This window comes from Leucopleurus acutus, assembly GCF_964270905.1.
Source record: "Leucopleurus acutus genome assembly, chromosome: 4".
In the NCBI taxonomy this organism is placed as follows: Eukaryota; Metazoa; Chordata; class Mammalia; order Artiodactyla; family Delphinidae; genus Leucopleurus; species Leucopleurus acutus.
The window spans coordinates 52,140,363-52,284,541 of record NC_139146.1 but is presented as its reverse complement, the minus strand read 5'-3'; the positions used below and the strand labels follow the sequence as shown (position 1 = coordinate 52,284,541).

Below are 144,179 nucleotides of genomic sequence, written 5' to 3'. Positions count from 1 at the left end.
GAGCATTTACACGGAGCTTTCGCCTTCAAATCGCCAAGCTTTCAGCCTTCGCTAATATTGTCAAGGGGCACAGTTGGCCCTCTTCCATCTCCAAGACGGTTCAGGTTTCCTGGAGAACAAAATGAGCCTCTAATGCCTAATATTTTCTCTCTGACAGATGGTTTCAGACGTATCAAAGTGCTAATCCTTGCTGAGGTGTAGGTCTCAAGGAAGGAGAGCTTGGCTTTTAGAATGATAGGACTTGAATGATTAAGGGAGAAAATTACTCTCAGGATATTGACCATTGTCATGTGAGCTTAAAATGAAGACAGCAGAATCTGAAAAAATATTTGAGGAGAAAGGAGAGGAAAAACTCAAAAACCCAGGTTAACAGTTTAGCTTTGAAACATTTCCACTGAAAGACATCTTTGGGAGTGGAAATAAAGTGCAATAAAAACACCTTCAAGCTCAGGATAATTAGGGTCCATCTCCCTACCCTCAACATCATCATTCCCAGTTTCAGTGTCTGGAAGGTCTGGAAACAGAGGCGGGAGTAGGAATACTTGTCTTGCCACTTACTAGCTGTGTGTCCTGGGGCATGTTGAACAACCTCGCTGAGCCTCAGTTTCCCCATCTGTAAAACAGATAATAATACCTACCTCAAAGTGAGGTTGTGTAAATTAAATGGTCCAATGTGTGCCTAATGAGATACATTAAAAGACTTCGGTGAATATGAGTATGAACTACTTTTTAGTGTCGACCTACTATGTGCAGATTGCTTTCATTACCACCTTTGAGTCTCACCAGAGGCTAGATGATTTTATTATATAAACAGATAACTACTAAAGGGGTTGCTGAGATTCTGAGAGATTGAGTCACTTGTCCACTGTCACAAAGCTGCACACAGCGACATTCGAACCCGGGTCTCCCTGACCGGCGAACAAAGCTCTGACCATGGCCCCACGTGGGGAAGGGAGGGGAGTTACTGAGGCCAGGCCACCGCGTGGGGTCAGAGGTCACTCTCAGTTACTGGGCCCAGGCCACCGCGTGGGGTCAGAGGTCACTCACGGTATTCGTCCAGCCGCATTAGGGGCCGGAAGTAGATGGGGTAGAAGGCGGCGCCGATCAGGGAGATGAAGCCGCCGAAAATGAGCGCGGTGCGCAGGTTCGCGGTCATGGCTCCAGCCGGTGACCGCCCTGACCCGCCGAGCAGCCCTCACTCTCGGAATCCCGGATCCCGCCGGCGGTATCGTGACCCCGCTCGGAAGAGGAGGAGTTGCTTTCGCTTCCGGGCCTTGGGGGCGGGGCTAGGAGGCGGGCCGGGGCCGGGGGTGGGGTGGGGTTGGGGCAGGGGTGGGGCCAAAGGCGGGGCCTAGGACTGGGTGGAGCTAGGGAGGGGCGGGGTCAGGGACCCGGCGCAGCGCCTCCCGGGCTCTCCCTGGCAGCTCGTAGCGCTGGGCGAGCGCGATCCGCGGCCAGAGACTGGAGCTTTAATTGATTCCCTGTTCTGCCCCCGACCCCCCAGCCTGGCTTTTCTTTCAGCCGCTCCACCCACCTATCTTCTGACCTCGTTTACCACTCCCTCCTTTACAAACCACGTTTTTTCGTTCTTCCCCCATTGATTTGATTTTTGTGACTATACCAGGAGGTGGATGCTCTCTATGGCTCGTTGATTTAATCCTTGTATTTTTTACAGGTGAGGGAATCCTGGCTTGGCTGCGCGGATTTGGACAAGTCACTTGGCCTAAAGGGCGGTTTGAGGGGATTAGAGACAAAGGTGCAAATCGCCTGGCCCAGGATGGCCTGCAGGGGATTCAGAAATCGGAGCCACAGGGGCTTATGAACCACCTGGGAGGACGGTTTCAACATCCGAGCTACATCTGACTCTGATTTTCCATGCCCTCCTCTCTCGTTCTTCCCTTTGCTGGATGTCAGGGTTACGAATGAGGATGGGGAGTAGAGATCAGCACAGGGCGGGGAGCCAGCAGCCAGTCCCACTGATGGGACCTTGGGGCTCTGCCTTGTGGCCTGAGGTGGGAGCCACTGAGGACAGACATCTGCTTCCTCTTCCTGAGATTGCCATCCTCCATGCTTCCAGGTGGGCTGTGCCGGCATACGACCCACCCAAGGGTACTGGGCAGCTGAGACTAAGATTCCTTGGGCCTTCATTCAGTCCTTTATTAAAAAGAATGATACCAGTGGCTGGGGGCTGCAGAGGTAAAAAGACCCCAGCACATCTTGACCCCAGCATCATTAGTTAGTCCAGAAAAGGTCACGATCTTTCAGAAATGGCGTAGAGGACACAGGTTTCCTCCTTCTTTGTAGTTTTGTAGTTGAGTCAAGCCATTTACTTCCGTAGTTCCAGAAGCATATAAACCAGGTGTTTGATCTGTCAGCAGATTTAGGGACTGTCTGCTATGCCCCCAAACATCAGGCAAAGTGCTTTGGGGGCCACAAAGATGAATAAGACGTGACCCTTGTTCTCCAGGATCCTGCTATATGGATGAAGAGACAGGACATGTACATAAAAAGATAACTAGTGACCAGATGCCACCTGTTGCTGGTGAGTGATACGGTCCTGTGGGCTACCAAGTTCAGAGGAGGAAGACAGATGACTGTAGAGTGAGACAGCTGCTCCTCAGGCGCTTGCAGGAGCTTGTTAGGGGGAAGACAAAAGACTTCATAGCAAAGAGGGAAGCTGCAGCGCATGCTTTATATCACGTGATATAAAAATCCCAGGTGTAGGGCACATTTGTTGTTTTAGCCACCCAGCATCCACTTCTCTTTCTGTTAATAGTACCCCAAATATCTTTTGGCAAACCACTCCTCTCCCGATTTGTGAGGTAAACTGGGGCTTCTCCCCCAACCCCAATCCTTACTCTTTCCCAGCTCTGAAGGTTAAGCATATAACCAAGCCTGATCAAGCTCCCTCACTCATCATGGGGATGATGGGCACTGGACCCAGGCCTGATTGTCCAGTGTGGCTGCATCCAGCTTGTCCAGCCTGGCCACATTACCCATGTTGAGCCAAACATAGTCTATCCCAGCTGCTGGGAGGCTGGATTTGAACTTGAAGGGATGAGACTCTGGAACTGCTGGGGACCATGGTTTAGAGACTGAGAATGAGGACATTATAGCAGAAGGAGAGCTGAGAGATGGAGAGAAATCAGATGCTGACACTACGTTTGAGCCCCTGAAGCCAACTGTGCCCCAAACTGGATTTCTCAGTAACATGAACCAGTAAAGTCTCCTCTTCACTGAAGCCAGTTTGAGTTGGGTTCCTTTTTTCTTTTTAATAGATCTTTATTGGAGTATAACTGCTTCACAATACCGTGTTAGTTTCTGTTGCACAACAAGGCAAATAAGCCATATGCATACACATGTCCCCATATCCCCTCCCTCTTGAGCCTCCCTCCCACCCTCCCTAACCCACCCCTCTAGGTCATCGCAAAGCACCGAGCTGATCTCCCTGTGCTATGCTTCTGCTCCCCACCAGCGAACTATTTTACATTCAGTAGTGTATATATGGCAATGCTACTCTCACTTCGCCCCAGCTTCGCCCTCCCACCCCATGTCAGCATGTCCATTCTCTATGTCTACCTCTTTATTCCTGCCCTGCAACTAAGTTCATCAGTACCATTTTTTTTTTTAGATTCCATATATATGCATTAGCATATGGTATTTGTTTTTCTCTTTCTGACTTACTTCACTCTGTATGACAGACTCTAGGTCCATCCACTTCACTACAAATAACTCAGTTTTGTTTCTTTTTATGGCTGAGTAATATTCCATTGTATATATGTGCCACATCTTCTTTATCCATTCATCTGTCGATGGACATTTAGGTTGGTTCCATGTCCTGGCTATTGTAAATAGTGCTGCAATGAACATTGTGGTGCATGACTCTTTTAAAACAGAAGGAGTTCCAGATGAAATCACCACAGGTGGGATTTCATTTGCTCAACATCTCCATGAGCTCCAAGTCAAGGATTACTCTGTGATTTAGATCAGGTCACCGAGAGCAAGAGACCTCACACCATTGGCTGAGCCAGGACCAGGACTGAGCGCTCATGATTCCTAATAGAATATGCTCCTCCACGACATCCTACTGTCTTTGCGAGCAAGCTTGGCAGATGGCTGGCTGAGCCCTATCCTCAGAGCCCCTGAAAGCCAGTGTGGAGTGTGCCAGGGTGTCCTCACGAGGTACCAGCAGTGCTTCCAAGGCAGGGACAGGACCAATGTGGGACAGATGAGCCATCCCCTCTCCAAGGTGATGAGGGAAGTAACTGGTGGTTTCTCTGTCCCCTCATGCTGATCTAGAGGTTTTAGACTGGCCAGCAGCCAGCCTATAATCTATACAAATACACTAATCTACACAAACAATATAGTCCATCTATAGCTTATTAGCATCATTATACCATCACTCGCCTGACACTGAGTCCTATTAAAACAAGTTCATCTCTTTGATCCCAATGTTCTTCCCCTTTCTAAGAATCCCACTGACCTATAGATTCAATCAGCAAATACTTATTGTGTGCAGGCAAAGCACTGTGCTTGTTGATCAGGAGCACAAGAAAGAAGCAATCAACATTTGCATATTTGACAAAGGTTCACTGAGCCAGGCGCTTCTCAGGTGCTGGTGGACGCAGCGGTGAATTAAGAAGAGAGTCTGCTGTCCTCATGGTGGCTACCGTCTGGCGGAGGGATAAGATATTGGCTGTGGATAGTAATTGCTTTGTGGACACTCAGCCTCCCCTAATAAGAGCTCCTGCTTCCTTTCAGAGAATGACCGCTCATCTTGTCATTCCTGCTTGGACTGTAAATCCAGGGACCCTGAGCGTTCCTAGCAGTATTAATATCAAAGCTGTAGAACACTTCCTTTGTGCCAGGTTTACCCAGTTAGTACTCACCAATCCCCAAGGATAGGCATCCCCGTTTACAGAGAGAGAAGCTGGATCATTGCAAAAAGGACTACCTCAAGGTCACATGGCTAGGAAGTGGCAGAGCCTGGATTCACATCCATGAGGCACCAGAGACCTGCTCTCACCATCAGTCTAAACTGCCTTGCAAAGTTAGTGTGTTCATGTCGTCTGAGTGTGGGTTCAATTCCAACTGGGTCCCATTGTTCTCTTTCTCCCAGAAATAAGAATCATGAGGATGGTGACACAAGGACAGACAGCACTGTTGCAGTGGATCTCTTCCACTGCTAACTTTCTGGTTAGATTAATGCATATCTCCCACTTGCCTGGGGTCCTGGAACTTCCCTTGTTTTCCGGCCTTGCAGTCTGATTCTCGATTGTTTGTTGTATTCTTTCTGCAGGTCACCCCGTATGCTTCTAGTAGACTCCCTTTGGATTTCAGTGAGTCAGAGTCAGTTTCAGTTGCATGCCATTAGGAGCCCTAATAGATAAAGAAATTCCCACATTTATTTCCAACACATGACATAGATGAAGGGCTTGGGGCATCATAGCTGTGCTAATGTTTGTGAATGCCAAAGGAGGTTCGGGTCTGGGGAAGGTATTCATGCAAAGGGAGAGAGAGCTCAAGGGACGTAGGGAGACAGGACGCAAACCAAATATGTCAGGAGTCCTAGGGTGCACATTTTCATCTCAGTCACTGAGAGAAAAGTTGCTTTGGGCTCCTATCGGGCACTTCCTCCTTCTTGCCTTGGATGTGAAGATTGAATGCTTGCGGGAAGCAGACCACCAGCGGTGTCTTGCAGAGTTCAGACAGACCTCAAAGTTAATCCGCTCTCTGATCTAAGCAAAATGTGATGAGGGTTTCCTGGGACAGCAGCTCCACTAATTGTGGCACTGCAGCCCAGCTGCTGTATTTTTAGACTATTGTAGATTCCCAAGAAGTATCAGTACCTTCTGCGGGAAAACAGATTAGAAACTTGGGGTTTGGAGTGGGGCGAGATCTAATACAGGACCCTCTGGACCTGTGCTTTTGAGAATATGAGAGTAAGCTGGGGAAATGCTTCCCTATTTTTCTTGGGCTCTGTGACTCTCTGAGTCCCTACCCATCTGTATAAATATTTCCAATTTAGATTACTTGTCAAGTTTTTCTTCTTTGATCTGTTTTTTACAGCTAAGAGATCTCCCCAAATGTCCATGTTGGCTTATCTCTTGCCACACCATCCAGCCTACAGTTTTAAGTGGTATCTTTATGATTTCCAGGTGTCCAGACGCAGCCTTTCTGCTAAACTCCAGCCTCATGGGCCTGACGGCCATCTTCAGGTCCAAGACCCACATGCTTCTGCTCCCTCCTTCTCATTTTCAAGGTCACTGGCTTGGTTTGAGGCTTCACCTGCTCACTTGGCCATGGCGGCCCAACCTGCATGCGTCATCTTCTTCAGTCACTAACTGTCGCCGAAGTTATTTTCTGAAACCATAGATCTGGCCAATCACTGCTCTTCTCAGAAGCCTTCAGTATCTCTCTAAAGGATGAATTATTCATCCTGGACCCCAGGCTCTGGTCAACAGGCCATTAAAGGCCACTGCTGCATCCATGGGCTTCTGCTGCATGAAAGTAGTGCTCTATGTCTTGGTTGCCATGCTCTGTGCCCATGGCCATGGCTGATTGAATCAGCAGGTATGTAAGACCCAGAACATAGTCAAAGGCCCCAAATCTCTGCCTAAATGGGGAATGGGCTGACCCAGTCAGACTCTCTGCCTCTGGAATTTCAGATGGAAGGTCAGGGAGAGTTGGGAGGTCGGCAGAGAGAGCAGAGGTTGGACAGATGCACAGGGGGAGGCGGTAGCAACACGAGAGGAACTGTGAGTAAGCCATGGTGATGAGTTAGCAGAAGCTGTGAGAGAAAAGCTGGGCTGAGTAGATGGGGAAGGAATTGCCTGGGAATAACAAGAAGTGGAGCACAGTGGAGGAGAGTGAAAACCAAGATTCACAAATCCCTGCTGCTGAGAAGTAACGAGGTACCTTAAGCCCGCGGACTGCCTGGGATTCATTTATTCATTCATTGATTTCTACCAGTTTTACGGAGCACCTGTTATATGCCAGACACTATTCTAAGCTTTAGACAAAGTCCTTGCCTTCATGGTGCTTGTATTCTAGCTGGGGAGGTAAGTAATAAATAGATTAAAAAAAATAAATGGGGACAGTTTGACAATTTCTTACAAAACTAAACATACTCTTCCCATAAAATCCCAAAGGAGTGTCCTCTCAAAAACCTGCACATGGATGTTTCTAGCAGCTTTGTTCAAAATTGCTAAAACTTGGAAGCAACCGATATGCCCTTCGGTAGGTGAATGGATAAATAAACTGTGGAACGTCCAGACAATGGAATGTTATTCAGCACCAAAAAGAAGGAGCTATCAGGACATGAAAAGACATGGAGGAGCCTAAGTGAAAGAGGCCAATCTGAAGTCTACATGCTATATGATTCCCACTACATGACTTTCTGGAAAAGGCAAAACTATGGAGACAGTGAAAAGATCAGTGTTTGCCAGGGGCTAGGGCACAGAGAGGGATGAACAGGCAGAACCCAGAGGATTTTAAGGGCAGGGAAAATACTTTGTATGATACCATAATAATGGACTCCTGTCATTATACATTTGTCCCATCCCACAGAGTATGCAACACAAAGAGTGAATCATAACTCTGGACTTATGGACTTTGGATGATAACAATGTGTCAATGTACGTTTATGGTTTGTAACACATGTTCCACTCTGGGGGAGGGTGTTGATAGTGGGGGAGGGTATGTGTATATGGGGGCAGAGGGTATATGGGAACTCCCTGTACTCTCGGCTCAGTTCTGCTGGGAACCTAAAACTGCTCTACCAAATAAAGTCTATGCAAAAACAAAGTCCTCTTCCCCCACCCCCCAAAAGTAGAAGAGGTTTTAATAAGCTCTGGCATCATGGAGCCACAGGAGGAAGGAATGGATTCTGAGGAGGGAAAAAAATCTATTTCGTAACAAAACACTGTGGGAAGGGGCTACTCCAGATTAAAAGAAACTAAAGGGACGAGCATAACTAACTACCTAGAAAGATAGATAAATAAATAAATAAATAGAGTAGTAAGTGCTGGAAAGAAAAGCAGAGCCAGCAGGAGGACTGGGGGCCAGGTGGGGGACAACTGTTTTTATTTAGGTGTCAAGGAAGGGCTCTCCAAGAAGGCAGCAGACCCCTGAATGAACGGAAGGAGGGGCCCATGTGAATATCTGGGGGATGAGCCGTCCATGCGGAGGGACCTACCAGTGCAAAAGTGCTGAGCCCACGATGTGCTTGTTCTTCCAAGAGCAGCAAGGAGGTGGTGTGGCTGGAGCTGAGGCAGCAGAGGGGACATGGATGCGGCCGGGGCAAGAGCACCGTGCCCGGGACCTCGGAGGCTGTGCAGCGCTCGGGATGTCACTGTGCGTGCGATTGGGGTCGGGGGTGGGGCGGTGGAGAGCCACTGGGGGATCCGGAGCAACCTTCCAGTGCCAGGGTGTCTGGGGGAAGTCCACCTGCTCTGCAGTTTGCATTCTTCCCGCAGATACCTGTCTCCCTGACCCATGGGGCCCCGTTGTTTCCCACAAAGCCCCTTTACTCAGAAGAGCAGGGACAAGTTTTCCTTCCTGGAGAAGAGCGACAAAGTGAGCGCGTCCCCATGATTTGACCCTGAACGACGCTCTGGGTTTCTCTTTCTCCGTCTCACCCGTCTGTCCCAGGGCCTCACTCCAGTGGCGGATCTGTTTGCCAGGTGCTAAATGCAGCCCGCCTTTGCCTGCCTCCAAGCTTTGCTTTAACTCTTCCCTGTCTCTGGATGACTTTCTCTCCAGAGCCTCTTGTCGCAGTCCTTCTCTCCTAGGACGTTCTCTAATCTCATGTCTTCTAGGAAACCTTCTAGACCACTTGACTGGAAATGGACTCTTCTCTCCTAAACTCCCATGGGTATTATTTTTGGCTGCATAACTAATGACCCAAAACTTAGTGCTGAAGAATTAAAAGAACAATTTACTATCTCTTGAGATGCTGTGACTCTACTAGGTGTTCTTGCGCATCACAGGTGTGGCTGGGCGCTGGTACAGCTGAAGTCGCCTGGGAGCCTAGCTAGACTGGACCATCTAAGGTGACTCACTCCCATGGCTGACAGCTGATGCTTAGCCGGGGCCGATGGGAGCACCCATAGGTGACATTTCTCAGATGGAGGCTCCGTTGCAAGAGGGAGCATCCCAAGGAAATCAGGAGGGAGCCACAAGACTTCTGATGGTTTAGACTTGGAAGGCATCTGGAGCCATTTCAGCTACATTTTATTGGTCAAAGGTCATGGCTGGACTAGTTTTAAGAGGTTGGGGGGTGGGGCATGGGATGGGGGCTAGCCCCTAGCTCTGCAGTTATTTTTAATCCACCATAGCTCGCATGGTGATTTTCCCACATACTGATGAGAATGTTCATCTCCTTTTGCCTATATTTAAATTATTTAAGTGTCTTTTACCTCACATACTAGATTTTAAGTCCCTGCTGAGAGATTACATCTTATTTAACCCAATTCTTTCAATGTAATAACCACAATAGCAACAACAGATGTTAAGTGCCTGCTACGTACTTGATCTCATCTAAATAAAGATATAATCTCATCTAATCTCTACTCAGATATGGTAGATGTTATCTCCATTTTACAGATGGGGAAACTGAGGCACAGAGAAATTCAGCCTTGCTCAAAGCCACCTAGTTGGTAAGTGGCAGAGCCACGATTTGAACCCACTGAAGAATCTGTGTTCTCGTTCTCTGTTCTATTGTCATCTTACAGTTTTGGCACCAAGGAAACGTGCTCGAGTCAATCTGTGTTGGCATTACAGAAGTGTCGCTGGGCAGAAGAACAAAAGGAACGAAGAAAGGAAGCAATACAGAAAGTGAATGGTGGCATGGAGTTGTCATCAAGTGCTCCAGGTGGCTCCAGTCAATACACGGTCCAGGAGTCCAGTGCTGAGAGTCCTTTGCAGCCTGGTAGACGGAGTGCAGAGCGTTTGGGATCTCAGCAAGAAGTGGGAGTATTTATTTGGTCTGAGCACCTGATGCAAAACTTTCTTCCCAAATCCCAATTTTCTATCTGCCAAGATAAGTGATGGAGGTTTCCCATTCTAGCACATCCACCCAGTCCAGGGACCTACAATTCTGAATTTCTGGTCTGCTTCCTTCTAGCTAGAAGTGAATCTAGATTTACTTTCCATCAGGAACAAGACAACCTCCGTGTTCCATGAGATCCTAGTTTTCTGTGGGTTTTTTGTGGGGGGGTACACGGGCCTCTCACTGTTGTGGCCTCTCCCGTTGCGGAGCACAGGCTCCGGACGCGCAGGCTCAGCGGCCATGGCTCACGGGCCCAGCTGCTCTGCGGCATGTGGGATCTCCCCGGACCGGGGCACGAACCCGTGTCCCCTGCATCGGCAGGCAGGTGCCACCAGGGAAGCCCAGATCCTAGTTTTAGAAGACTCCACTTTTATCCTGGGGACATCAATCTATGTGTAGAAGGCCCCTCTCTGTGGAAGAAGAGACACTGAAACAAAAAATAAGTGGAAACTTCATATCCAGGGAGATGACAAATAAAATTTCAATATTTCTTACATTAAACCACCTCTTACACCTCTGTTCTTTATGAACATAAGGGCATCAATGGACCAAAAGTCCAGAAAACAGCCTTAGTTCCTGTCTTGGTGCATTCAGGCTACTGTAACAAAATACCATAGACTGGGTAGTTTATAAACAACAAGCATTTATTTCTCACAGGTCTGGAGACTGAAAGTCCAAGATCATGGTGCCAGCATGGTTGGTATGGGCCCTAATTCTGTATAAGTTGGGTCCTTCTTGCTGTGTCCTCATGTGGTGGAAGCGGGGAGGGATCTCTCTGAACCCTCTTTTTTTTAAGGCACTAATCTCATTCATGAAGGCTCCACTCTCATGACTTAAACACCTCCCAAAGGCCCCACCTCCTAATACCATCACCTTTGAGGGTTAGGATTTCAAAAAATGAATGTTAATGTTAACCTTCAGACCATAGCAGTTCCTCAATGAGAACGTGAACAGTCAGTGCAGAGAACAGAGACAGATTTTTTTAGCCTCTCTCTCCTGTCAATCCCACATTCATAGGGGCTGATGGTCCCCTGCCCACAGGCTCACCATGCCTGAAGAACATTGCCTTGGAAAGTTCTTGGACATCACAATGCAGGTGTGTCCGTACTACTTCAAGGACACAGTCATGCAGCCTCTATGTACCTTGGAAATGAAAAAAGAATTTCACTGGTTGGCCTGGTCAGCCGACATTCTTAATCCTTTACAGTCAATTCTCCTTGTTCCAGGTCCACCCCGGAGCCCCGAGAAGGATAAAAGGGTAGGTCAGCTTATAAAAATAATGCCTTAAGACCCTAGAAAGTCTGAAATGATGGAACTCTGCCAAACAACAGAGGAAATTCGTCCTGAAAATACCAACTAGTTGTGTAGGAAAGTCAATAGAAAATTGGGCTCTATCAGAGGCAATATGATCTAACATGGACTGTTGGTCCCATTGAATATTTTTGTCCCCTTTATCCCTGCCAGTCACCCACATAACCATTCTTCACCTATAAGCCAGAGCTAACTTTGACAAAGTGAAATCAGATTGTATGACCTCTTGCGAAAATACCCACAAGTCTTCCCAATCACTTAGAATAGTATCCAAACATCTTACCATGTCCTTAGAATGTTCTAGATCATTTGCCCCTGCCTACCTTTTCCAATCTCATCTCCCTCCATTCACCCTCCATTCATCTCCTTGCTCTGTTTTCTACAGCACCCTCAACCTACCTGTTTACACATTCACCATCGACCCTTACTCTAGAATGTAAGCATCATGAGTGCAGAAACGTTATCTACTTCCCCACTGCGTCTCTAGCACCTTCCAGAATACTTGGCACATAGTAGATGCTCAATAAATATTTGTCGAATGACTGAAGATATCTGTTTTCTTTGTTCTCCAGGCATTTTAGAAAAACTCTTGTACAGGGAAGATAGTTGGAAATTTAACCTCTCTTGGGAAGGCAGGGAAAGCTTTGCTTCTCATTAATTATTTAATTACCTTCAAAGCTTGGGATTTCAGGAAGATTAAAAATCCTCCCTATTCCACTTATCACAGCTACATGCTCTCAGGCCTAATCATAGCACCTGTGACTCTTATACTGCTTGGTGGTGTCTGGCCTCCTGAAAGGATTAGTACAGCAAGAAAGCGTCTGCAGACTGTTACCATTGGCACCTTTTGAGATTTTAATTAATGGAGTATTTTTTTTTCTTTCTCATTCATGGTCAGGATTTTGATTATACTGTGACTCTATACTGCTTGGTGGTGTCCGGTTTCCTGAAAGGATTAGTACAGCAAGAAAGCGTCTGCAGACTGTTACCATTGGCATCTTTTGAGATTTTAATTAATGGAGTATTTTTTTTTCTTTCTCATTCATGGTCAGGATTTTGATTACCTTGTAAGTGGGAGCTTTTCATTTAGAGGTGTCTGGAGGTGGGTGCTTAGGGCTGATGAGAGATGTCAGGGCTGCCCTTAGCTGCTGGTGAAGGAATTGGCGTGTTCTAGCTGCTTCCACCCCGTATCCACGTGGTCCACACCCCATGTGGGAGGATGGACACGCACACGATTGTTGGCTGCAGTGGGTGGTTGGACTTGCTGGGACCTCTCTGCTGATCAGACATTTCTTTCTGTCTACAGCATCTTTGTGGATGTGGGGGTCCCCAAGTTTTCAGCCGGTGAGACCAGCAGGAAGCAGCTCACTCTGACGCTTTGTCATTTGGGCACCTTCGTCTCAGTGTTTGGACCTCCATCTAGGCTGCCTCAGCACTTCTGAATGAGCGATGTCTGGAAATAGTTCATCCACAGACCCGGCTCGGCAGGTGAAGGCTTCTCAGTGGAGCATGGGGTAAATCTGACCACTCCCCACTCTGGCCTGTTCTGTATCTGGATGCAGCTTTGCAGTGAGATAGATCTGGGTTTGCATCTTACCGATTTTATTTAAACTTCTAAGCCTCAATTTCTTCATCTGTCAAATGAGGATGATAACTATAACGTACCACACGATTTTTTAAAGAGGGTTAAATGAGACACTGCATGCAATTGTTTAGAATAGTAAAGGTCAGCTGATATTATTTGGGTTCAAGTCTGTGTATGGCACCTTAACAAGCTAATTCACGTCTCTGGACCTCAGTTTCCTCATCTATAAAACGGGGATAATGTGATTGTGTGACGATGAAATAAGAACGCAAGATAAGTAGTCAAAAGCACTGTACAAATCCTAGCTAATTTCATCAATGAGTCATCTGCATCTACCCTTGGCCATTAAGTTAAGTTGACTTTCTCATGAAACCCTAAACATGGACATGCTGTCTCTCTTACTCAGTTTTTTAAAATGTAGAAATATAAAATGGGGAGGGCTGTATGCAAACACTGCTGAAAAATTAAATAAAAAAAAAAGAAAAAGAAAAAAGAAAATAGCATTTAAATGATTATTGCATGAGTGACCAGACTATCGTCCCTCAGGGGGAAATACTTCCCAGTTTGCTTAGAGCAGCAAAAAGAGGAGAAAAAAAACGATTTGATTGTTATTTCAAAATCTGTCTCCCCCAGGGAAATTAAACCTGAGTTATGGGGTATTTTGCATAAAGCAAAGTCTAGTATAAAACTAACAAGTTAAAAAAACACTGTGAGGTAAACCTAAGTGGATTCAGGCAGGGCTTTCCCAAGCACACCGGCACTCCTGCCACAGAACCTCCTCTTATTCTCACCCCACCCCACGTCCTCAGCCTGGGGAGACGTCGGTGTATCCATAAGGAGTTGCCTCACCTGGCTGTGGTCCAGTCTCCCTAGCAGGGACATCCTAGTGTTAACAGCTGATACGTTGATAGGCCCTCTCACCCTATGTCACTCCCAGCAGCCCTCCTTACCCCGGCAGTAACTGATGTGCTATGAGGACCACAAAGGCAGTAGTTTTATATTGAAGCAGCAAGTTGTTATATCTAAGCTATGGTTTCTGTTTTTATTTTTTTCAAAAACTACTTTTCCAGAAGCCTGATGGTTTTTAGCCTCATTTAAAATTTTCTGTTCTATGGGCAATTTTAAGGATCAGGAGCATTTCATATTTAAATCTTTTCAGCCTCTCTTTCTGTAACAGAACCATTGTTTCTGTAGGGACTCCATTTCAAAGGAGTCTGGAACTGCCCAGTTCACATATCCTATGCTCTTGGCTAACTAACCAGTCATTAGACTGGTTCCGACAGGCACATGATCTAAATCAAGCAAATTGGGATCTTTTCTGGATCTTTTCTGATGCTGCAATCAGGAAAGGCCATGTCTTTCCCCTGGGGTTGTTAGGCTGGGAGGATTTCAGTCTGAGGTTCCGCTAGCCACAGAACGAGGGCCTCTTGGAGAAACAGGAGATCCCTGATTGCATTGTTCGCTCTCTGGATCAAGCCTTGCCTGAAGCCAAACAGTAGGGCATTATGTGAGCTAATAAATACCTTCCGTGCTGCTTTTTGAATGGAGTTTGAATGAGTTTCTGCCAGTTCCCACTGAAAGCATCCTGAAAAATACAGTTAGATTAGCCTGTATAGTAGGCTTTTTGAAAATCTTGAAGAATTGATACAATGGAATGAATGCAGTGGAAAGAAATGTGAACTAGAGGGTAGACTGTAGGGTTAAGTTTGGAATTTCCTTTAAAAATAGTGTCTCCCATTTACTGAACACTTACTACGTGCCAGCTGTTTTATATACTCTCTCTTTTGGCTTCTCACCACCATCCTGCATGTTATACTCATTCTAGAAAGGAGAAAATCAAGGCTCAGGGGAGCTAAGAGACTTGCCAAAGACCATTCAGGTAGAAGGTAATGGAGCCAGGATTTTACACTCAGAATCGGGGCCAGATACGCCATATCACACAGATCCGTCTAAGATTATCACTAATTCATTCATTTAGCACTAATCAGATATTAGGCATTTGCTGGGTGGTCCTAGGCACTGGGGATATGAAATAAATAAAATAGTGCACATCCTTCAGCTGCTTACAGTCCGTTGGGGGACCTTCATTAGGGTCTTCATTGGTTTGAACTGTCTCCCTACAAAAGATAATCTTGAAGCCCTAACCCCCAGTGTCTGTGAATGTGACCTTCTTTGGGAATAGGGTCTGTGCAGATGTAATCAAGTTAAAATGAGCTCACTAGTAGGGCAGGCCCTCATCCGGTATGGCTGGTGTCCTTGAGAGAGGGAAATTTAGACTCAGAGCCACACAGGGAGAAGGCCCCTTCTTCAAGGCCTCCATCTTGGAGTGATGCATCTCCAAGCAGAGGAACAATAAAGATTGCCTGCTGTCACCAGAAGCTGTGAGAGAGGCGTGGAACAGATTCTCCCTATGAGCTCTCAGAGGGAACCGACCTTGCCAACACCTTGATTTAGGACTTCTAGCCTCCAGAACTGTGAGACAAGAATTTTCCATCGTTTCGAGCCACTCAGTTTTTAAGCTTTTGGTACTTTGTTACAGCGGCCCCAGGAAACACATACAGTCACCCAGGGTCCTGTCCCTAGCAACCTACGTTTATTTGAATCTCACCTAAGATTGCTCTGCCTGTGGCCCCCCCCAGATCCCACCACCACCAGGGACAGGTCTCTGCAGCCAGGGAGTCCCACCTTGTCCTTCCATCACACCTTGCAGGTGGGCTCCTCTTAGCCACATCTCCCTGCCCTCTCTGCCACAGGTGTGTGAAGCCACCAGGTCGTGGAGTGCCCATCTCCAGGACCCAACCTGTGTGGCAGCTCTTCCCTCCCCTGTCCTCTGAACACACTCTGTCCCCAGTGGCTGCCTGGGGCCCCACTGTTTGCTCTGGATGGGCAAGTGCCTGGAGGCAGCGGACAGCTAATACCAGGGTGTTGCCCTTCCTTTATATTCCAAGACTGTTCCGTTTCCAGGATACGGTCTCGTGATTCCTCCTTTGTGATGAATGTTGAAGCCATGTCTTGATGTACTGTCTTAATAACTTGGTGAAGGCACACAGCCTTTGGTTGGCAAACGTGGCAGCGCTTTTATCTGACCAGCCCTCACCCCCGCCCATTCCTGCAAGTCAGGTAAGCTGCACAGATGTGGAAGAAGATGCAAGATGAGGGGAAATGAAGTCTGAATTAATCAACGATTTGCCTAGGGTAGTGATGAGCAACAATTTGGACCTTCTGCCTAGCATTTTAAGCAATGGCCCAACTTCCTCGAGTTGCCAAATGTCTTGCAGTGCCCACAGAACTCTTCTAATAAAAAGCATTCAACTGCTGATGTGTTTGGAGGGCAAAATGCCAACTCATTAAAAATAGTGACGCTACTAGTAACTAAAGCTTTCCCTGTGGGTGAACTTAAACTTTCCATACTCCAGAAGAAGAGGGCGACGGCAGTCATAATTACTCCCAAATGGGTGTTCTGTCACTAGATCATCAACACCTCAAGGCCAAGGCCCCATCTTGCTTTTTTTCTGGTATCTTTAAGAACATCTAACAGAGTGGGTGCTTCTGGCCTGCTGGTAGGCCTGATTAAGTACAGAGATTTAATTTGGGCCATGGTATCCCCAGTATGTTTTTTTCGGGTATGGTGGTTAAGAATTTGGGATTTGGGGCTTGGCAGTCAGACTGCCTGTATTAGAATGCTAGCTGGCTGTGCAACTTTGGGAAAGTTTGTTAACCTCTCTGAGCTTCAGCCTCTCATCTGTTAAATAAACTGTTAGAATGAGTCAATGAGATATGTACCTGAAGTGCTTAGCATTCAAGAAAATGACAGCCATTATTACTATTATTAACTAGTGACTGACAGAGCCGGGACTTACCCAGGCTTGTCTGGCTCCAGAGTTCCTGCCGTTGCCCATTTTGGGGACTCAGCGTGACTTCTACTGGATTGCTCTCCACCACAGGTTGGCAGTCATAACGATGGAGGACCAGCAGCCTCTTGCTGTAAGAGCCACGCTGGTCGCTGGTCGTTGCTAGATCCCTTCCACAGATGGCTGGGCACTTATGTCCCCCACCAACTCATGACCGAGAACCCCCATCCTCCCACCCCATTTGGTGATCCAGAAATCTAGGGAATGTCCTTGCCTCTTTGGGGGGAAATAGTAGCTTTCCAGGCTCCTTTAGGTCTCTCTCTCTCTCCCAGGGCTTGTCAAAGGCCCATGGTGTAAGGACAGGAGCTCAAGGAGAGAAGACCACTTTAAGGTTCTGCTTAGCTCCCTGCCTCCCCAGATGGGCAGGTGCCCATGGCCTCTCAGATGCGGAAACAAGGTTGCCAGTTATCCATCAGTATTAATCCCCTAGGACTGCTGTAACGTGGTACCCAAAGCTAGATGGCTTAAAGGAGAAATTTACAGTCTCACAGTTCTGGAGGCTAGAGTCCAGCACTCAGGTGCTGGCAGAGCCATGGTGATGACTCCAGGGGAGAACCCTTTCCTGCCTCTTCGAGCTCCTGCCGTTTGCCAACACTCCCTGGCCTCCTTTGTCTTGTAAATGCACCACTTCAGTCACATGATGTCTCCTCCCTGGGTGTCCTCATGTGGTCTTTCCTCTGTGCATATCTGGCCATGTGTCCAAATTTCCCATTTTTACAAGGACATCAGTGCTATTGGATCAGGGCCCACCCCAAAGACCCATTTTAACTGAATTACCTCTGTAAAGCCCCTGTTTCCAAATAAGGTCACATCCTGTGATACTGGAGGTTAGGACTTCAGCATATCTTTTTTTTTGGGCGATTCAATTCAACTCATAACACCATCTGTGATGGTTAATTGTGTGTGTCAACTTGGTTAGGCCACGGTACCCAGATATCTGATCCAACATTATTCTAGATGTTTCTGTGAAGTTATTTTTCCAGATGAGATGAACACTTAAATCAGGAGATTTTGAGTAAAGCAGATTACCGTCCATCTGATCAGCTGAAGCCTTAATAGAAACAGACTGATCTCCCTGGAAGAAGAGGGTATTCTGCCAGCAGACCACCTCTGGACTCCAGCTGAAATCCTTCCCTGGATCTCCAGCCTTCCAGCCTACCCTGCAGATTTTGGACTAGCTGAGCCTCCACAACCACGTGAGTGAATTTCTTAAAACAAATTCTCTCTCTCTCTCTCTCTCTCTCTCTCTCGCACACCCAGTCCATATAGATATAGACATAGATAGAAACATATTTATACATGGTCTCTTTCTTCAAAGAGCCCTGACTAATGCACCGTCCAAGGGTCCCCGTCCCCAGACCCCTTCCTCCTTAGGCCTCAGGATCTTGGCAGGGCTGGCAATGCCTCACCTAGACCGAGCTGAACACCTGAGGCTGCCTTTCAACCCACTTCACTGTAAACAAACTATCGGTCACCCACTGAACAAGCATTTCTGAGCCTTTAATTTTTATTATTCCCTTGACAAAGGAAGGTTGAACAGTTCAGTCTCAGTGTGAATTGCTGTAAGAGATGATGGGGAAGAAGCAAGAAGAAATTCCTTCGCTTCACAAGTTGATACAGTTCTAGAAGCTGCTGTTCTGTACAAGGAGTTAGAGCAGAATCACTCTTTTAAAACAATGCATGGAATTTTGAAGTCTGTTACATGGTTCATGGTCTGGTGACCTATTGCTGTATAACAAACCATTGAGAGGCTTAAAATTGTACCTCTTTTATTTTTTCAGGACTCTGAGGGTCAGCAGTTTGTGCTGGGCTCAATGAGGAGGTCTTCTGGAGTCCCTGAGGCAGCTTCCGTCACCTGGCAGCATGACTGCGTTCAGGCTGCTGTAACAAAAATGTCATAGACTTTGTGGCTTAAACAACAGAAATCTGTTCCTCACCATTCTGAAGTCTAGGAAGTCCAATATTAAGGTACCAGATGATTCAGTTGCTGGTGAGGACTCTCTAACTGGTTTGCAGGGGATGTCATCTCCCTGTGTCCTCTTATGATAGAGACAGAGACCATCCCTCTCATGTCTCTTCTTATACGGTTATTAATCCCATTCATGAGGGCTCCACCCTCATGACCTAAATACCTTCCAAAGGTCACACCTTCAAATACCATCGCACTGGGGATTATGGCTTCAACATGTGAATTTGGAGGGACACAACTCCATAGCACTGGGAATAGATGGTCCAAGATGACCTCATTCACACATCTGACGATTGGTATTGGCTGTTGGCTATACAATCGAAGTTCTCATCTTCAAGATGGCTAGCTGGGTCTTCCTTACATGGTGGTCCTGGGTTCTAAGAAGGTGAGAGCAGAAGCTGCAAAGCCCTTTAAGGCCTAGGCTCAGGAGTCACCAAAACATCATTTCCATTGTATTCCTTTGGTCAAAGCAAGTTACAAAGCCTTCCTATGTTCAGGGCAAGGAGGAATAGACCCCACCATTCAACAGGAGATGGTTCAAAGTGACATTGCAAAGGGATGTGCATGCACTGATGTGAGGATTTATTGCAACCAATTTTGCAAACAATCTACAATGTTCACTGAGCAAATTAAGCTAGTGAATGTAAAGGGCAAGTTCTTTCTGGAGGTAACAGCATGATACCGATCAGAGCCAGGGATCAGAGGGCCATCTCAGACATGCGAGGGCACGGCTGTTTATTATGCCATTTGATTGAGAATGCAGCAGGGAAGGTTTCTGGACTCTGCCTGATTCAAAGTCTAGTCTATAAATTTTTTTCCTGTGAAATTAGATATTTGCCTCATCTCTGTTACAGCACAGCCAGAGGCATCTGGTTGGGTCAGCTAACGTATGTTCTTAGATTTTCCTTTGCAGAAATTAATTTTTTTTCTTAAGAATTTTTTTTTCTTTCTCTAAGGCTGAGTCTTCGGGTTAATACCAGGGATCCACAATTCATAAATTTGTTCCTCGTGGTTCATTGTTTCAAAATGAGACTTTTAATAGATTCCAAAGACTTAATAAGACTGCTGCCTAGTCACATAATGAAGTTACGGTGCACATGGCTGACAGGTAGTAATTTATTATTATCCTTGTCCCTGATAAGAGTTGTGCCATGCACAGTGAGTACCTAATAAATATTAGCTATAACAGCGTAAGTAATGGAAAAAGTTTGTCCCTTTGTGTTTCAACCAACCATTCACAATGCATTCTTCCATTACCATGGTGTCTATTTTCTGTTAATTTTATCAGTTCTATGTAGAGGGGAACCAGAGCTGTGTGTCTTTATTACTGTTAGCTTAAATGTCCTAATTTATCCTGTCGCCGTGTTTTCACTTAGCATAGCAAGTCACAATATTTTTCTGTCCCTGCAGTGAAAGACTGCAGTAAGTTGATCTTGCTAACAAGAGATAATTATTAGCTTCCTCAGGAATGTTAGTGTATATGCATTGCTAAGCATTCCAGGAGGATTAATATTTCTGTGAATTTTGGACAAGACGAGGTAGCAGCACAGAGCAATAGGGCTGTTTGAATATTCTTCCTTTCTCCATTTGCCTCTCCATCACTGGTAATTTGTTAATGCTGCTTGTGTTTCGTCTGAGGTCATGCTGAGAATTAATGCACCTCTACTGACTAATACACCCAGTGCCAAAGAGAGAATGAGGTAAGTCAGAACCTTGGACGATCCCAGCAGTCACAAGGTTTGCATTCAAGAGCAACTTCTTCGCAGGGTGATGCTTTTCTGAAAAGTCGGCCGTGAAATGGCAGTTTAAAATCATGGTTCATTGATGTTCAAGGGTTTCTTCCTCAGATGAGCAGAGCTATTCTGGCGCTTGGAATTGTGCACTTTTTTGGGTTTTTTTTCTTATTTGTTTGTTTTTGTTGTTGTTGGGAGCAGACAGGCAAGGCAAGGGGATTTAAAATTCAGCAGAGGACCACGGAGAGTTAGAGACTGGTGGGACTGGGAAATCTTTGATTGTCAAGCTCAGGGTCCAAAAGAAATGGAAACCTTCTGAAATATCTGGGCCTAGTCATCCCTTGATTATATTAGATACCCTAACCAGACTGCATATGTGTGTGTGTGTATTGAAGACATTGCATCCTTTTAATACATTTCCAGTGAATTCTTCTATCTAGGAAAACTTTAGATAAACCACAAGTAGGCAATGTTGACATATCAACTTGAAATGGGAGTTTGGCTCTCACTAGTAAACTTTTATGAACTATCTAGTTCAATCATGCATTGGTTCACTTAGTCAATCAACAAACAGTTATTGAAAGTCTCATGTGGGCCAGATGCATGGTGGGCTTTGGGAATACTGGAGGGGTTTGCGTTCTAGAGGAGGAGAAAGACAGCAGGCAGGCAGTTCCAATATGAGGGCATTTATGGGAGGCGTCAGCCCAGAGGGCTGTGTAGACACACACAGATGTCTCAGGCCCGATAGAGGCGGGTCTGGGTGGGCCCATCTGGAGGAAGTGACCTCTCCGGTGAGGCAGGAGGGATAAACAGCACCAGGTCTGTGGGATTTAGACCCATGCGACGGAGTTTGGCCAATGGGAGGCATGGACAGTTTTAAGAAAAGAAGTGACAAGATCAAGCTGAGATTCTGAATACTATTCTGCTTGCAGTGGGGAGGGTGGCATAGAGAGGCGTCCTAGGTTGGGATGCCAAAGAGCTGAGCCTGAGACTGGCTTTCTGGGCCAGCAGTTTCTTGGGGGGATTGCTTTCAGGTGAAACCCGACAAGATGTGCGGGAAGCACGAATAGGGCAGGCGGAGACGTGGTCTAGCCCCAGCCTGATCCCACGGGGAGCTCTGGGACGTGAGGGCCTTGTGCCCCGTTATCAGGCCATCCTGGCCGTGGGCTGTCCCCAGAGGGGAGACAAAACCTCCCAGGCATTTCCAGGGGAAAATGCCTGGTGCTTTTCTCCCAGGGCAAGTCTCAGGAGAAGGGAGCAGCTGTGAGCTATTAGCAGCTCCCGGTCAGGGGGACATGGGTCGGGTACCAAGAGCATCTACTCCCAGAGGGAAGGGAGAGCCAGAGAGGGGGTCTTGACTTCTTCCAAGGGGGTAGACTTCGGCTTGTTGTTGCTGGAAAGGAAAGGGCAAATTGGTTCCTCTAATGGAAAATGCATTAGGCTTTCTAGAAGGAGCTGCTAAGCGAGGGGTGAGAACAGTGAGAGATTACCAGTGGTTTGTCTAAGAGCAAGACCAAAGAAGTGTACCATCAACCAGGAAGAAAAGAGACCCACAGTCCAGAATTAATCAGAGGTAAGGGGAGTGGGATTTGAGTAGCATTGTGGTACGTGTCAGGCAAGGCAGTGACGGGGCTATGCCAACATTCTAAAAACAAATAATTCTCTCCTGTTTCTATCCGAGGTGCTCAAGGTAATTTGCAAACATTTACAGGCAAGTTTTCACCAGGCTGAACTGAAGGCAAAGCTCCCGTTGACTTCACAGGGAGCTCCCAGGGGGACAGGCAGCAAGGTGAGGCTTCAGTTCTGGGTAATTAAGACTTACAGCACCCTTGTTAGTGATGAAATCCCTGTGCGCGTCATTGAAATGCAGTAGGCTCTGAAGCCCTATGACCCCTCGCCAGCTGTGGCCATCAGAAGCCCACTGGAACCATCATTAATTTTGCTCTCCTTCACTTTCTGAAATCAAAGGAGGACATCACTTTGATTAAGAGGAACAGTCACGTTACAGACAATCAGTGGAGTCAGCCTGCATTGGTCAGTGTCCTTAGAGCCACTTACTGATGGTGGGGTTGGTGCTCCCAAGGGGAATATGAGTTCTGCGAGATAAGCTGAGAGCCCACCGTCACCTTCCGAGCAGGCAAGATTCTCCCCAGACCCCATCTGCACTCCTTCCTCAGTTTATTATTTTCTGTTTCCCTTCCTATCGCCATCTCTGAGACACAAAGGTCCTCATTGGTGGTCAAGCCTGGATAAGAGGAAATGTCTCTAGAACACTCCTCTGGATCAGGGTGGAGGAGGGATGGGTAAATGAATGAGCAAGTGTCTATGGAACTTCACTTCATGCAGGGTGCTGTGCTGGTAGCTAGGAAAGATACAAAGAATTCTGGAACACAATCCTGACCCTCGAAGAGCCTACAGTCTTGCAGAAGGGGTACATCTCTACCAGCCAGGGTTAGCAGCACAGCTTGAGAGGCAGACAACTTGGTTTTGAATCCTGGCTCTGCCACATGGGCTGTGTGACCTTAGGCAAGTTATACAACCTCTAAAGCCTCAGTTTTCTCATCTGTAAGATGGGGATAACAATAGTACCTACCTTGTAGGGTCATTGTGAGGAATAAACATATTAACAAAAGGACTTAAACCATGAACATTACTTAATAAATGTGAACAAAGCAACAGACATTTGTAGAGTATTCAGTGTGCTGAGCTTTATATGCTCTATCTATCTCATCTAATCTGCAAACAGCATGTGAGATGAGTACCACTGTCATCCCCATTTTACCAACAAGGAAGTGGAGGCTCAGAGAAGTTAAGTGACTTGTACAAAGCTACAAAGCGAGGAAGTGATGGAGGTGGGATTTGTACCCAGAGCCAAGGGTCCCTATAAGAAAATCCATGAGGGCTTTAGGTATGCAGAGAACGAAGAGCTCCCTGGGAACTGGGGCAGTCAAGGAAGGTTTCTGCTGAGTCTCGCATTTGCATGGAGGAGGTTCATTTATTTATTCAGCCAATATTTGTTGAACACATAATATGACTGGGCCCAGAGCTGGTGATCTCTTGAGTAATGCATGGTTTCTATTCACAGTTTAAAGGGGAGGAAGTACACCATTAAATGCTACAACGGCAAGGAGGGGGATCTGTAAAGGGTGCCTCTGAGCAGGACCTTGACGGGGGAGAGGGATGGAAAGACATGGAAGAAGGGAGAGGAACAGGAAAGGATTCCTAAGGAGGTGAAGGCTTATGGCACAGTATGAGCAAAGGCTCAGAGGGATGAAACAGCTCAAGGAACCCCAAGTATTTACATGACTAAAGCCAAGGGTGAATGTGAATAGGAAGATAAGAAATAATTACAATAACCGACATCCTTTGAATACTTGTAGTGTGTTAAGTACTTTGCACTATCTCTTATTCTTTCCCTGAAGTATTTAGAAGAACTACGGGCCAAATCTTGTCCACCACTTGTTTTTTGTTTAGCCCACGAGCTAAGCATGAGTTTTCACAGATGAATATTTGCAAAAGATTTTGATGATAGGGAACCCTAACTCTGAACCTAATTAAGCAAAATACTATCTTTCCCCCCCAATAGAATTCCATTGTTCTCCGTATTATTAAAATAGCAGATCTATATTATTTTTAAAAAGTCCTCAATTATTATTATATTTTGAATTTTGCCAGTAGAATATGTTGTGGAAATTTATTCTCTCTCTAGTTATATAAGTACCTATATGGTAGCCTTAATTTTGCATCTTCACCAACAAAACCGGAAATACTACCTGAGCCCTTTATGGGAAGAGCCTGCCAACCCCTGTCTTTCCAAATGCCCACGGGGCATCATTCTAATTTAAGGAGGCCGGGGGAAGAAGCAAAGGACCTGAGCCAGAGCCAGGGGAGAAGGAATGGAGAGGCTAAAACTGCCTGGATGCGGAGACAAGCAGGAAGGAGGAGACTCCCCTGGCTATCCTGATGCGTGTGGACCTGGGCTCAGGGCTGGGACACAGTAGGAATAAGGCTTGTTTACCAGAAAAGAATTCCTGGCCAGAGGCATGGCATTTCCTGCTTGGATGACTGGGCATACTCCCAGCGCTGCAGGAAATGCCAGAGGAAGTGCATGTCTGGTGGGCTGATGGTGGGACACACAGGTGGAGCTGGAGATGGCTGGGGATAAATATGTGGGGATGTCCAGGAGGAGGGTGGGTCTCAGGAGCCAAAGGTAGAGTTGGGAGTCACTAGCAATGGAGGCTGAAGCCTCAGAGAGTCAGAATCCATGCATTAAGGGAAGAAATTATTTCTTCTGTCAAAAGGAGTTAAAAGGTTCTCAGAATGGGAGCGGGGACAGAGCACTTATGCATCTTTGAAGCTCTGGGCTGGAGGGGAGTGTGGCCAAGTTCCTGGGTTCAGTGGATCTGGGAAAAGGAATCAAGGCTATTTTTGAAATGGGTTATCCATGTCGGTATATGATATCTCTTCTCTCTCTCTCTCTCTCTCTCTCTCTCTCTCTCTCTCTCTCTCTCACACACACACACACACACACACACACACACACACACACACTCCAAAGGATCATAAAGGATATATATTTAAAACTCCAGTGTGTGCATTAATTTACCCCGAATTATCTGATTAGCTTCAGAGGCTGTTGACTTGAAGATGTCCAAGTAAAAGCAGAGGAGAAATGCTCAGTGTGATCGAGAACGCAAGGGGAATTTCCTTCCAGTGAAGTTTCAGGAAAACAAAAGGAGTAGCAGCCTCTGATTACATAATTCCAACTTGGGAAAGTAAAAATCTTTGATCATCTATTTATGCTCTGCCAAACTCAGAGCCCAGAGGAAATCAGGCAAGCCGAAAAGAAACTGATTTCCACCACTTTTCCTTTTCCTCTCTCTCGTTTCGTGGCCTCTGTAACCTTGCAGAGCTGGGCTGCGCGGGCTTCAGGCTGCCGTGGAGCTCCGGGCAGGGTGGATTCTTCACTGCAGCCAGAGCGGCTGGTGAGGGAGAGACTGGGATGAAGGGAGAGAGGTGAGGATGCCACCGCCTAACCGGGGGCAGGACCAAGTCAACCTTGTCAGCTGCGGGGATTCTCATAGACCTACTGTTTCCCTAAGAATTCTTGGGGCAGATAAGGGGAAAAATGTGAGACTGTCTGAAGTTTTATGGGAAGTGAGGGTTTATTGAAGTTTGGGGTGTGCTCAGTCTTTGGAATTTTTGCCTTGGTTTTCCTTGGGGCCAGTCCTGGTCCATAAGGTGCCTGTGTGTAAGTTATGAAAAGATGACCCCCTGCCCCTGGCCCCCCACCCTGGGCAGCCCAAAGCTAGGACTAATGTCAGGGCAGCGTGAATAGCCACCCACTTGCCCTCTTGGATGAGCCTGGGGGCAGAACACACCTGTACAACTGCCCTACCTCCACCCCCAGTCCTGTGTGCCCTATTCATTAATTTGCAGAAAAAGCAGCATCTGGAAAGTGGGTGCTGCAGAAAACCTGATGACGTGGCAGGGTTCAACTAAGTACTTAATGCGTGTCCATCTCAAATATCGATTTGTCTTTCCCTTGGACAAATAATGTAACAGTAGGCCTGGGGACACCTGGCATTTTATGGGCTCTCTTCTCCCCTGGATTTAACCCTATGAGGGATCATCCAGGAGGCACTTTGAGAAATTGCAGCCACACTTTGAGCTGCTAGGATTCCCCTGAATAAATGATCATTTTAGTGTTCTAAATGGAACTGGAGAGCAAATCAACAAGATCTAGGAAATCCATTAAAAGAAGAAAAAATGCAACATGGTCCCATATCTAATACGAGAATGAGATTTTCATGAGATGTCTTGCAAAGAGAAAAATGCATGTGCAGAAACACACAACAGCTGTATAAACTCAAACAATCATCTTTCCCGATTTGAAGGGAGCGTATAATGTAGGTGGAGGAGAGATTCGTATATTTACCTCCGAACCTGACTTGATTTTCATGTCATTCTGTCATTTATGAAGAGTTCCCAAGTGCCTTGTCAAAAGGAGTTGCTTCTTAAGCCACTGAAAGTATAAAAATACAGACAGTCTAAACTGTGAATCATTTCACAAACAGCTGGTGGCCCAGACTGGATTCCGCACTGAGTTAAACAGTTGTGCAAACACGAACTCACCTTCCTTTGCATGGCAGATCCACTCCTAACTCCAGGTGAAGGAAGTTTCACAAGGCAACACCGTGTCTGAAAGTGTTCACAACTTAGTGGGGAAGAAGCAAACAGATTTTAAAAATACTATACAAGACAAGGTTAGGCCATTAGAAATCAATTAGAAGGGGTCACTCTGAAGTTGCACTGAAGAATAGATTATGTATAGAGTGTGCCGGGAACATAGAAGAGGTGGAAATTAACCCAACCTAGTGGGGCTGGGGAAATGTCAAGACAGAGACATTTGAACTGTGTCTTGAAGGATGAATAAGAGTTTGCAAATGGCACGGGAAGTCTTCTCCACAGAGTAACAGCATGGGCAAAGGTTGGGGGATGTGACTCTGCCCAGCTAATGAGGGATCAGGAAAGAGGTCTCCATGGCTGGACGGCGTGGTGTATGTGAAAATGATGAAGGATGAAGCTGGAAAAGAAGGCAGGGCAGCTGGGCCAGGCTCTGTGTGAATATGAGCCCTGAAGATTTTCAGGCTGAGAAAGGCACAAACAGATTGGTGTTTTTTTGTTTTGTTTTGATTTTTTGCGGTACGCGTGCCTCTCACCGCTGCGGCCTCTCCCGTCGCGGAGCACAGCCTCCGGACGCGCAGGCTCAGCGGCCATGGCTCACGGGCCCAGCCGCTCCGCGGCATGTGGGATCTTCCAGGACCCGGGCACGAACCCGTGTCCCCTGCATCGGCAGGCGGACTCTCAACCACTGCGCCACCAGGGAAGCCCCAGATTGGTGTTTTAGATGGTTTCTTCTGATGGCCTTTGATCTGCAGAGCAGAGCCTCTCAATGAGATCTGCCTTAAGGTGATACACAGTGTTGTTTTTTTCACTGATTCAGAAAATTAATCCACTTCCTAAAGTCCTTTTTTATTTCCAGGGGGGTGTTTATACCCTAGAACAGGGGTCTACAAACTATGACCCACTGGCCTTATCTGGCCCGCCACCTGTTTTTGTAAATAAAGTTTTATTAGAACACAGCCTCGTCATTTCATTCAGTGCTCTCTATGGCTGTTTTCCCACTATGGTTGATTTCAAAGCAGAGTTGAGTAGTTGCAACAGAGACTGTATGATTTGCAAGGTCTGAAATATTCATGATTTGGTGCTTTACAGAAAAAGTGTGCTGACCCCTGCCCTTTGGTTCTCCAAAGACTTCGCCAAATTTCCCATCAGACCAGGAACTTCAGAGATCACCATGAAGGTTTGCCTCATTACCTTGTATACTGCTTACCTCCGCCTTTATCAAGTGGCCAAGTTTGACTGTGCTCTTCAAGTCAGTAGCAGGAAACAGAGTGGAGAGTCACATACAAAAGAGGCAGCCAAACACTGAGCACCAGGAAGCAGGCAAGTCTGGTCAAACCACTCCATGTCTTCTCATCAGGAGTCCCCGAGTATGAGATCAGCAGCTTGCTAAGTATATTGATTGAATCAGAGTTCAAAAACCTCCCACCATGTCCTTATAGATAGGGCAGAACCATGTCTTCCCACCATGTCCTTATAGATAGGGCAGAACTGATTAGGTGGTTATGTTGATGGTCAAACAATGGCCCCCAAAACACACAGATGAAAAGGCTGACGTCAGTCGTGGAGATCTCTAACAAGTACACGCGAGACTTCGGACCCAACTCCTGTCCTGCTCAGCATTTTTACTGGCACGAATAAATCAGAAGCCGTGTTATCAATGTGAAGCTTGCCCACAGCTGGGGGATGGGGAACAGCTAATAACTGGCATTGATATGTTGGCATCACTGTTCCAAAAAATTCTTGATAAGCTAGAGCAGTGACCAAAATGTGCTTTCCTAAGGGAGAAATGTGAGGCTCCTAAGGGTCACCCCTAGCATTCCAGGGCCCTGGGGTGAGAGTACAAATGAAGACCAGCTTACCATATATCCAAATATTTAGAAGTTATAAATCAGTCTAACAAGCTTCTAGACAAAATATGTTCTATCTTCCTACCTTAACACCACCTAGAAGCCTAGATTCAAATTCAGATTCTCTGAGTCCTCAGAGTCTTAATGCTGGAACATGGCAGCATGGGAGAGCCAGCCCTAGTCCCCCAGGTCCCAGCTGTTAACCCACCTTTCTATTTTCTGATCTCACCTAAACTCCTCAGCAACTTCTCTCCAGTTGTTTCCTCTTTACTGTCTCATTTGTTATATCTGTCATTTGGTGCCATTTATCTGGCTCTACCCTCTGACTTCTATACTTAAACCCAATTCTTCTTGCATTGTGGATTAATCTGTTTCCACTCTCTTCAGGTAACCCTGGTCTAATGCTTACATTTGGCAGTCCCCAGGTGACAGTGTCCCTGATGGACTTCCCCCTAAGGCTAGGAAACAGAATCTGGCCAACTCCCACCTACCTTCCAGCTCCCAGGTCTTCTATGATAACCCCTCTCCCTTGCCAATACCTCTTGAACTTAATCACAAAGGATGAACACATACTTCAGCAAATTGGAGACCCTGGGGGTGGGAGGTAGTCCCACCCACAAGCAATATATTTCTCTGAAAGCTAGTGTTTTTATTTTCAAAGGGTCACATGCTTTAAGAAAAAAGTTTTAATCGGTGGAATATGATTAAATTAAATATGTATAACATGCATTCCAGAAAGTACACAAAACATAAATAGACAGCTTAATGAGGTATCACAAGGTGTATGACCACCAGGTAAACAAATGCCCCCAGAAGCCCCCCTATCCCTTTGTGCCTCACTATCTTCACCCCAAAGGAAACCAACTACTATTGTTGGTTTTGCCTATTTGGGGATTTTATGTAAATGGAATCGAACGCTCTTTATTCCTGTGTATGTGGCTTTTTCACTCAACGTGAGATTCATCTACGATGCTCTGTGTGGTTCTAGTTCACGCACTTTCATTGCCACATGTGCGTTATGTGAATATTCCACAATGTATCTATATATGTCATCGCTGATAGGCTGGTTATTATGACTAATACTTCCGTGAACATTCTTGTAAATATCTGTTGGTGCACCTGAGCACGAATTTGGGATTGTATATATCTAGAAATGGACTTCTGGTTGGTGAGTTTTGCATATTTCAACTTAGTCAATACTCCCAAACAGTTTTCCAGAGTGACTGAACCCATCTGTACGCCCACCTTCAGTCTGTGAGAGTTCTTGTGACTCCACATTTTCATAGGTTTTTTAAAAAAAAATTATTCCTCATGATATAGCCATGTTTGTTTCCATGTTGAAAAATGTGATACCTTTTTTGCCAAAAAGGGAAAATGACCCTTCCGGAAGATGTACCAAGTTAATTCTGTGGGTTCACCTGTCCCAACGTGGAGGAGCTCAACCAAGCTGACCTCCTGGAGATTCTTTATCCAGAGTCATGACCTTCTAGCCTTTCACCAAACTGTTTCATATTCAGGGACCAGCTTCCCTCCTCTGTAAGTGAAGAGGATCCACTGCTGACCTTTACTTTATTTTTCCAAGACAGTACTTATCTGAATAATCTTATTTCAATCACATGTTCATCTGTTTGTCACTTCGATTCGCCTCTAAGTCCTTTCAAGGAAACGGACCATATACTTCCTTAATATATACCTCTGTTACCTGCAAGAATTCTTGGGACCCCATGGGGAGCAGTCAGGATCTGCTAATGGACTGCCTGGCTCAGTGTAGCTTAAATTCCATCTTTATTTTTATATGATAGTTTAAGTAATTTAATGAGTGGCTGTCACTGACAAGGCATTTGGGGACTGTGCATAAAATGACACAATAATTTAAAAATAAAGCTTTGCTCAAAGACTAATACACAGAATTGCCTTCCACGTACACCTCACTCTTTATCCTAGAGGAAACAATTCTTTCTTTGGTCAAGTGCCATTTCTTTTCATTGATAAAAATAAGTAAATCCACATTCCCTTCTCCTGCCTTGTTTGAATGCTTACAAAATCAGGAATCATATATAATATTCATTTCAGCAATGAATATGCAGAAAGTTCTGCATCTCTTTATTTAGGGATTTTAAACATTGCAGTCATATTCATCATGGTGACTGTAGGCTTTTATATCTAAGACAGACTCATTTCTCAAAGTTGTATTTAAATATCTCACATGGTACTGTTGGCCTCTTGGGTATTGCACAACATACAGCTGAAGAAGGAAGGTTAACAAAGCAAAAAAAAAAAAGAAAAAAGTAAAGTAATGGTGCAGCGATGGATATTTCACTTTTAGGAAGCAGCAGGATCAGGGAAGAGAAGAGGAGAATTCGAGGGGAGCCAACTTTGCAATGAGAATCTGGATGTTGGCTTCATTCTAAAGCACAGTGTGGGAGTTGTTCTCTAACTCAGTGACGCTCTAAGTGAGGTATACAATTTTTTCTCAGTTGTTTTGTAGGCAAGTTTTCTCTTCTGCTTCTTGCAATAACCTAAATACCAAATACTGACAATCCAGATGGTTACCTGGACCTAAGCACACACACAGTTTCACACCTGTGGCTTTGCTGCTGATTGTACATTTTAGGATAGTCTCATTCATTCATTCATTTGTTGTTTCATTCATTTGTCCATTTGTTTAATTAAATAGTCAGGCAACAAATATTTCCCCAGCATCTATGATATGCCAGGTGTTGTGCTTGGTGCTCAGAGTACAATGATGTGTCCTAGCCAGACATTATTCAAATAATTACACAAAGAGTTGTAAAACTGCAACAGTGAGTACTCTGAAGGAAGAGCAAGGTACGGTGGAAATGTGTGTTAGAGGGGTTTGACTTATGGAGGTCTGGGAAGAGTTCTTACAGAGTGATAGGCTGAGCTGATGTCGGTTAAAGGAGCAGGTACATTAACTAAGTAAAGGGGGGGGAGTGGAGGGGAGCTTGAGGAAATGAGAACACCTTGTGCAAAGGCCCTGTGGTGGGACAGTACGCCTTATATGAGGATTAGAATGAAGGCCAGTGTGGCAGGAGTGGAGAGAGCAAAGGGTGTGGGTAGGACCTTGTGGGCTCTAAAGGAGTTTTGTTCTTATCTTTTTAAAAAAATTAGTTAATTAATTAATTAATTTTTGTCTGCGTTGGGTCTTCGTTGCTGCGTGCGGGCTTTCTCTAGTTGCGGCAAGCAGGGGCTACACTTTGTTGCGGTGCACAGACTTCTCATGGTGGTGGTTTCTCTTGTTGCAGAGCAGCGGCTCTGGGTGCGCAGGCTTCAGTAGTTGTGGCACGCAGACTTCAGTAGTTGCGGCTTGTGGGCTCTAGAGCGCAGGCTCAGTAGTTGTGGCTCACGGGCTTTGTTGCTCCGCAGCATGTGGGATCTTCCCAGACCAGGGCTCGAACCCATGTCCCCTGCATTGGCAGGCGGATTCTTAACCACTGCGCCACCAGGGAAGCCCCCTTTGTCCTTATCTTAAGAGCAAAGTTGACACATGGAGAAGAATAGGCGAAGGACAGGGAGAGATTCGATTTCACAGTGTGAGTGGTGGGACTCAGAGGCGTGCGAGGAAGAGGGTTTTTGAACTTCTTGTTCTTGCCTTACACAGTCCCTGGGCATCAACTTGACTCAATTGCAGGTGTCCCCTGACAGCTGTTAGCTGTCGGGCAGGCTGGTCTCCCAGGTCTGAGCGGATAATAGGGAGGATGCTCAGGGGTGGTGGAGGGCCATGCTCCAGTGGTCCGGATCTGCTCCCTCTACGCACAAGGAGCCATTTGGGCAGGAAGCCTGTGCTTACTGCTGGAAGATCGGAACCTGTTGAGCTGTAACAGTCTGACGGGGAAGCCCAGTTTCAACTTGAATAGAACACGAGGCACCCAACCAACTGATATAATCTCTCCCCTGAAAGGTAATGTGTGGCCTTTGTGTGCTGAAGCTTCCATTTACAACTGAGATTAAATGCAGACAAATTCAAAATATAACCATTCTTGACCCCATTTATAATGCTAATCATAATTTACACCATAAATGGCATTTTCAGACTCCAGTATTCGACATTTGGAGAAGCAAAAGATCTGGAAAAGTATTCTAAAGCAGAGCACGCTAAGACACATTAATAACAATAAGAATTCAGGCAGAATTCTGGGCGGGGCAAGAAAGGGGAGGGGCACCTACTTCCTGAATGTTAAATGTAATTGTCAAAAAGTAGAGTTTCTCAACCTCGGCGCCGTTGACATTTGGGGCTGGATCACACTTTGCTGTGGGACTGTCCTGTGCACTGTCACATGTTTGCTAGCATCCCTGGCCTCCACCCACTAGATGTCAACAGCAAAACATCCCCCCATCCCGGGTTGTGATAAGCTAAGCTGTCTCCAGACACTACCATATGTCCCCTGGGAGGTAAAGTCCACCCACCGTCCCCACTTTTGAACCACTCTACTAGAGGACCCATAATTAATACACTGGTATAGAGGCTTTTGTGAGATAAGAATATTCATTGCCAATAATCTGAAGATTTTTTCATATAACAATGTTTACACTTTTCTATAGACTGTGGCCAGAAGATTTTCAACGTGAAATCCCTTTTACTTCTCAAACAATTTAGACACATAGCACATATATGAAAATGACTGTACTTGAAACTCCCAGCTAAGGGGCAAACACCTTTCCATTCATTGAGGGAAGTCGAGCTTTTGATTCTGCAAGTCCACTTTTTAATTTTAAGTCGGGAGTACAAAAACACCTGTGCCATTTCTTCCTTTGTAGAGGAACAACAACAACAAAAAAGAACCAGTTGTTCACTTTCTGTGCTCTTGAAACTTTAAATATTTCTCCCCATCTCAGTTTTGGTGGGAGATGGGAGAATATTAAAAGCTGTGATACCATCATTTGGATGTTTACCCATAGTCTGGAGGAACTGGAAAAGCTTTGTAAAATTTCCCAAGAGAGTGAAGTGCCCTGACAGGGGTGCAGCGCTCCCCGTCCTTTGTTGGAACAGACATCACGGTCCAGCTGGGACTGCTGCAACCAGGAAGACTGAAGATGTTTGGCTTTCAGCCTCTTTACCGCGCTGTACGTGAGTGACCTTGAAAATTGGCTAAATCTCCTTGGATCTCCACTGTCCTTTTTCCGAGAATAAAAATAAAAGCAGTGACTGAATTCCTCATCCCAGTGTTGTGAGCTGTAATGAGATCACAGTTGGGGGATCTGGCATTATCATTTAAGGAATGTTACTTCCCACCTTGATGCTGCCTGGGCTTTCCCCTTGTTTTGCCTATTTTTGTTAAATCGGTTATGTAGGCAGATGTTTCTTTTATATAACTGGAGATGCAGGATTTAGAAATGTCATGGAAGTACCTGTCAACCACCCGAAATTTAAATCTGGTGAGTTGAGATTAGATATAGACAAATATAAACTTATTTCATGTATTTATAAAATACATAGATATATAAACATATATACGAACGATGTTTAAATTTGTCTCTAATATAGTTGTTTGTTTTCTATATGTAATATACAAAATAGATTCAAACTGTATTATGTATATAGCAAATATCCTTGAATAGATTCCTAGTGTAAATGATAATAAAATATTACCTAAAATATTAATAATGCCTTAATAATACATCTTAATTATACCTTAATGGCTTACATGATTTGAAAAGGCTTTTGGTACTTTAGATTAGAAGTTATAAGGTATATCTACTGAAAATGTGACTAGAGTTAGTAAAACTTAGTTGGTCTGAATATCAGAAAGCCCTAGACAAAAGTCACCCCAGGCGGGCTTCGCGTTTATCTTGGGGAAGAAGAATTTATCTACAGCCCCTGAAAGAATACGGAGACAGGGCTTGTTTGGTTTGGTTCTGTGGTCTGTGCTGCTGGAAGGAGGAGGGTTAGGCAGGAAGATGTTGGTCCATTTATGTAAAGGCTGAAGACTGCTCCCTGAGGTTGAAATTCACCACATAAACTAGGGTGAGTCCAGGGGGAAAGCAAGTCATAAAAATGAGACCAACATTGGGACTTCTCTGGTGGCACAGTGGTTATGAATCCGCCTGCCAATGCAGGGCACACGGGTTCGAGCCCTGGTCGGGGAAGATCCCACATGCTGCGGAGCAACTAAGCCCGTGCTCCACAGCTACTGAGCCTGTGCTCTAAAGCCCGCCAGCCACAACTATTGAGCCCGTGTGCCACAACTACTGAAGCCCGTGTGCCTAGAGCTGGTGCTCCGCAACAAGAGAAGCCACCGCAGTGAGAAGGCCGCGCACCGCAGCAATGAGTAGCCCCTGCTCGCCGCAACTAGAGAAAGCCCGTGCGCAGCGACGAAGACCCAACGCAGCCGTAAATAAATAATAAAATAAAATTCTTAAAAACGAAAAAAGTGAGACCAACATCTTTGAAACCGGACCATGATGTTGGAACATGCCAGGGGCAGCAGCATGGGATGTTGGTCTAAGGAAGAGGGTGGGAGGGAGAGACCTGGGAGGTTTTTATTCCTGACGCTCAGAAGTGTGTGCCCTGAACAGTAGACTTCATCTCTGTCCAAAATGATACAAATAACCCCATATTTGTGTAGTTTGCAAAGCACTTCTCAGCCACCATTTCATTTACCCCTCAGAACAATCCTGAGAGTGCCTGGCATCATTTTCAATGAATAAAGCCTGTTCAGAAGGGTGAAGGGACTTGCTCAAAGGTCCTTGACCGGGAATTGGGGGAGAACAAATTCTATCCCACACACCAAGGAAGATAAATCCCCTTTTTAAAAAAGGTAAAATAAAATAAAAATTGAAAGCAGTCAGGATTCCAGGTGGAGTTGGGGATCAAGAAGATGGTTGTCTTTGTTTTTTAAAATGTTTCTTCCCTTCCAACTCACCACGCTACTCTTTTTTATTTTAAATTCCTGCTAGTGGGCTTGGGGTAAGGTCATCTTTCATTTTAAGAAGGTATGAAGGGACTTCCCTGGTGGCACAGGGGTTAAGAATCCGCCTGCCAATGCAGGGGACACAGGTTCGAGCCCTGGTCCAGGAAGATCCCACATGCATCGGAGAAACTAAGCCCATGTGCCACAACTACTGAGCCCGCGCACCTAGAGCCCGTGCTCTGCAACAAGAGAAGCCACCACAATGAGAAACCTGTGCACCGCAACAAAGAGTAGCCCCCGCTCGCCGCAACTAGAGAAAGCCCACATGCAGCAACGAAGACCCAACGCAGCCAAAAATAAATAAATAAATTAAAAAAAAAAAAAGAAGGTATGAAAACCTGTCTTGTTCATCACCATCTATCTCCTCCACACTGAAACTTCCTGTAGGTTAGCCGGCCAAATCTCAACATTAGCTGTTAGGCACTGTGTTGCCCAGCGGTAGTTAAGTGAATGATTACATGTTGTGATTTTAATCACCATGATCTCTCCAAAGACCATGCCTGTCCTCCTATGTGTGTGGATTCCAATTTACCAGTTTTAAGATGCCATGAACAGAATCTGTTCCTGTAATTGACCAAGAGGTGTTAGCCCACGAAGGCATGTGTCTGCCCTATTCACTCTGCAGTCATGCTCATTGCATCCACCCAGCTGCCACTTTCACTTCTCAGTTTTGTTTTTTTTTTTTAATTTCCTAAGTTTTTTGTTTGTTTTTGCCTTCCACTGATTTGGCGAATACATTTTTACTTCTCTGGACACGCAGGCTCAGCGGCCATGGCTCACAGGCCCAGCCACTCCGCGGCATGTGGGATCTTCCCGGCCCAGGGCACGAACCCGTGTCCCCTGCATCGGCAGGCGGACTCTAAACCACTGCGCCACCAGGGAAGCCCTAGAGGTATATTTTTTAATGTGTGTCCTGTCAACAGTACAGTGAGGATGCAATTTTAGGAACTCAAAATATGTTTAAACACAACCTAGTAAATGTTATGGCTCATCATTTGGTGTTTGGCCTTTGCAGTTTCATTTTATTTAATGCCATATTCGATGTTCTTGATTTGAAATACTTCCTTTTATTTTCGTTTTGAAAGCAGTATTTTTTTTAATGTTCTCCATTTGACTTTCTTCTAATAACAGCCTCTCCCCAAATATACTGGATTTCTATAGTAATTTATGTCTATTTATGTGTCTGCCTGTCTGTCTGTCCTTCTAGCATCATTTATCTACATAAACAAAAGCTGCTTAATCTGGAAGGTGCTAGGACAGACCACCAGAGTAACAGCCCCCAGAAGAAGTCGTGTGTTCTGTGGCCTCTGCTGAGTACCACGTGGATTTGCCTTTTCAAAGCGAGACATCTGGCCATCACTCACCAACCCGCTTGGCCTTTCCTGGAGTAATTTTGCTGTCTCTCCACTTCACTCAGATTTGAGAGAGTTAATTATTTAATGTGTTTGCAAAGCACATTGGGTTCCCTAGAGAAAGTGTGCCACATAAATATATATAAATGAATAATTAAAGTTTAAGCAGATTACTTGGTGAGTTCTTCCTTAACTGCCCCATTTTTCTAATGAGGTGTTTTGAATTTCCAGTCTGGGTTTGGTTTCTTGACCCTCCTCCTTCCCGGCACCTTCTCTTTCTCCTCTTCTTAATTTCCTTCTGTTTAATTCTTTTTCCCTTCTGCCAGTTCTATCAGTGCCTACCAGATTTTGCGGGCACTCAAGTCAATCACAATGATTTAGCGCCTGATCTATAGGTAAAAGCCTTCGTTAACTTCAGCGGGAGTCATAAGCTCCTCAGAACTCTAGGGTGAGATTAATAATTAGGTAATGATTCTAAGGCACTGTGAAAATCAGAAACCAGCCTCCTGAGGTGCTGTGCACGGCGCAGCGATCAGTACTCGAGAAAACCTTGTTTACTGACCCCCTTTCCCTGATCCGTTTCAAGTAAAACAAGAGATCCCTGATACTCTAAAAATTAATATAAATCAAATCAAATCCCTCCTACAGCCTCTGCTCCTCTCAGGGACTAGAACAAAACGAGGAGATTGCAATTTAAGAGCACAGTTTGGCGGTTCGTTGGATTCTCTTTGAGGGAACAATGGACTAATTTAGATGGGGTCTGAAGGGGCGACATAACTGCTTATTGAATGTTGATGTCCAAATCCTAGTTATTCTTTTGCCAGAGATTAAAAGGAATTAGGGAACAGTTCACATCCATCCTGCTAAACCTGACCCAGTTTATTTACAGTGTAATCTTACTTCAGAGCACGAGAGGTAAAATGAGCTCTCTTATCAATTAATAGATGAAGAAAAATTTAGATTTCAAGTTCAATGTAAGAGCTATTTATTCCAAAGCACTACAGAAATGAAGAGGTGCTCTCTGTTATGCTGCGGGGTGGTGGGAGAGGAAGTGCTGAAGAGAGTTTTTTTCTATCCCTCTCGACAGTTTGAATTACTGTGCAATCTTGGATTTTCTAGTGACCTGTGTTAAAGCCCTGGGGCTAAAACAGACCTATAATGGATCTATTTCTGAATTGTTCAGCAGTATTGGAGTTTAAAACAGCAGTCGTGGTACATGCGTGTAATGAGGCCGGTGCTTCCTTCTGCATCCAGGAGGGCACTGGTCACAGCACTGCACGGCCTCTCAAAGTACGGAGGAGACCCAGCTGTTCCTCAGCCCACTTCCAGAACTCTTCAAGGCAGCCAGCCTTATCCTGAGCAGACACAGAAGTTGCTTTAGGGATCTAAGATAAAGGATCGGCAAAAGGCTCTGTCCTTGGACTCTGCCCTTGCCCTCAAATCTCCCCGCCCTGCTTGGCCTACACCGCCCCCATCCCACATCTCACGCTCAGAAATTCCCTTCTCTGGGTGAAGGCATTGTTCCACATTCAAATACCTCTGGGAAGTATAACGCACTCTCTTTACCAGTCATTAATAATTTAGTGTTCATTCGACAAACATTAGTTGTTTGTTGAAGTTATTCACAACATGAATTAATCAGAGTCGGGGAATGCAAAGATGTGGTGGAGTCCAAGGCTGCCTTTCTGCCGGTGGCAAGACCCCTCTGAACCTTAGCGGGCACACCTGGAAAACCAGGAAGATGGATCAGGAGATCTCCCAAGTCACTTCCAGTGCCAGCACTGTCTACCTCTCAGCCAGCTGTGGGAACAGGCACACACCATGTGGGTGGGGGGTGGCTGAGAGAGCCTGAGACACACGGGAACGCGCGTGGGGATTCATCAGATGTCTCGAGGGCTCTGATTTGCTCTGTATTAACCTATAGCCTTGTGTCTGGGTTCCAGAGCTCAGCACAGAGCCTGGTTCACAGTAGGGACCCAATGACATTGGATTAAAAACATAAGAAAAATGATAACACCTGTATGTTAGTTTTCTAGGGCTGCCGGAACATGTCACAAGCTGGGTGGCTTGAAACAACAGACATTTATTGTCTTACTGTTCCAGAAGGTAGAAGTCCAAAATCGGGGCACTGGCAAAGCCCTGCTCCCTCTGAAGCCTCTAGACAAGGGTCTTTCCTTGCCTCTTCCGGTTTCTGGTAGTCCCAGCCCTTCCTCTGCTCATGGCAGAAAAACTCCAATCTCTGCCTCTGTCTTCACATGGCCATCTTCCCTCTGTGTCTTCATGATGTCATCCCTCTGTGCATGGCTATGTCCAAATTTCCATCTTCTTGTAAAGACAGCTGTCATGTTGGATTAGGGCCCATCCTATGATCTCACCTTAACTTGATTATATCTGCAAAGACCTTATTTTCAAATAAACTCGTATCGGCAAGTACCAGGGATTAGGATTCCAGCCTGTCTTTTCAGAGGACACAGTTCAACCCATAACCACTTACTCCACAGGATTGTTGACGCAAGGAACTGAAACACATGTATGAAATGTCTTAATGATTAGAAAGTGCATATGCAAATGTAGGATAAGGACCTCAGCTGTGATTTGAGTCTGGCCCCTTCTCCCAACCATTAGGCTATCCACAAAGAGTTTCAACGTAAGGACGCTGAAATCCAACTGTGAAGACAAATGAAGGGGAAGAGTATAGAAAACGAGGTCAAGGGCCCAAAAGACAAGATTCACTACCTTACAGGGCTGCCTGGGCCTAGTTCAGGTCCCAAGTGAGTGAGGTCACTTCAAATACCCCACCTGCTAACCCAGACTTCCCAGAATGTTCCGGGCATTGATTGCCTGCTGGTCCCAGTTGTCAAGTCCACACTGGAGAGAATGGAAATCACTGATTCACACTCATCTCAGGTCTTTTATTATCATAGACTTGGAAGGTCACTCAATGAAGAAAAGCTTTCATAAGCACCAGTAAGGCATTAAACACTGCACTATTCAGAGCACAGGTTCTAAAGGACACAAGGCACAAGCACATGTATATATTTTACTTTTTTTTTTTTTTTTTCCTTCCCGTTTTGGAGGGTTAGCACCAGGGAAGCACTGCATTCTAGCTGATTAGGAACCACAAATCTAAATTTCAATTCTGGGCTGAATAGTAATTTTTCCTGAAGGTTTGAATAAATCATAGAATCTTCTTCGGTTTCAACTATTTTCAGCATTTCTATGTTTATCATTAATTGTGGCCGCTTAGGACCCCGGAGTCACCGATCCCGTTTGTGACTTAAGTTGGGATGGGAATGATGCAGGAGGCAGAAGATGCGCTGAGAATCAACCAAGAGCAAATGGGCTTGAGTTCCATCCGGAAAGATTGGGGCCAGATGCAAGGGACATTTTTTCGTTAATGACAATTGCAATTCTTCTGTCTGCTCTAGCAAGGCAGATCATAGAATTTGCACAACTGTAATTTTGGTACAGGTAGGAGAGATTCTCATGTAAGGAAGATAGTTTAATTTTCATTACGATTTGACTGCAAGGAGATGGGTCAGATGAACTATCCATTCAAGTAAATCATAGTACCTCAAGACAATTAGAAGTGCGTATAATCCACCCTGCTCCCTTTTTGCTTTGAATGCCAGGAAGCTCAAAGCCAACTCTACTGTTCAGTTAAAACATTAGAATTAGCCTAGGGCACTGCTTTAGTTATCTATTGCTGTGACCAAACAACCCCCAAACTTAGTGACTCAAAACTATTTTTATCTTTCCTGGTTCCGTGAGTTGACAGGACTCAGCTGGGCAGCTCTTGCTTGGAGATGCTTATGCAGTTTCAGCCTGATGGTGGCTGGAGTTGGAGTAATCTAAAAGCTCAACTGGGGTAAGCATGCAAGATGGTTTGCTCATTCACAGGTGTGTCACTTGGGCTGAGAGGGCCGGAATGGCTGGAGGCTGGCTGTCTCCCTCCAGATGGCTAGCTTGGGCTTTCTCACATCATGCCAGTGGTCGTAGTTCACACGTGGCCACTGGCTTCCTCCAGAGGTCATACTGGGGGGATTTATTCCTCCCCTGCAAGGTTATAGTGGGAGATGTGGTCCCTGGGTAGGGTCATCTTTGGAGACATGTTACCACAGCTATTTATTAACCTTTTATTATTTTTCATGGTCTTCTCAGGGATGTATCTTTCTTTGCGAGCCTTTTTTCTTTTTTTGAAGTAGGCGAGCATGAATAATATCTATATGATGCTTTACTCTGGTCTAGGGCTTGATAATTGACAATGCACCCACCTGTGCTATACTACCTGGCCTTCACGACACCATGTAAATGGGCAGATCCAGTGACTTGATCCTTATTTTTACAGATGTGGAGATGGTTTCAAAAAGGATTCGTGATTTGCCCAACATCACACAGCTGGAAGTGGTGGGACAGCACCGCTGGACAGTGGTGTCTGAGATGTCAATCTATGTCCTCAAGCACTGGGTGAAGCCCAGACAGAGCCCTAAGCCTAAAACTCAGGTGTGACTCCCCAACACGCTGCACAACACCTGCTTGCGTCTCCGTCACCCATTCCCAGCAGGAATTTAGTGCAGTGGTGCGAGCATGAGTCCTTGAGCAAAACTGAATCCAAACTGGCTCTGCTGCTTCCTAGCTGTGGAGCTGGGATCTTCCAGACGCCTCAGCTTCTTCATCTGTAAAATGAGGTTGTTGATGACACTGGTGCTTATTCCCTCTCAGGATTGTCATGAGGATTAAATGAATTAATGCATCAAAGTCATACTTGATAAGAACTTTAAAAAGAAATCTCTCAGTGAAAAGCTGTAGAGATAAGTAGCTGTTAAGAGGACTCTGGTCTCGTTTTCTCTTCTTTATGCTTTTCTTGATTTTATATGGACCATACTAAGCGCCCCAGCTGATACTGACATTTTGCTTTGCTGGATATTGCATATTATTGGATAGACTAAAAGCCCTAAGTCAATGTTATTGCCTGACTATCACGATTTCAGCTGCAAGATGTAGTTATAAAATATTGTCAGGACTTGTCGACACAAGCTGTTTTCCCCAAGCTTTAGTGTGCACTCACTCTCCCTCTGCAGTTATTTACACTGACATTCTCTCCTTTGGTGCCCAGTGGCTCTCTCCTTTCACTCTCCATCCCAAGCAGATCTGCACATGCACGTCCAGCTTCTCTCCACTCTGCTGCTTTCCACACACACGTTCTTCTCAACACACGCAGCCGAAGACATCCTTGTACCTATGGACCTTCTGCATCCCAGGGCGCCTTCCTTCCTCAGACCCCCAGTGTACAAATATTTCTGTGCTCACTGAGCCTGAAATGTCCCCTCCGTCCCAGGTTCCCCCAGGGACATGCTGGAGAAGATTTGCAGCCATACCACACAGGGCGGGATGCAGACCTATGTATGAGTGGGGAGGCTCTGGACACCTGGCTGCACCTGCCCAGGGATGTTTGGCTCACACAGCTCTTCATCAGTGGCCAGAGAGTGGATTTCCCTACTACCCACCTGGACACTGCACAGACATCCTGGGCGCAGTCCAGAGAGTAGACGACAGCTGCTGCTTAAGGGGACAAGTGTTCCCGACCCAGGAGGGAGGAGGCTTGGCTAAGGGAAGCTGCCTGTTTTTCCTAGCTCAGGGTTGGGGGAATATTGAGCTGAATATGCACCTATTCAGAAGGGCAAAGAGCCAAAAATAACTAGGAGCAACAGCATTTCATCTGACAGGCCCAGAAATAGAGCTCATTTCAGAGCTACAGACCAAGTGATTCCAAGACCTTCACCATCCCCATAGAAATACACCTTCAAATTCCCACAGAAAAATTCTGAGGTGACACACGAACTACCATCCCCTCTTCACTACAGCTTCTCAGAGTGCGGGCTCTGGGGCCCATAGGAAGAAAGTCTGCAGAGTCAAAGACCTGAGGTTCGAAAGACAAGGTCTGGGGACCAGGACATGAGGATGCTATCTGGTGGAATGTTCTAAGGAAGGAAGAAGTAGGAAGTAATTGATCAATATGGAGATTGCAGAACAGGAAGAACATGGGCTTCCCTGGTGGCGCAGTGGTTGAAAGTCTGCCTGCCGATGCAGGGGACACGGGTTCGTGCCCCGGTCCGGGAATATCCCACATGCTGCAGAGTGACTGGGCCCGTGAGCCATGGCTGCTGAGCCTGCGCGTCCGGAGCCTGTGCTCCGCAACGGGAGAGGCCACAGCAGTAAGAGCCCGCATACCACACACACACACACAAAAACAACAACAGGAAAAACAGAGATAGAAAAGGGATGTAGGGAAGGTAAAGAATAGGTGTTATGAGAAAAACAGAAGTACTGAACATTAAGAACAGTGTGCAGTGGACTTCCCCGGCAGTCCAGTGGTTAAGACTCCACCTTCCAATGCAGGGGGCGCGGGTTCAACCCCTGGTCGAGGAATTAAGATCCCACGTGTCTCGCGGTGTGGCCATAAATTTAAAAAACAGCAACAACAACAGCAACAACAAAATAAAAAAAAAACCAAAACGGTGTGCAGGATTTAGCTGAATCTTGAAGGTCACCCTTGGCAGAAAAAAAAGCCATGGTCTTCCAATCAGAATGGGAGTATGTTGCCTTCTATTTTTGTTTTCTTCTCTTCTATTTTGATGTAAAAGGCAAATGTTGCAGTTCAGTCTATATTCTGAATATCAGAAATTGCAGGAAGGAAGTTGGGGATGGAAGAGAGGAGAGGCTGCAGGGTTCCAGAGACCCCTGATTGTGGGGAAAAACTGTTCTTTTGGAAAAAGATCGGGGGAAGAGTAATGAATAAGAAAGGAAAAGGAGGAAGGAAGATAAAAAGGGACAGGAAAGGGAGGATGGAAGAAAAATTGAAAGAGGAAGATGAGGGGTTCAATTTTATTTAGTGAATTTGTCTAGGAACTTTCTATACAAGGCATGAAGGCATTACACAGAGCTGATTAAGAAACCACCCGTTTGCAAGGAGCTTATAGTCTATCTGAGGAGGAGAACTGGCCAGCAAACCAGCTACAAAATAAATAAAGCAGGATTAAATGGCTACAGGCAATGCTTGGTGGGACAGAGAGAAACGACCAATTGAGTTTTTCTTTTTCATATGTATATAGTTCTATTTAGTGGCTTTTTAAAATTGAAGTATAGTTGATTGACAGTATTGTGTTCGTTATTTTTTTTTTCAGATTATTTTCCGTTAAAGATTATCACAAGATATTGAAGTTTGTAATTGAGGTCATGAGGGGAGCTCCCTGGAGCTGGGGGCCCTAGGTTTGTGCAGGGCCTCCTGCAGGGCCTCCCCGCCACCTCTGTAACCCCTAGGTCAGCTCTCTCTGTAAGAGCAGATCTCTTGACCCTACACATCCTTAATATTTAGAAATGTGGTCTCCAAGCGCCCAGCAAAGGGCCGCACTGATCTGAAGGTAAGTTGCTACTCGTCCACAGCAAAATAAGACCAAGACAAGTTAGGAGTTTTTCACAAGCAAATGATATTCAATTTAAAGGACTGTCTTTTATTATGATATTAGGTCTTTCCCAACTTTTTGCTGGTAAAAATGCCCTGTCTTTTTAATGAAATAATGTTGATAGAAGATCGTGTATTGGGGGGTTGTTTTTCGTTGGTTGGTTTGGCTTCAATATTTTTACTTGGCAAGTTAATAGTTGGCCAACTGCATTGGTCCCTGAGATTTTTCTGATCTCTAACCATTGCAGAGTCTGAGAACTACTGGATGTTATTCAGCGCCCAGCCAGGCAGGCAGACTCTCCCCAGCCCCTTTCCCTCCAGGTCCTGGATGCTCATCCACGGAGCTTGGATAAGCGAGGCTGCCATCCTCCTTCCAGACTCCGTTGCCTTTGTCCTTCCCCGTGTTCAGGTGTGGCTGTCATTTACCTTCCACTGTCTCTGTAGAGGGCACGTGATGAACTGACATACTTCAGCAGTAATGAGCAATACCAGATTAATACACTCTCCCCAGGGGCCTTCACATTTCAGTGGACTATTAAAACTTAATTCAAACCGATGAATTGTCATAGTGGAATTTTAAGCCCTTCCACAGGACAATGGAAAAGGGGGCTGTTTTGAAATAAAAAAGGTCCTCTGAAATCAGACCACAACCTTCAAATTACCGACACAAACATCTAGAGAGAAGGCAAGGGCAATAACGGATTCTGTCTTCTGGATAAAAATTTCACACTCCACTGTGAGTAGAAATTCTGACCTTCTCTTCCTCTACCCCTCTGCAATACAGAATTAGTCAATCCCATCACCCCCTGCCCTGGGCCACAGAGCAAGGTGAAAGTCACTTTTAAAGGATGGAATTGTGTTTTGGTGAGTTTTCTGCATGACCGATGCTCCTTAGGATTCCCAGGGCCTGGGGTGGTGTCAGACACACGGTAGGAACACAGTAGAAGATGAATAAGTGAGACGTTGGCTATACCAGGTTAAAAACAGCCCAGGCCCCTAGTGGTACCTCCACATTGACTATAGTTAGGTAAATTCAAACCCTTAAAGTTCACAGGCTTGAAAACTCCAATTCCATAAATCCTGAATATCAACAACCTGAGGGACTCAGTTCTCTGAAGACCAGGCCAAACCGGGTGCAGTGAAGGAGGAGAGAAAATCCAGAGGAAGGCCCAGGAAGACAGGTGGAAACCCCAGAAACACTGTGAAGTCCTGTTCTCCTGAACTGGAACAGTTTTCCTTTCACACACGTTAAAAAGTCTAGTCTACCATACTGATAGAAAAAATATGGACACGATCTAGGACAAAGCCACCCGATCTTTTATCCCCTTGGACACTCAGTAGAATAAATGGAATGGTTTTCTATATCACACAGGAGAATTTTAAGAGCGTCGGGTCTGTGGAAGTGGGACAAGGCATTGTCAAAGAAACCCTCAAATTCTTTAATGTGGTGGCCTGTGGATGAGAGAGGAGCAGAGTGACCCTTTCTTATCAGCCAGTGGCTCTGGAAATGGGGTCTCTGGGTTGGCGGCAGCATCACCTCCCAGCTTGTTAGCAAGGCAGCTTCTCAAGCCCCCCCAGGACCAACTGAAGCTGCAGTTCTAGCCCAGCAACGTGTGTTTTAACACGCCCTCCTGGTGACGGGGATGCACGCTGAAGTTGGAGAACAGTTGACATAAGTCATGACTTTGCAGTAAGTGACTTGGAGCCAGGAGCCTGACCCAGGGCCACGGTCCTTAGGTGACCTAGAAAAAGTAAGAGATGACTCAGCTGAGGTGCTGAGTGTGGCCAGGGCTGTACTGAGATGGCTGAGGGCATATCCAGGCACGGGCGATTCCAAAGCTGTTCTAACCCCACCCTGGGCATCCTATCTTCACCACCAGCCTCTCCTGACGCCTGTCGGGACTTGACCTGCTATGGTGACACCTCCACTGGGAAAGGGCTGTATCCTCTCAGACTCCCAATCTTTTATTAGTCCCAATCCGCACAAATCCACCATTGCCAAAGGGAAGCTTCTGAGAACTTTCGAAGGTGGGTTAACTGGTTCAGAGCAGCCGCGGACCCAAGCAATTACCGGAGTCGCTAGACACAGCCGCTGTCTCTCTAGAGCGCCAGGGCTGGCGCGGGCTGGGGATCCCTCTGTCCAGCCGGGCCCCTCGGCCTGGCAGCAGAATTTGGGTCGCCGAGCAGACAGTTCCAACCTGTGTCCCCAAGGCCGAGGATGTGCCTGAGTTTTTTTTTTTTTTTTTTAAAGCTGTTTGTACACTTCAAGAGCCTCACGCCTTTCACTTGGGGCTTGAGCACAACTGAATTGGCCTAATTAATTCATTTTCTTTTCGGTCCAAAGTGGAAGCCGGGGCACAGGGATGCAAATCAAATACAAACGCGATTTGGGCGCCGATACTCTGGACAATTAAAACAAAGAGCTCGGCGGCAGTGGCGCCGGCCCGGCACAAAACCCTCGGGAAGCATCCAGAACGTGCAGCGAACCAGCCGGCAGGGTGCGGCGCACCTCGGGCTAAAACGGTGCCCGCAGGGAGGAGGCCCCGCGCCTGCAGGTGGACAGGTGGAGGTTGGTAGGGGTCAAAATCCACCCTTAAAGACTGGAAGCTGGGCCACTGCGTGGCGCGACTCCACGGGGGCACACTCGCACTGTGCCCGACGGGAATGGCGCCCTTGCCAAAAAAGCAACCAAACAAAAACCCATTGCACGGGCGGGAACTAGGCTGCAGGACCCGCCAAAGGAGTGGGTGGGAGAGAGAGGATGCGCAAGAGAGGAATAGAATGAGAAGAGGAGGGAGTGGAGAGAGGAAACGGATTGAGAGTGAAGGAAGCAAGTGAAAAAAGAAAAAAGAGGGTTAGGAAGAGAGGTGAGAGAGAATTGTAGAGAAGGAAAAAAGGGAAGCGGAGGGCGGGGAGAGGGATCGCGGAGAGAAAGAGCGCGGAAGGGGGGTGGGGAAGGAGAAGGAAAGGAAAGAAAGGGAAAGGGGGTCTGGCCGGGAGCGCGGGGGGGGGCGGTGGCCAGGGGGCGGGGCCCGGGTCAGTCCCCACCTGCGTGGGCGCCTGCTGCCGGCCGGGGTGGAAGCCTGGGGGCCGGAGGGAGCGGCCGGGAGGCGGGCTGGGCCGGGAGCGGAGGGGAGGGAGGGGACGGGGACTGGGAGGCTGGGAGGAGCTGGCGCTCGGCTGGGGCTGCGGGGGCGGCGACGGCGGGAGCGGTAGTGGAGGCGGCGGCGGCGGCGGCGGCGGCGGCGGCAGGTGGCCCCGCGCGCAGCGGCCGGCCCGGCCGGGGGCGGGCGGGAAGGTGGCGCCTCGGGCGGGGGCCGGTCCCTGCACCAGGTGACCTGTTCCGGCCCGGATCCGGGCGGCCTCGCCATGAAGCGGCGCGGCGCGGGGCTCGAGTGGCCACGGCGGCAGCAGCAGCAACAACCCCTGCCGCTCGCGGCCGGCCCCCGGGCCGCAGCCATGGCCCCCCCGAGTGGCGGCGTCCCCCCGGGCCTCGGCGGGCGCCCTGCCTGCGCGCTGCTTCTGCTCTGCTACCTGGTGAGCGCCGGACCCTGCCCGGGTCCTCCCCTCTGCGCGGGGCCCCGGGGACGCGGGTGGGGGCGGCTGGGGACCTCTACCTCGCGGGCGGGTGCGGCACGGCTAGTTTTGTCTCTTCCTCGCCGCCGCACCCTTGGCGCTCCCGGCACCTGGGACGGGTACCCGGGGCGCGGAGAGCGGTGCGTGGACCCGGGGCGCGGAGAGCGGTGCGTGGACCGGGTCTCCCTCCGAGACCCGTTCCAGACCCGGGTCAGGTTCCCTTCGACACCCAGTCCTGTTCCCCACTCCACCTGGGAGCCTCGCCACCCCGCGTTTCCTCCCTCCCCGCTGCGCACGGCTCTCCAGCTCCCTCCCTGCCGGTCCTGGGCGTCCCTCACAATCTTCTCGAGGTTCCTTTCCTTCCCTTGCCCAACTTCGCCTCTTTCTCTCTGCGAATGCCACCCGCCTCGCCCCTCCTCTTAGTTTCCACCCGGTCCTCATGGCCCGGACCGTTTTGTGCGGACGCACCCGGCGATGAACCTCGTATTTCCAGCACTCTTCAACTCCTCCATGGTCACTCCAGCCAAGTTGCGGCTGCCAGCAAGAAATCTAGTTCTTTGTAACACGCTTACCGCCAGAGTGGGGACTTTAGCTGCGTCTTGAACATTGTCATTTCAGAGAACACGTTTGGCTCATGCGTGTCCGTTTACAATTTGCACACTTCCTGGCTTTTGTTTTAGTCATCAACTAAATGGCAGTAATCTGTTTTTCAAAACCAACTCATTTAAAATACCAGAGTAATTTAGACCCTCGGAACAAGGTGGGGGAATATTCCCCAATTCCTTTGCCGGCTTGCTCTCTTCTGCTTTGAATTCTCCTAAACAACAGTAAATTTACAGGAGGTGACACCATTTCTGTCCAGCCTACCTTATGTTCCAGGATCCTGCAGAAACCTTGGGTTATCTCGCCATATATTACTGTAAATAAATGAAATGGAAAATGCTGAATCATGAAACTGATGTAATAGGAAATTCACAGAATGCTGAAAAAGAAAAGAAAAGAAAAAAAATTGAGTAGTGTCATTGTCCAGAATTCTTTTCATTTATGTGGCATTGCCATTATTTGGAGACTTTCTTCTTGGCGGCAAAAAACTGCTTAGGAGACATTGGCAGGATTTAGAATTTGATTCCAAAGGAAGTTGCCGCTCAGCCCAAGTTTCTTTTGATACCCTTTACTTGTTGAATGTTTCATTTCTTGAAGCAAGAGGATGTAAAAATGCAAATTGTAATTCTGCCTCTTCATCTACCTGTTGAGCAATCCATGCTTTTCCTCATATTGTAAAATAAGCCAGTACCATATTTTGTGGTTGGCTTTAGTTCATATTTTTATAAGGAGTTGTCAGTTAACATGAATGGTTTTTTTCACCCAGGAGATATTATTATTTAACATTTATGCCACAGGGTTACAGCACACAGGCTCATAAATAAAACTGCCATAACAGATGACAGGGTTGCAGTTTAAACAGATGAGTCGCATCCACAATGCACTGGTTACCCACAGAGGCAGAAATGAGGTAGTAGAGCAGTGTGTGAAACAATGTACAAGTGGTCAGGAAAGTTCCATGTGGAAATACCAAGACCTGGCAAGCAGAGCCCGCTTCTTGACTGTTACAAGAAATCAGAGAAACAAGAGCAATAAAGGCCGAAGTCGTCCACAGGAGCAAAGACAGATGATGGAGCAAGTATAAAAGTGCTGTATGGGGCTTCCCTGGTGGCGCAGTGGTTAAAAATCCGCCTGCCCATGCAGGGAACGCAGATTTGAGCCCTAGTCCGGGAGGATCCCACATGCCGCGGAGCAACTGGGCCGGTGAGCCACAGCTGCTGAGCCTGCGCTCTAGAGCCCACGTGCCACAACTACTGAAGCCCGCGCGCCTAGAGCCCATGCTCCGCAACAAGAGAAGCCACCGCAATGAGAAGCCCGCGCACCGCAGCGAAAAGTAGCTCCCGCTCACCGCAACTGGAGAAAGCCTGCGCGCAGCAATGAGGACCCAACGCAGTCAAAAGTAAACTAAATAAAATTAAAAAAAATAAATTTATAACATTTCTGTATGGACCAAGGGGGATTTGAGACAACAGATCACAGAGAGGAGAAAAATGATGCTATGGACAGACTATGGTGAGTTAGTGAAGTGGTGAGGTAGGGCTCCAAAAAGAGAGATTATAGAAAATACTGTAATGTGGAAAATAACTAGAGCATGGATGAATGTCTTGGCAGACAAGGAAGGGATGGATTTTAGAACTACCATGGAGAGGGAAATGTCAGTGCTTCCTGAGTATGTGTGTTTCCTTCAGTTGGGCTTCGGATATGCTACTGTTAAAAAAAAAAACTTGAATAAACAAGAAAACCATTTTTCAACTGAATGAGAAAGTTTTGCAAAACCCAGGGAAGCAAAAGTGTGACTTGGAAGGTGGGCTTCACCCTTTGTTCTAAAGGTCTAGCCATTGGTAGGGATTTTGCTCGAGAGGTATGTGCTACCAGAGAAACTGCTGAAAGGTAAGCCTTCTTGACCTTGGAGAAATTCAGCTGCAAATTGGGGAAAATGTAAAACAGCTGCATGAACACATGAAAAACATAAACTACTGAGAAAAATGCATGAGTGTGTGTCTTGTACATCAAGGAATACTTCCTAGAGAAAGTGCTTGGTCAGGGCAGGGGGGTGGACAGGTGGAGGGTGGAAGTTGAGCAGAATAGCTAAGCAGGACCTCAGGAATAGGTAGACACTAGAGGAAGAAAGCTATCCCATAATTTGGAAACCTAAATAATAATAGTAGTAGTAGTAATAATAGTTTGCATTGTGCTAGGTTATTTATATGCATTATCCAATATTAATCTTAACAATAACCTTGTGAGGTAGGAGCTAGTATGATCCCCATTCAGATGAGTTAACTGAGGCTCAGAGAGGTTAAGTTAGTTGTACTAGGCCACACAGGTAGTCCAGGTTTGAAACCCAAGTCTATCTCCTTCCAGAGCCCCAGTTCTAGCCATTCATTGCCTTCTGGATTTTGCTGCTTGTAATCCGTTCCCCTTATGCATAGATGTAGGGGCCATTAGCAAAGTTCTCAAAATTAGCAGCTTCTGTGAAAGTGACCAGGATGTGAGGTCATGTCTAAAGTAGCCTAAAATATACAAAGCAGGAAGCCCAGGCCACAGAGTAGAAGCAGGATGTTAAAGAGGGGAAAAAAAAAAGTAAAGCCAGAAGATATTTGCCATCACAATGGAGAGGCAAAGGATGGGGTCCTTGTATAATCCAGAGGCAGCTGGCAGAGTTTAGCACTTGAGTTTGTATGAACATGTGTCCAAGAGTATAGCCAAGTGTGCCTTGGAATGTATTACAAAGACAAATTGTCTGTGATTTGGGGACTGACTCCTGTTTTGTGTTATCCCTACCTATTTGCTGGTTCGCAAGGGCTGGAGGTTGAGAGAGGCCTTCTAGACAGATGCCTTCAAGCCCCTGCCACCCTGATGGAGAACAAGGTCCTGAGGTGATGAGCACATTCCTTCTCCATTGGCTGGGACAGAATAACCTTCAGTAGCAGCCCAAGAACAGTACTGTGACTGTAGCTAGGATACTGCCAAATCATGAATAATTGTGATGAGGTCTGAAAGATAAGTCACAGAACGATGCCAAGCAGATTTCTGAAAAGATGATCCCTGGTTCCAGCAGCTGCCCCCCAAATTCTGAGGTCACCAAAGGTCAAGATGCAGAGAGCCTCCTCAGAGAGGATGGCGCCTTGAAAGCAAAAGGTCACGGAAACTGCTTCCACTGAGGTTACGGGTGCTGACTGGTGGGGTCCATGATGGTCTTTCTTTGCCTCAGAGACCCCCTAGCCATTCTCGTCCATCATTAACTCTTACCTTCCACCAGACTTGGCTAGAACAGCCTGAGCCTGCCCAGCCCCATTTGTGACAATGGCACTTGGAGAAGGCAATTCTGTCTCTTTGGAACTCTGGTCTCGAAGTATAATTTTTTCCTAAAATGAGAAAACAAATCTCACAATGGCTGGTATTGGTGTCAGCTGTAGAGCTGAAATATTCCGAGTGGACGTTTGCACTTGTGAGACAACCAGAAGACAAAGAAACAAGAGGGCGTTAGCGGCACAGATGTATGTGGGGCTCATTGGCAGGCGGTGGCTGTGACAGAGTCTTGTACAGAATTCTCTGTAAGCGACCACAGACCATCAGTTATCCCTCCAGCAGTGTTCATTAACTCCTTGCTTTGTGTAACACAGGACCTAGGAACTTCAAAACGAGGTATAGAGACCTTCAATTATCCAGTTTGTGCAAGAATGATTATGGATATTTGAAATACAGAGACCCATCCTCTAACTTCACATCAGCCCATAGCTCCCACATTCATTCCAACCAGAGTCCCTAAAATCTCCCAACTGGCGGTGTTTGCCTCTTGCCTTCTCTTCTTTCCAGCTGCCTGTTGGCAAAAGTGTGGGAGCCACCAACTGGCTGAACGGAGCAGCTGGAGGGCAGGTAGAAGAGAAGGCATAAAGAGGCCAGGCAATTCACGGAGAAGTTGGGTAGCCGAGTAGACCATAAATAGCCTGAAGGGAACTCAGTGACCCTGTTTATTGGCTCATCCCATTCCCCGGAGGAAGGAACGGAGGGGGCACGAGGGCGTGCGGCATGTGAGGAATTGCCGAGGAGCTTCTGCTTTGGTGCTTGTCGTTTGCCTCCCAGCCTCACCCGAAGAAGGGCTGAACCAAGCTGGGGAGTCGGTTCAGTGCAGCGTGTGTGTTTGTAAGATCACATCTACCCTCCCCAGACGTAATGCATGGTGATCTGATGTGATTTTAGCCCCTCACCCCACACTGTCAAGACGGGAGTGAGCAAAGTCCCAAGATTCCCCCACCGGTAACCAGAAGGTGGTGACGGGTGTAGAAGTGGATGAGTTGAGGGCATCATTTTGGGTGTTTCTGGAAGGCAGCAGGCACACCATCGCCAGCTTTGGAGTCAGCAGCTATGGGTTTGAATTTTGGTTCTGCTTTTTAGTAGCTGGGTGATCTTGCGCAAGTTACTCACCCTCTCTGAATCCATTTCATTTCCTCAGCCGTTAACTGGAATGCTGTGTCCCTCAGAGAGCTGTTGTGAGGTTAGAGGGGAGAAGTTCTATGAAATTCATTGTGAGAGGATGAGGTTAGAAGTGAATGAGAAGACTTACTGCGTTTGTCCCCGTGCCTAGCACATAGTAGGTACTCAATGAAATTAAACGGCACCAAACTTGGTTACCCTCTTATAATTTGTGTTAGCAAGAAATAGCATATCAAACAGTATTAAAAGGGGGAGAGGATCCAACACAGCAAGGAGTGTTGATCACTATTGCAATGGTGTTTCTCTAGCCAGCTCTCAGGTTTGGGAAGGCACACGGGTTGGCTGGGAAATGTTTCCCAAGGCTCATCTTGACCTCGAAGTCCATATTGATGTCATCGCTCATTCTGCTTAATTGCATGCTTTGTTGACATAAACAGAATTTTTGCTTATTTCTAGTTGGCAGAAATCGGAAACGTAGGCCTCTTAAGCCAAGACCTTTTGACCTGTGGAAAGTTTGATCCGGTTCGGAGAGAGGGTGCTCAAAAGGCAAGGTTTTCTTAGGTGACTGTGGGGCAGAATGGACAAGGATGAGAAAAATAGCCAATTATTGTTTGCAATCAGACATACCCACACGCACATGTAAGTGTAAATGGACCTCCCGTAGAGAGACAAGTGACGTGAGTTAAGATTTTCTAATGTCTCTGTTTCCTTAAATAATAAGTGGATCATATAGAGAAAAGAGCCAAGTTTTCTCACGTCTTTGGAACAAGGGAAGGTTATTTGAAGAGCGTTTCCTCTTACTGATTTTTAAAGGAATGAGATGGACTCATCCTAAAAAAAAGTTCAGGTGGTTTTGATAGATTATTTTTTCCATCCAGAAGATACATTAAGTTCATCTGTTTCTTGATTCCCAGGCTGAACGGAATGCATTTAGAGTTCCAATTTGGGGTCTTGTATCAGGAACACACATGAAATGACCCATCTCTGTCTTTTTTTTTAAAAAATGACAAAATATACACAATTACACAAAGACAAAGGACTCTGTTTTGTGACTGTGTGGGATGTTGTCAAATTTGACTTTGATTAGGGCTTCATTCTGGTATAAACAGATGTTTGAGGGCTCAGGCATCTTTCAGAGCCCAGCTCCATTGTGTGCGGAGCAGATCAGCAGCTTCCGAGGTGAAACATCTATGTGGTTGCCTAAATGGCATAATTGGAGGGGCACAGAGGTGCCCTTTACACCGCAACTATCTCGCTTACAGCTGCAGTACATCTGGCCTTTGTTTTTAAGGCATTATCTCCACCAGGCTGGCCTGGAAACGCACATATGTGACATTACCACCGTGTTTTTCATTATCACATTAACACGGGTGAACTCGCCAGATGAGCATGAGTCCAACGGGGTGGAGGGGCAGGAAATTTAAAAGTTTTAATTTATATTTTTTAGTGTGGGGAAATGGAAGAGTTCTAGAATGTAGGGCAGTTGTCTGAAAGGGAGAAGTCCACCCTAAAGGGACAAGGTGGGTGCGAGTGCCACCTTCTCTGACCTCACAGTCCCCCGGGTCAACTCTGACCCCCAGGGGCCCAGTGAAATGTTCTTTGGAAGGAGATTAATGAGGCTGGGAAAAACAGAGGAGTGCCAACCCCCATCCCCCCACCCGCCCCAAAGAACTTGTGAATGTCAGGAGAGTTTGGTGGCGACTCAAGATTGGATCGAGTGCTTTGGTCTATATGCAGGTGTCCCCAGCGCTATGGGGCAGTTGATCTGAGTTGGGCCACCGAGGCACCTGGCAGAAATGCCCACGCCTGGTACTTATTTCAGCAAAAAACCCTTAGCCAAACTCTACAATGTGCCGAGCTCTATTTTACAAGCCAGGGACGTAACAATGAACAAGACATGGACTCTGACTTTATAATTTCTAAACAAAGGAACGTTTGGGTAATTTTTAGCTTATGTTAATGCAACCTGGCATGTGAAAATACCTATGAAGGTTGGACACGTGTCATGCCCGTAGCTGAAACTCTTCAAGTTAATTGCTTTATTTTCCTGACAGGAAATAGCTCATAACACACACATAACTTGAGCCAGGAAATCAGCTTCAGCTTAATCAATATTTAGAATGTGATGTGTCTCTAATCGGTGTTGGTTTTGTACATAACAGAGGTAGCCACGACTCATGGCGTAGCAGCTGCCCGCTGGGTCTGCTCCAACCCACGAGATGCCAGCTTCCTATGTTTCATAGGTGCCCACGAGAAGGAAGATTGCAAAACCTTCCTGAGGGATTTAGACCATGCTCCTCAAATCACATACAGTAACTCTGAGGTCCTCTTTGGGGCTGGCATACCCCCATCATATTAAGAACATCACCCTGTCCCTGAAGTTGCTCTTCTCTTGTTCCCCAGCTGTCACTAATGTTTCTCTCACTTCTTTAAACATCTATTTCAGTCCATGAAATTCTCGTTGTTGTTGTTGTTGTTGTTTTTGGCTGCGCCAAGTGGCTTGCAGAATCTCAGTTCCCCCACCAGGGATGGAATCTGTGCTCGCTGCAGTGGAAGCGCGGAGTCTTAACCACTGGACTGCCAGGGAAGACCCGTCAGACCATGAAATTCGACCTCTTTTCCTAGCCTAGCTCCAACTTCTCATCCTACTTAGATCTTTATTGAAAGAAACATTAGCAAGGTGTCAACATACCCATGAGGGACCCTTGGCAAAATAGCAAATCAAGCCCCATCAACCACATGTATAGGAAATGATGCCTGATTGGGTTATTCATCTTATTTCTCCTATGTGATCATTCCTTTAAAAAGTATATCTTTTGTCACTCCGTGTTCTTTAAAACTGTAGCACTTTAAGTGGTCTTCTAATTCAGCTGATTATTATATGATCTCGTCATCTTTCCAAATGGCTATAATTCAAAATAATGACGAGAACACATTTTCATAAAAATGACAAAATAACTAATATCTAATAATACAAAAACTCTATCTAGAATAAAAGCTCGATAGTCTGTAACAGTGATCTGCAAACTACGGCCCCCGGGCCAATCCGGCCAGCTACATTTTTCTGTAAACAAGGTTGCACTGGACCACAGCCATGCTCACTGGCTTGTGTGTTGTCAATGTCTGCTTTCTTGATACCACACTAGATGGACATCAGCAGCTGAAAAACCCCAAATAATTACCATCTGGCCCTCTTTTACAGGAAAAGTCTCTGACCTCAGATCTAGAATAGCGCCATTGGCTAGAAATATGTGAGCCACGAATTTGGGCCACATATGCAATTTCACATTTTCTAGTAGCCTCCCTAAACAAGTAAACAGAAACAGGTAAAATTAATTTTAGTAATGCATTTTATTGAACTCACTATCTTAATCTTACCATTTCAACACGTAATCAGTATAAAAATTATTAATGAGATTTTTTAATCCTTTTTTGTGTTCAGTCTTTGAAATCCATTGTATCTTTTACCCTCACAGCACATCTCGGGTTAAGTGCTTAGCATGACTTGTGGCCACCATATCGGATAGCATACATCTAGGACCCGCCAACCTGGAATTTACTGTTACTTGAGACTCTGAAGCCAGTGAAAACAAAATGAGCTTCATATGAGTATATGGAGATTTCCTTAAAAACAGAATTTCAGGAGAAGGTGCTGGGGAGACTACACTGTCAGGTGTCCCATACCTTCTTCATTCTCATCTGTCACCACCCGTCTCCACAATGATGAGCCTGGGGTCTGGAAATCTGTGGGTCACCAAGCAAAAGTGAAACTATATTTAGCATGATGCTGTGCTTATTAACGTGGAAAAGTGGGCCGGGGCATTTTTAGCAATAAGATGTAAATGAATTAACTGCACTTTCCAATGAAATTTAAGGAAACCAGACAGCTCTGTTTAAAAGAGGTTTTCACTGGAGTTCCTAGCATCAGCAATAAAAATGTGATGAAAAAAAATTGAAGTGGGAGAACGGGGCCTGGGTGGGGTATTAAGGTATACATGAAAAGAACAAGGAAGAGTTTTTAAGTCATTCTTTGAGAAGGGACACAATGTGATATTTAATATACCACAGCATATCCTGGACTCTGTTCCCTATTGTCTCACTAAATAAGCAAATGTCTCCTTCCGGGGAGCTGAGAAAGGGAAGCCTTGGGGGCTTTTGGACTGAGGCGCGCAGGTCACCCATGGGCACCACTCTGGTCCAGCTCCCATCAGCACCGGCAGTCTCTGGCTTCGGCTAAACGCTGCTATGGGCTTAATAGCTCGATTTGAATCTTGAGGAGGCGGCCACGTCGCGGCACATCCGGCCAAATGAGTAAACCATCGCTTGTGGACAAATGCTGGCTGTATCTCTCTTCATATGAAAGCAGAATCAGCCTGGACTTCCCAGGCAGCCATGGAACGGCAAATCTTTGGTTTCATGGTGTGTGCTGTGGGGTGGAGAATGTCGGAGTGGGCATGAGGAAAAAGGAGCCAGGCTTCCGGGTCGGCCTCTGCTAAGCCCGCAGCTGCGGGATGTCGGAGAACATCCCCTCGGGGTTGCCATGTCCTTGTCTGAAAACCGGGGTGGACTGGCTTATCACCAAGGGCTTGTGACCCTCATATTCCCATGTCCTTTTGTGTCTTTATTTACAAACCTTCTGTCCTCTGGCCAAACCCGGCTGCTTGCTAGACCCCCAGGACAGCCGCCTGTCCCTCCTTTCATGTCTCTACTTAAGCTGTTCACACCACTTGCAGTGTCCTCCCTTTGCCTCTCTACCTAAAGAACTTCTCTTCATCCATCGAAGCCCAAATGAAATGCCATTTCCTCCATAAAGCCTTTCCCAGAGCCCCCGTCAGAATTACTGTCATTTGGTGCTGTGTTCCCTTAGGGTTTGCATTTAGTTTGACTGGAGTGCAGGCCATGTTCTGCCAAGTGTCTGCTCTTTGTAAACATGATTCTCTGATTCCAGACTTCGCATGTTACTCACCTTTGTCCCTCCTACAACCCTAAGCCAGAATTGAAGAAAGAGGTCCCTATTTCTTCCTTCTTTGGAGAAGACCACAGTGACCTTTTTCTTTAAACTTGTGGTTAAAATATTCATAGCATAACATTTACCACTTTAGCCATTTTTTTTTTTTTTTGCGGTACGCGGGCCTCTCACCGTTGTGGCCTCTCCCGTTGCGGAGCACAGGCTCCGGATGCGCAGGCTCAGCGGCCATGGCTCACGGGCCCAGCCGCTCTGCGGCATGTGGGATCTTCCTGGACCGGGGCACGAACCCGTGTCCCCTGCATTGGCAGGCGGACTCTAGACCACTGCGCCACCAGGGAAGCTCTCCACCTTTTAACTATTATGAATAATGCTGCTGTGAACCTGGTGTAAGTCTATGAACATATCTCTTGCAAGCCCTGCTTTCAACTTAGATATAGACCCAGAAGTGGAATTGCTGGGTCATATGACAATTCTGTGCTTAATTTTTTAGGAACTGCAGTACTGCCTTCCACAGTGGCTGCACCATTTTACATTCCCAGCAGCGATACACAAGGGTTCCAAATTTCTCTGCATCCTCTCTAACACTTGTGGTTTTCTTTTTTTAAAAAAATAGTAGCCATTCTAATTGGTGTAAATTGGTCCAAAGTAACCTTTTTGCTATTGTGTTTTGGATGTCTAAATCTCAAAGTCACATTTAGAACAGCTCTTAGCATCCATCCATCCGTGCCTCATGATCAAAACATTGCCTTAATTTCAGGACCAAACTTTCCAGATTTCTTCTGGAAGGAAAGTCCACACTGAGAGGCCTTCATCATCTAAAGAGCTAGATAACTAACACAACATTGTAAATCAACTATACTTCAATATAAAATAAAAATTAAAAAATGAAGAACTAGATAAATAAACCTGCAGCTGAAATCTCTCTTGGCACCTGTGGCACCATCCATGGTGAAAGAACCAGACAACACAGTTTGTGGTCCAAGCCTGCCTGTGTGTGATTTGGAGCAATAGAAACCTCTTGCTGGCCCATTCATCATGCATGCTTGTCCTAGCTCAGAACTTATGGAGAAAAAGCGCCCCAGCTGGCATCCCTGATATGTGTTCTCTCCGGTGCACTTTGAACTCTTCTCCCCTCCTTTGATTTGGGTGCATTTGACCACCATTTGAAGTCAGGACAATAGTTTGGAAATGTCTGGAGCTGGATTGCCTCTTTTTCACTTTAAGGCACGTTCACTGCTCCTGGATTTGTTGTGAACTAGCTCCATCATTTGGAAACCAACTCTGGAATGTTTGCCACGTAGATTTGAAAGTCCCATCTTGATGAGCAGATGCTACTGAGTCTGGAGAGAGAGTTTAATGTGGCCTAATCTTCATTTGTGTGTGTGTTGGTTTTTCTCCAATTATTCGGTAGTGCTTTCGACATCTTTTATCTTCCACTTTCATTGCATTATGTAAATGGATATTTTTTTCTTCCAGGAAAACAATGATTCACGTATCTGTTAATATGATCATTTTTAAGCTTTCTCTATCTTTTTTTTTCTTTTCAGAATTTTGTACCATCTTTGGGTAGGCAGACTTCCCTGACGACGTCGGTGATACCCAGAGCTGAGCAGAGCGTGGCTTACGAAGACTTTATTTATTTCACTGTCTTTGAAGGAAATGTTCGCAATGTTTCTGAAGTCTCGGTGGAGTACTTATGCTCTCAGCCTTGTGTTGTCAATTTGGAAGCAGTGGTTTCATCTGAGTTCAGAAGTAGCATTCCCGTGTACAAAAAAAGGTGGAAGAATGAGAAACATCTTCACACCAGCAGGACACAAATAGTACATGTGAAATTTCCAAGCATCATGGTTTATAGAGATGATTATTTCATCAGACACTCCATTTCGGTATCTGTGGTGATACTACGCGCCTGGATTACTCACCGATATAGCGGTGGAGACTTGAATGTTAAATGGGAGGAAAACTTGCTACATGCTGTAGCGAAGAATTATACCCTGCTGAAGACCATCCCACCTTTTGAACGCCCTTTCAAAGATCATCAGGTGTGCCTTGAGTGGAACATGGGTTATATTTGGAACCTTCGAGCAAACAAGATTCCCCAGTGTCCTCTCGAGAATGGTAGGTCGTTTGCCTTGCTAGGAACCTAATTCTCATTTTTTTTTCAGACAGCTTGGCTCATAAGAGGAGGGCAGGGGAAAATTCTTGTATTAGTGGTGGGGGACAAAGCAAATGGAATCTGTAATTTTGGACTTTGGGGACAAAAGAGGAAAAGTGAAAAGGTGTTGAGAAGAGACAGAGGAACAGAGAATAGGATTGAACAGGGAGTTGAGAGAGGGACAAAGAGCCATGGAAGGGGTGCCTTGAGAGGCTTGGACCTGCTTTACGTTGGAGAGGAGCTTTAGTGCCACTGAAACGAGGATGAGGAGAATCTTCCTCCCCGTCTCCCTCAAAAATCCCACATGTGTCAGTTTTTGTGCAGCATTGGCTTTTCAGCCAAGCCTACCCGGGTTCAACTCCTGGCTCTGCCGCTTTCTGCCAGTGTAACTTGCAGAGTCTCAGTTTTCTCATCTGTAAAATGGGGGTAATAAATAACAATTCCCTCAGGGCAGTATTGTGAGAATTCAATGAAATGTGCTCAGCACAGTAATCAGCACTCAGTAAAAATTAGTAGCCATAGTGATGCTAGAATGCAAACTCTGTATTTTATCCTAAACGTCACAGGGTCACAGCCACTGACGGATCAATAGAGGAGGCTCCCGTGCCCTTTCTCGGCCTCTTTGAAGCACTGGGGTTGGAGTTCTCAGGCTGCGTGCTTTTAGAAGAAGGGGCTGAAGTTCTCTCCATTGTTGCACGGGTACCTTGCTGTATGGAAGCTGAGCGCCTGCCAGCTCCTCTCCATATCCTGCAACGGGAAGCTTATGCAGCCATGCTCCCAGGCACCCGCCTGGAGTCGGGCAGTGTTTCCTAAAGTGGGAGCCTAAGACCACCTGCAACAGAATCACCAGGGCTCTTGTTGCAAATGCAGATTTCTGGTCCTCATCTATTTCCTGCTAAGCCAGGATCTGTGGGCGAAGGGCCCTAGAATCCACATTTTAAATACATTCCCATGACTCTGATGCACCTTAAAGCTTGAGAACCTCTAGAGCAGGGATAGAGCTGGTGGGACTTTGAGTTGCAGAGGCTGGACCCCCAGGCAGGCTTGGTGGGTGGAGGAAATCCACAGGCCTGTGACAGCAGACCCAGGGACATGCCTGACACCTCTTAGTCTCCAAGAGGAATGGTTTGGAGCAAGGTGACTTCAGGACACAGTGAGAACACTGGCAGTGAGCATTTCCTGGGGCTACCCCCAAACACCCCTGCATATAATGAAAACCGAAAGGGCCAGAGCCCACTTGCTGTAGAACCAACACATTTGGCATTAAAAAAAACAAAACAAAACAAAACAAAACCTCTTTATTTTGAAATAATTAGAGATTTGTAAGAAGTTGTAAAAATGGGAGAGAGTCCCCTGTATCCTTCCCCCAGCTGCCCCTAATTGTGACATCTTCCATAACTACAGTACAATGTCAAAACCAGGAAACTGACGTTGATCTAATACTCTTAACTAGACTGCAGACCTTACTCAGCTTACCCTGGTTTTTACGTGCATTTTTGTGTGTGCGTAGTTCTAGACAATTTCATCCTACATTTTATGTTAATAGCCCTCTTCTGTGTCTGGCTTATGTTTGTGCAGTGCTTTAAATACAGAAATATCTAGAAGAAGAAGACAAATTCCCTTTCTGTGTGTGTGTCTGCACATTGGGGGTAGGGTGGGGTGGGCAGTTAAGCCTCTGAAATCGTCGAGCTGCATGCGTTTTGATGATCCGTGTGCCTCCCTCTTGCAGGCAGAACCCTATGCTAGTATCCGTCTGGAATGCCTTCCGCAGGGGTATCTAATTTGTTAAGGGTTAAACTGTGAAACGGCTTTTCTTTTCTTTTGTTGTTCCTTCCCCTAGTCACAGGGCTCAGGAACAGCACAGACGGATTTTTTCCTCCCAGCCTCCTTCAGACCATTATTTTTGGGGTGAGAACCAGTCTAATAACGCAGAGGAAAACCTTTTCTTAGAGTCAAAGTCACTGGAAATAGGTGTGGGGAGCTTCCTCCACCCTCAAAACCAACTGTTTGTATGGCTAAGAAAAGGCGAGCACTTCCTCTCCCTCTCTTAAAAAGACAAATCAAAAGAGCGTCTGCAGCAGCCCTGTCAAAGTGTCCACGACCTTTGTTCTTGTTATTGTCTGCGCGATGGAAGGGGGCCAGGCCTCTGGCTTGTTCCCAGCAGGGGCTTCTTTTTTCGGCTCTTGAAGAACAAGAGTCTAGTGGGAACAACAAGGTGGCATCAGGGCGCCACAGGGGAGCTTTCAGGCCTGGCCTTGTCACAGTCTGCAGCCAGCCCTGGTGTGGGGTGGAGGGAGACGTTTTCTGTGTCAGGTGCCTGATGTCATACAGGAGGTCTGCGTCTGAACTAAGTACCCCCCGACTCGCTTGCCTTTTCTTTTTTTCTTTATAAAGAGAGAGCCCAGTCCCCACGCACCGATGTTCTGTGAGTGTGGTCGCAGTGCCCCTCCATCAAAGCCTTAGCTTCGGCTCCCAGGGCCTGAGCTGTGTGCGCCCAGACACTCTGCAGCTTACCTCCTGGGCTGGGACTGTTCCAGGCCGGGCCGGTGGGCTGATCGTCGGTGGAGGTGCAGCCGGCTTCTGTCCCACCCCGCTGAGTAAACCTACCCCAGATCAGAAGCCGGCAGCCTTTCAGGACACGTGTGTGCCAAGGCTCGGCCACGTGCCCTTCTGATGCACCTGTTCCTGCTGCATCCTGGGCGTGTGGGCCATTGGCGGCTAGGTCCACCCTGCCTGAGGCCACTTATTGTCCATTCCCTTGGGGGAGGGCACCGGCCATCAGCTGCTGCCCCTCACCAGCCACACGTGTGCCTGACTCACCCAGAGAAAGAAATCAACCACACAGGCCGGTAGCTCTAGGGGCGCACCTGGACTTGACGTCCTATTTTGACAGGTCAGCTAGCCCTGCTGCCTCTATCTTCGGCCCGTCACTGCATATTCAGTTGCTTCTCACCAGCGTTTGCTGTCATCCTAGTCTAAGCCACCACTGTCCCTGTCTGGACTCCGTCCGTAGGCTGCAAATGGCCTCCCCACTTGCCCTGGTTCCTCGCACGGCAGCCGGTGCAAGCAGCTCACCGCACCCCCTGCAGGCGGCTCCTCCCATCACACCAGGAAAAGTCAGCCATGTCCCTTAGCGTGGCCTGTGGAATCTGGCCCTGTCCCCTTGCTGGCCTCATCTCCCGCCACGCTCACCCTTGCCCACCTGTCCCAGCCACGCAGACCTGCTTGCTTCTCCCTTGATGTACCAAGTTCGCTCCCATTTTCCGACATCTGCATTACTGTCCCCTCCGCCTAAGATGCTGCTCCCCCGGATCACTACATGGCTTGCTTTCTTATCTCATTCCTACCTCTACACAAATGTTATCTCATCCGGGACAGCTTCCTTGACCACCTTATCTAAGGCGGCAGCCCCACCCCTTCTACTCCCGTCCCATCGATATCCACCTTTTATTTCCTTCACAGCCTTGGCACCGCTGGACCTTGTAATTAAATATATGTAACGGCTTATTTGCCTGTTGAGTGTCTCCATACTAGAACACAGACTCCATAAGTCCCGCTTTGTCTGGTTCCAGTGCGACGCCCTGCACACAGCAGGCTCGCGGTGACTGTTTGTTGATTGAGTGATGAATGCTGTCCGCCAAGGGGCAAGGACCCTTTCTCTCTTAGCTGATGCGTGACCATCACACTGTGACAGCACCCTCGCACGGCTACGTAGGGAGCATGTGGGGCTGGGCAGCAGCCCCGAGCCTCCCCTAGGGCCAGCACACTCTGAGGCTTCCCCGGTGGAGCCCATTTGGGCTGACCTGGTTAAAGCTGCAGTGATTCTCCTTTGCGACCACGCATGAGCTCACCTGCACCCTGCACATGCCCTCTAGTTTGAGTCTGTCATCTCCCACCCCTATACCTCGGCTAAAGAAGCTTCTTTTACAGGCAGCTGCCTTCCCTGGCTGCCCCCCAACACTCCCCCACCCCCAGTGCTGTCTTTCATGTCTTCCTGGCAAAATCATACTCATGTTTCAGTAGCCAGCTCAAATTTTCCCTCCTTCCCCCAAAGCACTTTTCTTTTCTATTGATTCCCACATCAGAAATTAACTGTCTACCCTCCAGCCTCCCCTTGTTCTCTGTTGGTACCCATCACCCCCTTATGATGTGTATCATGTTCAATTCAGTAAAGATTGATTGAACACCTATCACGTACCAATTTCTTTACTAAGTCTGGAGGCTCAAAGATGCAGACATGGTCCCTCTCTTTAAGGTGGTTTTTCAGGAAGTAAACACAGCTACCAATCGTAACAGCTATTTTCCCTTACTGAGCACTCGCTATGTGCCAGGAACTGGGCTAAGTGCTTTGTGCGAGTATCTAATTTAATCCGCCCAGTGCTCTACTGTCGTTATTTACAGAGGAGGAAACTGACTCAGAGAGGTAGAGTAATTTGTCTAAGGTCACACAGCTAATAATGGAGCTAGGACTTGAACCCAGGTCTTTTGGTTCCCAAACACCATGCTTAACCATTAAGCTATACTGCCAGATGACATCATGAAGCTATTCACTTATTTAAGTCACTTATTCATTGAAAAAAGTTACCGAGCAGTCTACGTGTTAGGCCCTTTGCTAGGGTTCTTCACAGAGGAAGTGCCGTTGGAACAGAAACTTGAAGGATGAGTAGAGTTTTCACTGTAAGAAAAGGAATAAAAGAAAGGCATCCAGGCAGAAGGGGAAAAAAGAGGAGGCAACGCAGACTGATGGGGGAGTGGGGACGAGCCTACATCCCTTGGTGTGAGGGATGGCAAATGAGTTTCATCTTGCACGCCAGCTCAGAGCGATGGGAGTGGCTACCTAGAGCACAGTGCTGAGAGGGATTCTGAGGCCGAGCCTGTGCTTAGTGAGAAAGGGTGTCATGTGGATTGATTACCAATGTCTGCCACAGGTGAAGCGTGGAGTAGCAGCCCTGGAGCTATTATTTGTTCAGGTAGAGTCTCAAGTGTGAGATAGGCAATTCAGGAAATAAGACTGGGAAGGCAGGCTGGGGCCGCACTTTGGAGGTTCTTAAATGCCGGGGTCAGGTGCAGTAAGCATTCTGTCCTAATTCTACCTATATGAACATTTTTCTGACCTTCCCTCTTAAGTCAGAAACTGGGGAACCTGGAAGTTTCCTTCTTCTCCACTCTCTTTTCACTAACAATTCATTCTCATTTTCAGGTCCAATAGATTGGAAGTGGAATTTCTTATAACAAAATTCCTTTACAACAAAATCATAGACTGAGTCACATTTTGGAGACAGACTTTACGTGTCTCTGTGAAAATATCAGCTTATTCGGTGAGACAATTCAAGTTAATGACATGATAATACTTTCTGTAACTATAAGAACTACACATTTGATGCTTCTGGAAAAAAAAGACACAGTTCTTTCTTTCCCCCAGTTAATCACTGTAGACTGGATTTTTCAGTAATAGTGCTAATGAGTACCTAGCATCTGCATTGCCCTTTATGATTTCTGAACCACTTATCCGATGCAGAGTGTCTCATTTAACCCTTAGTAGCCCCAGGGAAGGACAGTATTCTCATTCTCTCCTTACGGAGGGGAACACTGAGGCTCAGGGAATTTGTTACTGGAGTCCCAGTTCTTTATTCTTTCAACTTTGCTAAGCCACCTCTCTGAAATATGCTAATACAGTCCTAACCCAGGTTCTAAATTAGAAGGAATACACTTTTTTATAAGTTGAATTTTCACTGACATGGGTCACCCTGTTTTCCTCACCCACCGGACTTTGCCTCTTTGAAGTGGATTGAACCACCACAGCGCCCAGCGCGGGGAGACCTCTGCATGAGGCTGGCTCCTCCCCGCTTGCATGGAAATGCTCAGAGATGTTGTTCTCTTCCCTTGTAGCCAAAAAAGTAATACAGGTACCTGGTGGAAAGTTCAGAGAGTAAAAAGTTTGGGGGAAGAGTAAATTCCCACCCACCCCATTCTTTTGGTCCTATTTCTAGAAGCAAACTCAGTAACACTAGTTTCTGTGTCTGCTTCCAGAAATGTTCTCTGCCCATATAAGCATTAGATTGATAACCCCTTCTCTTCATACACACGTTGGAGGATACTATAGACTCAGCCCTGCGCTCATTAACAATACGGCAGAGATTTTTCTATGTCAGTACTTGCTACACGACCCCATTCTTTTCAATAGCTCCTTAGCATTGCGTTGCCTGACACTCCATAATTGATTTACCCTGTCCCCTGCTGATGGTCATGCAGGTCATTTCTAGTCTTTTAACATTAACAACAAGGTTTCTCCAAGCATCCTTGTACATGTATCTTTGTACACACAAATAGATATTTTTGGAGGATAAATTACTGGGAGTGGAATTTATTTACTCTTAAGACTCCTAGTATTGAGTATGTTACAGACTTCCTTAGGCACTCACTTCACTGCCTAGTATCCTTTGGGGTGGTAGCTCTGACCTAAATCATACTTGCTAGAAGGTAGAGTTTTTGCTCTCAGGCTTTGGCTTTGAGGATAATAAAACTCCTGATCGCTGCTGCCTGTTTAGTGTCCTGCATTTGGAAAGCAGATTGAGTTATCGACATTCTAACTTTACTTCTCTGGGTGGGAAAATCTTAGCTTCTTTTCCTCCAGGTTCCCCTTACAAACTTTTAGCCACAGTTATTCCTTGCCTCAAGACTATCTCTAACTTCCCCACAAAGGGACTGAGGGTCTCAGCTGCATCATTGTGATGTATTTGAAGCTCATCCTGAATAGGGCTTTGTTATGTAGAAACGGGCCCTTCCCCAGAGCAGGTGTTCTGTCAGGGCTCTGATCACTATGCTGAACTGGAGAATGGGCTGTGTAAGCCCCCCAGCCACTCCACTCAGGATGATACTCAAAATACTTAACAAACAGTGTGAGCTGGGGGCCCCAGTCAAGCTCCCCCCCGGGCGCTGGCCCTGGTGCTGAAACAGGGTGGTGCTGGAGATCCTTGCTGAGCCAGGTTCTATGCTGAAGGAGAAGCCAGGGTGGGTGGGTAGTGGGTGGGGGTTTTGGAGGTTCAAGGCAACACCAGTCATCTAACCAATACACTGACATGTTTCAGTACTTTAACAACTAGTACAGCCGCTCAGGGGCATGCCAGCTGAACACCAGTCCTAGCTCTCTCTGTGAGGACTTGTGAGACGTGATGTGGTTTAATAAAAAGCTCATTGTTTTGCAGTGGCAGACCAGGTTTGAGTCATACAACCTTATTAGTTATACAACCTTCAACAAGACACTCACCCTTTTCTTGTCGCCAAATGAAGGAGTTTGCACCGCGTTATATCTAATGCCTCTTTTTGCTCTAGAATCTGAGGAAATAAAACAAGCAAAATGACCAAGGGGGTAGGTTCCAAACCTGAACTGTTTTCCTGGCATTTTGTGTTTACGTCATAATGATGCCTTTTCCCTACCTAACTTCCTCGTTCAAGATTAGCCAAAGAAATGGATCTGGGGGAAGGACCTGAAAAAAGAGAGACTTAATCTTTGGCTTGGGCAGCATGGGGCACATTATAAAATTATGGAACGTGTTGGGTGAAAGACAGGTTCAAATTCTGACTTGGCCACAACTATGTTCATTTGATCATTCATCCATTCATTCATTCACTCCCTAAATATTTATGGAGTCTCTATCAAGTGTTGGCCACTATTCTGGCTCTGAGGATGGAATAATGAATGAGTAAAGTGCATGCTCTCTTGGAGCTTACATTCTATGTAAGTGAGCCATTTAACCTGTTTGGGCCCAAGTTCTGGACTTAAGTGTTCCTACCTGTAAATTCTTTAATGGGGCATGGCACTGGTACTGTTACTCCCCATTCTTGTGCCTATGACAGCCATCACTAATCAGTTATAGCACTCCACGCAGCCAATCAGTTACTAGAAAATGTTATCCTGGGCTAGATGAATTCTAAAGTCCTTCCCTGCACCAAAATTTCATTCATATTACTTATTTCTAATGAAATGGAAAGACAATATTATACTGAGGGAAAATTGTAATAGAACTCCAAATCAAAGAACTATTAAAGCTACTGATTTTACAAGAGAACCACCATCACTTTGGTTTAGTTGAATACAAAAGATATGTGTTTGTAAAAATTATTTTAGATCTTTGCGTCTTAGATTTTCCCTCCATAGTCTTTTGCTGCAAGTTCTCCTATTCAGCCAGCTTTTCTTTGATCACTGGATAAAGGAATGGCTCATCAACATTCACTTTTAACTCCCTTCACTTTAGAAACCTCCATTATGAAGCCTCCTTTTACTGGAGTCAGGTTGGGCAGAATCAAATCCTGTTCATTTTGATAAATGTTTCTACTATACACTAGATAACTCAACAGCAATCACTAGCAGAAGGCTTCCCAGGGGGCTAACATGACCGTCTGGTCTCTTACGTTCCACTCAACATGGTGGAAGCCAACCAAGGTTGGCTGATATCAACCTCTTGGTGAATTTTTTCCTTGGATTCTGAAGACACTCTTGCAGTATTTCCATTTCTAATCCCCTCTCTCCACTCCCATAACTAACCAGCAAGTCCGGTGTGCGCAAATTGAGCTCAAGTTGCAAAGAAATAAGCTTTGAAGTATTTTTGTTGGAATTGATAACTCCACCCTTTTGGACTTCCAAATGCATCTCTGAGACTTTGAAAACATTGCTCTTATGATTTCCAAGTTGTAGTGAACCAGGGGTACCTCTTTATGTAATAAAACATTTTTCCCCATTGAGGAATGAGAGCTGGGGTGTCCAATATCCCAGGCTGAGGCTCCCGTAATTTCTTCCAATATTGGCATTAGGTAACTTGCACAGAAGTCAACTCTAGGAAGCCCAGGCAAATAGATTATTTCCACCATTTAATTATGGATATTTAAACCAAGGAACATTTTAAGAAAGAGAAAAGTGATCTTTATTTCTAGGTTGTATTGGTGAATTTTTTTCTTTGAAGGGGGGTGGGGTATTGGAAATTAAAAACTCCGTATTAGCCTTGTAGGTATTAAATATAGATGAAATAACTCAGTTTTCCCTTTCAGATTTGTTACGGATGCTCCTCTTCTCTAGAACCACAGAATTCTCACACATTTGCAAAATAAAGTGGAAGCCTCCCTAGTTTTAAGGAGTATGGTTAGTAATATTTGCATAGGGTAACATGTTGAGGTTATGTGGAAAGTCTGCACGGATGAAAAAAAAAAAAAACTGTGCAATTTTAAGTGCATAGATTCTGAAACCAGACTGCTCGAGTTTGAATCCCAGCTCCACCTCTTATTATTCAACCTTCTCTAAGGCTCAGTTTAAAGAGGGACAATAATAGAATCTATCTCATAAATTGTGAAATTAAGCAAGATTATTCCTGAAATGTGCTTAGCATGTTGCCTGGCATATTCTAAGTGTTAAATAAATGTTAGTATTTTAGCAGCTGTGCATCTATTTCCTCATCTAGAGACGGGGGATAATAATGAGGATTAAATGAATTTATATATAAATATATATGCATATATTTTTATACAGTAGTGTGGACCATAGTGAATGCTACTGAAGTGTTAACTGTTATTATTATTACATAAATTCAAAACGCTTTTCTTAGCATTAGAAGTGCAGGATGTAAGATGGTTAAGCACATAGACCCTGAGCTGGAAACTTGAAATTTTGCTGTACTACTTATTAGCTCTGTTACCTTAGGCAAGTAATTTTACCTCTCTATACCTCGGGCTTTTCATCTGTAGAATGGGACTAAGAAAGAATCTCCTTTATAGGGTTGCTGTGAACACAAATTGAGATAGCTCTGTAAAGTGCTTCTCAGGTGGCTGGCGTATATTCAGTGTGCAATAAATGTTTGCTAATATTTTCAGACTCTTCATTTAAATGTTTGATGGGAGCTAGGCAGTGGGTTCCAGGAAGAATGTGATGTTGGAAGCAGTGTTTTTCTGGAAATAATTAAAAGGCAGCCATCTTGCTGTTTACAGATGTGGTCACCCTCCTGGGCTTTCTCTTTGCCTCCAGTGGAGAAAACACAGGCATTGTGAAGAAGTTCCCGAGATTTCGGAATCGAGAGCTAGAGGCCACCCGACGCCAGCGGATAGATTACCCAGTGTAAGAAGAGGCCGGTGATGGGGGCCGGTGGGGCGGTAGTACTCTTTTTATCTGAGGACCAGAGCAGGCTAGTGGAGCCAGTTAGGAAGACCTACCTTTGTAATATGCTTTGGAAAAATGATGAGATCTACATAGCTTAGGTAGAATTTGTGGACCTGAGAACCTCAAAGCATTCTGAAATTATTCTTGCACTTGGCAATCAATCCTCGCTTGACCTTGTACGTTGGTCCTGGGAATGACCCAAGTAGGTGAGTCAGGTGTTGGAGCCTGAGGCTTTGCAAGGTGTCAGGTGCAGCCAGCCACAGCCCTGCCAGACTGCAGCCTTCACTTTGCCTTTTCTGCCTTGGAAGATTGGATGAGCTGCTTGAAATCTCACAACTTCTGATCTCCTCCACTGATTTCAGCAAAACCCAGATATATTTTTTTCCTTCTGCTGAATTGAAGATGCTGAAAATTGTTCGTGGTTTACCTCAGACTGGATGGATTCAGCAGAGTGATTTAATTCTTCCCATGCTGCTGGCTGTAGAAGGATCTTGAGTCACTTTACTAAGCGTATGTTCTTGCTACGCTTCCTTGTAATAACTTATCTTCATGAGCTTTTGCTCAGCTGGGTGGGTCAGGAGGGAGCTGTGTGGTACCATCTGTTTGTATATCTTACCAGCGATTTGAAGGCCAGTTTATAAAGCCCAGAATATTCTAAAGGTCTTGTTGGGATGAGTCCCCAAAGAACCTGGGGCCGCTGCCACTTTAACCCAAACTGTGAATTGGTTACTGGGGTAATGGAGAGCATTCTCTGTACAGGTTTTGACCTTGATTCATGTTTCACATGCAAAATGCATTACTCCCAGCTTATCTTTGAACTGCTGGTCACTGGCACAATGTGTGGCATCTAGCAAATGTTCTGACAGCAAATATTTGCTGAATGATTGGTGGATCACAGAGCTTGGCTGAATGTGTCCTAGTTAAGTTGACCACTGTTATTTTATCCTCACTCCACAAATCACAGATGGACAATATTTTTTCAACTAAAATAGCCCTAGTCCAGAAATGGAACAATGAGAGTAGTTGTTCCACATTGGTCAGCCAGAACTGTGATACTGAATAACCTAATATGGGCATTAAAATTGTATCTGTGTGTCCTGATTAGCATATAGTGATGCCATTTGCAAATTATGGCATTTTTCTGCCTTAGAGCTTTTATCTTTGAAAGAAACAAAATTGCTCAAAAGGCCCTAATTATGTATTTTTTTAAATCATTGAAATTAGAACAGCTTCTTATCAACTCACCTCTTATTAAAATCCAGATTTTTATTCTGTGTCTGGCTTTATAAGCCTTAATCAAGGATTCAAACGGTGGGCCTGTGCGAAGCTCAGAAAGACACAGGAAGGGTTTTTGGAGCAAGGTACAATGTCTGCTAGTTTTGCACAACGACGCTTCACTCCTGTCTTTTGCAGTTACTGTAACTACCTCCTTTGTCTCAAAAATCAAGCTTTGCGAGCTGATCTCCCATGATGAACACGAAGGCAAATTCATCCCTTCATTGGAAAGAAAGCAATTTACTCCGTCATTGTTAACTGTAATTACCTGCTCTTGGATGATATCAATCTGCAGAATTTTTTTTCTCCTCACTCTTATAGGTTTACTGTTTCACTGTGGCTTTATTTACTCCATTATTGCAAGGCCAATCTCTGTGGGATTCTGTATTTTGTTGATTCTAACGAGATGTACGGCACGCCTTCTGTATTTCTTACTGAAGAGGGTAAGTATGAAACAGAACCTTTAGAACGATAGTGTAGCTTTCTTATGCTCTGTCTACTGGCAGATACGTCTGTCTAGAATAAGGAATGTTGTCAACGTGGCAATTCAATGAGAATGATGGTTTCCAAATATGGGATTCAAGTTAAACTTGTTTTCTGGAAGATTAAAACAAACATATACAGATGAATGCACATATGTGTTTTGTTTGTTTTGCTTTGCTTTGCTTTTATTTAAAGGAAGAAGGAATGTGATGTAGTCTTATAGCTTTTTAGGACAGTCGTCGAAAAGATATAGCCACTTCATTCACTCCTAAGTATTTTCTGTCGTTTTCACAAGCTTTCATTTTCCTTTTAGGCCACTTGCATATTCAAATGCATCTTGTCAAAGGAGAAGACCTTGCTGTAAAAACAAAATTCACCATACCCTTGAAGGAGTGGTTTCGCCTGGATATCTCTTTTAATGGTGGCCAGGTACTGAAAGCTCGCTCCACCGTGCTTCATATCAACATCATCACTTAACTTTAAGCATTGCTGTAAAGTCGGGGAGCTAGGAAACCTGCAAAAACAAATTTGTGGTATCTGATAAACTTTTACAACCATAACACTTTTTAAATCAAATTTTTATCGTTGGAAATTTAAATCATAAGAATTCTATCCCATTTAATTAACTTTTAAAGTGCTTCTTTCGACTCTATTGTGAATGAGTAAAGAATATAGCCAGCTACATAACCACAATTATCTGAGCAATTGAAGCCTTTTCTCCTAGCGAGATAGGCTTTGGGGAGATAAATGTTAAGACAGCCTTGGCCATATTTATATAGTGTTAGCAAATCTACAACTTTTTTACAGGAAATGTATTGGTTAGTTCAGCCAAGAAATGGTTTGACTGTTTTGGGCAGTTAAAACAATTGCTTATGCTTGGCATTAAACCGACAAATGAGAACCAACAAACCTAAGGGATAATTCCGGTGAGATGGAGGTTCTTTAACTACTTTGTACTATAAGACACTGCACATAATAGCTTCAAGCTTTCATAACGCAGAGTTTATGGATTATGGCACCAGCAGTGTGGATGTTTGAGAGCTTGGCTTCTGACGGTAACTCTTGGAGGATGATTCCTGCAGCCACTAATGCATTGTGTATGATAGAAAAACTCTCTGGCATGACACATGTTCTGTGATCATTGTTAATTAGTGACATAGTGACATTGCTATAATTGAAGATAATTCCATTTCTTCATATATACGATGTCAGGATGCTACTTTCTTCTGGTTACTTTATTTTCTCATCAGCTTTTCTTACTGATGTGTAACTTTCCGATAACAAAACTGGAAGAGACATTTTGCTTGTCTTGTGTATTAGATAATACGCAGACTTCCCTTGGCGGTTAGGTCTATCACATTTCCTTTCTCTGAAGAGAAAAGAAATCAAGTCAGTCCTTGTAGCTTTCCTGAGGAGAGTCTGTAAGATGTTAGCTGGAAGTTTTTGTATGTTTGTTTCCTTAATGCTGTTAGGTGACATCGCTGTGGTCCATGTTTTAGCTTCTCATTTGCATGAGGATTATGGTGGCATAGCTTTCTCTTAAGGTCAGCTCAGTACCACGTGTCACTTAGGTATCAAATCATGAGAGCAAATCACAGATCTTATTTTGCACCAGCTGTATACAAGGCACTGTGCTCAAGGAGCTTACAGACTATTTATGGAAGTCGTATTAAGCAGGTGAGAGGTGTCATAAGGCGAGCTTAATTGCCAGATGGTTCGTATTGATTCACGGAAGAGAGACCGCACTTCACCCTGGGGTGCTCAGGGGAGGTTTCATAAAGAAGGTTCCTACGAATGGGCAACGTTTAAATGGAGAAGCAAGGAGGGGGTACTTTAGCACATCACTGGAGGTTGGCAGATAAACCAGTTTGGAGTAGAAATTCGCTGCCTATAGAACGCTAATAGAAGAAAAAAATGTCTTTAGGGCGAGAATGTGGAGAATCTTGAATATCATGGAATTTAAATTTCTAGTTGCAAGGCAGCACAGTGTCATCGAAGCTTTCGGAGCAGAAGAGTAAATCAAAGTAGTGCTTTAATTAAAGAGGTGAATTTAATGGCAGAGTACATGATCGGGTGAAACAGGAGAGAAGAATTAGGAAGACCAGATGCAGTGGAAAGAAAAAAGAAGTCGATTTTTTTTTAGTAAATTTTTGCCATTTGCCCTTTCATCTTTCCATCCCATCTGGTCTCTCTGATCACATAGGTTCCAGAATAGTACTTATTGTTTTTCTACACAAAATCCAGCTCTGTGGTGAGACTACTATATTCATTGCTTTGACTAAATGGACACATTGGCTTAAAGTAAATGGTTGGTTTAGAGAAACAACTGGTCTGAGTCATTTTCTTCGCTGAACCAACATGCTCTATATGGCTGAATTGGGTTGGATTTTATGGGTTACCTTTTCTTTCATAGACATGGTGTTAGAGCCACATCTTTGACAATCTAATTAAGTCAGAATGTGTTTTCTGAACACTTGCTCTGCGCTAACACTGGGGGGAATAAAGGGAGCCCCTTAACCCCAGGGGCTTATGTTGTAGTCCCAGACACGAGAAGAATACACGGCAGCTAACAACATTTGCGACGAAAACATTGTCACCATTGAAATGACAGCGACAGTTCTCAGTCCTGAGGGAGAGAGGTTGGAAAGCCACAGTGCATGAAGAACATTCATCTCCTGTCTTGTTTTTCCCCCTAAGGTTCTCCTGGAATCAGAGACAAATTCCAAGAACTCCTTGTAGTATCTTACACATTTCCTTGTCTTTTTATGCAACAAGCTTTCAAGCACGAATACACCAAATGAACCTTCGGCTGGTAGTGTGGAAGTGTCTACAGCCCACTGGGGAAAACTGCATTATAGATATTTTTATCACATTAAGTCATTTGGAGGGACTTTTCTGGTGGACCACTGGTTAAGACTCGGAGCTTCCACTGCAGGGGGCATGGGTTCGATCCCTGGTCAGGAACTAAGATTCCGCATGCCGTACAGTGTGGCCAAAAAAATTCTTTTAAATAAATAAATAAAGATAAAATGACTGAAATACTTCTTTAAAAAAAAGTCAGGACTTCCCTTGTGATGCAGTGGTTAAGAATCCTCCTGCCAATGCCAGGGACACGGGTTCGAGCCCTGGTCCAGTAAGATCCCACATGCCGCGGAGCAACTAAGCCCGTGCTCCACAACTACTGAGCCTGCACTCTAAAGCCCACGTGCCACAACTACTGAGCCCCCGTGCCACAACTACTGAAGCCCGCACGCCTACAGCCCATGCTCCACAACAAGAGAAACCACTGCTCGCCGCAACTAGATAAAGCCCACTCAGCAATGAAGACCCAATTCAGCCCAAAATAAATAAATAAATTTATTTTTTAAAAAGTCATTTGGAGAAATTAAGTGTCTTAAGTCTCGAAATATACACAGGGCTAGTAAATTGCTCCTTTTATTTTTTGCAGAAACTGATCAGGTGAAAGACTATGAAGCCTATTTTACGAGTAACTCATATCCAGGACTGTATTTATGATGTGGGGTCTTGAGGCATAACTGATCCTTGTGTATCTCTCCCAACATAGATAGTAGTAACCACCAGCACTGGACAGGATTTGAAAGACTACCATAATCAGACCATTAGGTAAGTGTGATTTTTCTTTTGATTCAAAATTTGCTGGATGAGGGTTAAGGAACCTTCATATGTTAGCCCTCAACCCTGAAGTTATTCCCACCCTGTCTGATTCAGTTTTTTCAAGCATGGACTGTGGCTAATCTTTGTACTATTTTTTTTCCTTTTTAAGTGTACAAAAACTCTCCATGTTTTCCCCACAACCTTTTTTTTTTCCCAAGCAAGAGAAACTAGTTCTCTCTCCAGATCTCACTGTAAATTCTTCCTTTCACGACACTTTATAATTTGTTTTCTTTGAAAATGATCTTCTACAAAGGATGCGGAAAAACAAAAGCATTAATGTTGCTTATTGAGAGGGTTTGGTAAGTTTGGCCTAGTATAAAACATAAAAGGAGACAGCCTTCATAGTTATGTTTATAATGTAAATTTGAAATGTATGCAACTATTGATATTGGGATAACTTTTCAATCTTATATAACGATTCTCTACAAGAGTTACAGAAACTGAGAATTGGGTCTTTTTCCTCATTTGTCCTATATTTTTAATTTGCTTCTGCATCCCTGTTTAAGAGTGGGTCATATAGTGTCAGAAACATGGAGCATGAGCTCTCCTTTAGGAACTCGGGATATCTCACCATAGCTAGATTTTATATATATATCAATATATATAATGTCTATGTCTATGTGCAAATTCAAATGCTTAAGAATAAGTAAAGAACAGAAACAAAAATTAGGAGCTTCCTATGTATAATTAAAAAAAATATATCAGGGGACTTCCCTGGCAGTCCAGTGGTTAGGACTCCACGCATCCCGTGCAGGGGGCACGGGATCAGTTCCTGGTCGGGGAACTAAGACCCCGCATGCTGCACGGTGCGGCCCAAACAAAAAAGTATAAAAAAAAATGTATCAGGACTGTTGGGCACTTTGGCTGGGGGATGGGGGGGAGGTTCATTCCTTCATCCTTTAGTCATTTCACTACGCTTAGCCAAACACCATCTCTCCAAGCAGGCTCCGTTCACTCCGTCTCCACACGATCCCGATTTTCTTGGAAACCAATTATTAAAGAAAGGAAAGCAAAGAGGGGTGATGACAGCAGAGTAGGGGACATACGCCCTACTTTTTTTTTTCCCCACCATTTCTGTTTACATTGAAGTCAAACAATTTCTTTTAGGCTCTGGGCACATAGAACAATTCTTATTTTCATGACTGGATTAAAGGATTAGAGTTATAGCGAAAGGCGAAAGCAGTGTTATTCCTTAGCCTGCAAAGAGAAAGTCAGGGGGTGACTTGATAGCTATATTGAAGCACAGAGGCTGAGGCCTTAGAAGTCTTAAGTGCACAGGTGGATTTAGACCAGTGAGGAAGAATTCAACAGATACGCGTTTTGTTATATAACCAGCGGCCATGGGATCTTCTATGAGGAGTTTGAGGATAGGAAAGGCCTGGGAGTTTGCTTTGGAGAAACAGCGGATGTGTGGCCCCTTTAGAAATCTCTTCGAGTGCCCTGTTCTGCCCCAGAAATTAAGGGTTTGCATTTCAGGATGTGAGGTCTAAAATAATACCTGCCCTTTCTCCCCTGACACCCACATGCAACCTCAGACACTTTGGACAACCAATTGAATTTCATAAGCTTTTTTTTCATTTTCTATGTAAGGGCTTCCTTTCCTCTTAGATCCCAGAAGTGTAGATGCTGACATGAGCGGCGTGAATCACGTAAGATCCAGGGCTGGGAATGGGTGAGGCAAGGGAGGCACCTTCCGCATAAAATGTAAGGAGACACCAACACAACTTAGTCATTCTGTTAGTTTGCCAAGGCTGCTGGAACACAGTACCGCAAACTGAGTGACGTAAACAACAGAAATGTATTGCCTCGCAGTTCTAGAGGCTAGAGGTCCGAGAGCAAGGTGTCAGCAGAGCTATGCTCCCTCCGAAGGCTCTAGGGAAAGATCTGTTCTAAGCTTCTCTCCAGCTTCTAATAGTTCCTTGGCTTGTGGCAGCATAATGCCAAACTTCACGTGACATTTTCCCTGTGCGAGTGTCTGTCTTTGTCCAAATTTCCCCTTTTTATAAGGATACCAGTCATATTGGATTAAGGGCCCACCCTATTCCAGTATGATCTCATCTTAACTAATTATATCAGCAATGACCCTATATCCAAATGAGGTCACATTCTGAGGTACTGGGGGTTCAGACTTACACATATGAATTTGGGGGGGGACACAGTTCAGCTCATAACGATAGTCATGATAAATAACATTTAATACAGTATTTTTAAAAATCAAGATTAATGTAAAGAATCCATGATGAACAAAATTGCAAAATTTTAAGTAAAGATGGAGTCAGTATGATCCTTAAGATTCCAGAATTCAGGACTGATTTTCAGGCACATACCAATTCAACAACCTGGTGAAGGCTTTGAAATGATTCCTTACCTGGTAATACGAGCAGTCCCCAGGCGCAAGACTTCCCCTTACCACCGTCTCAGCTGCCCTTCCTGGGACCCCCTCCATCAATAGAACAACTAAAGAATTAATGTTGGGCCCACCTGGGATTCCAGTGGTTAGCTATTAGGAATCTCAATCACCAGAGAGATTTCAGAAGGCCAAGGTAGTAAACTAAACATCAAATATTGTAGATGGTTATAGGTGTTCCAAGGAAAGCCTCTTAATCCTCCTTTTTATTTGTTCTTGTAAAATAAACATAATGATAGCTGTTATCCCGCAGAAGTGGTGTACGAAGATCAGTAATTAAGCGCTCAGAAGTTCAGTGCTGCACCGCATGAAAGGCTGCAGTAACAACTGCAGACTTGTCTAGTGTCGAATTCATTCATCTGTCCATCCGTCCATCCATCCAGTATATATTCATTCACCCAACACATTTACCACGTGCCTGACACAGTGCTGGACTCTGGGAATAAAACGATGAAAAACAAGAATGCAGTCCATCCCTGCCTTCATGGAACTAAAAAATCTAGTGGGGGGAAGAAAGATCTTAAACAAATACATTCACAAATAAATTTAAAATTACAGATTGTGATGAATGCAAGGAAGGAAATAAATAGGTTGGCTTGAGAGGATCCCAAAGGAGCCAGCATTTAGACCAGGCCCTGAGGAAGTGACACTTAAGATGAGATTACTTTAAGGGGTGGGAGGGACAGCTGTTTTGAGGCTTTAAATTCCCCTGCTGAAGAACCCAGAGCAGGGACTTTCCTGGCGGTCCAGGGGTTAAGACTCCGCGCTTCCACTGCAGGGGGCCCGGGTTTGGTTCCTGGTCAGGGAACTAAGATCCCACATGTCCCTGCCATGTGGTGTGGCCAAAAAGAAAAGAACCCATGAGCCAAAACTGTTCCCTAATTCTGAGTGAGGCCTAGTTAAAGACAGAGGCAGGCAGTCCTTCCCCGCTGCTGGGTCCTCCACAGTAATAAACCGGGGCACTCTCCCACATCCAGATAAGAGTAAAGATAGTTTGCCAGCTTGTCTGAGGCTTGCGGAAGGGACCGGCTTGGGCTTTTGAACTGTCTAGCTTAGCTCTCATGTCAGCAAAATTGATGACCATCAAACAACGCACAGTGCAAGGAATCTCTTGCAGTCTTGGTGCAGCCACTGAGAATTTTAGAGGAGAAAAATGTGGAGGTACTGATGTGGAGGGAGACCGAGCTGGAGAGATGTTAGTTGTATTATAATGACAATAAAAAATTGCAGTGTAGTACCATAGGGACCAAGTAATTTATTGATTAGTTGAGAATGCAGTTAAAGCAAAGATCTATCAAAAAAAGTGTGTATTTTATTTTAATTTAAAATATGGAAATGTACATTAATTTGCCAATCTATCTAGCTAGAGCCTTGCCTTTGAGTATGGGTCTACTGATTGGAGTTCCCTGTGATCTTTCTTGCATAAACGGTACCCAATTTCTGTTTCTCCCAAATGAAAAGAAAACAAAGACACCGGTGAAACTATCAGAGCCCCAAATCCATCTAGATTTCTTCAGTTTCTTTTTCCAGCTGTCCTAATTCCACAATAATTTTTTTAGTAACCATTCTTTACTGAGTCTACCGAAAATATTCAACTTAATTTTTAAAGAATGAACATCTCTTCTCCATCCCTATTTTATTGGATCACATAAGATTGAATTACATTGTATGGTTACAATGACCATACAGTTGGCAATTGACAGGTTTGGGAACAAACACATCTTCCGTAAGCATGCAACTCAAAAAATGGCAGCAGGGACTTCTCTGGTGGCACAGTGGTTAAGAATCCGCCTGCCAATACAGGGGACACAGGTTCGATCCCTGGTCCAGGAAGATCCCACATGCCACACAGCAACTAAGCCCATGCGCCACAACTACTGAAGCCCACGTGCCTAGAGCCCATGCTCAGCAACAAGAGAAGCCACCACGATGAGAAGCCCGCATGCTACAACGAATACCCAATGCAGCCAAAAATAAATAAATAAATTTAATTAAAAAAAAATGGCAGCAAAAGTCCAAGTTGGACTAGGTTAATAATAATAACTGTAGTTAACAGCTATGGTGCCTGCTATGTGCCAGGCACTGTTCTAAATGCTTTGTTTAAATATTAAATAAATTTTCCCAACAACCCTGTAGATAGGTACTATTTTTATCTCCATTTAAAAATGAGAAGACAGGGAATTCCCTGTCGGTCCAGTGGTTAAGACTCCGTGCTGCCACTGCAAGGGGCCCGGGTTCGATCCCTGGTCGAGGAACTAAGCTCCCACAAGCCAGACGGTGCAGCCAAAAAGTAAAAAAACATTTTTTTCAAATACAAAAAAAAAAATGAGAAGCCTCCAGAGAGGAACCTCCAGCTGGCAAGCATCCAGCGTGTTGTAGGGATGAGCCGTGAGGTGAGCTGGTGAGTTGATTGAGCAGAGTTCTATTATGAGAGCTTCTACTGCAGAAGCATTGCTTTGTGTCCCCTGAGTGCTGGGTAATACTTCATGAGGGTAGTTGGAATGTTCAAATCTTTCGAAGGTCTTGAAAAATTTAATCAATTCACAGCTCTCAGAGATAATTACTTTGTGGTCCCACGTAAAAAAAAAAAAAAGAGAAGAGACCGTCACCTTAGTGCCCTTCAAGCCTGAGATTCCAGAAAAAGAAATAGCAAGAAATAAAGCATTTCTTTTCCATGTTAGTTGCCTTTGTAGAAAGCTGATTTCTAAGTGTTCCCTCTTGCCGCCATCGGTTGATGTTGTCAGAGTGTCCATTTCTTCACCTTTTTGTCTTCCTTCCAGCCGGGAGCACCTGCCCAGGGTTGGGTTTCTGCCTAACAGCCCATCCTCTCTCCTGGGATGACCCCCGGTTGCCTGGTTTCTCCGACCCAACCACTGGTGGCTGCTCTGTCCCATCCGTGTCACCCTGGTCCATCGCTCTTGAGGCTGCCGGGCTCCTGGCGGGCTGCCTGACATGCTGTGTTCTTCCCTTCTGCTGCCCTCTGCCCTCTGTGCTCCCTGGCTCTTTTTGTCTTTGCCTGCTTCTCACTTGATGCCTATCTTGATCTGCCCTTGCTGTTCACATATGCTCTGATGGCACCTTGTCCGCGCATTCCTATTTTACTTTCTGAATAGATAATAAATGCACATCGTATAAAAAAACAAAACAATGTGAAAAGGTCTACAGTTAGATGTCTTGCTTCCAGCTCTGCCTCCATCCACTCCATCCCCTAACCCCCATGCCATGTGGAAAGACTTTTATTAGTTTCTTATATATACCTCCAGAGTTTTTTTTAATGCAAATACAAAAAAAAAAAATCCATTCTCCTCTTTCTTGGATAAAAATATATTTATTGTTCTGCTCTTTCATTTTTATTTTTTCACTGAACAATGTATTTTAGAGATTATTCCAGGTCAGTACACAGAGCCCTTTGTCCTTTTTTAAGCTGTATAGATGTCCAGGGCCCATTGGATGGATGTGGGTACCAGTCCTCACTGACAGACACCTAAACTTTTTCAGTCTTTGGTGGATGTAAATAATGCTGCCAGGAACAACTTGTGCATTTTATTCATGCTGACCCATTTTTTCCCTCCATTTTCCTTCCTGATCCTTTAAGTCTTTCAGGACAAAGTGGACTTCCAACAAATCACCTGTGCTGACCGCTTATCTTTGGCCAAGCCCTTTGACCTTGCTGTGGCCTCCTTCTCCTAACTCTGAATTTGACCTCAGTTCTTATCTAATAGGGTATGTTTTTATTTTCCTCCGCATCCACCTTCTATCTACGCAACAAGTTTTCTTTTTTTCCTTTTAGAGCAAAATACTTCCAATTAAAATCAGCAATTCCAAATAATTCCAATGATGCTAAACAATTTCACCAATATCAATAGGTGGCACATATTAAGTACTTATGGTGGAATTTAGGATTGCCAGAGGGGAAGGGTAGGGAGGTAGTTAGGGAGTTTGGGATTGACGTGTACACACTGCTATCTTTAAAATGGATAACAACAAGGACCTACTATATAACACAGGGACCTCTGCTCAATATTCTGTAACAACCAGGAGAAGAATTTGAAAAAGAATAGATACATGTATATGTATAACTGAATCACTTTGTTGTACACCTGAAACTAACACCACATTGTTAGTCAACTATACTCCAATATAAAATAAAAAGTCAAATAAAAAATAAATGAAAAGGAAAAGAAGGTACTTATGGTGGGCCAGGTGCTGCTAGGTGCTGTACGTCTTTACTTAAACCTCTTATCAATCCAGTAAGAAAGGAATTATCATTTTACTAATGAGAAGACTCAGTCTCAGAGAGGTTAAGCAACTGGTCCAAAGTCACACAGCTGGTAAATAGCAGGGTTGGGATCCAAGCCCAAGTCTGCCTGACCCCACCATGGTCTCATCTTCTAGAACTAGAGTGAAGGGTTTGCAGAAATTTGGAGTTTTAAGTCAAGGAGAAAGAGTCTTTAAAAAAAAAAAAATCTGTTCAAACCCAGAACTCTTAACCCTTTGTTCTTCTCTAGCTTCCGAGAGGATTTCCATTATAATGACACTGCTGGGTACTTCATTATTGGAGGGAGCAGGTATGTGGCCGGCATTGAAGGGTTTTTTGGACCCCTGAAGTACTATCGCCTCCATGCTCTGCACCCTGCACAGGTGAGCCCAGAGGACCAAGGAGTTTTAGAATGCTTATGGGTAATGGGCGTGTGGCTCAGGGCTGTGGAACCAGTCCAGTGTAAACAAAAGATTTATCTAAGCCGGGCCTCGCATCGGCTCTGTCACCAAACATCATTAATATTGAGGCTTCCCCCTCCACCCTGCAAACGTGATAATAGATTTTTTTAACGTTTGGTTCATTTAGTACTCATAAAATGGAAACCATTTACTTCCTCTGTTTTAATAACTAGTAGCTTAATTATAGAGTCGATTTTTATCCGGCTGTTGCCTATCCAGCGATTAAGCTAATGAAAGGAGAGAGTCTTAGCTATTTGGTAACGCTTCTTTTATATGCTGTTATTTAAAGTATCAAAGAGGAGACAGTCCAGCAAATAGGACTCTCGGTTCTGCTTACTGCTTTCTCCAGAAACGTGGGTCTTTGGCTCACACTGGGTGGGTGGGCTGCGGTGGTGGAGACCATAGAGGGCTCTGTAGTCAGCACTGAATTCTCAAGTCCAAAACCCACCCACAAATGGAATGGAATTGTCGGAGTCTTCAGGCCAGCTCCAGCAGGGCTGGCGGCTATTAGAGGGGGGCTGCCCCATGAGGGAAGCTTCACCCTGGTTGCTTTTTGTGCCTTGGTAAGGAGATCACCGGATACCTAAAAAAGGAACGTTCTTTCATTCCTGTGACCTTGTGGGATTTGTTCTGGGAAAAGCAGGAGTCACTAGGCAAAGTCAATTCGGAAAAATGGGGCACCTTATCACCCGTAGGTCATCTTAGAGCCCCTGTTGAGATACCTGCATAAGAGGAAAAACGTGAAATTCTTTTATTCATACGTGCAGCCAATACTTATTAAGCACCTACTATGTGCAGCCAATACTTATTAAGTACCTACTATGTGCCAGGCTCTGTGCAAGATGCTGAGGCATCCAAGATGAATTAAGGTGGTGGCTTTCAAACTTTTTTTTGAAGGTGGTCCACAATAAGAACTCTATTTAATAGCATGAGCAGTACATACGTAAGCATATATAATGCACATATACATACATACACACATAATATATACATATATATAATATATATATAACACAAAGCTGAAATAAGAATTTTACTAACGATGCAGATTCTTGCTGTGTTCAGTGTACTCTGGTATTTTGTGTTCTGCTCTCTAAAAAACAAAATCACTGCTGGTTACAAACCACTGAACTAATTTCACAACCCTCCAATGGGTCATAACCCGTATTTTGAAAACCACTGAGTTGAGATAAGGTCTCTGATCTTGAGGAGCTCCTTGCCTGGGTCTTAAACAGATAAGTCATGAAAGAATGGGGTACATGCTTTAATAAAGGTGTGAGCACTGTGTTTGGCAGTGCCGAGGTGCGGTCCTCTGCGTCGGTACATGTATGAGGGTGGGGTAGGCTGTTAGGGAGGCTGCCCTGAAGGGATGACCTTAGATCTGGCTCTTGGAGGTTGAGAAACAGAAGGTCTTGGAGGTTGAGAAACAGAAGAAACTTTAGGTCTTCTAAACAGAAGACAAGGAGAGGAGGCTTCCAGGCAGCAGGTGCAGTACTGGTAGACTTGAGGTCCTTTGGGAACTCAGGGGAGATGAATCTCATTTTCTGGGGATAGCGCATAGCGGCGGGGAAGGGAAGAGGATGAAGGCCTGGTCTCTGGGAAATCCTAACACTTAAGAAGCTCTGCAGAGGAGAAGATGCCACGAAAAGAAGCTAGAGGGAAGCAGTCAGAGCTGGCGTGTCCTTGAATTACTAGTAACACCCTTCCTTTGAGAATCCAAAGCAGATGATCTGTGTACAAACAAGCCACCTGGTGCTATCAATGGGAGAAGGAAATCCACCTGAACGTAGGCTCATGGGTACCCATGGGTGTTTGATGACAATTGTTGTTCATTCTGTTTTCTTGCCTTCTTGTAGATATTCAATCCCCTACTTGAGAAGCAACTTGCTGAACATATCAAGTTATATTATGAAAGGTGTGCAGAGGTTCAAGAAATAGTATCTGTGTACACATCCACAGTACAGCAGGGGGACAGGAGACAAGAAGCATGTAAGTATTGACTTCAGGAGAGCGATTTTTAGCTCCAGGCATTTGTAGCAACACACTTGGCTTCTTTCATAAGGGGGTTGAAATAGAACATATGTGACTTGACCAATGGGGGCAAGTATGACCTCCCCAGATCATGTTTCCCCATCGGTGCACTTTTGTCTTGGACCATTAATATCTGAATATAAGCCTTCAGAAATGTTGAACAATGGCTTTGTTGTTTGGGGCTGGGTTTTAGTTTTTAAATCTTTGAAATCGACTCATTCTGGGAGACATTGGTAACTTTTCAACAGAAGGAATGAATTTCAAATAGACTGCTTCCGTGCCTGCCCGTATTTGCAGACATCCTTTCATTCATACGGAGTTTGTATCTGTTATAAAACTCATCCCGTCTTGTCTTCCAATGTTCCAGCATTTATAAATTTCTCTGGCTATAGATCTTCTTGCATGATATGGTGGCACTAGAGTTAGTCACATATGTTCTTTCTGGAAGAGAAATTCCTGTGGGGCCTTTGCCATCAGCAAAAGTAAATTGAGTATTTCAGTCCTGCCTAAATAATCTCAACATCTCCAGAGCCGAGCTTCCCATTTCAGACCATGGAGGAATGGATACATGTTGAACATACCCCATTCTGATAGGGTTCACATAAAATGGTCATAGGAAGTGATTAGAGATGGTGATAGGTAAGTGTAGAAAGGCAGCACTTCTGCAATTTAATTTAAGAATAGGCTATACTAGTCTCCCAGCTGCTGCTCTCACCGCTGAATCATCCAGAAAATATGATGCAGTCAGAAGAGGGGAAGATATATAGGAATAGTAATATCCCAAACAGGAAAGAAACTGATTTTGATAGCTGATGTAATTTCAGGAGAGATACCCAGAGTCAGAAGGCCGGTCTTACATGCTGATCTGTTTGGTGGCATTGGGAAGATTCTCCTAACATCTTCTACTGCCTTTCCTCCCTGGGGGTCCCTGTGCTTTGTTGACTCACACTGCCAACAAAATGACCTAGATATTGCCTTCCTGGGGACCAGTCCGAGGCCATCTGCTCATTCTGTAGAATTATTCAACACCCATCAGCAACTTTGGCACATTTCCCTTGGACTTGGCTTTGAATCTGTGACCTCGAGGCAGAGGCATCGTAGCCAATTTCAAATCCCTGATGCACCCAAACCAACATCCAGTAATGCTAAGTCTGACCTCTTATTTCTGGTTCCCCATAGAGGAAGGGAGTTAGAGAGGCAAGGCTTCCCTCTAATGGTATCCTGTGCTTCCCTTTCCTGTAGGCGACCTCCGGAATTCCTACCTGGACCTGAAGCTCAGGTACGGGCGGCCCTCGACATGCAGAGCCCTCCTCTGGGAGAAGGAGCTGAAAGCCAAGCACCGAAGCTTGTTCCAGGCCTTGCTGGAGATGGGTTTGGTGACAGGTAATTGAGTCTGTGCCTCGCTCGCCTTTGGACGCTGGTTAGGAGGGTCCCTGTTTTTCTGCTTTCCCTCACCCTCTTTAGTGATTTATGCCTTGAAGTTATTTTTAACCCTAGTGTTCTAGCTTAATTTCAAATTTAAATTCTGCCCTTAATGTGTCCACCACTCAATGTATCTGTGCACCTTTTCAACCCTAAATACAAAAACTTAAATTTAGGAATCACTTGAGCAATTCTTTATTTAAAACCGAGGCCACAAACAGGCAGCTGACAGCCAGAGCTGGCCCCCAAGTGTGGCTACTTTGGCATACGCACTGTTTTCAATTTAAAAAAAATTAGTTACAGGGATCTAAAAACTTCTATGAAAATGCAAATTTCTAGCATTTCTCAGAAGATCCAAAGATCTGGCGACGCCGGGCCTCCGTTCCTGAGTGGCAGCAATCCCAGAGGTGTGTGGTTGGGACAGGCAGGCTCTGCCCATCCACAACCCTTCCTGCCTCTGGTTGAGCACCTCCTGCCAACTTCAGTCATGGATCTTACCTGCCCGGGCCCTCAGGCCCTTGAGCTTGAGACCTTTGATTTGAAGTACATTTTAAGCAGCATCTCAGGAATCTGGGTATATTTTACAAATGTGTCCAGCTTAAGTCCATTGTGATTTAGGTTTGCATAGTAATTAAGTACATACTGTAAGACTACAAGGAATCTTGAAACAGTGTCTGTTAGGAAGAGAAGAGAAGCTGGAGGTGTTCAGCCTGGGGAAGGGAATGAGAAGGAGGGTAATGAGAACTATCTCAATGGTCAGCAGCAGCCCACGGTATTCCTGGGCATATGACCAAACCCTTGGACCAAGGCAATGCAGAAACTGACTGCTGCTGCATATAAGAACTTCCTAAAAATGGCAGTGTCCAGTGGAATAGACTCTCTTTGCAGATAGTGATTCACCCTCACCCCATCTTGAAAGAATTCAAACCATACAAGATATTTCATCTTTGGTTCATTTGATATTTGCTCAGTGACTGCTCAGTTACTTGGCTGGACTTCAGAGGTAAGTAAAATAGTACAAGGTCTCTGCCCTTGAGGGACCGACTTGAAAGCAAAGAAAAATGGTAATGCATTTTTAAAAATAAAAGCTATGGGAGTAACTGGCAAAGGCACAAAGAAGGGAGTGGTCAGTTCTACTTGGAAGTCTAGGGGGCTCCAGGAAGGCTTCCTGGAGGAGGTGACACTGGGATTGATTCTTGAAGGGTCAATTGATGTTTGCCAGATAAGCAAGGTGGGGGTAGGTATTGCAGGCAGAGTAGAGGCAGAGAGATGGGAACAGCATGTCATTTTTAATGACGTGCAAGGAATTTGGGAAGCTGGAGAAGGCCTGGAGAGTGATTATTCTTTTTTTAAAATTATTTGTTTATTGAAGTAAAATTGATCTACAATGTTGTGTTAGTTTCAGGTATACAGCACAGTGATTCAGTTATATATATATATATATATATATTTTTTTTTCAGATTCTTTTCTGTTATAGTTCATTACAAGATATTGAATATAGTTCCCTGTGCTATATAGTAGGTCCTTGTTGGTTATCTGTTTTACTTATAGTAGTGTGTATATGTTAATCCCAAACTCCTAATTTATCCCACCCCCTTCCTTTCCCCTTTGGTAACCCTAGGTTTATTTTCTATGTCTGTGGGTCTATTTCTGTTTTGTAAATAAGTTCATTTGTATCTTTTTTTTAAGATTCCACATATAAGTGATATCATATATTTGTCTTTCTCTGCTGGCTTACTTCACTTAGTATGATAATCTCTAGGTCCATCCATGTTGCTGCAAACGACATTATTTTGTTCTTTTTTATGGCTGAGTAGTATTCCAGCGTGTATAGATACCACATCTTCTTTATCCATTTATCTGTCGATGGACATTTAGGTTGCTTCCATGTCTTGGCTATTGTAAGTAGTGCTGCAGTGAACATTGGGGTGCATGTATCTTTTTGAATTATGGTTTTCTCCAGATATATGTCCAGGAGTGGGGTTGCAGGACCATATGGTAGTTCTATTTTTAGTTTTTAAGGACCCTCCATACTGTTCTCATAGTGGCTGCACCAATTTACATTCCCATCAACAACATGAGAGGGTTCCTTACTAGAGCTCAGACTCCATCCTGACAAGTTTGAGCTTTACCTTGTAGGTGACAGGGACCTGCTGAAGGGTTTCAAGCAGGGGCTAGAGGTGTGATCAGATCTGGGTTTTTGAGGTCACTCTTGTCAGCAGTGGGAGACTGAGGGAGGTAGACTAGAGTGCTGTGGAGCTGGAAGCAGGGGGGCCACTGCATGGCCCAGGGAGGAGAGGATGGAGGCCTGAATGGGACAGAGTGATGTAGATGGAGCCAAAGGATATAAGGGGTTGACTCTGAGGGACTTCCTCACTGCCTGGATCCGGGAAAGGGAGGCCATGTGGAGTCAGGAGTCAGCATAGCCTCTGCAGCCAAGTGACCTGATTCTGATATTAACTTAGCACTTACTAACTGTGTGATCTTGGGCAAGCCACTTCATTTCACTGAGCCTCAGTTTCCTCATCTGCAAAACGGGGATGACAATAGTCCCTCTCTTGTAGTGTTGGGTTAAGGAATTGACACTTAGAAGAGTATGGGCACTTAGTAAACTCTATGTAAACAGCGTTTCTCAATCTTGGCACTACTGACATTTTGGATGATTCGTTGTTGTGAAGGATCTGTCCTGTGTATTGTAGGATGTTTAGCTGCATTTCTGCTCTCTACCCACTAGATACCAGCAGCACTCTGTCCCCTCCCATAAACCTCCATCCAAGGGTGACAACTAAAAATGTCTCCAGGGCTTCCCTCATGGTGCAGTGGTTGAGAGTCCGCCTGCCGATGCAGGGGACACGGGTTCGTGCCCCGGTCCGGGAAGATCCCACATGCTGCGGAGTGGCTGGGCCCGTGAGCCATGGCCACTGAGCCTTGCGCGTCCGGAGCCTGTGCTCTGCAACGGGAGCGGCCACAACAGTGAGAGGCCCACGTACCGCAAAAAAAAAAAAAAAAGAAAAAATTGTCTCCAGATATTGCCAAGTGTCGCCAGGGAGGTCAAATCGCCCCGGTGGAGAATCACTGCTGTGTAAGTGTTACACTATTACTACCAGGCAAAAGACAATTGCTGGGTTTTCGTGGGTCTTCTGGGAGGTGGTGGAACTGCCCCCTGAGACAGGTGAACGGAAGAGGGCGATGCATATTGGAAAGTGTAGGCTAAACGGGCGAAGATCACATCACCCCAAAACTGGCTTTATGAGAGTTCAGATATATTTAAATATAGTTTTACTGATTAGGAAAAGGAGTGAATCATTTTCACAAAACATTCTTTTTCAAGCAAATACTCTCAATAAAGAATGTTTTTGTGTTATTTTTACTGCTCAGAAGTTTCTTTTAAAGAATGCAGAATGATTTTATTATCTGTGGAGGCCTAGAAAGGGAGCTAATTAACCCAGATCATGAGCCCCCAAACCTTGACACTTGATGGGCCGCAGTGCTGGGGAGTTGTCACACTGCAGCACAGACACGCGTCCAGCTGCCCTTGGTCAGGCTTCCGGGGCCCATGCCTGGGGGGAGAGGGGGCACAGAGCCGGATTTGCCACTTTAGGGCCCACTGCTGGTGCCCAAGCAGCCGGTCAGGTCCTTCTGGTGCCAAGTCGGCTTAGATCAGCGCCAGGGAGCATACCCGGAGGGGCCCCTATCTCCCTGGGCATGCAGCCACCTGCATTCCACCTCTCCCTGCCATTTCCTGGGGCCCAGAAGCAGGTGGGGAGGGAGGGTAGGCAGGGTAGGCAAATCTCCAGTACCAACCTCAGGCTCCCATTCTACCTTCACCCCCTATTTTTCTAGTTCACGTTGTCCCATCCATAGGGACTGGGGGCCTCCTGCAGAGGTAGGGCTTACACCCATTAAAATTCATCTCTACCTGGCACACTGCCCTTGCTTGGGGCCATCATAGTTAACTAGATAATCTCTGTGGTTAACCCTGGAGAGAGATTGGTGTCAGACATTGTGCCCAGTTTCTAACAATCCTGAGAGAAGTGCAGAAAATTTGATTTTGTAAATTGAGGGACAAAAAAAAATTACATTATTTACATATCTTTACTCTGGTCTCCTATAAAAAGAAGAGTAGTCAGACTGGTGTGACTATATATCTATTCCTGGTTCCTCACATAACTTTTGATCCAAGTTTATCCTGCTGTGAGTGTCTAGCTGGCTTTGGAGTGCTTTGGACAACTCTAGTCAATAGGAACTATGTTTGCGTCATGTTTTCTGCTGCTGGCCTGAGCTGTTTGGTCCTGTTGACCAGTAGACTTTACTAGAACATCCTCATCATGTTACATTTCTTGTATCTGAGATAAGCTACAAGAACAGACTCAAGGATCAAATGTTGGCTGCTTAGAATTCTTGCTGTAGGAACCGAGTAGGTGCAGTAACAGAGATAAGGAATGAAACCATGTGAGTAACTTAAGTCACTCGTATCACAACCTTCCATTCATTCATTCACTAGACAAGTATTGACCAAGTGGCCCAGGATAGGACAAAGATGGGGCCATGTTTTGAATGAGAGTGACTTAGGTTAAATGCAAAGAAAAACGTCAGCTCCCATAGCTCCCACAAAGGGAATTAATTGGTGGAATTATTTTTTTCCTGGCATTAAAAAATATATATATGACAGCATGAGACAATGGCCTGTAATTTCTAGTTCTTTGCGACAGACTCACCCCTTTCTTGGCAGCCTCTCCTCACATGTACAGCCAACTCTACTGCCAGGCTGCTGCACGTGCACACTTCAGACGGCAGCGTTTTCCCCTGACACTGTGTGATTTTAGATGGATCATCTGCTCTCCCTCTGAGCCAACGACGTACTTCAAAGGAGCCATGAGAACGGTGCAGGGAGTGCAGAGTCGGAAGCTTACAACCAGTAGGCGTGTCCTCTGCATTCTGCCCAGTGAGTTCAGGAGTGCTCACCACCTTCTAGTTGTTCCCAAAAGATTGAGCTCTATTTTTCTACTGCAAAAGAGAGTCCCTAGATATTTACACCCTCCCTCTTTAAGGACTGTAATTTTAAAAAAAATTTGTGGTAAAATGCATATAATTTAAAATTCTCCATCATCCCCATTTTTAGGTGTACCCTTCAGTAGCATTAAGTACGTTCACATTATTGCACAACAGATTCTAGAACTTTCTTATCTTGCAAAACTGAAACTCTGTACTCATTAAACCACAACTCCCCACCCTGCCCCCACCCCCAGTCCCTAGTGACCACCATTCTACTTTCTGTGTCTATGAACTTGACTCTTCTAGATACCTGATATGAGTGCAATCATACAGTATTTGTCTTTGCACGACTGGCTTATCTCACTTAGTGTAAGGTCTTCAAGGTTCATCCATGTTATAGCATCTGTCAGAATCTCCTTCCTCTTTAAGGTTGAATAATATTCCATTGTGTGTCTATACCACATTTCTAACTCTTCTTGTTTTTGCCAAATATTGCCATGTTTATTTGGAGACTAAAACGCAGAGCATGGAAATGGTAGAAACACAATGGGGTTATTTAGTAACGCCAGGATCCTGTGTCCTTTGAGAGCTATGCTCACTGTTGTTCATTAAAGGACCTTTATCTTATTTTTTTTAATTCAAGAAAGCATCTTTATAGTTTTTTAAAAAAATCCACGGAGAGAGAGAAAGAGGGAGAGGGAAGGAGGGAGGGGGCGAGGGGGAGGGAGGGAGAGAAGTTACATGTATAAAACCAGACAATGTGCACAGGACAGAAAAGTACAAGTAGTTTACTTTTGAGAGAGAAATAAGCCACTTCTTTGAGTCTCGGGAACCCAGTGGAGCTCATCAAATGAGAATGCAAATGAAGGATGTGCTATGTTTTTTTAAATCAGTAAACTTGGTGAAGATCTTTCCTTTTCTGGGTAAATGATATTTTCTCCTTTCACATTTTTTTCCCTTTTCAAACTTCTTCCCTGGATGCATTACACCTTTTGGAAGCTTGAAACTAAAAATAACTTTCCTGTTGTTGTCTCATTCCCCTCATAAGGAATAAGTCTGCCTTTCTTCTCCCAAATTCTCCATCAGAGGCAGCTCTGGTTCCTTCAGTAGGTGACTACCTTCTCATTTTCTGCTTTTTGCCTCTTTTAATGATGAGTGTGGGCTTCTCTGGTGGCGCAGTGGTTAAGAATCCGCCTGCCAATGCAGGGCACACGGGTTCGAGCCCTGGTCCGGGAAGATCCCACATGCGGCAGAGCAACTAAGCCTGTGCACCACAACTACTGAGCCTGCGTGCCACAACTACTGAAGCCTGTGCGCCTAGAGCCCGTGCTCCACAACAAAAGAAGCCACCACAATGAGAAGCTCGCACACCACAGCGAAGAGTAGCCACCGCTCGCCGCAACTAGAGAAAGCCCGCTCTCAGCAACGAAAACCCAATGCAGCCAAAAATTAAAAAAAACAAAACAAACAAACAGAAACCAATGATGAGCGCACAAATGGTGACCTTGTGGTATTGCTGGAAAAAGGAAAAAAGAGCAAAATAAACAACGCTGTGCTACTCGGGGAGATTAAGAGTTAATGGTGGTGGTGCCTTTGTTTCCTTAGCTTCTGGTGTAGGAAGAAAGAAAAACGGGAAAATGGCTCCTACTTCTATTTTGTTTGTTTGGTTTTCATTACTCCATTAATCTCCATAAATAAGGCATGTTTTTTAGTTATAGATCTACTAGAAAAAATGCATATGCTAAACCAGTTGGGTGAAATTAACAGTTTCATTAAATGGATTTTTAAATCGCCAGTTTTACAATACCACCAGTGACATCAGAGCTTTGATGTTGTGCCACATTTGGAATTCAGACTTTAAAGAATGTGCAAAACGAGTGGTTTTCCTTTAGAAGCATTATTATTTTATTATTATACTCACTAGTGCAGAAAATTGTCTAGATTCTCTTGCAGAGAAAATACTGATTGGTAATGTCTGGGGGGAGTTAAGAATTTTAATAGGTAAAAGAAATAATGAAGGTTTTTCAACCTGCCTCTGTTTCAGTCTGCAAAGTGTTTTTGTGTGTTTGCTAAGGATTTGAACTTTGTAAAGGATCGCCCTCCTACCTGGGCGATCACAGTAATGATTGCTGGGATTCTGTGCCAGAGGTCAGCAGGGCAAGTGTTTCATTTGGACCTCCATTTGGCTTGGAGGCTCTTTTGTCCTCTGAGCCCCCAAAGCCCATGTCTGTGGGTACTCAGGCAAAACTCATCATATTAGATATTTTTTTAATGCCTATTTTATTTTATTTTTTGTGTGAAATGGCTCTTTGTTTAAAATTATTTTTTATTGTAGTATAGTTGCTTTACAATGTTGTGTTAGCTTCTACTGCACAGCAAGATGAATGTGGCAGAGCAGGTAAGGCTGGAATGAATCGTTAACAAACTGTTAATGTTGCTTTGCTCAGAGTGTGCACAGAGGGGTGTCGGAGATGAGTATGTATTTAAAAGTAAATATATGAATAAGTAGGAGTAGGATTTACTTTGCAACTCCGTCTGAGTACTGCAGTACACACCAAATCTAGCGGAGAAGGTTCTTATCCTGTCTCATGGTTGGGTAGGATGGAATTTTTCTCTCAGCTATGCAAAGGGAGAATCCAAAAGGAGATCCCCGGCCTCCTGGTGGAAAAGAGGGTGATTATTCAGATAACATCCCAACAGATGAGCAGAGGGAAGTGCTCGAGGATGTTCATTGCTGTGTTGCTGGTTATAGCAAAAGCAGTGGAAGCAACCCAAGTCTAAAAATAGAGAACCGGTTGGAAGAACGGCACTGCTATAGAATGCAATGCTACTGAAACTTTAGGAAGAATGAGCTTCTGACTGTTGTGGACAGGTATTCGTGGTATGTGGTTAATTTAAAAAAGAAAGTTGACAAACAACAACGATTTACTGTCTAGCATAGGGAACTATACTCAATATCTTGTAATAACCTATAAAGGAAAAGAATCTGAAAAAGAATATGTATATATGAGTCATTTTGCTCTACACCTGAAACTAACACAATATTGTAAATCAAATATAGTTTGATAAAAAATTACACTCATAAGGGAAAAAAAGTTGAGAGTTCAAACCTATAGGGGCTTTTTGGAAAGAAAATGTATATGTATATAGGCAGATAGAGGTGTAATGAATTATTGTCTATGCCAAGGAAAAGTCTGGAAGTATGTACACCAAGATTTCAACAGTTTATCTTCACTATTAAAGAAGGTTTGGGGGCTTCCCTGGTGGCGCAGTGGTTGAGAGTCCGCCTGCCGATGCAGGGGATGCGGGTTCGTGCCCCGGTCAGGGAGGATCCCACGTGCCGCGGAGCAACTGGGCCCGTGAGCCATGGCCGCTGAGCCTGCGCGTCCGGAGCCTGTGCTCTGCAACGGGAGAGGCCACAACAGTGAGAGGCCCGCATACAGCAAAAAAAAAAAAAAAAAAAAAAAAAAAGAAGGTTTGGGAGAGAGAGGACTTCTGTTTTTGTTTTATACAAATCTATATTATTTGTTTTTTTGTTTTTTTTTTTTTTTACAACAAGCAGGTATTTCTTTAGGGCTTAAAAACAAAACAGAGGAGCAAACTCCATGTGTTTAGTTAAGGTGTTGTTTTTAGCACCTACCTCTTGGGATGAAAAGTAAGTAACAGCAGATCCAAGCTGCTGCCTCTCAGAAGCCTGGAGAGGGCAGAGGTGTGGGGTTCCAGGAGCCAGGAGATGGGACTGCCTTAGCTCTGGGTGAGGGGGTAGGTGGGCTCCTTTGCCACAGCTCAGCAAGTGAAGGCCTGTGCCCCCCTACCAGGGGCAGCCAGCCTGCCTGTGTGCCCAAAGGGATAGGCATTAGCTCATAACCAATGGTTTGGGTTTCACAATTTCATCCGTGGATCCCACTGGCTTCTGTGTTGATGCCTCGGAAGAGGCGTCAACCTCTGCTGAGGAACTGCCCTTAAATTCAATCTCAAATCCTCTCACCGAGAGTTTTCCCGCATTGGAAACTCATCTCTGTTCATTCCTTGATGGAGCGCTGATAGAGTGAGTCTCTTGTTGCCTCCTGGAAGTTGTTAGTAACATTTTAATTTGGGATGGAATGAAGAAAATCAAAGAAAAATGTTGAGTATAATTCTTAGGGGGGAGAAAATTTTAGTTTTAAATAAATGGACCATATCTTTTAAATGGAAATTGTACCTATGCAATCCTATATAGCTGTTTGTAACATAGACCTAGTAGATGCACAGAATAGAATTGTAAACGTTCATTGGCTGAATTAATAAAACGAGAGATGAATAATGTAGATGGACTTTAAAAGACTGTAACAGATTATAGGACCATATAACTTGCCCATTTGGACTTAGGAGTTTAACAATTTATGGGAGAATTAGGTAAAAGGAAGTATCATAGCTTAAGGCAGTTGCGTAAAAGAGGTCTCTACCCATGGTGGCAAGGTACCTATTAAGACAACTGGCTGCCGGTTAATCAGGAGGTAGGTGGAGCAGAGTGAGTAGGGATCTTGCTTTTGTGACCTACCAAGCTGGATTCTAAGCTTGGCTCAGCCGTTTGCCAGCTTTGGTAACTTCAGACAAGTTAGTCGACTTCTCCAGGCTTCAGTCTCATCTGAAAAATGAGGACGCCAATAATAGTACTTACCTCTTAAAATATGTTTGGATTACATGACATAATTTGCATAAGACACTCAACCCAGTATTTGGCATTTTATAGGCCCTCAATAAAAGTTGACTCATTCTTTTTATTGTATTTAGAAACCCACCAGGAAAACCAGAAGCAAAAGATGATAAGAAAGGTTCTTGTGCTCAACTTTTTACAGCAGCATCTAGGAACTATTTCTGAGATAAAACACACCCTCCTTCAGAGTCTTAGAGGGAAAAAAAAAAAATCTCTCTGGCAGTTACGGTGGTCCTGACTTGGTGGTGAGTTACGCTGGGTAAATTACTCTCTTGAGGCGCTCTCTCAGCTGTAGAAGGCACATCCTTTCCTCCAAGATACTAAGCTGTCATTTAGTGCCAAAGGAAAAGCTGTTTACAGAATGACACCCGCAACGGGTTTGATTTACCTCCCCAGAAGCTGGTATATATCAAGTCACTGCAGGACCAACCATATTAATAACTCAGGTGATTTAGTTGGCTGTTCCCACTTATTTTGTCGACCCCATGGTAGTTAATTGTGTGTTCTGTGAATTGTGTTATTTACAGTGCTGAGGAACCAAAGTGAATCCGTATTAGAAATTGGTGGGCGGATATTCGAGAAGGCTGTAAAGAGACTTTCCATTGTCGATGGTCTTCACCAAATTAGCTCTGTCGTCCCCTTTCTGATGGATGCCAGCTGCTGTGGATACCATAAAGCATCCTACTACCTCGCAGTCTTTTATGAAACTGGATTAAACGTACCTCGGGATCAGCTGCAGGTAGAGTATTTCACAGGCTCCAGGAACATCAGTTACCTGCCTTATATTTGCAGAGTAAGGCTCTCATGCCCCGGGTGGAACTGGGCATGTTCATTTTCCCTGGAGTCCTTTAAAAACTTTACACTCTGGGCTTCCCTGGTGGCGCAGTGGTTGAGAGTCTGCCTGCCGATGCAGGGAACACAGGTTCGTGCCCCAGTCCGGGAAGATCCCACATGCCGCGGAGCGGCTAGGCCCATGAGCCATGGCCACTGAGCCTGCGCGTCCGGAGCCTGTGCTCCGCAACCGGAGAGGCCACAACCATGAGAGGCCCGCGTACCGCAAAACAAACAAACAAACAAAAAAAAACACTTTACACTCAAGAAAAACAACCTAAGGCTGTGTTAAATACAGGATCTCCCGCCGTCAGTGAGTGAAAAAGGGCACTTTATCCATTTCTAGACACAGCAGGGGATATGATTGGTATACTGTCTAAGGAATAGTTTGGACAAGGCTTAACAGAATCCCAGTCATTCAAGAACAGGTGCCTCTTACCCAATTCTTGTAACTCTCCTGGCTCTGGGTCCAGCATCCCGTACGACGTTTTAGCTAAGTGAAATCATTTGGACCTCTAAGCAAAGTATTGTCACATCCAGCCTCCTGTCATTAAAATAAATGTCATACTAGACGGTTTTGTGGTATTGAATCCAAATTTATTATGCAACTTGCCTAACATTTGGAATCGCATTTTTAGAAGTGCTGCTAAATGGTCCCTGGTCACTTTTAGTGTTTTGTTTGTGCTCATGGGATTGTTCATCCTGGATCTGAAGAGACTCAGGCTGTTCAGACCTTCCCAGGTGGCTCTGTGTTCCTTTCACTTGACCTCTTTGTGTGTGTCTCTGGCTGTAGAAACTCATGATGGATGGCATGCTTTCCCAAGTCCCTGAGGCAGTCCCCACCGAGGTGGAAGAGGGTAGAAGGTTCTAGCCCCGTCTCTGTCACAAAATAGCTGGTTGACCAAGGACATATGACTTCAACTTGCTGAGCCTCTGTTTCCTCAACTCTGAAATGAGATGGTTGGACCAGTCGATCTCTAAAGACCCTTCCCAACACTAGCGTTCTGGGAGTGTGAGGTTGGGACGTGGCCCACTATACAGATCATCTGACCGAAGGTGACATAGCTGAGGTGGACCAAGGTCCTTAGAACAGTTGTCAGATACATAAAGAGATGCTGTGAGATAAGTCAGGGGAGGACTCCCAATCTTTACTGAGAAAAGGACAAAGGAAATTTCAGCTGTTAGACATTGAGGACAGATAGCCATTAGAAAGCTCTTGGGTCTTCTTTTCTAACGTTTTTAAAAAAGGCATGTTAAGGGCTTCCCTGGTGGCACAGTGGTTAAGAGTCCGCCTGCCGATGCAGGGGACACAGGTTCGTGCCCTGGTCCGGGAAGATCCCACATGCCGCAGAGCGGCTGGGCCCGTGAGCCATGGCCACTGGGCCTGCGCGTCCGGAGCCTGTACTCTGCGACGGGAGAGGCCACAACAGCGAGAGGGCCGTGTACTGCAAAAAAAAAAAAAAAGGCATGTTAACTGGTTTCTGGAATGACTAGGCTCATATGTAGAGGTGAGGCCAGATGACCTTTCTGTGTTGAGGATTTTATGACCCTTTTCTATAATCTTGTGAACACTGTCCATTTCTTCTTAACAGGGCATGTTGTATAGTTTGGTTGGAGGCCAGGGCAGTGAGAGGCTGTCTTCGATGAACCTTGGGTACAAACACTACCAGGGTATTGATCACTACCCCCTGGACTGGGAGTTGTCCTACGCCTACTACAGCAACATTGCCACCAAGACACCCCTTGACCAGCACACGCTACAAGGAGATCAGGTACGAGGCAGAAGTGGGTGGAAACGGTTATGGCCCTGCTTACTAGAGCTTCCTGAACAGTTTTATTAAGCGTCTGCACTTGTGGCTGGTTTATTTGCTGGCCTGTAGAGTACAGGCATAATCCAATGGAGAGAAAAGCTTTCTTGCATTCTCCAATTCCTATTTCCTCAGTGTGTTCTCAGGCTGAATGCAAGGACCATCCTATATCTATGCGTGAAAAGCGTGAAAAGCTTTTCATGAGTGAGAGGACCGGTATGGGGAGGGTAGATAACGGCCCTGGACAGATTTTGATTTTGAAAAAAATGTGTACCAGAAACATAGGCATTTTGTCTTTGTTCCAAAACCACGTGAAAGTGGTGGGGTCTGGAGATGTTAGTCAAATTAAGCGAGGGCAGTAAGCCAAGGGCTCCTCAATACGTCACCAGCAAGCGAGGTCTCCGTAACGAAGATGCTCCATCCCTAGCTGCGTTCCCGCTGCCGGACACCTTGAGAAGCGTCTGCCCATCACGTGAGCCTCAGTGCTCACAGGTGATGGACAGCAGGCGATGTTTGAAGATCCTGCCCCATCCTGGATTAAGGACTGGAAGAAGGGCACTAACTCCAGCCCCTAATTTTGCAGGTTCCCACGTCTTATTGACTCACTAGGCAAAGAAATCAGTGGTTCACATCTGCCCAGAAAACAACGTGTTACATTGGACCAACTGATGGTTTGTTTGGGGGACCATGAATAAAAGGGTGTATAAAGGTGACAGCGTAAGAATAAAAAGAAAGCTGCCTTTAGATGATGTAATTTGCATCCAGCAGGAGTAGACTATGACGTGGTTGGCTTCTTGGCATGTATTTTTCTGTATCTCTTTCTTCAGAATGGTTTTAAGATGTTTTGATGGTCACAGCAGTTGAGGTAGTTGAGTTAAGTGCAAGTAGTCTGTACCAGGAGGTGGCGATGTTTTTCTGCAAAAGACCAGACAGTAAATATCTTAGGCTCTGCTTTCACAGTCACTATCGCAACTGCTCAACTCTGCCGAAGACAATATATGAACCGATGGGGTGCCTGGGTTTGTGCAGCCGTAGACAGGAGGTTACTGCATGGTCAGATTTGGCCCTGGTTTAGGCCGTAAACCCTTAATTTTCTCCCTTATGCTTGGTGAGTCTGGATGGATAGCAGGATTGTGGAATTTTAGGCAGAGCAGCTAACTGGGAACCAGACCGTTCACTCTTCCCTGTGCTGCTCCTGTATTGCAGTCAGAAACCCCCAGTGGAGGAAACTTGTGCTTTGATCATTGGAAATGAATGGTTTCTGGAAAAGAAATCTACAGTGGCTGCTGTACAGTTATGAAATAAATGACTCAAAGATACATGTTGTCAGTGAACATTAAACACGAATCAAGCTATAAAATGCCCAAAGACTGTCTGTATAGACATTCTAATTCTTTTAGAAAATAATGATTTCTTCTGAATAAACTTACACACTCTTATCATTGTCATCTGTATTCTCTCAGCATATATAGGCTGTGTGCAAAATCTGACCTCAGTTTGACAGGAATTTATTTATTAATTGATAAAGGCTTTTTTTAAAGAATTCTTCTGAAAACACATTCAAACAAAATCAAGGCACAAAATAATATTGCCATTGTTCTGCTAAGCCTGAATGTGTTCACAAAGCCCTGTATGTGTATATTATACTTTTAGGAATTCTAATGCAGCATAACTTAGCAAGGGGAGATGGTATGTTGCTAACAAGCTCCTTTTCTTTTGAAGATTTGGCCCATGAAGTGTTATGATTATGAAAGAAAATGTTTAATTGGTCAGAACCAGAGAAGATGAATAGAGAAGATCCATCCTGCAGCTGGAAAGTCGTGTGATCAAGAATCATAGATAGGAATTATACAGTTAGAAGAGTTGTGTCATAGCTCATTTTCTTAAGAATGTGTAATTAATGGTTTCTTGAGAATTTAAGCAGGTGTCATACATTGATTGAAATGTCCTTTTGTTGAGAGATCTATTAATTCACCAGCAGCACATAACAAATGAGGAGATGTGGGAAGCCAGACCCCTAATTAACAAACCAAGGATCCGTCAGTAACTTCTTTCTTGATTCTTGTTTCATTTTCTCTTTTATGTAACTCGTGGTTCCCATCAACTTTATCTTCTTTATTCATAATCTTGCTTCATGTCACTTCTTTATGATTTAGGGGGACTCTGCTTCAGGTTCAAGAGAAAGAAGATGATAGGGTTTTTTTTTTATTTTTGGTTTGTTTTTGTGGCTGAATCACAAATGGATTCCTTTCATTCTCTTCGCATCTCAGAGTTTACTCTTCTGAAAGGTTTGGTCCTCAGCCTTCTCTGTCTACACCTTCTAGAGGGCAGGGGGTCTCATCAACATCCCTGGTTTCAACTGCCCTCCACATACGGATGACATGCACATCTTATTCTCAGGCTGAGGTCTTTCTTAAAACCCCCATCTGCAATCGTAACATACCACAAAGGGAACACACCACCTCCTCTCTCTATTCCCCACAGACACCTCAACCAATGACACCGTTGTCCATGCCAGCAACGGGGGAGTCACCTTTGATCTGCCTATCATCCTACCAGCTCTAATCCCCAACAGCGTTACATGCAGCTCTCCATCATCTCTCCCCTGAGTGACTCTGACAGCCTCCTGTTCTACTCTGAGTTATGGAATGAATTGACCCCTACATTCATATGTTGAAGCCCTCACCCCCAGTACCTCAGAATGGGACACTGCATTTGGAGCTAGGACCTTTGAAGAGAGGATTAAGTTAAATGCGGTCATTAGTGGCCCTACTCCAGTATGACTGGTGTTCTTACAAGAAGAGGAGATTGGGACATAGATGAAACAGGGGGACAGCCACGTGAGGACACAAGCTAAGGAGAGGGGCCTCAGAAGAAACTAAACCTGCCAGCGTCTTGATCTTGGACTTCCAGCCTCCAGAAGTGTGAGAAAATTAATTTCTATGGTTTAAGCCCTGCATTCCGTGGCGTTTTGTTACGGCAGAGTCCTGGCAAATGAATTCACCTCCTAACTGGCCTTTCTGTTGCCAGACTTGTCCCTTCCCATTTTCTTCCCACGGAGGCCAAAGACGGCTGTCAGCAGTGGAGGTTCTCAACCTGACTGCACATCAGAATCACGTGGGCACTCAGAAAATAGCTCTGCACAGGCTCCACCCACAGTCTTATTGAAGTGACAGAGGGAGGGTCCAGGCATATAATAGGCGTATGTATGTCTATGTGCATGTGTATATTTAAATAGCTCCTCAGATGGGCATAACATGCAGTCAGCGTTGAGAAGTACTGACCCGGAAGCACTAAGTCCAGCTCATCACTTGGCATAGGGGATATTCCTTGATCTGGTTTCTCTCTGCTTCCCCAACCTCAGCTCTCAGCGATTCCATGTTTGGCCTGCCCACCCTGGCAATGCCAAGCTTTTGGTCACACCATGCTGTCCACAACTCCTGGCCCTGCTCAATCTCCTCTGCCTGGTTTGCTTTCTCCACTCCCACCCCGCTTTTCCTGCCTCCTGACCCCCCACTCCTACTAGGATGCTGGGCTCAGACACCACCACCTGCTTGGATCTTCCCTTTGCTACGCCGCCATGGCACCCGGGCACATCCCCGCCATTGCTCTATGACGGGTGCTGTGAACAGGTCTCAGAGCCAGCTCTCCCAGTAGACTGTGAGCTCCCCGAGACAGCCACCTTGTCTGTTCACGTCGGTGACCCCAGTGCCCAGCCCTGTGCTTGACATGTAGTTGGCACTCACTGTTTACCGATGGGATGGTGGACAGCACGAGAGGGCCGTGTATCCAGTGATGAACACAAAGCGATCACGTCCCGTTGATTCTCTGGTGCTTTTTGATGCAACCAGTGCTTTCAACTCTGCCCCTCTTGCATTCAGCACCGCCTTTGTATGAGGAGCACCCCGTTTGGGGAATCTTGGGTACTTGCTTCCCTGTCTCTCCATCATTACCCCTGATATTCCTCCATTCTTACTTTAAAATCCCTAAAATGTTAAATTTCAACAAAGAAAACTTACACCCCCGCACTGGGAGCCAAACATTGTAGCTGATTTTTTTTTTTTTTTTTTTTTGCGGTACACGGGCCTCTCACTGCTGTGGCCTCTCCCATTGCTGAGCACAGGCTCCGGACGCGCAGGCTCAACGGCCATGGCTCACGGGCCCAGCCGCTCCGCGGCATGTGGGATCCTCCCGGACCGGGGCAGGAACCCATGTCCCTTGCATCGGCAGGCGGACTCTCAACCACTGCGCCACCAGGGAAGCCTTATAGCTGATTTTAAACACCCTAAGAGGCAGGTTCCTCGTGGTGGTATCTACAGGCCCTGAAGGAAGGAGTGGTTTAAGTGTAGGCTCTGAAACTGCCCTGCTCCTGAGTTCCCAGGAACACTGGCTGGAGTGTTATAGCTCACGACTTCAGAGAATGCAGACGCTCCAGAAAATGGGGGGTTGCTGACAGCCTTTTCTCTCCAGGTCCAAATTCCACCACATCCTTCGCCCTCCCTACTCCCTCCCTGCTCTGTGCTCCATCCTGCCTTTCCTGTGATTGATTGCAGACAGCTGATATGATGTGAACACTGCCCTTGCAGCCTATAGGCTGAGCAGAGAGAAAGGAAGTAAAGCATATGAAGAGTCAGTGTCTGTAGGACAGTGTGATGCCTTCTCTGACACTGGGTCCCAGGGCATCTGAGGACTGTAGAGTCTCTGGACATTGGACCTCCTCTAACCTGGTCAGCCGGTTTTAACCCTACCGTATAGGCTATGAACTGCTCATTCTAGAGACGTTGATTTTACAACACAGCAACAAAAACAATCCAGCTCCCCGGGAAGGCACAGAAGATTCCAGAACTGGTCAGTCTGGGACTCTGAGTCCCTGTCAGCTTCTCCCCAGCTCTGCCCCCCACCATGGTCCCCACCGTCCCTTCTCCACACCAAAGCTTCTTCTGGGATTGGTCACTTTCCCATGAGACGCATCATTCCCTGGTCTCAAAATGTTTGATGATGAACAACCCAACACCGCTCCCTTTTAGGGGTTGTTCCTTCGTCAGATGTCTTTGTAGATGGTTGGCTTTCACGGAAGGCCTGGGACGTGTGGCTCTGACCAGTGCTGGATGCCACTCTGGGGACCCCAGAGCTGTGAAGACACAACCACCGGCCCAGGTGTGGCAGGCAGCTGTGGTGTGGCTCCAGGGCCAGTTTGCCTGGTTCAGGTCCCAGGTCTGCATTCATCGGGTATAAAATCTTGGATAATCCCACTCACTTGTCTGTCTCTGCACAGCTTTTTCACCTGTAAACACTGCCAGACTGTCTGCACCTCACATAGTTTATAGCATGTATAAATTAATCATATGATGTGTGTTGAGTGGACCTCAGCACACAATGTGATGCTCTCAAATGTTTCCAGCCCCAGCACTCCCTCCTCAAATCTGTCCCTTCCATCTTCAAAAGCACCGAATTCTCTTAGATAGATCTTCATCCCCCCAATGTAAGGCTTTGAGCTGTACAAAACTGCAAATACCAATAGGAGGGCTAACATTCTAAACTGCTGTCAGCTCTTTACATGATAGAATGAACTAAAGACCTAAAAAATGACAAGTTACCATTCCTGAGGGCTTCCCAAATGCCAGATGCTCTGCTAAGATCTTCACGAACAATCTCATTTAACTCTCATGCAACTCTATGAGGTCAGTACAAGTATTGTTCCCATTATACAGATGGGGCAACTGAGACTCAGGGAAGCCAAAGAACTTGCCCAAAGTCACACAGCAAATGAGTAGTGGAGCCTAGATTTGAACCTGGTTGTTACTAACTCTTCACACTATAAAAAATAATGGCTAATAGGTGGAGTGCTTTTGATGTAGCAGATACCACTCTAAGCTTCATTTTTATGGATATAGAAACTAAGGCTCAAATAAATAAAGTCAGTGGCCCAAGGCCCACAGGTAGTTAGTGGTGAGTTAGAATTCATGTCCACTGGGTCTGATGTGAAAAGTTGTGCTCTTAATGGCCCTGCTCTACTGCAAAGCTCAATGGTGCTACCGAGGGAAGCAGGAAGGGGCTAGGTCAGGAGACAGTGATATAAAAAACAAAAGATGGGCTTCCCTGGTGGCGCAGTGGTTGAGAGTCCGCCTGCCGATGCAGGGGACACGGGTTTGCGCCCCGGTCCGGGAAGATCCCACGTGCTGTGGAGTGGCTGGGCCCGTGAGTCATGGCCCCTGAGCCTGCGCGTCCGGAGCCTGTGCTCCACAACGGGAGAGGCCACAGTAGTGAGAGGCCCGCGTACAGGAAAAAAAAAAAAAAAAAAGACAAAAGAGCTCCTTCTTCAGAGTGATGCATGGTTGCCCAGGTCCCCTGCAAACGTGGCCTTTGCCAAGACCCCTCTCACGACACTGTTAGATGGAGTTCATTATGTATAAGGGGAGACAATGAAACAGCCCCCATCTGCTTCTCCCAGATGCATGAGTCATTCACAGGGTGGTGCAGCTAGGTGAGGACTATGGGCCCCAGAGCCAGCCAGCCTGAGTTGGATTCCAAAGTTTGAAGAACGTAGGTAAGTTACTTAACCTTTCTGGGCCTCAGTTTCCACATCTGTGAAATGGGGATATTGATGGTGACTGTCTTGTAAGGTTGCAAAGATTCAATGAGTCATTCTGGGCCAAGCAATTGGTCGCCGCACACAGTTCTTGCTGGTGATTATGATATTACCACGGCCAGAGAGTAGCAGAAACACCAAAGAGTATAAATCCTTGCAGGATAGAAACTCTGGCTTCATGTGTTCTGTGTTTCATTCAAGTCCCATGACAAAGTTAAGGAGGAAGGAACAAAATAAGGAAAAGAAGGAAATTAACCCCAAATCAAAACACCCAAACTCTCCAGTTGAACGCAAAACTTCCAGCTGAGAATTCTATTGTTCTAGCAGCCTGAGCTTCAGCCCAGGATTCCAGGGCCTTCCCGCTAGAGGGCGACATCATGGGGGAGCCCATCAGAGCCTGTCTTTGGAGTCAGACCAACCTGGCTTCCAGGGCTAGCTCTACAGTGTGACCTTGAGTTCATGGTCTCACCTTCTGAGCTTCAGTTTCTTTACAAATAAATTGAAGACACTGATATTTGGGCCACAGCCCTGCTTTGAGGATTAAGTGAGAAAAACATTTGTTAAACACCCTGCACATACTTGGTTTCAGTCAAAGGTGGTGGGCATCCTTATTCCAATTGTTGCTGTTTGCTGGGAGGCGTCTCAAGGTTAGACATCCAGCAGGAATTGATACCACTGGGTTCCTAGCTCTGTCCCCAAGCCTGCCCGCTATTGCCCCTGAGAGGGACCTTTGGCTCCACATGGCCGCAGCTGGGTGACCCTTTCAGGAATGGGCTACAGGCTAGTGCTTGTGAATCTAAGTCATTTTCTTCACTGACAAACAGGAAGGGTCAGAAGGGAAATCAGGCCTGGCTCCTTGTTCTCTAAGGCTTCTTCCCCAACACATCCAGATCCATTTTTTTCACCATCTGCTTGTGGCCTTGAAGCCCTTCCCAGGCGCTCCTGGTACCGTTAGATAGCGTTCATCATATAGAAGGGGAGACTGTCAAACAACAAGGCCAGTTTTTGGATAAACAGCCAAAATTTAGACATAAAAATGAGTCTTATTTTCTTCAAAGGAGGCAGATACCTGGGAGGCTGTGTGCAAATTCAAAGCGTTTTGTGGACTTTCCCTTGGGTTCCTCTTTAGAGCCTCTGGCACGTTCTCGTTCACATCCTCGGAGTTAATATACCCTCTTTTCAGTGTAGATTTCATTTTGAAATAGCCGAAAGATATCGGAGGCTGAGCCTGCTAAGTAAAAAGGGTTGAGTCATGCAGGATAATGGCGCTTTCGAATAAAAAAATAATACGGTTATACTTAGAAAATATTGATTTACTTTTTGGGATGCCGTGTATGCTGGCTCTGCAATCAGCAGCACAGAGCTGGACTTCTGAACTAGCTTGAGCGATGGAAGAGGAAGTGGAATCAATTTTGTCCTCCCAAGGAAAACACTTGGATAGGAACAAAAATACCCATCTAGATATAGGACGTGTGATCCGTTCATTTAAAAAAGAATTTGATCTCATGGCTCTGTGGACACACCTCATATTTCAATTAGTCACATAGTTTTTACTTGAGCAGTTGCTGCGTTAGGAATAATGTCATGTCTTTTGCATGCCCATACCATTTGGATATTTTCATTCTCCCTTCTTCTCCCCTCCTTTCCTCCCTCCCTCCCTCCCTTCCTTCCCTCCTTCTTTTCTTCCTTCCTTCCCTTTTAGGCATACGTTGAGACAATTAGACTCAAAGATGATGAAATTCTCAAGGTACAAACCAAAGAAGATGGAGACGTCTTCATGTGGCTGAAGCATGAAGCTACTCGAGGCAATGCAGCAGCTCAGGTAAAAATGCGTTCCACAGTTTTGGAAAGTCTCCCAGCCACGACAGACCAGGTTACACCATGATAATAAAGTATCCCAAACCTAGTGGCTTAACACAACACCAGTGTATTGTTGTTCTCACTACATGTCCAATGGGGGTAGTGTGGGCTCTGCTCTTATAGTCCCCTAGGAGCCCAAGCTAACAGAGGCTTCACCAAAACGTGCTTCCAAAGCCATTGACTCAGGATGACGCCGCGACACATCACAGGCTGAGTCTCAGAAGGGGCACGAGTCATTTCTCACATTTCATCGGCCAGAGGAAGTCAGCTGGTCACTCTTGGCCTGAGTGAGCCGGAAATGTAGTCCAACCAGACCCAGAGGAGAGAGAGCCACTATATTTATGATCAGTCCTAAGACTACCATCAGACATTTTAGTGCATCAGATAGAAAGAAAAAGAAGCATCTTGGAGTGCAGGAGAGATGAGGTGGGCATCGAGAGGAAGGCCACAAAATCAGCTAGGAGAATAATAGAAAATCTGTGTTGCGTGTAAGACCAAAAGGCTCGACCTTGTCTCTTGAACATGTTTTGTCTTTTGGATAGACCTGTAAGAGGTACAAGAAAGGGCAGAGGGCTGGGAGGACCCCCCCACCCCATCTACTTCTTGCCCTGATTTCACTATGAAGAAAAGTCCTTATGGGAGCCAGCTAAGGCTGATTGCACTGGAGGAAGGAAACCTCCTTCCCTAAGGATGGATTTAGCTTTTGCTTTGTGTTCCCAGTGAGCACAGTGTCAGGAAGAGCCTCTGCTCTGGGTCTGCTAAGCAGGCAGAAGACCAAAGATGGGAAAGAGAAAGAAAACCAAAGAACGCATTGACAAACAAACACTTCAGAAACCCTGTAGTAACGGGTCTCCCACCCCTCCTTAGAGGTCTTCCTAGCATCTCAGAAGATGCGCTCCTGGAAGTTGTAAGGTTTTCTTTTGGGGGGTGGAGGATGGAAGAGAAGGAGATGAGAGGAGAAGTAGAAAGAAGGAAAGAAAATCAAGGCCCCCGAGGGACCAGAATGATAACAGTGTTGCCTGTGGCTCTGTCCCAGCCTGCAGTCTTTCTAGTCCAGGAAGGAATTCCAGTGCATAGCTCAGGAAATGCTGCTGCCAGATTTCATGGGTGCTCCAGAGCCTGCGTGAACATTCCTAACAAAGACGCTTCTTCCCTCCTTCATTCAGCAGATCTTTGTTGCGTTGCTTCTATGAGTTTCTGTTGAGTTCTGCTGGGTGGGAGCTGGGGGCACAAGGGCAGACAAATAACGTCTTGAGATCCCTACCCCCAAAGACCCCCAGCTTCGACTGAGTCTAATGGTGGAGCCAGCCATGTAGACAGATGCTGGGATAGTGCTGTAGGGAGATGCCCTGATATGGATGTGCACAGGCCTCCATGCTGGTCACTGGGCCAAGAGGACGCACAGTACCTCCCAAGGAGAGGGCATTTCACAAGAGGAAACAGTGTGGTTGTTGATCCATCAGCTATGGCCTGGGCGCAATAGAGCTTCACAGACACACACACACACCACCCACATATACACACACACACCCCACCCACATACACCACACACACACACCACACACACACACACAATTTCCAACTTGTGTTAATGACTTGTATTTACACCAGTTCATCTTCAGGGCTCTTGTCCCCAGGAGGAAGATAACATGTGTCTACTTAAATCTTGTTTCTCAATATAAAAACTTTTTAAACTAGGTTTGCCTTCCCCCCTTTTTAAAGTCTTGTTTGTTAAGCATAACACAGGAAAGTCATTATTCTAAATTGCTATTGTCTTGAAGCAACGGCTGGCCCAGATGCTGTTCTGGGGCCAGCAAGGCGTGGCCAAGAACCCGGAAGCGGCTATTGAGTGGTACGCCAAGGGCGCCCTGGAGACTGAGGACCCCGCGTTAATATACGACTATGCCATCGTGTTATTTAAGGTAAGAATCACTCAATTTGTGCTGAAATTGCACAATTTCTATCAGACTTCCCAAGTGGTTTCCTGTAGGCATGCAATCAGGGAGCCTGTAACTGAAGAACCTTAGGACATGCTTCTGTCAGTCTGGATGGAAAGGGGTATTTGCTGAAAAGGCAAAGTCACACGCAGTTCCCTGGTCTCGTTTTTAATCATTTGTCTTAGGTTTGATGCCTGGATTCTCTCTGCTTTTTCAAGAACTGGCATTCTGGACGAGGCACCCATATTTTACAGATTGGTACACGGCCAGCAGCCCCAAAGGTGCTGCAAGTTCTCTATCAGCCAGAGTTATCATTGAATTATAGCTAAGACCAAGTGCGTGTTTGGGCTGGATCCCAACAGTCCCATTGATCGATACAAAGATCTTGGTTTTAAGCCAACAGGAGAGCAGTGGGACGGATGGGAAGAGCATTAGCCCAGGAGATAGAGGATGGAGTTCAAATCTCTCCTCTGCAACGATTAGCTGCATCCTTGGACTTATCCGATCTCGTGAGACACTGGTAATGACCACAGATGGAGTGAATAACGTAAGGAAGGGGCTCCAAGAACTGTAAAATGCTTTACGGAATAATAATATTTCACATTGATTGATGCAGTGCTTATTACCTGATGTACATGTACTAACACATTCAATCCTCGAGACAACTTTGCGAGGTAGGTATCACAGTGTATTATGATAGCTGTTTATATGTGTGGTGACAGAGGCTCAGAAAGGGTTTGTAACTTGCCCAAGGTTGAACAACTGGTGTGTTTCAGACCTGGGACTGGGATGCTCTTCACCCCTGAATGCAGAGACATCAATTCACCAAGCTTGGAAGAGCTGTTGGCTCTAGCAAGGAAACCCTTGGTCTCTATGTCCAGACCCAAAGGAGGCAGCTGCCCACAAAGAGCGAGTGTCTTCAAACAAGGACGTGGATGCACGTGGCTGGGCTCATCTCCAGAACCACAGCTGTGGCCGCTCACCGATTCACAACCATGACTCTTGCTACCTTTCTGGCCCTGCAAGTCTTAAAACCTATTGGTTGTTACGGTTTCCAAGTTTAGAGCCCAGACTTTTTCTTTGTAGTCGTTAAATCAACACAGAAATGGTTTGACTCTTAGCTATATGCCAATGCATTCGTATATTTATATAATAAACACCCACTCTGGGCTGACAAAATGCCAGACTCTGTGCTAGATGGAGGGACATATGGTTGCATGAACCTCATCCCTGACCTCAGGGGTCTCAGATACTCGTGGGCAAGACAGAAGACTGAGACAGGCACAGAGGAGAGGCACCAGTCCACCATAATTGGGGCTGGCCACTGCCCAAAGTACAGAGAAGAAAAGGCACGACTCAGACATTACTTCTGCCCACCAGGAGCTTGAAATCTAGAGGGAAAGCGAAAGACATAAATAAATGATACAGGAGGTGACGGGATGTTTCTTCAGGGTCTGATTTCCCAAACCTTAAAGCTTTTTTGGTTTTCCTGCATTCTAAGTTATCTCTGAGTGGGAGGAAGGAAGCCCTTTATCTACATCTCAAGGCAGATTTTTACCTCTGGCCAAAGGTGTCTTTAAGTACTTTCAATGTAAAAAAAAACCCATACAAAAAAAATGAACTTTCCAAACATGAAGAACGGCACTGTGCTCTCGGCTTGTTGCCTCGTGTGGACATCCGGCTCATTGTATTCAAAGATGGCGCCATGATGACAGCTATAACTTGTCCAAGACGGTCAGTTACATCCCATTTCACATCCACATGAGGATGGAGCTTGGACTTTCACTGCAGCAACTGTCCTCCATGGAGTCATTCAGTGGATGAAGTTATCGAGCACTTGCTGTGCATCACGACTTTACACTTCTCTCACTTTACAACTTCCAGTACTACTCAGACTTGTGCATAGTATATAGTCTTTGTGCAAGAACTCACCCCACTTCTGATTATATAATTACACTGGAGAATCCCTGGCCTAGAACTCAGAGTATCTGAGTTCTGGTTGCAGATCTAACTGTGAGGTTTGGGGTAAGTCAACCCCTCTGGGCCCCAGTTTTACTCCTTGAAAACAAAGAAGTTGGAGAAAAACTTTGAGTGCAACCAGGTTCTGACATTTCGTCATCCTGGTCGTTCTGTTGCTTTCCCCGAAATCCAAAAAGCTTGTCTCATTGCTTCCATCCAGTTACTACAAACAGCCTTCACGTCCTTTTGTCTTTCCTCTCCCTCTCTAATTAAACGAAGTAATGGTGCACTTCTGAAAAATATTTTCATCTCCCACTTTGCTTCAGCTCATCGGTTTTATGAAATAGGTACGTTAAAATCGAGTAGAAACTCATTGTATGTAATTTAACCTTTATTTGGGTTCACAGTTTTATTTTGGGTCCTGGAAAACTACAAAGACAGATTCTGCAGCATGTTTTCTGTATCCTGTAAGGAGGTTACGGATCATTATACTTTCTCAGCATGGGAATTAAAATATATAGGAGAAAATACAGCATGGCAGTTATAAACTTGGACTCTGGAGCCTGGGTTCAAATCCTGCCTCTACTCCTTGCTCACTGTGTGATTCTGGGCAAGTTTCTCTGGTGAGAATGATAGCAGCACCCCGGCTGGGGTTGGGAGGATTTGATATGGCAGCAGAGTTCTTGGCCCACGTTAATTAACACAGGAATGTTTGCTAGTGCTCTCTTCATTTACTGTAGAGCTAAGAATTTAAATAGAGTTAATAGCAGTATTCATTGCAAAGCCCTCTAACATTATATCACATGTGACCCTGTCAAGCGCTGAGTCTGAGACCAGGAGGACTCCATGGGCTGTGTAGGTCAATAACAGACTCTAAGTGAGCTTGGAAGCATCAGGGTTTTCATCCGGCTCCTCTCACCTGCCATGTGCATGGTCAGGGCTATGTTGAGAGAGCCCTCAGGGACCCCCCCCCCCCGCCCCCGCTCCACCCTCAGACCCACCATTTTCCCACGTGGTCCTGCAGACACACCCCAGCATGGTCCCACGGAGCTCTGCTCTTGTAACAAGGACTCCAAAGCCACATCTCTCTCTCTCTCTCTGTGATGCACAAACCACCTCTGCTGGAAAAACTTGATTTTGCTGGTGGAAGCTTGTCGGTTTGGCAGCGTCTGAGGGAACAGATTCTAAGGGGTCCTGTCTTCCTCACCACTGGCTCTCGAGCTGTTTCTGAAGCCACAGTGCTTCACCTTGGGGACTCCCACGAGGACGCTGGAAGGTTGCGAATGACAGCCTAATAACTCTTGACTGTCCGACATAGATAAAGTGCTCTGTCTGCTCGCATATTAGGCAATCCCCAGAGAAACACAACCAGGATGACCAGACTCATTTAACCTTATTCATGGCTTCTCCCAACAGCACCTGTGGATTGACGGGAATGTGATTCACCGGACCACCAATGGGGAATTTTTATGGATGCTAAGCTGGGAGGGTGAGGCTTATTGCCTCTCTTCTACACATATATGCAAAATAATGATGATGATGATGATGTAACAGCTCTGTATATAGAGATCTTCAAGATTAGACTTTTAACTGAGAAGGCTTGGGCTTTAGTATCTTCTATTGAACACTGACAGATTGGTGTGATGGTTTTGCATGCAACTCTGCGTTTCTTTTCTTCGTGATCATTGCTGTTTATCATTGTTTAGGGTCAAGGAGTAAAAAAGAACAGACGGCTTGCCTTAGAGCTGATGAAGAAAGCAGCTTCCAAGGTAACACTTGTGCCTATTGTCAGAGGGAAACATTTCCGCCACACACACCCATGCTCTTACAAGTCGAGGAGAGTGAATGGCCAGCCTTCTGAAGAAGGTAGAAATGCAGTGGGGAGGGAGGGGTCGCTGACATTGCAGTGATTAGTCATTTTTGAGCTACAACATATACAGAAACCTGCACAATGAGGACGGCAAAATTCGAAAGCTGAACTCACTTTCCAGTCATAGAATTCAGACTGATTTTGTTTGAAGGCTAAAATTATAATCAAGGGCTGCCCTAATAACAGGCAGCAGCAGGGGGGCTCTTTGAAATTGAATGGGTATAAATGCCATTGAATTAGGAAAACCTAAAGCCTGAATCCTCTAAGGTTAACCCTGTTGTGTCCAATGCTCATTGGCTTCTCCGTGCTTTAACAAAGGGACTGTTTATCAAGTTTACTGCCGAGTTTAGGAATTATTTTCCTTTTGTCACTATTTACTCTTCAAAGTTATCTTCAAGCCAACTAGTTTAAATATTGCACTACAGAATGGAGGTTATGCTATCACCTGTGAGGGGGACACGCACACACACGCACGCACACGCATGCACACAGGCATGCATGCATACGTATCCCTGCGTGCAAACCCCCAATGCATGCACATCCACACGTGCACACTCACATGTGCTTGCATACAGATTTGCAAATAAACGGATTGGTAGAAACCGTTGTAATTTTACAACCTTGTAATTTTACAACCTTGACAGGGCCCTTTATAGCCCTTCTGGCTCCTGAATGTGCCTCCCTCCCCGAGGCTGATAATATTTGCCCTATCAACAAAGACTCCTGAAGTAACCATGCCGATGTTTCTTCCTCAATTCCCTTTCTTTAGGGAGCTCAGAGTGTCTTTTTTTCTGTAGAACAGGAAGTTGGAGCATGGAGTTAAGAATGCCAAGAGGCTTTTTCTCCACCTGTGTGGTTTCTAGAGGACACATGACCCAGGAGAAGGGAACCAGTGAAGCGCACGCCAGCTCCTGACCCTGACACGGACTATAGGGCAGAAATAGAAAAGCAGCTTAATGGTGGTCATTGAGGCCATGGTCCCAGAGCATCCTAAAATGGGGAAGTAATGGGGCTTCCTGGCAGGTGTGAAATTTGCATCTCTTTAGCATGCTAGTGGTGAATTGTTGTCTAAGGTGCTTTATTCTGAATGTAGTTTCGGCAGAGCTGAGATGAATATTGGAGGAAATGCAGTTTTACGGCCTGGAGTACTCGCATTCTTAAAAGTGTTACATGATTCTCAGCCATTCATTCTGCAGGGAGTTACTAAGCCCTTCCTCTTTGTCAGGCACTGTGGTGAAGCACAGAGTTTGATTTTTGGAATTAGCTAAAAGTCACTTGGATACAGCTGGAAATGTCTGGAATAAGGTGTGAGCATTAAGAAATAAAACAAGATTTCTTGTGGGACTCCTGATCTGGGTCCAAATACAGTGTCTAAAGGACATTCTGGGAATGTTTTGAGTGATGACAGGTACCTTTGAATAAACCTGTGTGTCTGGAGGTGAGCATTGCACAGCCATTTTGATATGTATTCCATAAGCTTATCCCAAAGCTGGTTCTTGCCACTATATATGACGTGGTCTATTACTTCATGGAAATGCACTCATCCTGCAAATTCTCAGGAGGTTGCCTTGCATCTGGTACCGTGCAAAGCTCAAGAAGAATGCCTCTATAACTGATCCTTGGCACTGACACCATCCCAAGTGTTGACTGTCTTGAGGGCCTACGAATCTGAACCCTACTCTTTTTTTTTTTTTTTTTTTTGGCGGTACGCGGGCCTCTCACTGTTGTGGCCTCTCCCGCTGCAGAGCACAGGCTCCGGATGCGCAGGCCCAGCGGCCATGGCTCACGGGCCCAGCCGCTCCACGGCATGTGGGATCCTCCAGGACCGGGGCATGAACCCGCGTCCCCTGCATCGGCAGGCGGACTCCCAACCACTGCGCCACCAGGGAAGCCCTGAACCCTACTCTTGATCCTCAGGGTGTAGGATTTGGATTCTGTTTTGTGTGTCATCAGCGTTCAAAGGATGGCTTTCATTCGTTTGTCAAGTATTTATTGAGCACTTACTCTACGCCAAGTACTAACATAGGTGCTTGGAATACAAAACAAAGATCCCTGCCCTCATGGAGCATCTGTTCTAATGGGCCTGTCAGTTTCTTTCTCCTGGTCTTCCTGGCACCTGGAGTCCAACGTGAAAAGTAGGAGGTAGAGCATTTCAGGAGTCGTTGCAGACTGAAAAGGCTGCAGGCTGGTATCTTGGCATCCATTACTGAGGGATACCTGTCCTTCACTTCTGAAAGGGCAGGCAAAAGAGATTTGGTTCCACACTTGGACCCTAACTTAACCTGTCTCACAGATGCAAGGGCACTCACTGTTTGCTTCTCCAGTCCTTTTCTCCCCTGCTTGTCCATGGTCTTGTGGATCTGGTAGGAAAGGAGGAATGAGAGCACCGAATGCCCAGGTTTGCACACTTACACCCCTGCAGGGCTCCTGAGCCTTCAACAACCAGGCTGGGGCAGGTGGGAGCATCTGGGAAGAGCAGAGGCAGGCCCCTGAGAGCATGAATCAGCAAGAACAAGGAGGCCTAAGACTAGACTCACATGAACCAGGCCTTCTGTGGTACCGTCCCAATTTAGACACAGTTCTGAGACCACCCCCCTCCCCTCTGCCTCAGCCCCAACCAGACCCTACCTGTCGGAGCTGGAATGCCAAGCAGTCCCACAGCACCTGTGCTTTACAAGTAGGCCATTGCGACTGCTTCCCACAGAGGGTTTGTTGGTGTTCAGGGCAGAGTAATCAAAAGATAGGCAGGCAGGTCACCTAGAAATCATCCCAGCCAGGGCGGGTTTCCGGCCTCCTGTCACAGTTGAGTGGTCATGAATTTCAAGGGCATTGTTGATACTGCAGGACAGTAAGAGGCCTTCTGTAGACGAGGGCATTGCGTAAGAGCCCATAGGGGCTGAGAGATGATTTGGGGGCCGGCATCACTGCTGAGCTGGAAGGCAGAAATCCCAGCAGCAGCCGGGTGAAATCCTCCTGGGAAGATGCTGAGGCAGCCTCATGTTTTCCAACACTTAGCTTTTCTTTAATGCCATCTGCCCCCAGAAAAGAGGTAGGAAAGGTTTTTCTCAGACTCAGGCAGAATGCTTTCATAACAGTTGATTCTCTCTGGGTTTGGGTTTTTTTTGTTTTTGTTTTAAAAAAAAAGGAATTCCTTTCTTGTTGTTCTAAAATCCAGGGATTGCATCAGGCAGTCAATGGCCTGGGATGGTATTACCACAAATTCAAGAAAAATTATGCCAAAGCGGCTAAGTACTGGTTAAAAGCAGAAGAAATGGGGAACCCAGATGCATCATACAATCTTGGAGTCCTGTACTTGGATGGCATTTTCCCAGGAGTTCCTGGAAGGAATCAAGTGAGTAAGACTTGAGACCAGCTGTGCAGCTGGTCAGTCACTTAGTCATGAAGCAGGTGTACTGTATGCCCAGCCCAGACAAGGCCCCACGGGTGGTGCAGACACCACCCAAGACGCAGACCGTGATCTTGAGGAACTCAAGTGCCCAGTTAGGAAGACAAGATGGTGAAGAGCAAAGGCTGGCGTTAGCCCAACGCCAAGTGTGTGCTAATTGCTGTGACCCAAACTGTTCTGGAAAGGGGAAATAGTGAAGGCCAAAGCAGTCAGGAAGGCTTCATGGAGGAGGAAGCCTACGCTGGGGAGAGGAGAGGGAGATGATGCAAGGTGACAATGAGAGAGAGATGGTGCGGAGATTGATGACTGATCTTACTGGAAGCAAAGAAAGCTGGGTCCAAATAGGGTTGCCTGGTATGAGACCAGATTTAATAATAATGTAAATAACAGTAACAATCTTAAATGTTTGCCGAACACTTCCTCTAGGTCAGACACTCACAGACACTTTCTGTGTGCCATCCCCTGTCATCCTAACTACCCTCTGGGACAGTTACTGTTATTACATCCATTTAACAGAGTAAGCAACCGAGGCTCTGAAAGGTTTCATAACTTAGAGTCATACACTTAAGTGGCGTCAAGACCTGGTCCCCATGTGAAATGGAAACCCCTTGTTATTAATAATAATATTGATGATGGTAATAATAATCTGAGTACCAGTACATTCAACAAATTAATTGAATGCCCACCCTATGCCAGGCACTCTTCCAGGCAGTGGGGATACAGCAGCAGACAAAACAGTCCCTGCTTTGGGGAAGTTTACATTGCAGTGGAGCAGAAAGATAATAAACAAACAAATATATAGTATGAGGGCAGGTGGGATAAGTGAGTGTTACAGGGAGAAATAAAGCAGGATAAGGAGGACCGAGAGGCTAGAGATTGGGGGATGCTATTTTATAAGGGAGATCAGAGAAGGTCTCTCTGATAATGTGACAGTGTACAAACTCCTAAAGGAGTCTTGTGAATGTCTGGGAGAACATCCCAGAAATAGGGAACAGCCAGGGCAAAAGCCCAGAGAAGAAAGCATGTTTGGTGTGCTTGAGGAATAGCAGGGAGGCTGAACTGGCAGGACCAGAGAGCAAGGAAGGTGCGAGGAGGTGGAAAATCACGTCAAGGAGGCAGCTACGCTGAGCAAGATGGGACAGCTCTGAACAGGGCGGGGAGATGCTGTGTTTTAACAGGTTCCTCCTGGATCCTGGTGGAGACTGGGCTTGGAGGAGACAAGAGCAAGAGCAAGGAGGTTAATGCATTGAATCCAAGTGAGAAAGGATGGGCAGTCTCAGAAGAGGCGCTGAGATGTGACTAGATTCTGGGTATATTTTGAAGGTCAAGGCAGTAGGATTTGACGATGATCGGACATGAGGTGTGAGGCAGGGAGAGGAGTCAGGATGACCCCTGAGTGTTTGGCATTTATTGAGATTGGAAGAAAAGGTAGCATTTAATGGCATGGGCAAGCTGTAGCATCAGAGTTGGGGGTCGGGAATCAGAAAAAAATTATTTTTTGTGACGCACCATGCCAAGCCTTGAACACACGTTATCTCATTTAATCCTCACACCATACTTTCATGCTAGCTACTGTCAGAAGCCACATTTTTCAGTTGCAGAAATCTCTTAGTAGGAGAGATTAACTAACATGCCCAAGGTCACGCAGCTAGTAAGGAGCAGAGCTGGGATTTGAACCCAGACCTGTCTGACTCCAAAGCCCATACTTAAAAATGGCAGTTAACTGCCTGGGAAAAATAACAGTAATCAGTGGAATGTATACCCGTCTAAGTGTTTGTTTTCTTTTCTCCCTCCGCCTCTCTCTGACTACTAGGAAGCTGTATATTTTATGCATTGCAAATGTCTTTTAGTCCTCCCACACATCTGCCAGAATGGATTTTTTATTGTCATATTCTAATTCTCACCTTCCTACTGGAAACGAAGTTTTTGTGTCGGAGTTTGAAAAAAGGTATTAAGCAAGGTTAGGGAAGCAAATGCCTGAAGTTTCACCTGGTGCGACTTTTGATGCTGTCTTCTGTCTGGCTGGCAGGGGTTATGTGAGGATCTGATAAGGTGATAATGATATTCGTAGTGTCTTGTTATCTTATTTATTGGGTAAACTTAACAGAATAGCTACAGTCAAGGTTATCATGTAGAGAGGCCAGCTTCTGTGATTGGCTGTCTTCCTGGAACTTGACTTGGTTTTCTTAAAGATGTTAGAAGTTATAAACCTGTGATGATATCAGGCGTTAAGTGCCTCAGGACCTTAGTTCTGATGAAACCAGCCCAGGAGGACTTCTCACTAATGAGACTGACGTTTGCTCATCTCTTTACAGACGTTAGCTGGTGAATATTTCCATAAGGCTGCACAAGGCGGACACATAGAAGGAACCTTGTGGTGTTCTCTCTACTATATCACAGGCAACCTGGAGACATTCCCTCGAGATCCCGAGAAGGCTGTTGTGTAAGAACCTGCCAGATATTGCGTATGAAGGGAAAGCCATATATTCAATACTATATTCACCATGCCTGAGAAAATAGAGTTTTCTTTTATTCTTTTTTTCCACATTAAAAATTTTTTTTTTTTTTATTTTAGGCTGCGCTGTGTTTTCATTGCTGCGCACGGGCTTTCTCTATTTGCGGCAAGCAGGGGCTACTCTTCGTTGCGGTGCGCGGGCTTCTCATTGCGGTGGCTTCTCTTGTTGCAGAGCACGGGCTCTAGGTGTGCGGGCTTTAGTAGTTGTGGCACGTGGGCTCAGTAGTTGTGGCATGCGGGCTCAGTAGTTGCAGCATGCAGGCCCTAGAGCGGGTGAGCTTCAGTAGTTGTGGCACGTGGGCTCAGCAGTTGTGGCACACGGGCTTAGTTGCTCCGCGGCATGTGGGATCTTCCTTGACCAGGTCTCGAACCTGTGTCCCCTGCATTGGCAGGCGGATTCTTAACCACTGCGCCAGCAGGGAAGCCCTTTCTTGCATTTTAAAAAATTCATCTTTATTTTTATCAGTTACACATGCACATAAAAAGCCAAGTCGTTTGAAAAGACAAAACTTAAAAACAAAAATTTAATTAAAAAAGGTAATAATTTGACAAGAAAAAACAGGAAATCTCTGCCTCCCTTCCACACACTCCATTTCCTGCTCCCTGGAATAAATCACTTTTCATCTTTTAATTATTTCTTTTTTATTTGCCTCTATGTCTAAATAACATGCTTAAACCACTATTTCTTGTTATACCCTTTATAGGCATTGTCTAATGCTGTCTCACTGGGAAAGATACAGAGATATAGTTTTTTCACTCTGCCACCTATTGCTACCCTGCATGCTCATGCTTCCTGCCCTCTCCCATCTTCCCCATAAATATATCACTGGTTTGGTTGGATTGATATGAGTGTTTACATTATTATGACAATTTAACACTATTCATAGCTGAGCCATGTAGTATACTGTGACTACTCTTTCTTTCTTGCATAACTTTCTGTTTTCTATGGAATAATAATTATTTTTTATTGTTATTTATCTGCTTAGCTCTCTCTGTGTATTTATCATTTCTATGTACTCGATCTCCACATTCTCCCTCCATCGTCTAAATCTCCTCTCGGTATGTCTACACCCGTCAGGTACTCTATTGATTTAATCTTTTTGGCAATGTCTCTCTTTGGAGTCTTTGTTTAGGGAGAGCTGTCCTTCTGAAATCAACTTGCTAGAACTCTTAATAAAGATTATCTTTTTCCATGTTAGTAGACATTTTTCGTTAGGTACTTTTCACATCTTTTTTTCCCCAAAATGACAACTCCTAAGCATCCATTAGAAACGGCACTGAATGCAAGGCTCTCAAAATGTATCTTTCTTTATCTTCTTAACATTCAGTTCTGGCTTGTTGCTCCATAAAAATTCTAAGAAGCAAAATATTCCCCAAGTGGGATTTATTGAAATCATACGAAGTCAAAAGCAATTATTTAATTTGCCATAGTTTGGATATGTTCTCTTCTGTTTCCTTTTCAGATGGACAAAGCATGTAGCCGAGAAGAATGGCTACTTGGGCCACGTTATTCGCAAAGGCCTCAACGCCTACCTGGAGGGCTCGTGGTAAGTTAGATTGAACTTTCTCAGTCCTTACCTTTCAATCTGTCAGTGTAGTCTTATGAGATGGAGTCTTAAAATGAAACCGAAAAAGCAATTTGCAGGGAAATCACAGCCTCCCAGTAATGATATTCAGAGTATCACCGACTGATTGGCTGTTGATTAGAAAACACAGCATTTCCATGTTTAATTATACACAAAAATTAGTCCTCTAGAGGGAGCATCCGTATTCATCAAATTGAGAGACACATGGATACGTTGACTTCTCTTCCCTTCAAGCTTGCTCTTCTTGCTGTCAGAGTCTGGAGACAGCACAGGGGATCCTAGCTGACCCTCTGCCTCTCACTGGCAGGCCACAGAAAGTCCAGGATTTCCACCTTGTTTGTGGGAAGGAGCGAAAGCAGTGTGTTTAGGGCTCAGGCTACATCTTCCGGTAGATATTTTATCGCATCTTCCCTAGGATTTCTGGAAGTCACTCACCAGACCTCCAGTGTCACAGCCAAACAGACTCACTCTTTCGAAGCTTCTTCTGATGGAGTTAGCAAATTTCATCCTGTGCTGAATGGGATGAGACCCCGCACATGAGGACTTGTAAATGCCCCCTATTTGCAGTTACTTAATTTTACAAATAAGGACACACTTCTCCAAGCTCTACCTGAGTCCGTCTTTCTGTTTTCTTCTGTAAGCCCTCGAATTCTCTCTTACTTTTCCTTGGGCCATATTTTCTTGGCTCGTTTATTGCCTAAATGATCTGGGTATTTCCATAATAACTAAAAAGGATATGCAAATCAGCACGTATCCCATCGGTCCACTGCCTCAAAGACATTAGAGCACACCTATCACTGATCCTACTCGGATCCGAACCTCAATTAAAAATTAAAATATAAGTCCAAGAGAGTGCCATTTTCTTCTCTGGTCCATGGGTGCCCACGTAATCGGCAGATAGCACCTCAGTGAATGAGAATCTCAAATTAGGAAATTCAGGGAAAATGAGCCCAGGGAAAACAGCACTGAATAACAATGTTTATTATTATCATCTTTTAAAAGTTTATCATCTGTGGCCTTACTTTGCATAATCAGAAAGAAATTTTTTTTTTAACATCTTTATTGGGGTATAATTGCTTTACAATGGTGTGTTAGTTTCTGCCCCATAACAAAGTGAATCAGTTATACATATACATATGTTCCCATATCTCTTCCCTCTTGCGTCTCCCTCCCTCCCACCCTCCCTATCCCACCCCTCCAGGCGGTCACAAAGCACCGAGCCGATATCCCTGTGCCATGCGGCTGCTTCCCACTAGCTATCTACCTTACGTTTGTTAGTGTGTATATGTCCATGACTCTCTCTCGCCCTGTCACAGCTCACCCTTCCCCCTCCCCATATCCTCAAGTCCGTTCTCCAGTAGGTCTGTGTCTTTATTCCTGTCTTACCCCTAGGTTCTTCATGACATTTTTTTTTCTTAAATTCCATATATATGTGTTAGCATACGGTATTTGTCTTTTTCTTTCTGACTTACTTCACTCTGTATGACAGACTCTAGGTCTATCCATCTCATTACAAATAGCTCAATTTCGTTTCTTTTTATGGCTGAGTAATATTCCATTGTATATATGTGCCACATCTTCTTTATCCATTCATCCGATGATGGGCACTTAGGTTGTTTCCATCTCCATGCTATTGTAAATAGAGCTGCAATGAACATTTTGGTACATGACTCTTTTTGAATTTTGGTTTTCTCAGGGTATATGCCCAGTAGTGGGATTGCTGGGTCATATGGTAGTTCTATTTTTTAATGAAATGATCATTTCCCAATTGATACACCTTACAATTTGTGGGCTGTTTTATTTGTTTCCCAAGTAAGCTTCAATTCATGAAATTTGAACTTTTCCCAAATTTGACTTTTGCCCATTTCTACTTCTCATCCTCCAAATTTCCCACCCTTTACTCCCCACAACTTCTTAGGGGAAACTAAGCATTCAGATATCAAAACGTTTATATGTGGGGTTTTCCCAAAGGGAGAGCATATCTGTAAACACCCCCCAACACACACACACACACACACACACACACCCCCCAAGATGTCTGACACTTTCCCACAAAGAGAGTATCTGCTAATAGCTTATCCTTCTTGCCGACTTTTGAATTTAAAATCACAAAGCACTTCAGGGAGTGCCTTTAAAAATTTGCTGTGAAGGTCAAGAGGAATTAAGATTTCATGGCCTGCTGTCTTTCTTAGAATATTCAGCCACATCACATGATTGATTTGGGGGGAGGGGAGCTAAGGATTACACGTGTTCTACACTGTTGCTGAGTTTGGGTTGAGTTCAGCAGATTTTAGTGGGTACATTTAAAGGCAGGGTGCCTTGCCGTAGCTGCAGGGGATGCCACAAGTAGGGCTGGGGAAGCCTGCTGCCTCATCTCTTCCTCGTACTAAACTACCTGCAGTTTCTCAGATGCCTCATATTCTCTCTGACCTCTGGGCCTTTGCACTTGCTGTTCCCTCTGCCCAGAAATCCTGCTTAACTCCTTACTCCCTTTTGTCCTTGGATGGGTCATGATGGCTGTTTCCTTGTGGATTGTCCTGTGATGTGTATCCCAGTGCCCAGCACTTAGTGGCAACTGGAAAGTACTCAAAAACTACTGAGAGAATGAATTAAGGCAAATAGACAGAACAACTGTAACTCCAGAGCCATGAGCAGTATATACAGAGCATCAGGGATTTGGAGGAAGGAAAGATGCTACCTGGTTTGGGGGACTTAGGTCAGCCTTTATAATGGAGGTAACAGATGATATGGCCTTGGGGGATGGGTGGAATTTCCACTTAGTCATGCAGAGAACAACACTTCTAGTGAAGGGAATCACAGGAACAAAAACAAAGAAATAGGAAAATTCAGGGTATGTCTAGAAATTTTTAAGCCACCAGTTTACCTTGAGGGTAAAATTTGTAAAAGGGAGTGCTATATGACAAGACCAAAGAGGTGCTGCATTGTGGAACTTTAAATAGCAGGTCATATACTTTTTACTCAGCTTCTGGAGCAGTGGGGAGCCCTTGATGGCTTTGGGAGAGGGTAGTGACATGACAGAGCTGGGTTCCGAGATTCCTAACCAAACCTCTGTGAATGATGGTGAAGAGAAGGGAGAACATGAAAGGGGGAGCTAGTTCAGAATCCAGGTTAAAGGAGCTGAGCTTTTGAGCTGGAGCTGTGACCTGAGCCAGGTAAGTTGTTTTCCCTTCTTTTATCACACGGTAATTGATACATACCAAATAGTAGGTGATATGTATGTAAGTTCCAGAGCATAACCGAACAATAAAATGAACACCTATAGCCCTACCACCCTATTTAAGAAAATGAACTGTCCAAGCCCCCTGCATGTTCCTCCCATATTAAACCCACCTGTGGCGCCAATATCCAGAACTAACCATTGTCCTGAATCTTATGGTTGCTCTGCCCCTTGCTTTCTTTATAGTTTTGCTATATATGGATATAGCAAATCTTAGCAATAGATTATAGCAATCTAAGCAATAGATTGGACCTGTTTCTGAGCTTCATATCATTAGAATCATATTACATATAATTCTTCACCGCTTTTCTTTGTTATTGTTTACTTCACCTGATGTTTCTGAGATTCATATCTTTTGATACATGTACCTGTAGGTCATTCCTTTTCACTGCTGTCATATACCACAATTTATTTACCAATTCTCATAATAACTTGCATTTGGGTTGTTTCCCATCTTTTTTTAAGGACAGTGTGGCCATGAACATTTTTTATGCATATCCTGCCACAAATAGGAAAAGTTTCTCTAAAATATGAACTTAGGAGTGGGGTCACAGGCTAACCATATGTTCAACTTTACAAGATAATGCCAACTGTTTTCCAAAATATTTGACCAATGTACGGTCCTATCAACCGCATATAAATATCTGTTTTTTCATATCCTTGCCGATTTTGATGCTGATGCTAAGTATTGTTAAAGATATGTCTTAATCTGGACTTGAGACCATTTTCTATCAACAGGAAGAAACACTTAGTGTCCATTATAGTGGGACTATCTTTGTCAAAATATATTTGAGACAAAGTGCTTTTCTCTCTTCCTTCTCTGGGGCCTCCAGATGCCTCAGGGGTTAAATTGGAAATATATGAGCGTTGGCTTCCCCACACCGCAACGTGGAATTTTTTGGGTCCCATCTATTTTGTTATAATAGAACTAAGTCATCCATCAATGTCCCAAGTCCATCCCCTTTTTTCATTTTCTGTGAGTGAATTTATTCTGGACGTTATTTTCAAATTACATGTGTCAGTTTGATGAGCTTGTGTTTTTCTGTGTTGTTCCAAGATTTATGTGGGATAGTTTGAAAGAGGAGTGTGAATGAAAAAAAAAAAGGGCATTTTGCTGTTTAGGCAAAATACTGAAGATAATGTTATCATGCCCGAGGCTATCCTCGGACACCAGGAGAAGTCCGATAAGGAGAGGTCGCCTGTCGTGTTTCATTTCTCTCTGTCTTTCCCCTCTTTGTGTTTCATCTGTAAGCTAAGTGTTTTACTGTCCTTGGTCTTAAATATACCCCCAATACTTAATTAACCCAGGAGGTTAGCCAGATTCTAGTAAGCTTGAGGCAAGACAAGCAGGCATGCAAGTTTCCACTTGAAAGAGATTCATCTTTTTGCCTTAGAGCAGGGTCCTAAATTCCACTGAGACCCCAGGATTCTTTTTTTATCCTTCCAGTTTGGGCTGCTTTAGACATTGGCAGAAAAGAACCCAGAGAAAACAATAGAATTGTTTGAGAAACTGCTCAGAGTTACTCAAATTCACAATTCACAGAAAGCAGCCAAAGGATTGATTATTAAGAAGTATCATTATAAAAGTTCTATAAATGGATGTGCCCGAGTCTGAAGTGGGAGGGTAGCAAGTGTGCCCCTACACACATCCTTTACTCTAAATCCCCTCCTCTCTGCATCCCTGCCCAGCCCCCCACCCCCCATCAGAATGACTGACTGGGGACTATTTCACTTCAGTGCTTCGGAAATAAAGCTGACCTCTGGTAGCTTCCTAAACCTTGAGGAAATTCACAGAAGAACAGTACAGTTTTGTGGCTTTGGTCCTCCTGCACAGAGCCCATACTGAGCAAATGTTTATTCCATGAATATAAGGATAGAAATATCTGTAATTAATATTTTCAGGCAGACTCAGTTGAGACACAAGTAAGAGCAAAGTGCTAGGAGGCTACGTGCAGATAGGGTTTCTGCAGAAGTGTCATGTCTCCGAAGTCTTAAGGTGGGAAAGTCTGTTCTTCAGTGTTCTGACCCTTGCCTAGAGTCCACACTTAAATATATGAAAACAGATGGTGGTGGTTTTGGAGTCTACGGCCTCTGCTGACGGCTTCTGCAAGATGGAAGACAGAGGTGGATTTCTGTTCAGTGTTTCTGTTGACATCAATATTTTTAGACATCTCTTTGGTGATTTCAGTGCTTCCTCAAAGGAAATACTTGAGAATTCTGTGAGATTTCCTCCCAGCTTATACAATAACTGGTCAATTGAAGTCTTCCTATAAAATGTGTTCCTCCCTTCTCTCCCCCATCTTCCAAGTAACTTTAGAGGCAAGGTATTGTCTTTATAAAATTTATCCTAGTGACTGTTCTTACAGGAAGTGTCAACCTTGTGTCCTCCACTCCAAAATTCTAACAGTCTGCCCAACCGCTATCTAAGAAAACCTCATTTTATTACATTGCAGTTATAGGAACCCCATTTCATCCAGTTATGGCAGCAGAGAGAGCCGACCTGATATCTGACCTTGGGCCGGCAAGTCTACACCATCTCCTTCCCTCATCCATCCAGTGGGGGAAACTGAGGCACTGGGGCAGACCTGAGTGTTTGAGATTATAAGACCTTTGGAACGGGACCTAATTGTAGAATGATGGAGTCTTTCTGCCGAACTTCCCTCAAATTTAGTTCCCCCATTTGGGGTCTGCTCCGAGGTTTCTTGTCACCAAACACGATACTTGCAAGCTATGTAAGAAAATGTCTGGGGGTCTTTTGTGTTGTTGCCGTTGCAGTTGTGGTTCTCTGATGTGACTTGTCCTCGCAGGGGAAGCTGCTTAGCCAGCCTTGTCTCTTTAGCATGAGTCATGCCTAATTGGTCGGCTGCCTTGGGTATCTCGGAGGCCAGGAAACAGCGCACTCAGCAGGCACATGGCCGTGACCTGCAGTATGTCTGATTGAAGGTCTGCCTGTCCTGATTTGACCCCCCAGTCACCTCCCTCTGTCCCCACGGGATGGCCTGCCAGGAGATGCTTTAGCCTTGTAGAAAAGATGACGTTTGGATCCGCTTACGTATTCCCCCAACCCAACCTCCCCCCACCCTTTCTTAAACCATCTCCTAGATGGAGCTAAAATTAAGAAATAGCGCTTAATATTAGCTACAGAAAATGAAAATAAGCTTTAGAAACAACAATTTATGGTTAAAATGGAGGAAATCAGAGAAGTAAAAAGAAAATAAAACCCACTTGCCTTCTCACCACCTAGAGATAAGTACCGTTAGCATTTTGGTAGATTTTTTTTTTCCTGCATATATGTATTCGCGTGTGTGTGTACATGTGTGGATTCAGTTTTATTTTTGTTTTACAAAAATGAAATTGCACTGTTTTTTATCCTGTTTTTTTTTTTTTTTTTTTTTTTACACAGCGGAAACTTTGGCATAGACATTTTTCTACGTCTTTGAATACTCTTCTTCAACATCATTTTTAAGGGCCTCGTCTGAAAGTGGCTGAGCCATGGGTTAATTGAACTAGTCACTGATTTTCAGATATTTGTTTCTTTTTTCCCCCCAATTCATAGAAACAGCTCTGCCATGACCTCTGTTGCCACAGAATCTTTGCACATGTTTCCGAATATTTCTTAGAATAAACCCTCATGAGGCAGAACTGTTGGGCCAGGTGGTACGTACATTTGTAAGAGTCCTCACCCTTAACTATCACATTAATTGGCTTCCCACTAACAGTGGTTGTAGGAATAGGTCCATTTTCCTCCAAGCTCTTGCCGTTATCTGTATTATGAATCAGGTGCCAGTCTCAACAAATGAAAAGTGGTCTCATTGTCTCGCAATTATTCAGTTACCAGTGGTGTCGAATATTTACTTCTTTCAGATGTGTTTTTGGCCATTGGTATCAAGCCCCTTGCAAACTGCCTCTCCTTTGCCAAACTTCTAATGTACCACAGAAGCTCAGCTTTAATTAAGCTTGTTCAGAGTCGTAAGCCCTATAAAGCCCTTCGCAAAACAGGACCCAAAAGTGCAGAGCTTTTTCTTAATACCACTTATCTCCTCTAAGCGAGGATGGAAGATGGAAGGATTTCAAGGACCCAAAGCTAATAGACAGCTCCCCAGCCAGCACGCGACGTACCATTTGGCCAGTAGAGGTAGCTGTTGTATCAACTAGCTCCCCAACCTTATCTGTGAGTTCAGCCTTTTAAGAGAGAAAATAAATCAGTGCATGCAGTATTTTTAACAACAGTATTTATTTAAAAAAAAAAAAAAAAACCTCATGATTTTGTGGTTTTAAAAAAACTGCTTATTTTGTGCCCTCTTACGTGTGAATATAAAGCTCTCTGTGAGTATTAGTAAGAGCCACTCTATGAAATTTATTATTAATCATCTATTTTTAGGCACGAAGCTTTGCTGTATTATGTTTTAGCAGCAGAAACTGGAATTGAAGTGTCACAGACAAATTTAGCTCACATCTGTGAGGAGAGGCCAGTAAGTAAATGTATTCTCCTCAGACTAGAAGCTCTAAGGTTAAGGATAATGAATTGGGTTTTATGGAGGCAAAATTAATCACTTGGCAGAAATATTAATGAGTTAACTTTTTCTCCCCCTTCATCCCCTTAGGACCTGGCCAAGAGGTACTTGGATGTTAATTGTGTTTGGAGATACTATAATTTCTCTGTTTTTCAAATCGATGCTCCTTCATTTGGTATGTATAGAGAAATGGGTGCTAACTTGAAGCATTGGAGGCTTTTAATCTTTAGTAACAGGGAACATCTAACAGCTTTGTGTGGTGTAATATTTCTAAACAATTAAGAAACAGAGTGAAAAATCTCGGCTATTAAGATCTTCCCTAAACTCTGCTCTCAATCTCAAGCAATACATTTCTCTTCATCCATTGTCTACCGAATGCTTGGACCCATCCTTTCTAAGGAATCAGCGAGAATTCAAAAGGAAAAGCTATTCGGGAGAGATTCTCTGCGCCAGCCTTTTGCCTTTTTGCCCTCAGATGGATTCCCCGTCTTCCTGGCTCTGCCCTGTGTGATAGAGGGCTGACCTTCAGTAACTACAGTTCCCAGACTCCTTTGCCCAGTGACATCTGATTATTTTCAGCCAATGGGAGGCGCTGGCAGGAGATTGCAGGGTGGGAGGAGGTGAGAAGCCCAAGTATTTCTCCCCTTCTCTCTGCTTTGGGCTGTGTCTCTGGCAATGGCTGCATTTCCATGGTTCCAACTCCTGCCTGGCCGTCCATCCTCTGTGGTCTCAGCTGGCCCCCAGGCCTAGGAAGGTAGTGGCTTCCTGCATTGCTAATCTCTGGGTTGCCTACTGTTCCGCATTTGCCCTTTCAACTCTTCCAACACCCTGGTAACCAGTTCCCAGTGTTAAAATCCCTTTTTTGAACTACCTGAAGAAGATTCTATTCTGAGTGGACGTTGAGTGATACATACACGCAAACAAAACTTTTTCCTCAGAGGAAAGATAACATATATGGCTTAGACAGAGTCAAGAAATACACATCAGTCATCAAACCCAGGCAGCAAAATCTCGGTGCCCCAAACAACCTTGGCTGTTGGGGCTGTGATGTTGCAGACTATGATTCTCACAAACAGGCCCATTTAGGAGAGCTACCCAGCGAAGCAAGAAAATGTGTCTAGAAATGGGAGTGCTCAGTGCAATAATCTTTTTTTCCCTCCCCACGTCAAGGAAGCCTAAAGATGTACCTGTATCCAGATTCTGGTGGGAAAAACTCGCAGTCATGCAAATGGGCCAATCATTTAAAAGGTCGGTCTGAAATAAAACCACTTGTCCTTTTTGTCCTGCAGCGTATTTGAAAATGGGAGACCTTTACTACTATGGTCACCAAAACCAATCACAAGACCTTGAGTTGTCCGTGCAGATGTATGCCCAAGCAGCGCTGGATGGAGACTCACAGGTAAACGGCAACAGAAATGAGCCCCTGATGATGCTTCTTTGTGAGGTTGCAAAGTCACTTCTCATCCGTGTTCATGAGCCCCTCACAAAACCTCTCTGAGAACACTAGCCAGAATGGCGAACCTTTATTGAGCACTTACTATGTTTCCCCTGCCATTCTCACAGCAACCTCGTGGGAGTGGGGATAATTAGACCTATTTTATAGTAAAGAACATCAAGATTGTGACAAGGTGATAAGTTGCTCAAGGCCAGACAAGCAGGTAGTAGGTGAAGCAGTCAGAGCCTAAACCCAGGTCTCCTGGCTCCAAACCCAGGAGTCTTTCTACCAGATTCCATCAAACTAGCTCACCAGGTAGGAAGGAACTCAAGAAATTGGAAGTGGTCAAAATGGGAAGTAGTTTGCTTGCATAGCTGAGCCAATAGTTTAGTGATAGGACTTTGCTCTCAGTGACCTTTTTTTTTTGGGTGGAGGAGACTTCTTATTTTGGAATATTTGTAGAGTTATAGAAAAGTTGCATAGCCACAGTATCATTATCAAACTGAGAAATCAGTGTTGGTTCAGTACCATTAACTACATTTCAGACTTTCTTTGTATTTCACTAGTTTTTCCACTAACATCATTTTTCTGTTCCAGGATCCCACATTGCATTGAGTTGTCATATTTCTTGAGTCCTCTTCAGTCTGGGACGGTTTCTGTCTTTGCTTGTCTTTCATGACGTTGATACCTTTGAAGAATACTGGTCAGATATTTTGTAGAATGTCCCTCGGTTTGGGCCTGTCTTCTGTTTTCTCGTGAATAGACTGAGATTATGCATTTGGGGCAAGGATAGCCCAGATGTTATATGTCCTTCTCAGCGTATCATATGTGGTGTACATAGTGTCACTATGTCTTATTATTGGTGAGGCTGATCTCAATCACTCGGTGAAGGTGGTTTCTACTAGGTTTCTCCCATGTAAAGTTAATATTTTTCTCTTTCTAATTTGTAGATATCTTGGGGAGATAATTTGCAATGATGCAAAGCAAATATTTGATTTCTCCTCCAACTTCTGCCCACTGATTTCAGTATCCTTCAGTAAATCTTGCCTGCAACAACTAACTGTAGTGTGCCAGTGATGATTTTCTGTTTCTCTCCTTCCTTCTACATTTGCTAATTGGACTTCTCTTGTGAGGATCTCAGGGCTGTTTCGTGATGGAAGCTGGAATAGCTGTTACCCTCTTATGCCACAGATTTCTTGTGTGATTTGTGATCTGATCACAAAGCAAAAGTTGGAAACTCATCCCTATCTTAGTCTTGTTTTTTAAAGGAGGCACTACTTTGCTTTTACCCCACATCTTTGTGCCTTCACAGCTATTGGTATATGGCAAGCCACTCAATCACTGACTCTTTGTTTTCTCATGTGTGAACTGGGGATAATAATAACATCCACCTCATAGGTTACAAGGATTAAATGAGATGTTGGACGTAAAGCACCAAGCCCAGCACTGAGTATGCTTAGTGGATATGATCTGTCCTTTTATTATTTCTTCTGGAATGAAATAGGAGTTGGTACTAAAAGGATTTGCTGGTGAGCCAAACTCCCCTAGATGATTTATGTTGTTACTCAAAATTAGGCCTGGACCTAATTTTTCTTTTTTTTTTCAGTTCTGATTTTTAATTTTTTCACAAGATGATGCTATAAAAACGTTAAAGAATAATTTTTTTAAAATAAACTTGTTTATTTTATTTATTTATTTTTGACTGTGTTGGGTCTTTGTTGCTGCGCACGAGCTTTCTCTAATTGAGGCGAGCGGGGGCTACTCTTCGTTGTGGTGTGTGGGCTTCTCATTGCGGTGGCTTCTCTTGTTGCGGAGCACGGGCTCTAGGCACGCAGGCTTCAATAGTTGCAGCACGCGGGCTCAGTAGCTGTGGCTCGCGGTCTCTAGAGCACAGGCTCAGTAGTTGTGACGCACAGGCTTAGTTGCTCCGCGGCATGTGGGATCTTCCCAGACCAGGGCTCGAACCCATGTCCCCTGCATTGGCAGGAGGATTCTTAACCACTGTGCCACCAGGGAAGCCCAAGAATAATTTTTAAAGAGAAAACAAATCAAAGAATGCACCCACAGTTCCATGTCAGGGGCTTTCTTCCTTTGGATTTTCTTTCTTTTTTTTTTAATTCCTTCAGCCTTCATGTCCCTTTCTAGTCCCAGCCACAGGCTAGTGGGTCTCTTTAATGGTAACTAGAGCACACGGGCCACTTGAAAAATCTGCTTCTTCTCACGTATTGTAGGAATGGGTGCATTCTATTGCATGGTCTCTGTAATTATTACTCTTAACTGCTGCCCCATATCCTGCTGAGGTGATAGACTGTCATTTATTAAGTTTTATCTTTTAATGGACATTTATTGTCTCGTTTGCTAATTTATTGATTGATTTGACACATGTTTATGTAGTCCTGCCCTGTCTTAGACACTGCTTAGTCGTGGGGACGCAAGATTAAAAGATAGACAATATTTTTGCCTTCATGGGATTTATAGTCCGTTAAGGAAGACGTGAAGGTCATTTCCTATTGTGTTGCAATTATAGCAAGTGCTACCGTGAACATTCTCATGTTTCCATCTTTTACCTCTGTTTGAATAATCTCTTTATAATCTGAGAGATGGCGTTGCTAAGTCAAACAGTCTAAATGGTTTCATGGTTACATAATAATAGTATATTGCCGATTTACTTTCTGAAACTGTTTCCCAATTAATGTATCACCAAGCAGTGCTTAGTATAAAAGGATCACTGAAATCTTGTCAGCACTGGATGTTTTCGTGACTTAATTTGGTAATTGAATGATTATAAGTTGATCCTTCCTTATTGTTTCAAATTGTATGTATTTGACTACTACTGGGGATGGACACTTTTACATATACTCATCTATGATAATTTACCCTTTATATTTTCTTACATGAATTCTCTATTCTTACTCTTTGTCTACTTATCTATTGGAGTTTTGATATTTTTTAATTTAAATTATAATTAGTTCTTTATACATTTGCCCAGTAGATAATGAACCTTAAGCTATTACAATGCATACAAATATCCCCCTAGTCCATTTTCCAATTTATTTTAATCTTGTTATTTTTCCATTGTTCAGAGACTTTAAAATTTTATAAAGTCATTTTCTTCTTTTCTTCTAATACCTCGAGTTTTAAGAGAGCCTTTCTTTCAAAAAGTGGAGAAACAGTCTATTTTCTGCTTGTGTGTGTGTGAAATGTTAAGACACCTAATACTTGTATCTATTTAGAGGTTATTTAGCAGCAAGGTGGAACTTAAGATTTGAGGCTCTGAATCCTGTCTGCTTACATTTGAATCCCCTTTCCAACTGTATGACCTAGGGCAAATTCCTTAACTTCTCTGTGCCTCAGCTTCCTAGTAATAATAGTATAGAGGATAACAGAATCTATCTCAATGTGTTGTTGTGAGGATTAAGTGAATATATATATAAAACAGAACAAACCCTCATATATAGCATCACTCAGAAAATGCCAGCTGCTGTTATTTTTATCATGATCATCACATAGCCTGCTTGTGAGACTCCTGCAATTTTACAACCTGGGGGATGGTGATTTTTATTTAGAATCAACTAAATGAAAGGAAAGGGAGGATATAAGTCATTAAAGCGTGACTATGCATTCTTTGAAGGGCAACAATTCAGTGGAATTTGTAAAGCCGTAATAATAAGTGACACATCATGTTTTGTTTATTTCTTGGTCTGGCCGCGTGCTCAGCTCATGATGGACAGTGCATCTCCTCCAGGTCCTATAATGGTGTCCATCCTCTATGAAGCACTTCAACCATCAGGCTCTTAACTGTGTTATTTTACTGGACCTGCACAGCCCAGTAAGGCAGGTCCTACCTCTGTGGGTCAAGAACAAGATATATAATGAGAGGGAGGTGGGGAAACGTACCAGAGTGGAGGGTCTGTACCAAGAGGAATCAGGTGAGGAGGTTTTCCTCGCTGCCCTAGGAAAGATCGGACAAACACTTGCACGTTACTGTGCGCATCAGAGGTCCTCTCCTCTTAGAATGTCAGCCCCGAGGACACACACAGCCACATTTGTTAGAATTCTGACATACCGATGGTGACCCAGGGTATAGTCTGTAAGTGACGGACACTGCCTTTGAGTCGATATTCTGGGTTTGTTGATGATACAAGGGCACGTTTTCCAGCGACTTCTGTTTTGAGAGAATGAACAGGAAAGGACAGATTCCCCCGGTGGCTGGCTTCTGAGCAGATGGGACACAGCGTCCTCTGAAAGCCTCCTGGTTCTTCTGCAAATAAGTTCCTCAGATGCATATATTTAGGGAAACAATTCATCAGTGAAGATGACAAAACCATCTGGCTCTAGGGACTGAAAAAAAAAAATCTAGAGGTTGTAAAAGTTTACATTCTGATGAAGTGTCCGTCTAGGCTTTATTATAAGGAGTGAATGAGTTTGGTTTGTGGCTTCTTTTCAGGGATTTTTTAACCTGGCCCTGCTAATTGAGGAAGGTGCTATAATCCCACATCATATTTTGGATTTCTTGGAAATTGACCCGACTATCCATTCTAATAACATCTCCATCCTCCAAGAACTGTACGAAAGGTGAGTTCAGAGCCTCTTTAATACCGTAGCAGCTGGAGGAACACAAGTGGGTGGTGTTTGCTTCTTGGTTAAAGTTAGCCTTGGTCTTATTTTCTTCTTCTTATTATTATTTTTCCGCGATACGCGGGCCTCTCACTGTTGTGGCCTCTCCTGTTGCGGAGCACAGGCTCCGGACGCGCAGGCTCAGCGGCCATGGCTCACGAGCCCAGCCGCTCCGCGGCACGTGGGATCCTCCCGGACTGGGGCACGAACCCGTGTCCCCTGCATCGGCAGGTGGACTCTCAACCACTGCGCCACCAGGGAAGCTCCTTGGTCTTATTTTCTAATGTCAGTGGTTATAAAGGGCTCAGGATTTGTTCTGATTAGAGAACACTCAGCTGGACCCAAACTTAATTCCCTTTTCTGGTATCTGAGGATTAAGATATAGAATGTGCTTGATTTGAAGTTAAAATGCTGACTAAGTTTTTCCAGGAAAAAAGGAAGTGTCCAATAAGATGATGCTTTTCTGCAAGATAGGGAGGCATCCCAGTGTCTGGACTTTGGACACAGACACTCACATAGAAGTGTTCCTTGGCAGCTCCTGTGCTACAAGGGCCTCCTGGACCTGTCTTTTTATGAAGGACAAGACTGACCTTTTTCTGAGATGTTTGCCAGGATCCTAGCATTTCAGCACAGGCTCACACCCCTCAGAACTGGTTTTATTTCTTTTTTCTCTCATTTTGCATGTGCTCATTTGACCCAAAGCAGAAGGATGTGGGTTTGAGGATCTGCAAATATCGGTCATAAGTAATGCTACCAACGTTTGGCAACACTGTGCTTTTTGTCTGCAGGTGCTGGAGCCACAGCAGCGAGGAGTCCTTCAGCCCCTGCTCCCTGGCCTGGCTTTACCTTAACCTCCGGCTTATCTGGGGTGCCACCCTGCACTCTGCCCTGGTAGGAACTGTCTCCCCTCAGCCCTGTCCTCATGGTCCCCACCCTTTGTCAGTCATCTGACATGTGCTTCGGATGTTTGCAGATCTACTTTCTGGGAACCTTCCTGCTGTCTGCATTGATCGCCTGGACCGTGCAGTATTGCCAGTCTGTCTCAGGTAAAGATTTATAAAAAGCCAGGGCAATATAAAAAATGTAGGAGGGACTTCCCTGGTGACGTAGTGGTTAAGAATCCTCCTGCCAATGCAGGGGATACGGGTTCGAGCCCTGGTCCGGGAAGATCCTACATGCTGCGGAGCAACTAAGCCTGTGCACCACAACTACTGAGCCCGCATGCTGCAACTGCTGAAGCCCATGCGCCTAGAGCCCGTGCTCTGTAGCAAGAGAAGCCACCGCAATGAGAAGCCCACACACCGCAAAAAAGAGTAGCCCCTGCTCTTCATAACTACAGAAAGCCCGCACGCAGCAACAAACACCCAATGCAGCCAAAACTAAATAAATTAATTAACTAATTTTAAAAAATCTTAAAAAAAAATATAGGGATTCTTTTTCCTTACTAGAAAAATGACACTCTCCCTCCTTAGCCATTCTGCTTCCTTTCGTTAGGAGGATCATTCACATGTGGTTACCCCTAGGGCTGTCTCGTAATCTCTGGCTGATGGAAGGCTCCAATTATTGTTACATTTTTCAAAGTAAGCAAGGATTTTTTAAAATAAGGTGCTTAAGAAATTGAACAAAAATGTCTTCTCCAATTCAAAGTACACCTGCTATCAAAACGATACCTTGTGTGTCTTAAAACCCAGTTCTGAGGCCCCCTCTAGCACGAAGTCTTCCTGTTTATCCCAGTCGAGGAATCAAATGTGTAAGATAATAAACAAGCACTTGTGATGAGTAAAAATATCCAGCCACTTAGATTCAGAGGGAGGGGCCGAGGGGGACAGTAGAGCCAGCAGTTAGTCTAGTGCGGATTCTACTAGTCACTATTTCTTTTCTGAGCTAGTGTAGGGCAGTAGTTAAGGAGATAGGCACCCCAGTCCTTTCTAGCTAGGTTTAGAGTCCAGGCTTAGCTCTTCATTAGCTGTGTGACTTATGGCCAGTTATTTCACTTTCCTGATCCCCCAATTTCTCATCAATAAAATGAAGTTATAATAGTAGCTACTTCTCGGGGTTGTTAGGAGAGTTCAGTGAAAAAAATACACATGACACCAAAATGTTAGCTGTTGTATTTATTTGGCATATAAAGCCCTCTCAATAATGTTAACCGTCATGTTTATCTTCCCTATGAGACCATAAGCTGAGTCAGAGGAAGGCCTTGGTCCCATCATTTATGATCTCACACTTAGTAGATACTGAAATTTGCAAACATCTCTCAGGGGAGAATTCCAATTCCCAACCATCTTGGAAGCTACAGAAGGACAGAATCACTCACAAAGACCAACAGAGACATTTACAAATGGATACATTAGGGCTGGACATGGCATTTGAGCATCGGCACAGCCATTATTTGTGTAGCAGATAATGAAAAGCAAAAGAAGTGCATTTCAGCACAGATTTGATGGTGAGACAGAAGCCACTGTTCTGAGAGGCTAATACGGAGTCATTTTCCCCCATTTATCTGAGGAGGTTAACAAGGAACCACCAAAAGCCTTTCCAGGGCTTCCCTGGTGGCGCAGTGGTTGAGAGTCCGCCTGCCGATGCAGGGGACACGGGTTCGTGCCCTGGTCCGGGAAGATCCTACATGCCGCGGAGCGGCTGGGCCCGTGAGCCATGGCCGCTGAGCCTGCGCGTCCGGAGCCTGTGCTCCGCAATGGGAGAGGCCACAACAGTGAGAGGCCCGCGTACTGCAAAATAAATAAATAAGATTTAAAAAGCCCTTCCAGGTTTGATGCCCTGTAGCACGCCAGCTGGTAAGTTTTCCTCATGCAAATTCTGTCCCATCCCTAAATTTGTTCCCAGGTATAGCGCATTTATTTTGCATCTTGCCAGTGTTTTCCATTTCAAATTATCTTTGTCTTTTTTACTCTGTAGAAATATTGTTATGATTATTACAAATGCAATTCCGTTAGAGGAGCTGAAAATTGTCTTTCTCATTTTATGCCAGCTGGTAGCCATGAAAATTCATGGGCTGGTGGAATGGCTTTTATCAGAAGTCGTCGTTTTTTCCTTTTTCCATAGCTTCATTATCAGTCCTTCCACATTCCCATCTCCCTGTCCCTCCTGCCTTTTGATATACTTTCCCCTTCCTGTGTATCCTTTGCTCTTTCACTCATTTGTTTTTCATTTTTTTCAAACTCTTTCACTTGCTTCTTCCTGTACGTACCTCTTCCCTTCGGTGAGCGTTGGAGAAGTCTGGATAGGATCTTAAAAATAATTTAATTCTATGCCCTTCATCTTACAGATGAAGAAATGGGGCTAAAGGAATGCCGTGGTCTGCCCAAAATCACAAAATAGAGTCCATGAAAGGATGTAGGGCAGCAGACTTCTGAACTTTTTCACACTTATGATACTCTAAAACAGTGGCTACCGTCTGCCTCTGACCCACTGTCCCCTTACATAAGATGTATTTTTTAACACATTTTTTTGGTACCTTGAAATGAATGACAAGTAATCTGCCTACACACTTAGTTTTAAAAATAATGCCCTAAACAGCAATATAAAGGAGAAATAAAAAGAAAGTAATTATAATAAAATAATATGTATTTCAATATGTAAATTCCAGCCCCGCACTTCTTAATTTCAGTGTGCACGGGAATCACACAGGGATCTGGTTAAATGCAGATTCTAAGTCAGTCGGTCTGTGGGTGGCCTCTGAGATCCTGCATTTCTCACAAGGTTTCAGGTTACATTCACGATGCTGTTCCACACACTTAGAGTCGTAAGGGCATAGAAGTTAAAAAAAAAAAAGGAGTCTCCACATATTTCCAAAATGTGCCCCTACAGTGGTACATACCAGCCCTGTTAGGACTAGTGTTGAATTAAAATATGTAGTAAATTATTTTCCTATTTTTAAAGTCCTCCATATAAGTGCAAATTTGTCAATGACTTTGAAGTAAGAGGGTACTCCATCAGTGACTGGACAATGGGGCAAGGGGGATGGAAGCATAGAAAAGCAGCAGAGAAGCACTGCAGGGGTCTCTCAGCGGGCAGAATTTCTATCGCGGGCGTCTCTCTGAGGAGCTGGTGCCCGAGGTCCATGAGCCACCCCGTGGGAAGGTGACGGATGTAGTGGATGTTGGTGGTAACCCTGGCTGTGGTTAAGCCGGCACAGGAATGCAGCCTAGAGCGGAGACTGCCAGAGCGGAGAGGGACAGGATTTGAGCGTTAAGAGCCTCCCTGAAGGTGCTGGGTAGGAGGAGTGTGCTCTAAGTTAGGCATCTCTGTCATTTTGTGATTTGCACTTTTTCCAGTCAGTTGTTTCTAAAAACTAATGATTTATGGCCAAACCTTTAAATTGAGCTGTCCATCCATTTGCGTTCAGCTCCAACTACCTTCATTTTCCTCCTGAGTTTATACGCTTTGTGATATGTAATCAACACGTCACCACACTTGCCACAGTAAACTGTCCTGTGTTCAGAAGGCTAGCGGTGTGGGACAGTAGCTAACAGCACAGACCGCTAAGATGCTGGCCTGTCACTAGCTGTGTGACCTTGGGCAAGGGAGGGACCTTCTCTGTACCTTAGTTTCCTGTTCTCTAAAACAGCAGAATTAGTAGTACACCTGTGTCGTATTGTAGTTGAGAGAACCCAATGAGGGAACACTGAGTAAAGTATTTAGAACTCAAGAAATGTTAGCCCAGTAGCTCCTAAGGAGTAATGCCCTCTAGGGCATTTTACTTGCAATTAAAGTACGCTGACACCAGGTAGCGCCTACACTTAAAGAGCTTGGTTTACCTCAGTAAGTAGCAGACACCACTACCAGAGACTAGCATGCTTTTCTATGCTATTAGACTCTTTCTAAAACATAAAGCTCTTTTTTAAAAAACAGCTAAACAAAAATACTGACTAGTCTAGCTAGCGTACCAAAACAAGTCCACAAAAAATATTACGTATGCAAAAAAATCTTTTATTTCCTTTGAGGGAACTTGATTTTGATTCCTAGCTTGCATACTACCAGGCAGCTCAGTCTTTCTTGAAGCTGATGCCTCCCAGGGACGTGCAAAGGTCCCTGGGTTTTTGGTAGCACTAACTACTCAGATGGTCACCAGTCTGTTAGCAGAATACACATTGCCCTGGGCCTACGCCATCCTTCCAGGTCCGTCGGCTTCGCAGCTTCTGGGTCACCTACAAGTCCCATTGTCTTTGCCAAAGCTGAGCACCTTAGCCTTTTTTTTTCTGCCAGGTCTTCCTTTCTCAGGTTGCTGAAGGGCAAGGTGAGGGCTCTGCTGGGGTACACCCACAGCCAGACTTAGCCACTTTCCCACACTCCAGAAACCTCCTTTCCCTGCCTCATTTCATCTCTAAAGCACTTTCCCTCTCCCCCTCCCTGTCAAGGATGCCAAGCATAATTGCTTTAATGGACCCAGGCTTTGGGAAAAACAAAAAAATCCCAAAGTAAAGTATGTCTAGAACCATATCTCCCCTGAGACTGAAAAGACATGGAGCGTGGCTGCTGCCTGGCGGAGGGTAAAGGGAAGAATGGAGGGAGAAAATGTAAAAGACCGCTTCAGAGAGAGTCCTGCCTTCCTCGTGTTATTGTCAACTTTGTGTCTAAATAGAATACACAGTATAGAGCAAGATCTGCAGAACTACCAGCTCTGGGCATGACGTGCTCACCTTTTAAACCAATGTCAGCCTATTCAAAACATTCATAATTTAAGCCAACTCATCCTTTTTGCCTAAGTGGTTAGCCAAGTGGTCTTTTGAAAAGAGTAAGATGATATGAACAAGATCAATTAAACCTTTTCCTACTCTTTTCCTGTCCTCTACATTTCCAGTTAATGAGGTACTAAAATTACAGTAAAATGTCACAAAGTGGTACTCATGCAAAAAGCAGCAGCCTTAAAGTCAGAGTGATTTAATGGTAAGATTTTACTTTTCTCCTATCTCATTACCCTTGCTGCCCTCCCAGTATCCTTACTCATAAGAAATGTTTAAATGACATGGATCTTATACGTGGACTGGTCCCTGCTGGATCCAGAGGCCCAAATGAAGTAGATTAGATCTTATTCATAGCATATGATTTCCAGAGCTTCCCTCCCTCACCTCCTTACCCCCCCCCCCCACCGCTTCATCTTTGTAAATAGTCTATTATCTCTGGATTCACCCAATATATTCTCTCCTATTCGTCTTTCTTTTATGCTCCCATCTGGTCAACTGGCAAGCAGATATTTCCCCTGCAGTGGTCCACAACAGAGGTTGGCCAATTTTTTTCCGTAAAGGGCCAGATAATAGACATTTGGGGCTTTGAGGGCCATCTCTGTCACAACTACTCAACTTTCATTAGAGTGCAAAATCAGCCATTGACAATACAGGAAAACAAATGATATGGCTGGTCTCCAATAAAACGTCATCGTGGACGTGAAGATTTGAATCTCACATGTTTCTCACGTGTCACAAAATAGTACTCTTCTCTTGATTTTTATTCAACCATTTCAAAATGCAAAAACCATGCTTAGATTGCAAGCCATACAGAAACAGGCAGCGAGCCACCTGAGGCCCATGGGCTGCAGTCTGCCAGCTCAGAGCCGGCTCTTTATCATTCTCACTAATGTACAGAAAATGGTCCCTCAAGCAGCAAATAATGCAAAAATCGCTTTTGACTCAGGAATGGACTCTGTAATTTTTGAAACAGCACGCTGATTTTCCTCATTACCTTGATTCTAATCCGGTAATCACATTAGGACAGATTCCAGGTGATCGGAGACAAAGAGGCCACTTTAAAATTATGACGGGCTGTTGGGGGGTTTGTCCAGTGATTGCAAACTGCTGCTGGAAATGGGAGAGTTCTCACGTGGATAATAACAAACTTACTGCCGAAACATCGAGCATTTTTGTTATGCTCTGACAAGAAGATTTCAGTGGTGGAGATGCTAATTATGCATTTCTTCTACATTTACACAGTGGCACTTTTTTTGTTTTAATCAGAAAACTGATTGCTGATTTATCTTGTTACCATGGTGATTTAAACATTTCCCTGAGCTTGAAAAGGAAAAATACGTGCCTTAGTACTTCATTAACTTCCTCAGAGAATCATCAGAAAGATAGCTGTTAGGACCCAAGAAGTCTTGGACACCATTTAATCCAAGCCCCTCAATTCACAGATGAGGAAACCAAAGCCTATGAGATTCAAGCATTTTAGGACTGAAATGTCTGCCATTCTGTATCTACCCCTAAGTCACCTATTAGTGGTAGATAAATGAGACTTGCCCAGAACGGGTCTCCTGACTCCAGCAAATGGTCTTTGTGCCGCATCACTGGGTCTCATGGTCCCTGCCGCGGTTAGATCACCTGCCAGAGTGATGGCTTTGACCTAGAAGCGTCACATCATTATGCAACACCTGGGCCCCCTCCGCACCGCCACCACTATCCTGTTCTTTCAGAACAGTCTCTGGATTCACAAGGTTTTCTGTAGCTATTGGAAGGGGTTCCTTGGAGAATTCCTTTACATATTCAAAAAGGTCAGAGTCTTTGGAGCCCGTTCCAGAATTTCCTAGTATAGCCTTTTGCAGGTGGAAATCTTGAAGAGCTTATCTAGAAGTCAGATGGTCAACAAGTGATGGCATCTTCTATAGGTCGATACATTTCAGGATGGACATTTGGGAACCTTTAAGAATAGTCCCACCTACTGAAAATGGTATGAGACTCAAGGACTGCTGAGCTTAAGAGCACTGCTTAAAGGCAATTGTTCGCACAAACCATGGCCACTGTGCTAGCTGTACGTCACACACCCCTGCAGGCTGGTACCGCCACTTTACAGATAGAGAAACTGAAGCTCAGAGAGGTTAAGTAACTTGCTCAATATCACTCAGCTGGTAACTGTAAGGACCATGTGACTCTGGACTTTCTGGCTTCAAAGTTTTGGCTATTTTCATAGGCTACTGGGGTCTAAAAGTGGACTATAAAGCATCCCAGAAACAAACACCCCAACTTTTTCATCAGTCCTGCAAGCGAGGCCCCAGAAATTGATACATCAACACATTTCCATGGTAAACCAGGTCACTAGTAGTAAGAGCTAACATCTGTTGAGTACCTAGGCAAGCCAGACACTGTTCTAAAAACCCTATATACGTGAACTCATCTAATCCTTATAAGAGCAAAATAAGGTACAGATATTCTTATTTTCTCCATTTGTTAGAGGCAGAAGGAGAGTAGGTAACTTGTCCAAGGTCACATAACTGATAAAGGGCAGAGCAGCCGGGTCCCAGAGCCCACAGTCTTATGGACAGGATACTTCACAGCCTTAGTACATAAAGCAGGTGTGTGGGCCTCAGCACTAGTGATATTTGGAGCTGGGTCATTCTTCGTTCGGGAGGGGGGCTGGCCCAGGCATTTTAGGACGCTTAGCAGCACCCCTGGCTTCTACCCACTAAATGCCAGCAGCACCCCATCCTCCAGCTGTGACAACCAAAAATGTCTACCGACATTGCCAACTGTCTCCGGGAGTCGAAATTACCCCCACTTGAAAGCTATTGCCATAAAGTATAAAACTTTATAAGCTTCCCTAACCTTTATTGTGGTTCAACCTCCTTACTGAAGGTAGGTTGAAAAACAATTAAACCTAGTAATTATGCTTTCCAAAATGTATACACATTTACTTAAAGAATTCAATTTAAATCAAATTTGGCATATCATCCAAATGGAATCAGAATGTGAATAAAACCGACACTCTTTCTGATTGATTGGTGTAATCCAGAGCTTGCATTGCATCAGTACTAGGTGAAAAAAAGAGATATGACCATAGGAAACATAGACCAAGGAGTTCCTTCTTTCCTTCCTTCCTCCCTCCCTCCCTCCCTCCCTCCCTTCCTCTCCCCGCCTTTCTTTTCTTTCTTTCTTTCTTTCTTCCTTTCTTCCTTCCTTCCTTTCTTTCTTTCTTTCTTTCTTCTTTCTTTCTTTTTCTTGCTCTCTTTCTTAATATTTACACACCCCTGTAAAGTCACAGAATAAATTCAGGACTTAGAATCCCAGAAATCTTTGCACATCTGTTTCAACCTACCATTTTATAGGAGGGGACACCAAAGTCCAAAGAACCTAGATAATGGGTCCAAAGTTGCTCATCCAGTTAGTGCCAGGACCACTAGTCTAGAAGCATCTCTTCTGGCTTGCAAGGGTCTAGGTGTGGTTGTGTGTCCTGCACGTACTGTTTTGAATATTCAGCACTTGTTGTGCATGTGTCTTTGCAGCCAGTGGTTCCCATCCGACACCAGCCCGGGCCCCCCGAGACCCTACTGCCCCTGCTGCAAGTCCAGCTGTGACTCCAGCTGCAGACGCCTCTGCTCAGGACCAGCCCACTGTCACCAGCAACCTGGAGCCACGTGGGTGAACTGTGCACTCCATGTCTCTCCAGATGAGAGAGAATCCTTTCAACAGCTGGTATTGGATAGCTGGGGCTGGGGCATTATACACCTTAAATGTCTTGTCAACTGGATGTGAATTTTGCACTTGGTGTCTTTTTTTTTTTTAAATCAAAGAAATACCCAGAGCAGACAGTGGTTATACCAAAGGTTATCAAACAAATACAAGGAGCATCCTGATCACAGGGACATGTCGGGGAGGTTAAGCGGGTCACTGCGGATGTCCATTTCTAATGACTGTGTGTATGGGGGAGTCAGAGTGTGCCTTGTGGCGTATCCGAATCCTTATACACTGAGATGGATTTTAAGAATCTTAGCCCCTTGTTCATTCCCTATTATTAAAAAACAGAAGATTGTGACTTCTCTACCAGTTAGATAATATTTGGTGTGTGTGTTTGCCACTGCCCTACCCCTCGCAGTCCCATGGACAGATTTCCATGTGACATCCAAGACCCAGCAATTCTAAGGCACCTTGAAATAATGGGTTAAGGCTGGAAATACAGGGAAGGCGATGGCTTTGTAAATTGGGTTTACATTTTTCTTCTTGAATTTTTCTAGGGCTGTAGTGCTTCCGAATCATTTAATGACACTGTTGGATATCGTTTACCTTTCAATTGCAATCCATGAAATAACATTTAGAAAATTCTTAGTATTTAGGTCTAGTCTTTTCCATGAATTGCCCAT

At 44.9% G+C, this 144,179-nt stretch overlaps 2 protein-coding genes across 5 annotated transcripts in view; one reads left to right on the top strand and one right to left on the bottom strand.

Moving 5' to 3' along the window:
• Window positions 1-1,246, bottom strand: part of SMIM20 (small integral membrane protein 20) — a 12,132-nt gene extending 10,886 nt beyond the window's left edge. Inside the window, exons 1-2 of one of the 3 annotated variants that reach the window (XR_014326155.1) lie at window positions 1,048-1,246; window positions 559-634 (exon numbers count right to left, since the gene is read on the bottom strand). Coding sequence is in view for 1 of the 3 variants with exons in the window: in XM_082837995.1 (XP_082694121.1) it covers window positions 1,048-1,156 (109 nt within the window). In the remaining 2 variants the exon portion in view is untranslated. The remainder of the gene's footprint in view (window positions 1-558; window positions 635-1,047) is intronic. The other 2 variants (XR_014326156.1, XM_082837995.1) reach the window with 2 other exon arrangements.
• A 45,760-nt stretch (window positions 1,247-47,006) lies between these two features.
• SEL1L3 (SEL1L family member 3) lies at window positions 47,007-143,464 on the top strand (the record flags this gene model as incomplete). 2 transcript variants are annotated; one of them, XM_082837924.1, is made up of 24 exons in its annotated part: window positions 47,007-47,063; window positions 59,475-60,045; window positions 70,058-70,184; window positions 71,823-71,944; window positions 72,298-72,413; window positions 75,550-75,608; window positions 82,575-82,707; window positions 84,642-84,774; window positions 86,059-86,199; window positions 96,458-96,669; window positions 98,354-98,533; window positions 106,861-106,980; window positions 108,800-108,940; window positions 112,621-112,683; window positions 115,960-116,136; window positions 118,506-118,633; window positions 120,169-120,252; window positions 127,911-128,001; window positions 128,134-128,218; window positions 129,333-129,442; window positions 133,926-134,053; window positions 134,884-134,986; window positions 135,069-135,141; window positions 143,325-143,464. In XM_082837924.1, the coding sequence occupies 24 exons, from the start codon at window positions 47,007-47,009 to the stop codon at window positions 143,462-143,464; spliced, it is 3,294 nt and encodes a 1,097-aa protein (XP_082694050.1). The 2 variants fall into 2 exon arrangements, with proteins under 2 accessions (XP_082694050.1, XP_082694049.1); XM_082837923.1 differs by lacking the exon at window positions 47,007-47,063 and adding an exon at window positions 47,712-47,879.
• Between the last annotated feature and the right edge of the window lie 715 nt (window positions 143,465-144,179).